Consider the following 144,179-nt stretch of genomic DNA (forward strand, 5'->3'; position numbering starts at 1 on the left):
CTTCTCACATGCCAGCACTACCTTGCAAGACCACACTGCACTCCTCCACCTACCACCATTTAGTCATCAGCTTCCCTGCCCCTGCTACTTTCACCAGTCCCTTCTCACATGCCAGCACTACCCTGCAAGACCACACTGCACTCCTCCACCTAACACCATTCAGTCATCCGCTTCCCTGCACCTGCTACTTTCACCTGTCCCTTCTCACATGCCAGCACTACCTTGCAAGACCACACTGCAATCCTCCACCTACCACCATTCATTCTTCAGTCCCCCGAGCCTGCCACTCCCACCCGTCCCTTCTCACATGCCAGCACTACCCTGCAAGACCACACTGCACTCCTCCACCTACCACCATTCAGTCATCGCTTCCCTGCACCTGCTACTTTCACCCGTCCCTTCTCACATGCCAGCACTACCCTGCACTCCTCCACCTACCACCATTCAGTCATTACTTCCCTGCACCTGCTACTTTCACCCGTCCCTTCTCACATGCCAGCACTACCTTGCAAGACCACACTGCACTCCTCCACCTACCACCATTCAGTCATCGCTTCCCTGCACCTGCTACTTTCACCCATCATTTCTCACATGCCTGCACTACCTTGCAAGACCACACTGCACTCCTTCACCTACCACCATTTAGTCATCGGCTTCCCTGCACCTGCTACTTTCACCAGTCCCTTCTCACATGCCAGCACTACCCTGCAAGACCACACTGCACTCCTCCACCTACCACCATTCAGTCATCCGCTTCCCTGCACCTGCTACTTTCACCCGACCCATCTCACATGCCAGCACTACCTTGCAAGACCACACTGCACTCCTCCACCTACCACCATTCAGTCATCGCTTCCCTGCACCTGCTACTTTCACCCGTCCCTTCTCACATGCCAGCACTACCCTGCAAGACCACACTGCACTCCTCCACCTACCACCATTCAGTCATTGGCTTCCCTGCACCTGACACTTTCACCCATCCCTTCTCACATGCCAGCACTACCCTGCAAGACCACACTGCACAGTCCTACACCTACCACCATTCAGTCATCGCCTTACCTGCACCTGCCACTTTCAACAGTCCCTTCTCACATGCAAGCACTACCCTGCAAGACCACACTGCACTCCTCCACCTACCACCATTCAGTCATCGGCTTCCCTGCACCTGCCACTTTCACCAGTCCCTTCTCACATGCAAGCACTACTCTGCAAGACCACACTGCACTCCTCGACCTACCACCATTCAGTCATCCGCTTCCCTGCACCTGCTACTTTCACACGTCCCTTCTCACATGCCAGCACTACCTTGCAAGACCACACTGCAATCCTCCACCTACCACCATTCATTCTTCAGTCCCCCGAACCTGCCACTCCCACCCGTCCCTTCTCACATGCCAGCACTACCCTGCAAGACCACACGGCACTCCTCCACCTACCACCATTCAGTCATCGCTTCCCTGCACCTGCTACTTTCACCCGTCCCTTCTCACATGCCAGCACTACCCTGCAAAACCACACTGCACTCCTCCACCTACCACCATTCAGTCATCGCTTCCCTGCTACTTTCACCCGTCCCTTCTCACATGCCAGCACTACCTTGCAAGACCACATTGCACTCCTCCACCTACCACCATTCAGTCATCGGCTTCCCTGCACCTGCTACTTTCACCAGTCCCTTCTCACATGCCAGCACTACCCTGCAAGACCACACTGCACTCCTCCACCTACCACCATTCAGTCATCCGCTTCCCTGCACCTGCTACTTTCACCCGTCCCTTCTCACATGCCAGCACTACCTTGCAAGACCACACTGCACTCCTCCACCTATCACCATTCAGTCATCGGCTTCCCTGCACCTGCTACTTTCACCAGTCCCTTTCTCACATGCAAGCACTACCCTGCAAAACCACACTGCACTCCTCCACCGACCACCATTCAGTCATCGCTTCCCTGCACATGCTACTTTCACCCGTCCCTTCTCACATGCCAGCACTACCCTGCAAGACCACACTGCACTCCGCCACCTACCACCATTCAGTCATCGCTTCCCTGCACCTGCTACTTTCACCCGCCCCTTCTCACATGCCAGCACTACCCTGCAAGACCACACGGCACTCCTCCACCTACCACCATAAAGTCATCGCTTCCCTGCACCTGCTACTTTCACCCGTCCCTTCTCACATGCCAGCACTACCTTGCAAGACCACACTGCACTCCTCCACCTACCAACATTCAGTCATCGCTTCCCTGCACCTGCTACTTTCACCCGTCCCTTCTCACATGCCAGCACTACCTTGCAAGACCACATTGCACTCCTCCACCTACCAACATTCAGTCATCGGCTTCCCTGCACCTGCTACTTTCACCAGTCCCTTCTCACATGCCAGCACTACCCTGCAAGACCACACTGCACTCCTCCACCTACCACTATTCAGTCATCCGCTTCCCTGCACCTGCTACTTTCACCCGTCCCTTCTCACATGCCAGCACTACCTTGCAAGACCACACTGCACTCCTCCACCTACCACCATTCAGTCATCGGCTTCCCTGCACCTGCTACTTTCACCAGTCCCTTCTCACATGCAAGACCACACTGCACTCCTCCACCGACCACCATTAAGTCATTGCTTCCCTGCACCTGCTACTTTCACCCGTCCCTTCTCACATGCCAGCACTACCCTGCAAGACCACAATGCACTCCTCCACCTACCACCATTCAGTCATCGGCTTCCCTGCACCTGCCACTTTCACCAGTCCCTTCTCACATGCCAGCACTACCATGCAAGACCACACTGCACTCCTCCACCTACCACCATTCAGTCATCGGCTTCCCTACACCTGCTACTTTCACCCGTCCCTTCTCACATGCCAGCACTACCCTGCAAGACCACACTGCACAATCCTCCACCTACCACCATCCAGTTATCGGCTTCCCTACACCTGCTACTTTCACCCGTCCCTTCTGACATGCCAGCACTACCCTGCAAGACCACACTGTACAGTCCTCCACCTACCACCATTCAGTCATCGGCTTCCCTGCACCTGCCACTTTCACCCGTCCCTTCTAACATGCCAGCACAACCCTGCAAGACCACCCTGCACAGTCCTCTACCTACCACCATTCAGTCATAGGCTTCCCGGCACCTGCTACTTTCACCCGTCCCTTCTCACATGCCAACACTACCATGCAAGACCACACTGCACTCCTCCACCTACCACCATTCAGTCATCAGCTTCCTTGCACCTGCTACTTTCACCTGTCCCTTCTCACATGCCAGGACTACCCTGCAAGACGACACTGCACTCCTCCACCTACCACCATTCAGTCATTGGCTTCCCTGCACCTGCTACTTTCACCCGTCCCTTCTCACATGCCAGCACTACCTTGCAAGACCACACTACACTCCTCCACCTACCACCATTCAGTCATCGGCTTCCCTGCACCTGCTACTTTCACCAGTCCCTTCTCACATGCAAGCACTACCCTGCAAGACCACACTGCACTCCTCCACCTACCACCATTCAGTCATTGGCTTCCCTGCACCTGACACTTTCACCCATCCCTTCTCACATGCCAGCACTACCCTGCAAGACCACACTGCACAGTCCTACACCTACCACCATTCATTCATCGCTTCCCTGCACCTGCTACTTTCACCCGTTCCTTATCACATGCCAGCACTACCTTGCAAGACCACACTGCACTCCTCGACCTACCACCATTCAGTCATCCGCTTCCCTGCACCTGCTACTTTCACACGTCCCTTCTCACATGCCAGCACTACCTTGCAAGACCACACTGCAATCCTCCACCTACCACCATTCATTCTTCAGTCCCCCGAACCTGCCACTCCCACCCGTCCCTTCTCACATGCCAGCACTACCCTGCAAGACCACACGGCACTCCTCCACCTACCACCATTCAGTCATCGCTTCCCTGCACCTGCTACTTTCACCCGTCCCTTCTCACATGCCAGTACAACCTTGCAAGACCACACTGCACTCCTCCACCTACCACCATTCAGTCATCGCTTCCCTGCACCTGCTACTTTCACCCGTCCCTTCTCACATGCCAGCACTACCTTACAAGACCACATTGCACTCCTCCACCTACCAAAATTCAGTCATCGGCTTCCCTGCACCTGCTACTTTCACCAGTCCCTTCTCACATGCCAGCACTACCCTGCAAGACCACACTGCACTCCTCCACCTACCACCATTCAGTCATCCGCTTCCCTGCACCTGCTACTTTCACCCGTCCCTTCTCACATGCCAGCACTACCTTGCAAGACCACAATGCACTCCTCCACCTACCACCATTCATGTCATCGGCTTCCCTGCACCTGCTACTTTCACCAGTCCCTTCTCACATGCAAGCACTACCCTGCAAGACCACACTGCACTCCTCCACCGACCACCATTCAGTCATCGCTTCCCTGCACCTGCTACTTTCACCCGTCCCTTCTCACATGCCAGCACTACCCTGCAAGACCACACTGCACAATCCTCCACCTACCACCATCCAGTCATCGGCTTCCCTACACCTGCTACTTTCACCCGTCCCTTCTGACATGCCAGCACTACCCTGCAAGACCACACTGTACAGTCCTCCACCTACCACCATTCAGTCATCGGCTTCCCTGCACCTGCCACTTTCACCCGTCCCTTCTAACATGCAACACAACCCTGCAAGACCACCCTGCACAGTCCTCTACCTACCACCATTCAGTCATAGGCTTCCCGGCACCTGCTACTTTCACCCGTCCCTTCTCACATGCCAACACTACCATGCAAGACCACACTGCACTCCTCCACCTACCACCATTCAGTCATCAGCTTCCTTGCACCTGCTACTTTCACCTGTCCCTTCTCACATGCCAGGACTACCCTGCAAGACGACACTGCACTCCTCCACCTACCACCATTCAGTCATTGGCTTCCCTGCACCTGCTACTTTCACCCGTCCCTTCTCACATGCCAGCACTACCTTGCAAGACCACACTACACTCCTCCACCTACCACCATTCAGTCATCGGCTTCCCTGCACCTGCTACTTTCACCAGTCCCTTCTCACATGCAAGCACTACCCTGCAAGACCACACTGCACTCCTCCACCTACCACCATTCAGTCATCGCTTCCCTGCACCTGCTTTCACCCGTCCCTTCTCACATGCCAGCACTACCCTGCAAGACCACACTGCACTCCTCCACCTACCACCATTCAGTCATTGGCTTCCCTGCACCTGACACTTTCACCCATCCCTTCTCACATGCCAGCACTACCCTGCAAGACCACACTGCACAGTCCTACACCTACCACCATTCATTCATCGCTTCCCTGCACCTGCTACTTTCACCCGTTCCTTATCACATGCCAGCACTACCTTGCAAGACCACACTGCACTCCTCGACCTACCACCATTCAGTCATCCGCTTCCCTGCACCTGCTACTTTCACACGTCCCTTCTCACATGCCAGCACTACCTTGCAAGACCACACTGCAATCCTCCACCTACCACCATTCATTCTTCAGTCCCCGGAACCTGCCACTCCCACCCGTCCCTTCTCACATGCCAGCACTACCCTGCAAGACCACACGGCACTCCTCCACCTACCACCATTCAGTCATCGCTTCCCTGCACCTGCTACTTTCACCCGTCCCTTCTCACATGCCAGCACTACCTTGCAAGACCACATTGCACTCCTCCACCTACCAAAATTCAGTCATCGGCTTCCCTGCACCTGCTACTTTCACCAGTCCCTTCTCACATGCCAGCACTACCCTGCAAGACCACAATGCACTCCTCCACCTACCACCATTCAGTCATCCGCTTCCCTGCACCTGCTACTTTCACCCGTCCCTTCTCACATGCCAGCACTACCTTGCAAGACCACAATGCACTCCTCCACCTACCACCATTCATGTCATCGGCTTCCCTGCACCTGCTACTTTCACCAGTCCCTTCTCACATGCAAGCACTACCCTGCAAGACCACACTGCACTCCTCCACCGACCACCATTCAGTCATCGCTTCCCTGCACCTGCTACTTTCACCCGTCCCTTCTCACATGCCAGCACTACCCTGCAAGACCACACTGCACAATCCTCCACCTACCACCATCCAGTCATCGGCTTCCCTACACCTGCTACTTTCACCCGTCCCTTCTGACATGCCAGCACTACCCTGCAAGACCACACTGTACAGTCCTCCACCTACCACCATTCAGTCATCGGCTTCCCTGCACCTGCCACTTTCACCCGTCCCTTCTAACATGCCAGCACAACCCTGCAAGACCACCCTGCACAGTCCTCTACCTACCACCATTCAGTCATAGGCTTCCCGGCACCTGCTACTTTCACCCGTCCCTTCTCACATGCCAACACTACCATGCAAGACCACACTGCACTCCTCCACCTACCACCATTCAGTCATCAGCTTGCTTGCACCTGCTACTTTCACCTGTCCCTTCTCACATGCCAGGACTACCCTGCAAGACGACACTGCACTCCTCCACCTACCACCATTCAGTCATTGGCTTCCCTGCACCTGCTACTTTCACCCGTCCCTTCTCACATGCCAGCACTACCTTGCAAGACCACACTACACTCCTCCACCTACCACCATTCAGTCATTGGCTTCCCTGCACCTGCTACTTTCACCAGTCCCTTCTCACATGCAAGCACTACCCTGCAAGACCACACTGCACTCCTCCACCTACCACCATTCAGTCATCGCTTCCCTGCACCTGCTTTTACCCGTCCCTTCTCACATGCCAGCACTACCCTGCAAGACCACACTGCACTCCTCCACCTACCACCATTCAGTCATTGGCTTCCCTGCACCTGACACTTTCACCCATCCCTTCTCACATGCCAGCACTACCCTGCAAGACCACACTGCACAGTCCTACACCTACCACCATTCATTCATCGCTTCCCTGCACCTGCTACTTTCACCCGTTCCTTATCACATGCCAGCACTACCTTGCAAGACCACACTGCACTCCTCGACCTACCACCATTCAGTCATCCGCTTCCCTGCACCTGCTACTTTCACATGTCCCTTCTCACATGCCAGCACTACCTTGCAAGACCACACTGCAATCCTCCACCTACCACCATTCATTCTTCAGTCCCCGGAACCTGCCACTCCCACCCGTCCCTTCTCACATGCCAGCACTACCCTGCAAGACCACACAGCACTCCTCCACCTACCACCATTCAGTCATTGCTTCCCTGCACCTGCTACTTTCACCCGTCCCTTCTCACATGCCAGTACAACCTTGCAAGACCACACTGCACTCCTCCACCTACCACCATTCAGTCATCGCTTCCCTGCACCTGCTACTTTCACCCGTCCCTTCTCACATGCCAGCACTACCTTGCAAGACCACATTGCACTCCTCCACCTACCAAAATTCAGTCATCGGCTTCCCTGCACCTGCTACTTTCACCAGTCCCTTCTCACATGCCAGCACTACCATGCAAGACCACACTGCACTCCTCCACCTACCACCATTCATGTCATCGGCTTCCCTGCACCTGCTACTTTCACCAGTCCCTTCTCACATGCAAGCACTACCCTGCAAGACCACACTGCACTCCTCCACCGACCACCATTCAGTCATCGCTTCCCTGCACCTGCTACTTTCACCCGTCCCTTCTCACATGCCAGCACTACCTTGCAAGACCACACTGCACTCCTCCACCTACCACCATTCATGTCATCGGCTTCCCTGCACCTGCTACTTTCACCAGTCCCTTCTCACATGCAAGCACTACCCTGCAAGACCACACTGCACTCCTCCACCGACCACCATTCAGTCATCCGCTTCCCTGCACCTGCTACTTTCACCCGTCCCTTCTCACATGCCAGCACTACCTTGCAAGACCACACTGCACTCCTCCACCTACCACCATTCATGTCATCGGCTTCCCTGCACCTGCTACTTTCACCAGTCCCTTATCACATGCAAGCACTACCCTGCAAGACCACACTGCACTCCTCCACCGACCACCATTCAGTCATCGCTTCCCTGCACCTGCTACTTTCACCCGTCCCTTCTCACATGCCAGCACTACCCTGCAAGACCACACTGCAATCCGCCACCTACCACCATTCAGTCTTCGCTTCCCTGCACCTGCTACTTTCACCCGCCCCTTCTCACATGCCAGCACTACCCTGCAAGACCACAGGGCACTCCTCCACCTACCACCATAAAGTCATCGCTTCCCTGCACCTGCTGCTTTCACCCGTCCCTTCTCACATGCCAGCACTACCTTGCAAGACCGCACTGCACTCCTCCACCTACCAACATTCAGTCATCGCTTCCCTGCACCTGCTACTTTCACCCGTCCCTTCTCACATGCCAGCACTAACTTGCAAGACCACATTGCACTCCTCCACCTACCAACATTCAGTCATCGGCTTCACTACACCTGCTACTTTCACCAGTCCCTTCTCACATGCCAGCAATACCCTGCAAGACCACACTGCACTCTTCCACCTAACACCATTCAGTCATCGCTTCCCTGCACCTGCTACTTTCACCCGCCCCTTCTCACATGTCAGCACTACCTTGCAAGACCACACTGCACTCCTCCACCTACCACCATTCAGTCATCGCTTCCCTGCGCCTGCTACTTTCACCGTCCCTTCTCACATGCCAGCACTACCTTGCAAGACCACACTGCACTCCTCCACCTACCACCATTTAGTCATCAGCTTCCCTGCCCCTGCTACTTTCACCAGTCCCTTCTCACATGCCAGCACTACCCTGCAAGACCACACTGCACTCCTCCACCTACCATCATTCAGTCATCCGCTTCCCTGCACCTGCTACTTTCACCCGTCCCTTCTCACATGCCAGCACTACCTTGCAAGACCACACTGCAATCCTCCACCTACCACCATTCATTCTTCAGTCCCCCGAGCCTGCCACTCCCACCCGTCCCTTCTCACATGCCAGCACTACCCTGCAAGACCACACTGCACTCCTCCACCTACCACCATTCAGTCATCGCTTCCCTGCACCTGCTACTTTCACCCGTCCCTTCTCACATGCCAGCACTGCCCTGCACTCCTCCACCTACCACCATTCAGTCATTACTTCCCTGCACCTGCTACTTTCACCCGTCCCTTCTCACATGCCAGCACTACCTTGCAAGACCACACTGCACTCCTCCACCTACCACCATTCAGTCATCGCTTCCCTGCACCTGCTACTTTCACCCATCATTTCTCACATGCCTGCACTACCTTGCAAGACCACACTGCACTCCTTCACCTACCACCATTCAGTCATCGGCTTCCCTGCACCTGCTACTTTCACCAGTCCCTTCTCACATGCCAGCACTACCCTGCAAGACCACACTGCACTCCTCCACCTACCACCATTCAGTCATCCGCTTCCCTGCACCTGCTACTTTCACCCGACCCATCTCACATGCCAGCACTACCTTGCAAGACCACACTGCACTCCTCCACCTACCACCATTCAGTCATCGGCTTCCCTGCACCTGCTACTTTCACCAGTCCCTTCTCACATGCAAACACTACCCTGCAAGACCACACTGCACTCCTCCACCTACCACCATTCAGTCATCGCTTCCCTGCACCTGCTACTTTCACCCGTCCCTTCTCACATGCCAGCACTACCCTGCAAGACCACACTGCACTCCTCCACCTACCACCATTCAGTCATTGGCTTCCCTGCACCTGACACTTTCACCCATCCCTTCTCACATGCCAGCATTACCCTGCAAGACCACACTGCACAGTCCTACACCTACCACCATTCAGTCATCGGCTTCCCTGCACCTGCCACTTTCAACAGTCCCTTCTCACATGCAAGCACTACCCTGCAAGACCACACTGCACTCCTCCACCTACCACCATTCAGTCATCGGCTTCCCTGCACCTGCCACTTTCACCAGTCCCTTCTCACATGCAAGCACTACTCTGCAAGACCACACTGCACTCCTCGACCTACCACCATTCAGTCACCCGCTTCCCTGCACCTGCTACTTTCACACGTCCCTTCTCACATGCCAGCACTACCTTGCAAGACCACACTGCAATCCTCCACCTACTACCATTCATTCTTCAGTCCCCCGAACCTGCCACTCCCACCCGTCCCTTCTCACATGCCAGCACTACCCTGCAAGACCACACGGCACTCCTCCACCTACCACCATTCAGTCATCACTTCCCTGCACCTGCTACTTTCACCCGTCCCTTCTCACATGCCAGCACTACCCTGCAAAACCACACTGCACTCCTCCACCTACCACCATTCAGTCATCGCTTCCCTGCACCTGCTACTTTCACCCGTCCCTTCTCACGTGCCAGCACTACCTTGCAAGACCACATTGCACTCCTCCACCTACCAACATTCAGTCATCGGCTTCCCTGCACCTGCTACTTTCACCAGTCCCTTCTCACATGCCAGCACTACCCTGCAAGACCACACTGCACTCCTCCACCTACCACCATTCAGTCATCCGCTTCCCTGCACCTACTACTTTCACCCGTCCCTTCTCACATGCCAGCACTACCTTGCAAGACCACACTGCACTCCTCCACCTACCACCATTCAGTCATCGGCTTCCCTGCACCTGCTACTTTCACCAGTCCCTTTCTCACATGCAACAACTACCCTGCAAAACCACACTGCACTCCTCCACCGACCACCATTCAGTCATCGCTTCCCTGCACCTGCTACTTTCACCCGTCCCTTCTCACATGCCAGCACTACCCTGCAAGACCACACTGCACTCCGCCACCTACCACCATTCAGTCATCGCTTCCCAGCACCTGCTACTTTCACCCGCCCCTTCTCACATGCCAGCACTACCCTGCAAGACCACACGGCACTCCTCCACCTACCACCATAAAGTCATCGCTTCCCTGCACCTGCTACTTTCACCCGTCCCTTCTCACATGCCAGCACTACCTTGCAAGACCACACTGCACTCCTCCACCTACCAACATTCAGTCATCGCTTCCCTGCACCTGCTACTTTCACCCGTCCCTTCTCACATGCCAGCACTACCTTGCAAGACCACATTGCACTCCTCCACCTACCAACATTCATTCATCGGCTTCCCTGCACCTGCTACTTTCACCAGTCCCTTCTCACATGCCAGCACTACCCTGCAAGACCACACTGCACTCCTCCACCTACCACTATTCAGTCATCCGCTTCCCTGCACCTGCTACTTTCACCCGTCCCTTCTCACATGCCAGCACTACCTTGCAAGACCACACTGCACTCCTCCACCTACCACCATTCAGTCATCGGCTTCCCTGCACCTGCTACTTTCACCAGTCCCTTCTCACATGCAAGACCACACTGCACTCCTCCACCGACCACCATTCAGTCATTGCTTCCCTGCACCTGCTACTTTCACCCGTCCCTTCTCACATGCCAGCACTACCCTGCAAGACCACACTGCACTCCTCCACCTACCACCATTCAGTCATCCGCTTCCCTGCACCTGCCACTTTCACCAGTCCCTTCTCACATGCCAGCACTACCATGCAAGACCACACTGCACTCCTCCACCTACCACCATTCAGTCATCGGCTTCCCTACACCTGCTACTTTCACCCGTCCCTTCTCACATGCCAGCACTACCCTGCAAGACCACACTGCACAATCCTCCACCTACCACCATCCAGTCATCGGCTTCCCTACACCTGCTACTTTCACCCGTCCCTTCTGACATGCCAGCACTACCCTGCAAGACCACACTGTACAGTCCTCCACCTACCACCATTCAGTCATCGGCTTCCCTGCACCTGCCACTTTCACCCGTCCCTTCTAACATGCCAGCACAACCCTGCAAGACACCCCTGCACAGTCCTCCACCTACCACCATTCAGTCATAGGCTTCCCGGCACCTGCTACTTTCACCCGTCCCTTCTCACATGCCAACACTACCATGCAAGACCACACTGCACTCCTCCATCTACCACCATTCAGTCATCAGCTTCCTTGCACCTGCTACTTTCACCTGTCCCTTCTCACATGCCAGGACTACCCTGCAAGACGACACTGCACTCCCCCACCTACCACCATTCAGTCATTGGCTTCCCTGCACCTGCTAATTTCACCAGTCCCTTCTCACATGCAAGAACTACCCTGCAAGACCATACTGACCTCCTCCACCTACCACCATTCAGTCATCGGCTTCCCTGCACCTGCTACTTTCACCAGTCCCTTCTCACATGCAAGCACTACCCTGCAAGACCACACTGCACTCCTCCACCTACCACCATTCAGTCATCGCTTCCCTGCACCTGCTTTCACCCGTCCCTTCTCACATGCCAGCACTACCCTGCAAGACCACACTGCACTCCTCCACCTACCACCATTCAGTCATTGGCTTCCCTGCACCTGACACTTTCACCCATCCCTTCTCACATGCCAGCACTACCCTGCAAGACCACACTGCACAGTCCTACACCTACCACCATTCATTCATCGCTTCCCTGCACCTGCTACTTTCACCCGTTCCTTATCACATGCCAGCACTACCTTGCAAGACCACACTGCACTCCTCGACCTACCACCATTCAGTCATCCGCTTCCCTGCACCTGCTACTTTCACACGTCCCTTCTCACATGCCAGCACTACCTTGCAAGACCACACTGCAATCCTCCACCTACCACCATTCATTCTTCAGTCCCCGGAACCTGCCACTCCCACCCGTCCCTTCTCACATGCCAGCACTACCCTGCAAGACCACACGGCACTCCTCCACCTACCACCATTCAGTCATCGCTTCCCTGCACCTGCTACTTTCACCCGTCCCTTCTCACATGCCAGCACTACCTTGCAAGACCACATTGCACTCCTCCACCTACCAAAATTCAGTCATCGGCTTCCCTGCACCTGCTACTTTCACCAGTCCCTTATCACATGCCAGCACTACCTTGCAAGACCACACTGCACTCCTCGACCTACCACCATTCAGTCATCCGCTTCCCTGCACCTGCTACTTTCACACGTCCCTTCTCACATGCCAGCACTACCTTGCAAGACCACACTGCAATCCTCCACCTACCACCATTCATTCTTCAGTCCCCGGAACCTGCCACTCCCACCCGTCCCTTCTCACATGCCAGCACTACCCTGCAAGACCACACAGCACTCCTCCACCTACCACCATTCAGTCATTGCTTCCCTGCACCTGCTACTTTCACCCGTCCCTTCTCACATGCCAGTACAACCTTGCAAGACCACACTGCACTCCTCCACCTACCACCATTCAGTCATCGCTTCCCTGCACCTGCTACTTTCACCCGTCCCTTCTCACATGCCAGCACTACCTTGCAAGACCACATTGCACTCCTCCACCTACCAAAATTCAGTCATCGGCTTCCCTGCACCTGCTACTTTCACCAGTCCCTTCTCACATGCCAGCACTACCATGCAAGACCACACTGCACTCCTCCACCTACCACCATTCAGTCATCCGCTTCCCTGCACCTGCTACTTTCACCCGTCCCTTCTCACATGCCAGCACTACCTTGCAAGACCACACTGCACTCCTCCACCTACCACCATTCATGTCATCGGCTTCCCTGCACCTGCTACTTTCACCAGTCCCTTCTCACATGCAAGCACTACCCTGCAAGACCACACTGCACTCCTCCACCGACCACCATTCAGTCATCGCTTCCCTGCACCTGCTACTTTCACCCGTCCCTTCTCACATGCCAGCACTACCCTGCAAGACCACACTGCAATCCGCCACCTACCACCATTCAGTCATCGCTTCCCTGCACCTGCTACTTTCACCCGCCCCTTCTCACATGCCAGCACTACCCTGCAAGACCACAGGGCACTCCTCCACCTACCACCATAAAGTCATCGCTTCCCTGCACCTGCTGCTTTCACCCGTCCCTTCTCACATGCCAGCACTACCTTGCAAGACCGCACTGCACTCCTCCACCTACCAACATTCAGTCATCGCTTCCCTGCACCTGCTACTTTCACCCGTCCCTTCTCACATGCCAGCACTAACTTGCAAGACCACATTGCACTCCTCCACCTACCAACATTCAGTCATCGGCTTCACTACACCTGCTACTTTCACCAGTCCCTTCTCACATGCCAGCAATACCCTGCAAGACCACACTGCACTCTTCCACCTAACACCATTCAGTCATCGCTTCCCTGCACCTGCTACTTTCACCCGCCCCTTCTCACATGTCAGCACTACCTTGCAAGACCACACTGCACTCCTCCACCTACCACCATTCAGTCATCGCTTCCCTGCGCCTGCTACTTTCACCGTCCCTTCTCACATGCCAGCACTACCTTGCAAGACCACACTGCACTCCTCCACCTACCACCATTTAGTCATCAGCTTCCCTGCCCCTGCTACTTTCACCAGTCCCTTCTCACATGCCAGCACTACCCTGCAAGACCACACTGCACTCCTCCACCTACCATCATTCAGTCATCCGCTTCCCTGCACCTGCTACTTTCACCCGTCCCTTCTCACATGCCAGCACTACCTTGCAAGACCACACTGCAATCCTCCACCTACCACCATTCATTCTTCAGTCCCCCGAGCCTGCCACTCCCACCCGTCCCTTCTCACATGCCAGCACTACCCTGCAAGACCACACTGCACTCCTCCACCTACCACCATTCAGTCATCGCTTCCCTGCACCTGCTACTTTCACCCGTCCCTTCTCACATGCCAGCACTGCCCTGCACTCCTCCACCTACCACCATTCAGTCATTACTTCCCTGCACCTGCTACTTTCACCCGTCCCTTCTCACATGCCAGCACTACCTTGCAAGACCACACTGCACTCCTCCACCTACCACCATTCAGTCATCGCTTCCCTGCACCTGCTACTTTCACCCATCATTTCTCACATGCCTGCACTACCTTGCAAGACCACACTGCACTCCTTCACCTACCACCATTCAGTCATCGGCTTCCCTGCACCTGCTACTTTCACCAGTCCCTTCTCACATGCCAGCACTACCCTGCAAGACCACACTGCACTCCTCCACCTACCACCATTCAGTCATCCGCTTCCCTGCACCTGCTACTTTCACCCGACCCATCTCACATGCCAGCACTACCTTGCAAGACCACACTGCACTCCTCCACCTACCACCATTCAGTCATCGGCTTCCCTGCACCTGCTACTTTCACCAGTCCCTTCTCACATGCAAACACTACCCTGCAAGACCACACTGCACTCCTCCACCTACCACCATTCAGTCATCGCTTCCCTGCACCTGCTACTTTCACCCGTCCCTTCTCACATGCCAGCACTACCCTGCAAGACCACACTGCACTCCTCCACCTACCACCATTCAGTCATTGGCTTCCCTGCACCTGACACTTTCACCCATCCCTTCTCACATGCCAGCATTACCCTGCAAGACCACACTGCACAGTCCTACACCTACCACCATTCAGTCATCGGCTTCCCTGCACCTGCCACTTTCAACAGTCCCTTCTCACATGCAAGCACTACCCTGCAAGACCACACTGCACTCCTCCACCTACCACCATTCAGTCATCGGCTTCCCTGCACCTGCCACTTTCACCAGTCCCTTCTCACATGCAAGCACTACTCTGCAAGACCACACTGCACTCCTCGACCTACCACCATTCAGTCACCCGCTTCCCTGCACCTGCTACTTTCACACGTCCCTTCTCACATGCCAGCACTACCTTGCAAGACCACACTGCAATCCTCCACCTACTACCATTCATTCTTCAGTCCCCCGAACCTGCCACTCCCACCCGTCCCTTCTCACATGCCAGCACTACCCTGCAAGACCACACGGCACTCCTCAACCTACAACCATTCAGTCATCGGCTTCCCTGCACCTGCAACTTTCACCCGTCCCTTCTCACATGCCAGCACTACCCTGCAAGACCACACTGCACTCCTTCACCTACCACCATTCAGTCATCGGCTTCCCTGCACCTGCCACTTTCACCAATCCCTTCTCACATGCAAGCACTAGCCTGCAAGACCACACTGCACAATCCTCCACCTACCACCATTCAGTCATCAGCTTCCCTGCACCTGCTACTTTCACCCGTCCCTTCTCACATGCCAGCACTACCCTGCGAGACCACACTGCACAATCCTCCACCTACCACCATTCAGTCATCGGCTTCCCTGCACCTGCTACTTTCACCCTTCCCTTCTCACATGCAAGCACTACCCTGCAAGACCACGCTGCACTCCTCCCCCTACCACCATTCAATCATCGGCTTCCCTGCACCTGCTTCTTTCACCCGTCCCTTCTCACATGCAAGCACTACCCTGCAAGACCACACTGCACTCCTCCCCATACCACCATTCAGTCATCGGCTTCCCTGCACCTGCTACTTTCACCAGTCCCTTCTCACATGCAAGCACTACCCTGCACAATCCTCCACCTACCACCAGTCATCGGCTTCCCTGCACCTACCACTTTCAACTGTCCCTTCTCACATGCAAGCACTAGCCTGCAAGACCACACTGCACTCCTCCACCTACCACCATTCAGTCATTGGCTTCCCTGCACCTGCCACTTTCACCAGTCCCTTCTCACATGCCAGCACTACCCTGCAAGACCACACTGCACTCCTCCCCATACCACCATTCAGTCATCGGCTTCCCTGCACCTGCTACTTTCACCAGTCCCTTCTCACATGCCAGCACTACCCTGCAAGGTCACACTGCACTCCTCCCCCTACCACCAATCAGTCATCCGCTTCCCTGCACCTGCCACTTTCACCAGTCCCTTTCCACATGCAAGCACTACCCTGCACAATCCTCCACCTACCACCAGTCATCGGCTTCCCTGCACCTACCACTTTCAACCGTCCCTTCTCACATGCAAGCACTAGCCTGCAAGACCACACTGCACTCCTCCACCTACCACCATTCAGTCATTGGCTTCCCTGCACCTGCCACTTTCACCAGTCCCTTCTCACATGCCAGCACTACCCTGCAAGACCACACTGCACTCCTCCACCTACCACCATTCAGTCATCCGCTTCGCTGCATCTGCTACTTTTCACCCGTCCCTTCTCACATGCCAGCACTACCCTGCAAGACCATACTGCGCTCCTCCACCTACCACCATTCAGCCATCTGCTTCCCTGCACCTGCTACTTTCACCCGTCCCTTGTCACATGCAAGCACTACCCTGAAGGAACACACTGCACAATCCTCCACCTACCACCATTCAGTCATCGGTTCCGTGCACCTGCTACTTTCACCCGTCCCTTCTCACATGGAAGCACTACCCTGCAAGACCACACTGCACAATCCTCCATCTACAACCATTCAGTCATCGGCTTCCCTGCACCTACTACTTTCACCCGTCTCTTCTCACATGCAAGCACTACCCTGCAAGACCATACTGCACTCCTCAACCTACAACCATTCAGTCATCGGCTTCCCTGCACCTGCAACTTTCACCCGTCCCTTCTCACATGCCAGCACTACCCTGCAAGACCACACTGCACTCCTTCACCTACCACCATTCAGTCATCGGCTTCCCTGCACCTGCCACTTTCACCAATCCCTTCTCACATGCAAGCACTAGCCTGCAAGACCACACTGCACAATCCTCCACCTACCACCATTCAGTCATCAGCTTCCCTGCACCTGCTACTTTCACCCGTCCCTTCTCACATGCCAGCACTACCCTGCGAGACCACACTGCACAATCCTCCACCTACCACCATTCAGTCATCGGCTTCCCTGCACCTGCTACTTTCACCCTTCCCTTCTCACATGCAAGCACTACCCTGCAAGACCACGCTGCACTCCTCCCCCTACCACCATTCAATCATCGGCTTCCCTGCACCTGCTTCTTTCACCCGTCCCTTCTCACATGCAAGCACTACCCTGCAAGACCACACTGCACTCCTCCCCATACCACCATTCAGTCATCGGCTTCCCTGCACCTGCTACTTTCACCAGTCCCTTCTCACATGCAAGCACTACCCTGCACAATCCTCCACCTACCACCAGTCATCGGCTTCCCTGCACCTACCACTTTCAACTGTCCCTTCTCACATGCAAGCACTACCCTGCAAGACCACACTGCACAATCCTCCACCTACCACCATTCAGTCATCGGTTTCCCTCCACCTGCTACTTTCACCAGTCCCTTCTCACATGCCAGCACTACCCTGCAAGACCACGCTGCACTCCTCCCCCTACCACCATTCAGTCATCGGCTTCCTTCCACCTGCTACTTTCACCAGTCCCTTCTCACATGCCAGCACTACCCTGCAAGACCACACTGCATTCCTCCACCTACCACCATTCAGTCATTGGCTTCCCTGCACCTGCTACTTTCACACGTCCCTTCTCACATGCCAGCACTACCCAGCAAGACCACACTGCAATACTTCACCTACCACCATTCTGTCATCGGCTTCCCTGCACCTGCCACTTTCACCAATCCCTTCTCACATGCAAGCACTAGCCTGCAAGACCACACTGCACAATCCTCCACCTACCACCATTCAGTCATCGGCTTCCCTGCACCTGCTACTTTCACCAGTCCCTTCTCACATGCCACCACTACCCTGCAAGACCACGCTGGACTCCTCCCCCTACCACCATTCAATCATCGGCTTCCCTGCACCTGCTTCTTTCACCCGTCCCTTCTCACATGCAAGCACTACCCTGCAAGACCACACTGCACTCCTCCCCATACCACCATTCAGTCATCGGCTTCCCTGCACCTGCTACTTTCACCAGTCCCTTCTCACATGCCAGCACTACCCTGCAAGGTCACACTGCACTCCTCCCCCTACCACCAATCAGTCATCCGCTTCCCTGCACCTGCCACTTTCAGCAGTCCCTTTCCACATGCAAGCACTACCCTGCACAATCCTCCACCTACCACCAGTCATCGGCTTCCCTGCACCTACCACTTTCAACCGTCCCTTCTCACATGCAAGCACTAGCCTGCAAGACCACACTGCACTCCTCCACCTACCACCATTCAGTCATTGGCTTCCCTGCACCTGCCACTTTCACCAGTCCCTTCTCACATGCCAGCACTACCCTGCAAGACCACACTGCACTCCTCCACCTACCACCATTCAGTCATCCGCTTCGCTGCATCTGCTACTTTTCACCCGTCCCTTCTCACATGCCAGCACTACCCTGCAAGACCATACTGCGCTCCTCCACCTACCACCATTCAGTCATCTGCTTCCCTGCACCTGCTACTTTCACCCGTCCCTTGTCACATGCAAGCACTACCCTGAAGGAACACACTGCACAATCCTCCACCTACCACCATTCAGTCATCGGTTCCGTGCACCTGCTACTTTCACCCGTCCCTTCTCACATGGAAGCACTACCCTGCAAGACCACACTGCACAATCCTCCACCTACAACCATTCAGTCATCGGCTTCCCTGCACCTGCTACTTTCACCCGTCTCTTCTCACATGCAAGCACTACCCTGGAAGACCATACTGCACTCCTCAACCTACAACCATTCAGTCATCGGCTTCCCTGCACCTGCAACTTTCACCCGTCCCTTCTCACATGCCAGCACTACCCTGCAAGACCACACTGCACTCCTTCACCTACCACCATTCAGTCATCGGCTTCCCTGCACCTGCCACTTTCACCAATCCCTTCTCACATGCAAGCACTAGCCTGCAAGACCACACTGCACAATCCTCCACCTACCACCATTCAGTCATCAGCTTCCCTGCACCTGCTACTTTCACCCGTCCCTTCTCACATGCCAGCACTACCCTGCGAGACCACACTGCACAATCCTCCACCTACCACCATTCAGTCATCGGCTTCCCTGCACCTGCTACTTTCACCCTTCCCTTCTCACATGCAAGCACTACCCTGCAAGACCACGCTGCACTCCTCCCCCTACCACCATTCAATCATCGGCTTCCCTGCACCTGCTTCTTTCACCCGTCCCTTCTCACATGCAAGCACTACCCTGCAAGACCACACTGCACTCCTCCCCATACCACCATTCAGTCATCGGCTTCCCTGCACCTGCTACTTTCACCAGTCCCTTCTCACATGCAAGCACTACCCTGCACAATCCTCCACCTACCACCAGTCATCGGCTTCCCTGCACCTACCACTTTCAACTGTCCCTTCTCACATGCAAGCACTAGCCTGCAAGACCACACTGCACTCCTCCACCTACCACCATTCAGTCATTGGCTTCCCTGCACCTGCCACTTTCACCAGTCCCTTCTCACATGCCAGCACTACCCTGCAAGACCACACTGCACTCCTCCCCATACCACCATTCAGTCATCGGCTTCCCTGCACCTGCTACTTTCACCAGTCCCTTCTCACATGCCAGCACTACCCTGCAAGGTCACACTGCACTCCTCCCCCTACCACCAATCAGTCATCCGCTTCCCTGCACCTGCCACTTTCACCAGTCCCTTTCCACATGCAAGCACTACCCTGCACAATCCTCCACCTACCACCAGTCATCGGCTTCCCTGCACCTACCACTTTCAACCGTCCCTTCTCACATGCAAGCACTAGCCTGCAAGACAACACTGCACTCCTCCACCTACCACCATTCAGTCATTGGCTTCCCTGCACCTGCCACTTTCACCAGTCCCTTCTCACATGCCAGCACTACCCTGCAAGACCACACTGCACTCCTCCACCTACCACCATTCAGTCATCCGCTTCGCTGCATCTGCTACTTTTCACCCGTCCCTTCTCACATGCCAGCACTACCCTGCAAGACCATACTGCGCTCCTCCACCTACCACCATTCAGTCATCTGCTTCCCTGCACCTGCTACTTTCACCCGTCCCTTGTCACATGCAAGCACTACACTGAAGGAACACACTGCACAACCCTCCACCTACCACCATTCAGTCATCGGTTCCGTGCACCTGCTACTTTCACCCGTCTCTTCTCACATGCAAGCACTACCCTGCAAGACCATACTGCACTCCTCAACCTACAACCATTCAGTCATCGGCTTCCCTGCACCTGCAACTTTCACCCGTCCCTTCTCACATGCCAGCACTACCCTGCAAGACCACACTGCACTCCTTCACCTACCACCATTCAGTCATCGGCTTCCCTGCACCTGCCACTTTCACCAATCCCTTCTCACATGCAAGCACTAGCCTGCAAGACCACACTGCACAATCCTCCACCTACCACCATTCAGTCATCAGCTTCCCTGCACCTGCTACTTTCACCCGTCCCTTCTCACATGCCAGCACTACCCTGCGAGACCACACTGCACAATCCTCCACCTACCACCATTCAGTCATCGGCTTCCCTGCACCTGCTACTTTCACCCTTCCCTACTCACATGCAAGCACTACCCTGCAAGACCACGCTGCACTCCTCCCCCTACCACCATTCAATCATCGGCTTCCCTGCACCTGCTTCTTTCACCCGTCCCTTCTCACATGCAAGCACTACCCTGCAAGACCACACTGCACTCCTCCCCATACCACCATTCAGTCATCGGCTTCCCTGCACCTGCTACTTTCACCAGTCCCTTCTCACATGCAAGCACTACCCTGCACAATCCTCCACCTACCACCAGTCATCGGCTTCCCTGCACCTACCACTTTCAACTGTCCCTTCTCACATGCAAGCACTAGCCTGCAAGACCACACTGCACTCCTCCACCTACCACCATTCAGTCATTGGCTTCCCTGCACCTGCCACTTTCACCAGTCCCTTCTCACATGCCAGCACTACCCTGCAAGACCACACTGCACTCCTCCACCTACCACCATTCAGTCATCCGCTTCGCTGCATCTGCTACTTTTCACCCGTCCCTTATCACATGCCAGCACTACCCTGCAAGACCATACTGCACTCCTCCACCTACCACCATTCAGTCATCGGCTTCCCTGCACCTGCTACTTTCACCCGTCCCTTCTCACATGCAAGCACTACCCTGCAAGACCAAACTGCACAAACCTCCACTACCACCATTCAGTCATCGGCTTCCCTGCCCCTGCTACTTTCACCAGTCCCTTCTCACATGCAAGCACTACCCTGCAAGACCACACTGCACAATCCTCCACCTACCACTATTCAGTGATCGGCTTCCATACACCTGCCTCTTTCACCAGTACCTTCTCACATGCAAGCCCTACCCTGCAAGACCACACTGCACTCCTCCACCTACCACCATTCAGTCATCGGCTTTCCTGCACCTGCCACTTTCACCAGTCCCTTCTCACATGCAAGCACTACCCTGCAAGACCACACTGCACAATCCTCCACCTACCACCATTCAGTCATCAGCTTCCCTGCACCTGCTACTTTCACCCGTACCGTCTCACATGCCAGCACTACCCTGCAAGACCACACTGCACAATCCTCCACCTACCACCATTCAGTCATCGGTTTCCCTCCACCTGCTACTTTCACCAGTCCCTTCTCACATGCCAGCACTACCCTGCAAGACCACGCTGCACTCCTCCCCCTACCACCATTCAGTCATCGGCTTCCCTCCACCTGCTACTTTCACCAGTCCCTTCTCACATCCCAGCACTACCCTGCAAGACCACGCTGCACTCCTCCCCCTACCACCATTCAGTCATCGGTTTCCCTGCACCTGCTTCTTTCACCCGTCCCTTCTCACATGCAAGCACTACCCTGCAAGACCACACTGCACAATCCTCCACCTACCACCATTCAGTCATCCGTTTCCCTGCATCTGCTACTTTTCCCTCGTCCCTTCTCACATGCCAGCACTACCCTGCAAGACCACACTGCACTCCTCCACCTACCACCATTCAGTCATTGGCTTCCCTGCACCTGCTACTTTCACACGTCCCTTCTCACATGCCAGCACTACCCTGCAAGACCACACTGCAATCCTTCACCTACCACCATTCTGTCATCGGCTTCCCTGCACCTGCCACTTTCACCAATCCCTTCTCACATGCAAGCACTAGCCTGGTAGACCACACTGCACAATCCTCCACCTACCACCATTCAGTCATCAGCTTCCCTGCACCTGCTACTTTCACCCGTCCCTTCTCACATGCCAGCACTACCCTGCAAGACCACACTGCACAATCCTCCACTACCACCATTCAGTCATCGGCTTCCCTGCCCCTGCTACTTTCACCAGTCCCTTCTCACTTGCAAGCACTACCCTGCAAGACCACACTGCACAATCCTCCTCCTACCACTATTCAGTGATCGGCTTCCATACACCTGCCTCTTTCACCAGTCCCTGCTCACATGCAAGCACTACCCTGCAAGACCATACTGCGCTCCTCCACCTACCACCATTCAGTCATCTGCTTCCCTGCACCTGCTACTTTCACCCGTCCCTTCCCACATGCAAGCACTACCCTGCAAGACCGCACTGCACTCCTCCACCTACCACCATTCAGTCATCGGTTCCGTGCACCTGCTACTTTCACCCGTCCCTTCTCACATGGAAGCACTACCCTGCAAGACCATACTGCGCTCCTCCACCTACCACCATTCAGTCATCTGCTTCCCTGCACCTGCTACTTTCACCCGTCCCTTGTCACATGCAAGCACTACCCTGCAAGACCGCACTGCACTCCTCCACCTACCACCATTCAGTCATCGGTTCCGTGCACCTGCTACTTTCACCCGTCCCTTCTCACATGGAAGCACTACCCTGCAAGACCACACTGCACAATCCTCCACCTACCACCATTCAGTCATCGGCTTCCCTGCACCTGCTACTTTCACCCGTCCCTTCTCACATGCAAGCACTACCCTGCAAGACCATACTGCACTCCTCAACCTACAACCATTCAGTCATCGGCTTCCCTGCACCTGCAACTTTCACCCGTCCCTTCTCACATGGAAGCACTACCCTGCAAGACCACACTGCACTCCTCCCCCTACCACGATTCAGTCATCGGCTTCCCTGCACCTGCTACTTTCACGCATCCCTTCTCACATGTCAGCACTACCCTGCAAGACCACACTGCACTCCTCCACCTACCACCATTCAGTCATTGGCTTCCCTGCACCTGCTACTTTCACCCTTCCCATCTCACATGCAAGCACTACCCTGCAAGACCACGCTGCACTCCTCCCCCTACCACCATTCAATCATCGGCTTCCCTGCACCTGCTTCTTTCACCCGTCCCTTCTCACATGCAAGCACTACCCTGCAAGACCACACTGCACTCCTCCCCATACCACCATTCAGTCATCAGCTTCCCTGCACCTGCTACTTTCACCAGTCCCTTCTCACATGCCAGCACTACCTTGCAAGGCCACACTGCACTCCTCCCCCTACTACCAGTCAGTCATTGGCTTCCCTGCACCTGCCACTTTCACCAGTCCCTTCTCACATGCAAGCACTACCCTGCACAATCCTCCACCTACCACCAGTCATCGGCTTCCCTGCACCTACCACTTTCAACTGTCCCTTCTCACATGCAAGCACTAGCCTGCAAGACCACACTGCACTCCTCCACCTACCACCATTCAGTCATTGGCTTCCCTGCACCTGCCACTTTCACCAGTCCCTTCTCACATGCCAGCACTACCCTGCAAGACCACACTGCACTCCTCCACCTACCACCATTCAGTCATCCGCTTCGCTGCATCTGCTACTTTCACACGTCCCTTCTCACATGCCAGCACTACCCTGCAAGACCACACTGCAATCCTTCACCTACCACCATTCTGTCATCGGCTTCCCTGCAACTGCCACTTTCACCAATCCCTTCTCACATGCAAGCACTAGCCTGCAAGACCACACTGCACAATCCTCCACCTACCACCATTCAGTCATCAGCTTCCCTGAACCTGCTACTTTCACCCGTTCCTTCTCACATGCCAGCACTACCCTGCAAGACCACACTGCACAATCCTCCACCTACCACTATTCAGTGATCGGCTTCCATACACCTGCCTCTTTCACCCGTCCCTTCTCACATGCAAGCACTACCCTGCAAGACCGCACTGCACTCCTCCACCTACCACCATTCAGTCATCGGTTCCGTGCACTTGCTACTTTCACCCGTCCCTTCTCACATGGAAGCACTACCCTGCAAGACCATACTGCGCTCCTCCACCTACCACCATTCAGTCATCTGCTTCCCTGCACCTGCTACTTTCACCCATCCCTTGTATTATGCAAGCACTACCCTGAAAGAACACACTGCACAATCCTCCACCTACCACCATTCAGTCATCGGTTCCGTGCACCTGCTACTTTCACCCGTCCCTTCTCACATGGAAGCACTACCCTGCAAGACCACACTGCACAATCCTCCACCTACCACCATTCAGTCATCCGCTTCCCTGCATCTGCTACTTTTCACTCGTCCCTTCTCACCTGCCAGCACTACCCTGCAAGACCATACTGCACTCCTCCACCTACCACCATTCAGTCATCTGCTTCCCTGCACCTTCTACTTTCACCCGTCCCTTCTCAAATACAAGCACTACCCTGCAAGACCACAATGCACTCCTTCCCCTACCACCATTCAGTCATTGGCTTCCCTGCACCTGGCACTTTCACCCGTCCCTTCTCACATGCAAGCACTACCCTGCAAGACCACACTGCACAAACCTCCACCTACCACCATTCAGTCATCGGCTTCCCTGCACCTGCCACTTTCACCAGTCCCTTCCCAGATGCAAGCACTACCCTGCAAGACCACACTGCACAATCCTCCACCTACCACCATTCAGTCATCGGCTTCCCTGCACCTGCTACTTTCACCAGTCCCTTCTCACATGCAAGCACTAACCTGCAAGACCACACTGCACAATCCTCCACCTACCACCATTCAGTCATCAGCTTCCGTGCACCTGCCACTATCACCGGTCCCTTCTCACATACAAGAACTACCCTGCAAGACCACACTTCACAATCCTCCACCTACCACCATTCAGTCATTGGCTTCCCTGCACCTGCTTCTTTCACCCGTCCCTTCTCACATGCCAGCACTACCCTGCAAGACCACACTGCACTCCTCCCCCTACCACCATTCAGTCATCGGCTTCCCTGCACCTGCTACTTTCACCCGTCCCTTCTCACATGCAAGCACTACCCTGCAAGAGCACACTGCACAATCCTCCACCTACCAGAATTCAGTCATCAGCTTCCCTACACTTGCTACTTACACCCGTCCCTTCTCACATGCCAGCACCACCCTGCAAGACCACACTGCACTCCTCCACCTACCACCATTCAGTCATCCGCTTACCTGCATCTGCAACTTTTCACCCGTCCCTTCTCACATGCCAGCACAACTCTGCAAGACCACACTGCACTCCTCCACCTACCAGCATTCAGTCATCGGCTTCCCTGCACCTGCTACTTTCACCCGTCCCTTCTCACATGGAAGCACTACCCTGCAAGACCACACTGCACAATCCTACACCTACCACCATTCAGTCATCGGCTTCCCTGCACCTGATACTTTCACCCGTCCCTTCTCACATGGAAGCACTACCCTGCAAGACCATACTGCACTCCTCAACCTACAACCATTCAGTCATCGGCTTCCCTGCACCTGCTACTTTCACCCGTCCCTTCTCACATGGAAGCACTACCCTGCAGGACCACACTGCACTCCTCCCCCTACAACCATTCAGTCATCGGCATCCCTGCACCTGCTACTTTCACCCGTCCCTTCTCACATGGAAGCACTACCCTGCAGGACCACACTGCACTCCTCCACCTACCACCATTCAGTCATTCGCTTCCCTGCACCTGCTACTTTCACACGTCCCTTCTCACATGCCAGCACTACCCTGCAAGACCACACTGCACTCCTTCACCTACCACCATTCAGTCATCGGCTTCCCTGCACCTGCTACTTTCACCCTTCCCTTCTCACATGCAAGCACTACCCTGCAAGACCACACTGCACTCCTCCCCATACCACCATTTAGTCATCGGCTTCCCTGCACCTGCTACTTTCACCAGTCCCTTCTCACATGCCAGCGCTACCCTGCAAGGCCACACTGCACTCCTCCCCCTAGCACCAGTCAGTCATCGGCTTCCCTGCACCTGCCACTTTCACCAGTCCCTTCTCACATGCAAGCACTACCCTGCACAATCCTCCACCTATCACCAGTCATCGGCTTCCCTGCACCTACCACTTTCAACCGTCCCTTCTCACATGCAAGCACTAGCCTGCAAGACCACACTGCACTCCTCCACCTACCACCATTCAGTCATTGGCTTCCCTGCACCTGCCACTTTCACCAGTCCCTTCTCACATGCCAGCACTACCCTGCAAGACCACATTGCACTCCTCCACCTACCACCATTCAGTCATCGGCTTCCCTGCACCTGCTACTTTCACCCGTCCCTTCTCACATGCAAGCACTACCCTGCAATACCAAACTGCACAATCCTCCACTACCAACATTCAGTCATCGGCTTCCCTGCCCCTGCTGCTTTCACCAGTCCCTTCTCACATGCCATCACTACACTGCAAGACCACACTACAAAATCCTCCACCTACCACCATTCAGTGATCGGCTTTCATGCACCTGCCTCTTTCCCAAGTCCCTTCTCACATGCAAGCACTACCCTGCAAGAACATACTGCGCTCCTCCACCTACCACCATTCAGTTATCTGCTTCCCTGCACCTGCTACTTTCACCCATCCCTTCTCACATGCAAGCACTACCCTGCAAGACCACACTGCACAATCCTCCACCTACCACCATTCAGTCATCGGCTTCCCTGCACCTGCTACTTCCACCCGTCCCTTCTCACATGCAAGCACTACCCTGCAAGACCACACTGCACTCTCCACCTACCACCATTCCGTCACCGGCTTCCCTGCACATGCCACTTTCACCGGTCCCATCTCACATGCCAGCACTACCATGCAAGACCACACTGCAATAATCCCCCTACCACCATTCAATCATTTGTTTCCCTGTACCTGCTACTTTCACCCGTCCCTTCTCACATGGAAGCACTACCCTGCAGGACCACACTGCACTCCTCCACCTACCACCATTCAGTCATTCGCTTCCCTGCACCTGCTACTTTCACACGTCCCTTCTCACATGCCAGCACTACCCTGCAAGACCATACTGCACTCCTCAACCTACAACCATTCAGTCATCGGCTTCCCTGCACCTGCTACTTTCACCCGTCCCTTCTCAAATGGAAGCACTACCCTGCAGGACCACACTGCACTCCTCCCCCTACAACCATTCAGTCATCGGCATCCCTGCACCTGCTACTTTCACCCGTCCCTTCTCAAATGGAAGCACTACCCTGCAGGACCACACTGCACTCCTCCACCTACCAACATTCAGTCATCGGCTTCCCTGCCCCTGCTGCTTTCACCAGTCCCTTCTCACATGCCATCACTACACTGCAAGACCACACTACAAAATCCTCCACCTACCACCATTCAGTGATCGGCTTTCATGCACCTGCCTCTTTCCCAAGTCCCTTCTCACATGCAAGCACTACCCTGCAAGAACATACTGCGCTCCTCCACCTACCACCATTTAGTCATCGGCTTCCCTGCACCTGCTACTTTCACCAGTCCCTTCTCACATGCCAGCGCTACCCTGCAAGGCCACACTGCACTGCTCCCCCTAGCACCAGTCAGTCATCGGCTTCCCTGCACCTGCCACTTTCACCAGTCCCTTCTCACATGCAAGCACTACCCTGCACAATCCTCCACCTATCACCAGTCATCGGCTTCCCTGCACCTACCACTTTCAACCGTCCCTTCTCACATGCAAGCACTAGCCTGCAAGACCACACTGCACTCCTCCACCTACCAACATTCAGTCATTGGCTTCCCTGCACCTGCCACTTTCACCAGTCCCTTCTCACATGCCAGCACTACCCTGCAAGACCACATTGCACTCCTCCACCTACCACCATTCAGTCATCGGCTTCCCTGTACCTGCTACTTTCACCCGTCCCTTCTCACATGCAAGCACTACCCTGCAATACCAAACTGCACAATCCTCCACTACCAACATTCAGTCATCGGCTTCCCTGCCCCTGCTGCTTTCACCAGTCCCTTCTCACATGCCATCACTACACTGCAAGACCACACTACAAAATCCTCCACCTACCACCATTCAGTGATCGGCTTTCATGCACCTGCCTCTTTCCCAAGTCCCTTATCACATGCAAGCACTACCCTGCAAGAACATACTGCGCTCCTCCACCTACCACCATTCAGTCATCTGCTTCCCTGCACCTGCTACTTTCACCCATCCCTTCTCACATGCAAGCACTACCCTGCAAGACCACACTGCACAATCCTCCACCTACCACCATTCAGTCATCGGCTTCCCTGCACCTGCTACTTCCACCCGTCCCTTCTCACATGCAAGCACTACCCTGCAAGACCACACTGCACTCTCCACCTACCACCATTCCGTCACCGGCTTCCCTGCACATGCCACTTTCACCGGTCCCATCTCACATGCCAGCACTACCATGCAAGACCACACTGCAATAATCCCCCTACCACCATTCAATCATTTGTTTCCCTGTACCTGCTATTTTCACCCGTCCCTTCTCACATGGAAGCACTACCCTGCAGGACCACACTGCACTCCTCCACCTACCACCATTCAGTCATTCGCTTCCCTGCACCTGCTACTTTCACACGTCCCTTCTCACATGCCAGCACTACCCTGCAAGACCATACTGCACTCCTCAACCTACAACCATTCAGTCATCGGCTTCCCTGCACCTGCTACTTTCACCCGTCCCTTCTCAAATGGAAGCACTACCCTGCAGGACCACACTGCACTCCTCCCCCTACAACCATTCAGTCATCGGCATCCCTGCACCTGCTACTTTCACCCGTCCCTTCTCACATGGAAGCACTACCCTGCAGGACCACACTGCACTCCTCCACCTACCAACATTCAGTCATCGGCTTCCCTGCCCCTGCTGCTTTCACCAGTCCCTTCTCACATGCCATCACTACACTGCAAGACCACACTACAAAATCCTCCACCTACCACCATTCAGTGATCGGCTTTCATGCGCCTGCCTCTTTCCCAAGTCCCTTCTCACATGCAAGCACTACCCTGCAAGAACATACTGCGCTCCTCCACCTACCACCATTCAGTCATCTGCTTCCCTGCACCTGCTACTTTCACCCGTCCCTTCTCACATGCAAGCACTACCCTGCAAGACCGCACTGCACTCCTCCACCTACCACCATTCAGTCATCGGCTTTCCTGCACCTGCCACTTTCACCAGTCCCTTCTCACATGCCAGCACTACCCTGCAAGACCACACTGCACTCCTCCACCTACCACCATACAGTCATCCGCTTCGCTGCATCTGCTACTTTCACACGTCCCTTCTCACATGCCAGCACTACCCTGCAAGACCACACTGCAATCCTTCACCTACCGCCATTCTGTCATCGGCTTCCCTGCACCTGCCACTTTCACAAATCCCTTCTCACATGCAAGCACTAGCCTGCAAGACCACACTGCACAATCCTCCACCTACCACCATTCAGTCATCAGCTTCCCTGAACCTGCTACTTTCACCCGTTCCTTCTCACATGCCAGCACTACCCTGCAAGACCACACTGCACAATCCTCCACTACCACCATTCAGTCATCGGCTTCCCTGCCCCTGCTACTTTCACCAGTCCCTTCTCACTTGCAAGCACTACCCTGCAAGACCACACTGCACAATCCTCCACCTACCACTATTCAGTGATCGGCTTCCATACACCTGCCTCTTTCACCAGTCCCTGCTCACATGCAAGCACTACCCTGCAAGACCATACTGCGCTCCTCCACCTACCACCATTCAGTCATCTGCTTCCCTGCACCTGCTACTTTCACCCGTCCCTTCTCACATGCAAGCACTACCCTGCAAGACCGCACTGCACTCCTCCACCTACCACCATTCAGTCATCGGTTCCGTGCACCTGCTACTTTCACCCGTCCCTTCTCACATGGAAGCACTACCCTGCAAGACCATACTTCGCTCCTCCACCTACCACCATTCAGTCATCTGCTTCCCTGCACCTGCTACTTTCACCCGTCCCTTGTCACATGCAAGCACTACCCTGAAAGAACACACTGCACAATCCTCCACCTACCACCATTCAGTCATCGGTTCCGTGCACCTGCTACTTTCACCCGTCCCTTCTCACATGGAAGCACTACCCTGCAAGACCACACTGCACAATCCTCCACCTACCACCATTCAGTCATCCGCTTCCCTGCATCTGCTACTTTTCACTCGTCCCTTCTCACCTGCCAGCACTACCCTGCAAGACCACAATGCACTCCTTCCCCTACCACCATTCAGTCATTGGCTTCACTGCACCTGGCACTTTCACCCGTCCCTTCTCACATGCAAGCACTACCCTGCAAGACCACACTGCACAAACCTCCACCTACCACCATTCAGTCATCGGCTTCCCTGCACCTGCCACTTTCACCAGTCCCTTCCCAGATGCAAGCTCTACCCTGCAAGACCACACTGCACAATCCTCCACCTACCACCATTCAGTCATCGGCTTCCCTGAACCTGCTACTTTCACCAGTCCCTTCTCACATGCAAGCACTACCCTGCAAGACCACACTGCACAATCCTCCACCTACCACCATTCAGTCATCAGCTTCCGTGCACCTGCCACTATCACCGGTCCCTTCTCACATACAAGAACTACCCTGCAAGACCACACTTCACAATCCTCCACCTACCACCATTCAGTCATTGGCTTCCCTGCACCTGCTTCTTTCACCCGTCCCTTCTCACATGCCAGCACTACCCTGCAAGACAACACTGCACTCCTCCCCCTACCACCATTCAGTCATCGGCTTCCCTGCACCTGCTACTTTCACCCGTCCCTTCTCACATGCAAGCACTACCCTGCAAGAGCACACTGCACAATCCTCCACCTACCAGAATTCAGTCATCAGCTTCCCTACACTTGCTACTTACACCCGTCCCTTCTCACATGCTAGCACCACCCTGCAAGACCACACTGCACAATCCTCCACCTACCACCATTCAGTCATCGGCTTCCCTGCACCTGCTACTTTCACCCGTCCCTTCTCACATGGAAGCACTACCCTGCAAGACCATACTGCACTCCTCAACCTACAACCATTCAGTCATCGGCTTCCCTGCACCTGCTACTTTCACCCGTCCCTTCTCAAATGGAAGCACTACCCTGCAGGACCACACTGCACTCCTCCCCCTACAACCATTCAGTCATCGGCATCCCTGCACCTGCTACTTTCACCCGCCCCTTCTCACATGGAAGCACTACCCTGCAGGACCACACTGCACTCCTCCACCTACCACCATTCAGTCATTCGCTTCCCTGCACCTGCTACTTTCACACGTCCCTTCTCACATGCCAGCACTACCCTGCAAGACCACACTGCACTCCTTCACCTACCACCATTCAGTCATCGGCTTCCCTGCACCTGCTACTTTCACCCTTCCCTTCTCACATGCAAGCACTACCCTGCAAGACCACACTGCACTCCTCCCCATACCACCATTTAGTCATCGGCTTCCCTGCACCTGCTACTTTCACCAGTCCCTTCTCACATGCCAGCGCTACCCTGCAAGGCCACACTGCACTCCTCCCCCTAGCACCAGTCAGTCATCGGCTTCCCTGCACCTGCCACTTTCACCAGTCCCTTCTCACATGCAAGCACTACCCTGCACAATCCTCCACCTATCACCAGTCATCGGCTTCCCTGCACCTACCACTTTCAACCGTCCCTTCTCACATGCAAGCATTAGCCTGCAAGACCACACTGCACTCCTCCACCTACCACCATTCAGTCATTGGCTTCCCTGCACCTGCCACTTTCACCAGTCCCTTCTCACATGCCAGCACTACCCTGCAAGACCACATTGCACTCCTCCACCTACCACCATTCAGTCATCCGCTTTGCTGCATCTGCTACTTTTCACCCGTCCCTTCTCACATGCCAGCACTACCCTGCAAGACCATACTGCACTCCTCCACCTACCACCATTCAGTCATCGGCTTCCCTGCACCTGCTACTTTCACCCGTCCCTTCTCACATGCAAGCACTACCCTGCAATACCAAACTGCACAATCCTCCACTACCAACATTCAGTCATCGGCTTCCCTGCCCCTGCTGCTTTCACCAGTCCCTTCTCACATGCCATCACTACACTGCAAGACCACACTACAAAATCCTCCACCTACCACCATTCAGTGATCGGCTTTCATGCACCTGCCTCTTTCCCAAGTCCCTTCTCACATGCAAGCACTACCCTGCAAGAACATACTGCGCTCCTCCACCTACCACCATTCAGTCATCTGCTTCCCTGCACCTGCTACTTTCACCCGTCCCTTTTCACATGCAAGCACTACCCTGCAAGACCGCACTGCACTCCTCCACCTACCACCATTCAGTCATCGGCTTTCCTGCACCTGCCACTTTCACCAGTCCCTTCTCACATGCAAGCACTACCCTGCAAGACCACACTGCACAATCCTCCACCTACCAGGATTCAGTCATCGGATTCCCTGCACCTGCTACTTTCACCCGTCCCTTCTCACATGGCAGCAACCCCTGCAAGACCACACTGCACTATCCTCCACCTACCACCATTCAGCCATCTGCTTCCCTGCAACTGCTACTTTCACCCATCCCTTCTCACATGCAAGCACTACCCTGCAAGAGCGCACTGCACTCCTCCACCTACCACCATTCAGTCATCGGCTTTCCTGCACCTGCCACTTTCACCAGTCCCTTCTCACATGCAAGCACTACCCTGCAAGACCACACTGCACAATCCTCCACCTACCACCATTCAGTCATCGGCTTCCCTGCACCTGATACTTTCACCAGTCCCTTCTCACATGCCAGCACTACCCTGCAAGACCACACTGCACTACTCCACCTACCACCATTCAGTCATCGGCTTCCCTGCACCTACTTTCACACGTCCCTTCTCACATGCCAGCACCCCCCTGCAAGACCACACTGCACAATCCTCCACCTACCACTATTCAGTCATCCGCTTCCCTGCACCTGCTACTTTCACCCGTACCGTCTCACATGCCAGCACTACCCTGCAAGACCACACTGCACTCCTCCCCATACCACCATTCAGTCATCGGCTTCCCTGCACCTGCTACTTTCACCAGTCCCTTCTCACATGCCAGCACTACCCTGCAAGGTCACACTGCACTCCTCCCCCTACCACCAGTCAGTCATCCGCTTCCCTGCACCTGCCACTTTCACCAGTCCCTTTCCACATGCAAGCACTACCCTGCACAATCCTCCACCTACCACCAGTCATCGGCTTCCCTGCACCTACCACTTTCAACCGTCCCTTCTCACATGCAAGCACTACCCTGCAAGACCACACTGCACTCCTTCACCTACCACCATTCAGTCATCGGCTTCCCTGCACCTGCTACTTTCACCCTTCCCTTCTCACATGCAAGCACTACCCTGCAAGACCACACTGCACTCCTCCCCATACCACCATTTAGTCATCGGCTTCCCTGCACCTGCTACTTTCACCAGTCCCTTCTCACATGCCAGCGCTACCCTGCAAGGCCACACTGCACTCCTCCCCCTAGCCCCAGTCAGTCATCGGCTTCCCTGCACCTGCCACTTTCACCAGTCCCTTCTCACATGCAAGCACTACCCTGCACAATCCTCCACCTATCACCAGTCATCGGCTTCCCTGCACCTACCACTTTCAACCGTCCCTTCTCACATGCAAGCACTAGCCTGCAAGACCACACTGCACTCCTCCACCTACCACCATTCAGTCATTGGCTTCCCTGCACCTGCCACTTTCACCAGTCCCTTCTCACATGCCAGCACTACCCTGCAAGACCACATTGCACTCCTCCACCTACCACCATTCAGTCATCCGCTTTGCTGCATCTGCTACTTTTCACCCGTCCCTTCTCACATGCCAGCACTACCCTGCAAGACCATACTGCACTCCTCCACCTACCACCATTCAGTCATCGGCTTCCCTGCACCTGCTACTTTCACCCGTCCCTTCTCACATGCAAGCACTACCCTGCAAGACCACACTGCACAAACCTCCACCTACCACCATTCAGTCATCGGCTTCCCTGCACCTCCCACTTTCACCAGTCCCTTCCCAGATGCAAGCTCTACCCTGCAAGACCACACTGCACAATCCTCCACCTACCACCATTCAGTCATCGGCTTCCCTGAACCTGCTACTTTCACCAGTCCCTTCTCACATGCAAGCACTACCCTGCAAGACCACACTGCACAATCCTCCACCTACCACCATTCAGTCATCAGCTTCCGTGCACCTGCCACTATCACCGGTCCCTTCTCACATGCAAGCACTACCCTGCAAGACCACACTTCACAATCCTCCACCTACCACCATTCAGTCATTGGCTTCCCTGCACCTGCTTCTTTCACCCGTCCCTTCTCACATGCCAGCACTACCCTGCAAGACGACACTGCACTCCTCCCCCTACCACCATTCAGTCATCGGCTTCCCTGCACCTGCTACTTTCACCCGTCCCTTCTCACATGCAAGCACTACCCTGCAAGAGCACACTGCACAATCCTCCACCTACCAGAATTCAGTCATCAGCTTCCCTACACTTGCTACTTACACCCGTCCCTTCTCACATGCTAGCACCACCCTGCAAGACCACACTGCACTCCTCCACCTACCACCATTCAGTCATCCTCTTACCTGCATCTGCAACTTTTCACCCGTCCCTTCTCACATGCCAGCACAACTCTGCAAGACCACACTGCACTCCTCCACCTACCAGCATTCAGTCATCGGCTTCCGTGCACCTGCTACTTTCACCCGTCCCTTCTCACATGGAAGCACTACCCTGCAAGACCACACTGCACAATCCTCCACCTACCACCATTCAGTCATCGGCTTCCCTGCACCTGCTACTTTCACCCGTCCCTTCTCACATGGAAGCACTACCCTGCAAGACCATACTGCACTCCTCAACCTACAACCATTCAGTCATCGGCTTCCCTGCACCTGCTACTTTCACCCGTCCCTTCTCAAATGGAAGCACTACCCTGCAGGACCACACTGCACTCCTCCCCCTACAACCATTCAGTCATCGGCATCCCTGCACCTGCTACTTTCACCCGTCCCTTCTCACATGGAAGCACTACCCTGCAGGACCACACTGCACTCCTCCACCTACCACCATTCAGTCATTCGCTTCCCTGCACCTGCTACTTTCACACGTCCCTTCTCACATGCCAGCACTACCCTGCAAGACCACACTGCACTCCTTCACCTACCACCATTCAGTCATCGGCTTCCCTGCACCTGCTACTTTCACCCTTCCCTTCTCACATGCAAGCACTACCCTGCAAGACCACACTGCACTCCTCCCCATACCACCATTTAGTCATCGGCTTCCCTGCACCTGCTACTTTCACCAGTCCCTTCTCACATGCCAGCGCTACCCTGCAAGGCCACACTGCACTCCTCCCCCTAGCACCAGTCAGTCATCGGCTTCCCTGCACCTGCCACTTTCACCAGTCCCTTCTCACATGCAAGCACTACCCTGCACAATCCTCCACCTATCACCAGTCATCGCCTTCCCTGCACCTACCACTTTCAACCGTCCCTTCTCACATGCAAGCATTAGCCTGCAAGACCACACTGCACTCCTCCACCTACCACCATTCAGTCATTGGCTTCCCTGCACCTGCCACTTTCACCAGTCCCTTCTCACATGCCAGCACTACCCTGCAAGACCACATTGCACTCCTCCACCTACCACCATTCAGTCATCCGCTTTGCTGCATCTGCTACTTTTCACCCGTCCCTTCTCACATGCCAGCACTACCCTGCAAGACCATACTGCACTCCTCCACCTACCACCATTCAGTCATCGGCTTCCCTGCACCTGCTACTTTCACCCGTCCCTTCTCACATGCAAGCACTACCCTGCAATACCAAACTGCACAATCCTCCACTACCAACATTCAGTCATCGGCTTCCCTGCCCCTGCTGCTTTCACCAGTCCCTTCTCACATGCCATCACTACACTGCAAGACCACACTACAAAATCCTCCACCTACCACCATTCAGTGATCGGCTTTCATGCACCTGCCTCTTTCCCAAGTCCCTTCTCACATGCAAGCACTACCCTGCAAGAACATACTGCGCTCCTCCACCTACCACCATTCAGTCATCTGCTTCCCTGCACCTGCTACTTTCACCCGTCCCTTTTCACATGCAAGCACTACCCTGCAAGACCGCACTGCACTCCTCCACCTACCACCATTCAGTCATCGGCTTTCCTGCACCTGCCACTTTCACCAGTCCCTTCTCACATGCAAGCACTACCCTGCAAGACCACACTGCACAATCCTCCACCTACCAGGATTCAGTCATCGGATTCCCTGCACCTGCTACTTTCACCCGTCCCTTCTCACATGGCAGCAACCCCTGCAAGACCACACTGCACTATCCTCCACCTACCACCATTCAGCCATCTGCTTCCCTGCAACTGCTACTTTCACCCATCCCTTCTCACATGCAAGCACTACCCTGCAAGAGCGCACTGCACTCCTCCACCTACCACCATTCAGTCATCGGCTTTCCTGCACCTGCCACTTTCACCAGTCCCTTCTCACATGCAAGCACTACCCTGCAAGACCACACTGCACAATCCTCCACCTACCACCATTCAGTCATCGGCTTCCCTGCACCTGATACTTTCACCAGTCCCTTCTCACATGCCAGCACTACCCTGCAAGACCACACTGCACTACTCCACCTACCACCATTCAGTCATCGGCTTCCCTGCACCTACTTTCACACGTCCCTTCTCACATGCCAGCACCCCCCTGCAAGACCACACTGCACAATCCTCCACCTACCACTATTCAGTCATCCGCTTCCCTGCATCTGCTACTTTTCACTCGTCCCTTCTCACATGCCAGCACTACCCTGCAAGACCACACTGCACTCCTTCACCTACCAACATTCAGTCATCAGCTTCCCTGCACAAGCCACTTTCACCAATCCCTTCTCACATGCAAGCACTAGCCTGCAAGACCACACTGCACAATCCTCCACCTACCACCATTCAGTCATCAGCTTCCCTGCACCTGCTACTTTCACCCGTACCGTCTCACATGCCAGCACTACCCTGCAAGACCACACTGCACAATCCTCCCCCTACCACCATTCAATCATCGGCTTCCCTGCACCTGCTTCTTTCACCAGTCCCTTCTCACATGCAAGCACTACCCTGCAAGACCACACTGCACTCCTCCCCATACCACCATTCAGTCATCGGCTTCCCTGCACCTGCTACTTTCACCAGTCCCTTCTCACATGCCAGCACTACCCTGCAAGGTCACACTGCATTCCTCCCCCTACCACCAGTCAGTCATCCGCTTCCCTGCACCTGCCACTTTCACCAGTCCCTTTCCACATGCAAGCACTACCCTGCACAATCCTCCACCTACCACCAGTCATCGGCTTCCCTGCACCTACCACTTTCAACCGTCCCTTCTCACATGCAAGCACTACCCTGCAAGACCACACTGCACTCCTTCACCTACCACCATTCAGTCATCGGCTTCCCTGCACCTGAAACTTTCACCCTTCCCTTCTCACATGCAAGCACTACCCTGCAAGACCACACTGCACTCCTCCCCATACCACCATTTAGTCATCGGCTTCCCTGCACCTGCTACTTTCACCAGTCCCTTCTCACATGCCAGCGCTACCCTGCAAGGCCACACTGCACTCCTCCCCCTAGCACCAGTCAGTCATCGGCTTCCCTGCACCTGCCACTTTCACCAGTCCCTTCTCACATGCAAGCACTACCCTGCACAATCCTCCACCTATCACCAGTCATCGGCTTCCCTGCACCTACCACTTTCAACCGTCCCTTCTCACATGCAAGCACTAGCCTGCAAGACCACACTGCACTCCTCCACCTACCACCTTTCAGTCATTGGCTTCCCTGCACCTGCCACTTTCACCAGTCCCTTCTCACATGCCAGCACTACCCTGCAAGACCACATTGCACTCCTCCACCTACCACCATTCAGTCATCCGCTTTGCTGCATCTGCTACTTTTCACCCGTCCCTTCTCACATGCCAGCACTACCCTGCAAGACCATACTGCACTCCTCCACCTACCACCATTCAGTCATCGGCTTCCCTGCACCTGCTACTTTCACCCGTCCCTTCTCACATGCAAGCACTACCCTGCAATACCAAACTGCACAATCCTCCACTACCAACATTCAGTCATCGGCTTCCCTGCCCCTGCTGCTTTCACCAGTCCCTTCTCACATGCCATCACTACACTGCAAGACCACACTACAAAATCCTCCACCTACCACCATTCAGTGATCGGCTTTCATGCACCTGCCTCTTTCCCAAGTCCCTTCTCACATGCAAGCACTACCCTGCAAGAACATACTGCGCTCCTCCACCTACCACCATTCAGTCATCTGCTTCCCTGCACCTGCTACTTTCACCCGTCCCTTCTCACATGCAAGCACTACCCTGCAAGACCGCACTGCACTCCTCCACCTACCACCATTCAGTCATCGGCTTTCCTGCACCTGCCACTTTCACCAGTCCCTTCTCACATGCAAGCACTACCCTGCAAGACCACACTGCACAATCCTCCACCTACCAGGATTCAGTCATCGGATTCCCTGCACCTGCTACTTTCACCCGTCCCTTCTCACATGGCAGCAACCCCTGCAAGACCACACTGCACTATCCTCCACCTACCACCATTCAGCCATCTGCTTCCCTGCACCTGCTACTTTCACCCATCCCTTCTCACATGCAAGCACTACCCTGCAAGAGCGCACTGCACTCCTCCACCTACCACCATTCAGTCATCGGCTTTCCTGCACCTGCCACTTTCACCAGTCCCTTCTCACATGCAAGCACTACCCTGCAAGACCACACTGCACAATCCTCCACCTACCACCATTCAGTCATCGGCTTCCCTGCACCTGATACTTTCACCAGTCCCTTCTCACATGCCAGCACTACCCTGCAAGACCACACTGCACTACTCCACCTACCACCATTCAGTCATCGGCTTCCCTGCACCTACTTTCACACGTCCCTTCTCACATGCCAGCACCCCCCTGCAAGACCACACTGCACAATCCTCCACCTACCACTATTCAGTCATCCGCTTCCCTGCATCTGCTACTTTTCACTCGTCCCTTCTCACATGCCAGCACTACCCTGCAAGACCACACTGCACTCCTTCACCTACCAACATTCAGTCATCAGCTTCCCTGCACAAGCCACTTTCACCAATCCCTTCTCACATGCAAGCACTAGCCTGCAAGACCACACTGCACAATCCTCCACCTACCACCATTCAGTCATCAGCTTCCCTGCACCTGCTACTTTCACCCGTACCGTCTCACATGCCAGCACTACCCTGCAAGACCACACTGCACAATCCTCCCCCTACCACCATTCAATCATCGGCTTCCCTGCACCTGCTTCTTTCACCAGTCCCTTCTCACATGCAAGCACTACCCTGCAAGACCACACTGCACTCCTCCCCATACCACCATTCAGTCATCGGCTTCCCTGCACCTGCTACTTTCACCAGTCCCTTCTCACATGCCAGCACTACCCTGCAAGGTCACACTGCATTCCTCCCCCTACCACCAGTCAGTCATCCGCTTCCCTGCACCTGCCACTTTCACCAGTCCCTTTCCACATGCAAGCACTACCCTGCACAATCCTCCACCTACCACCAGTCATCGGCTTCCCTGCACCTACCACTTTCAACCGTCCCTTCTCACATGCAAGCACTACCCTGCAAGACCACACTGCACTCCTTCACCTACCACCATTCAGTCATCGGCTTCCCTGCACCTGAAACTTTCACCCTTCCCTTCTCACATGCAAGCACTACCCTGCAAGACCACACTGCACTCCTCCCCATACCACCATTTAGTCATCGGCTTCCCTGCACCTGCTACTTTCACCAGTCCCTTCTCACATGCCAGCGCTACCCTGCAAGGCCACACTGCACTCCTCCCCCTAGCACCAGTCAGTCATCGGCTTCCCTGCACCTGCCACTTTCACCAGTCCCTTCTCACATGCAAGCACTACCCTGCACAATCCTCCACCTATCACCAGTCATCGGCTTCCCTGCACCTACCACTTTCAACCGTCCCTTCTCACATGCAAGCACTAGCCTGCAAGACCACACTGCACTCCTCCACCTACCACCTTTCAGTCATTGGCTTCCCTGCACCTGCCACTTTCACCAGTCCCTTCTCACATGCCAGCACTACCCTGCAAGACCACATTGCACTCCTCCACCTACCACCATTCAGTCATCCGCTTTGCTGCATCTGCTACTTTTCACCCGTCCCTTCTCACATGCCAGCACTACCCTGCAAGACCATACTGCACTCCTCCACCTACCACCATTCAGTCATCGGCTTCCCTGCACCTGCTACTTTCACCCGTCCCTTCTCACATGCAAGCACTACCCTGCAATACCAAACTGCACAATCCTCCACTACCAACATTCAGTCATCGGCTTCCCTGCCCCTGCTGCTTTCACCAGTCCCTTCTCACATGCCATCACTACACTGCAAGACCACACTACAAAATCCTCCACCTACCACCATTCAGTGATCGGCTTTCATGCACCTGCCTCTTTCCCAAGTCCCTTCTCACATGCAAGCACTACCCTGCAAGAACATACTGCGCTCCTCCACCTACCACCATTCAGTCATCTGCTTCCCTGCACCTGCTACTTTCACCCGTCCCTTCTCACATGCAAGCACTACCCTGCAAGACCGCACTGCACTCCTCCACCTACCACCATTCAGTCATCGGCTTTCCTGCACCTGCCACTTTCACCAGTCCCTTCTCACATGCAAGCACTACCCTGCAAGACCACACTGCACAATCCTCCACCTACCAGGATTCAGTCATCGGATTCCCTGCACCTGCTACTTTCACCCGTCCCTTCTCACATGGCAGCAACCCCTGCAAGACCACACTGCACTATCCTCCACCTACCACCATTCAGCCATCTGCTTCCCTGCACCTGCTACTTTCACCCATCCCTTCTCACATGCAAGCACTACCCTGCAAGAGCGCACTGCACTCCTCCACCTACCACCATTCAGTCATCGGCTTTCCTGCACCTGCCACTTTCACCTGTCCCTTCTCACATGCAAGCACTACCCTGCAAGACCACACTGCACAATCCTCCACCTACCACCATTCAGTCATCGGCTTCCCTGCACCTGATACTTTCACCAGTCCCTTCTCACATGCCAGCACTACCCTGCAAGACCACACTGCACTACTCCACCTACCACCATTCAGTCATCGGCTTCCCTGCACCTACTTTCACACGTCCCTTCTCACATGCCAGCACCCCCCTGCAAGACCACACTGCACAATCCTCCACCTACCACTATTCAGTCATCCGCTTCCCTGCATCTGCTACTTTTCACTCGTCTCTTCTCACATGCCAGCACTACCCTGCAAGACCACACTGCACTCCTTCACCTACCAACATTCAGTCATCAGCTTCCCTGCACAAGCCACTTTCACCAATCCCTTCTCACATGCAAGCACTAGCCTGGAAGACCACACTGCACAATCCTCCACCTACCACCATTCAGTCATCGGCTTCCCTGCACCTGCTTCTTTCACCCGTCCCTTCTCACATGCAAGCACTACCCTGCAAGACCACACTGCACTCCTCCCCATACCACCATTCAGTCATCGGCTTCCCTGCACCTGCTACTTTCACCAGTCCCTTCTCACATGCCAGCACTACCCTGCAAGGTCACACTGCACTCCTCCCCCTACCACCAGTCAGTCATCCGCTTTCCTGCACCTGCCACTTTCACCAGTCCCTTTCCACATGCAAGCACTACCCTGCACAATCCTCCACCTACCACCAGTCATCGGCTTCCCTGCACCTACCACTTTCAACCGTCCCTTCTCACATGCAAGCACTAGCCTGCAAGACCACACTGCACTCCTCCACCTACCACCATTCAGTCATTGGCTTCCCTGCACCTGCCACTTTCACCAGTCCCTTCTCACATGCCAGCACTACCCTGCAAGACCACACTGCACTCCTCCACCTACCACCATTCAGTCATCCGCTTCGCTGCATCTGCTACTTTTCACCCGTCCCTTCTCACATGCCAGCACTACCCTGCAAGACCATACTGCGCTCCTCCACCTACCACCATTCAGTCATCTGCTTCCCTGCACCTGCTACTTTCACCCGTCCCTTGTCACATGCAAGCACTACCCTGAAGGAACACACTGCACAATCCTCCACCTACCACCATTCAGTCATCGGTTCCGTGCACCTGCTACTTTCACCCGTCCCTTCTCACATGGAAGCACTACCCTGCAAGACCACACTGCACAATCCTCCACCTACAACCATTCAGTCATCAGCTTCCCTGCACCTGATAATTTCACCCGTCCCTTCTCACATGCAAGCACTACCCTGCAAGACCATACTGCACTCCTCAACCTACAACCATTCAGTCATCGGCTTCCCTGCACCTGCAACTTTCACCCGTCCCTTCTCACATGCCAGCACTACCCTGCAAGACCACACTGCACTCCTTCACCTACCACCATTCAGTCATCGGCTTCCCTGCACCTGCCACTTTCACCAATCCCTTCTCACATGCAAGCACTAGCCTGCAAGACCACACTGCACAATCCTCCACCTACCACCATTCAGTCATCAGCTTCCCTGCACCTGCTACTTTCACCCGTCCCTTCCCACATGCCAGCACTACCCTGCGAGACCACACTGCACAATCCTCCACCTACCACCATTCAGTCATTGGCTTCCCTGCACCTGCTACTTTCACCCTTCCCTTCTCACATGCAAGCACTACCCTGCAAGACCACGCTGCACTCCTCCCCCTACCACCATTCAATCATCGGCTTCCCTGCACCTGCTTCTTTCACCCGTCCCTTCTCACATGCAAGCACTACCCTGCAAGACCACACTGCACTCCTCCCCATACCACCATTCAGTCATCGGCTTCCCTGCACCTGCTACTTTCACCAGTCCCTTCTCACATGCCACCACTACCCTGCAAGACCACGCTGCACTCCTCCCCCTACCACCATTCAATCATCGGCTTCCGTGCACCTGCTTCTTTCACCCGTCCCTTCTCACATGCAAGCACTACCCTGCAAGACCACACTGCACTCCTCCCCATACCACCATTCAGTCATCGGCTTCCCTGCACCTGCTACTTTCACCCTTCCCTTCTCACATGCAAGCACTACCCTGCAAGGCCACACTGCACTCCTCCCCCTACCACCAGTCAGTCATTGGCTTCCCTGCACCTGCCACTTTCACCAGTCCCTTCTCACATGCAAGCACTACCCTGCACAATCCTCCACCTACCACCAGTCATCGGCTTCCCTGCACCTACCACTTTCAACTGTCCCTTCTCACATGCAAGCACTAGCCTGCAAGACCACACTGCACTCCTCCACCTACCACCATTCAGTCATTGGCTTCCCTGCACCTGCCACTTTCACCAGTCCCTTCTCACATGCCAGCACTACCCTGCAAGACCAGACTGCACTCCTCCACCTACCACCATTCAGTCATCCGCTTCGCTGCATTGCTACTTTTCACCCGTCCCTTCTCACATGCCAGCACTACCCTGCAAGACCATACTGCACTCCTCCACCTACCACCATTCAGTCATCAGCTTCCCTGCACCTGCTACTTTCACCCGTCCCTTCTCACATGCAAGCACTACCCTGCAAGACCAAACTGCACAAACCTCCACTACCACCATTCAGTCATCGGCTTCCCTGCCCCTGCTACTTTCACCAGTCCCTTCTCACATGCAAGCACTACCCTGCAAGACCACACTGCACAATCCTCCACCTACCACCATTCAGTCATCGGCTTTCCTGCACCTGCCACTTTCACCAGTCCCTTCTCACATGTAAGCACTACCCTGCAAGACCACACTGCACAATCCTCCACCTACCACCATTCAGTCATCAGCTTCCCTGCACCTGCTACTTTCACCCGTACCGTCTCACATGCCAGCACTACCCTGCAAGACCACACTGCACAATTCTCCACCTACCACCATTCAGTCATCTGTTTCCCTCCACCTGCTACTTTCACCAGTCCCTTCTCACATGCCAGCACTACCCTGCAAGACCACGCTGCACTCCTCCCCCTACCACCATTCAGTCATCGGCTTCCCTCCACCTGCTACTTTCACCAGTCACTTTTCACATGCCAGCACTACCCTGCAAGACCACGCTGCACTCCTCCCCCTACCACCATTCAGTCATCGGTTTCCCTGCACCTGCTTCTTTCACCCGTCCCTTCTCACATGCAAGCACTACCCTGCAAGACCACACTGCACAATCCTCCACCTACCACCATTCAGTCATCCGTTTCCCTGCATCTGCTACTTTTCCCTCGTCCCTTCTCACATGCCAGCACTACCCTGCAAGACCACACTGCACTCCTCCACCTACCACCATTCAGTCATTGGCTTCCCTGCACCTGCTACTTTCACACGTCCCTTCTCACATGCCAGCACTACCCTGCAAGAGCACACTGCAATCCTTCACCTACCACCATTCTGTCATCGGCTTCCCTGCACCTGCCACTTTCCCCAATCCCTTCTCACATGCAAGCACTAGCCTGCAAGACCACACTGCACAATCCTCCACCTACCACCATTCAGTCATCAGCTTCCCTGCACCTGCTACTTTCACCCGTCCCTTCTCACATGCCAGCACTACCCTGCAAGACCACACTGCACAATCCTCCACTACCACCATTCAGTCATCGGCTTCCATACACCTGCCTCTTTCACCAGTCCCTGCTCACATGCAAGCACTACCCTGCAAGACCATACTGCGCTCCTCCACCTACCACCATTCAGTCATCTGCTTCCCTGCACCTGCTACTTTCACCCGTCCCTTCTCACATGCAAGCACTACCCTGCAAGACCGCACTGCACTCCTCCACCTACCACCATTCAGTCATCGGTTCCGTGCACCTGCTACTTTCACCCGTCCCTTCTCACATGGAAGCACTACCCTGCAAGACCATACTGCGCTCCTCCACCTACCACCATTCAGTCATCTGCTTCCCTGCACCTGCTACTTTCACCCGTCCCTTGTCACATGCAAGCACTACCCTGAAAGAACACACTGCACAATCCTTCACCTACCACCATTCAGTCATCGGTTCCGTGCACCTGCTACTTTCACCCGTCCCTTCTCACATGGAAGCACTACCCTGCAAGACCACACTGCACAATCCTCCACCTACCACCATTCAGTCATCGGCTTCCCTGCACCTGCTACTTTCACCCGTCCCTTCTCACATGCAAGCACTACCCTGCAAACCATACTGCACTCCTCAACCTACAACCATTCAGTCATCGGCTTCCCTGCACCTGCAACTTTCACCCGTCCCTTCTCACATGGAAGCACTACCCTGCAAGACCACACTGCACTCCTCCCCCTACCACCATTCAGTCATCAGCTTCCCTGCACCTGCTACTTTCACGCATCCCTTCTCACATGCCAGCACTACCCTGCAAGACCACACTGCACTCCTCCACCTACCACCATTCAGTCATTGGCTTTCTGCACCGGCTACTTTCACACGTCCCTTCTCACATGCCAGCACTACCCTGCAAGACCACACTGCACTCCTTCACCTACCACCATTCAGTCATCAGCTTCCCTGCACTTGCCACTTTCACCAATCCCTTCTCACATGCAAGCACTAGCCTGCAAGACCACACTGCACAATCCTCCACCTACCACCATTCAGTCATCAGCTTCCCTGCACCTGCTACTTTCACCCGTCCCTTCTCACATGCCAGCACTACCCTGCAAGACCACACTGCACAATCCTCCACCTACCACCATTCAGTCATCGGCTTCCCTGCAACTGCTACTTTCACCCTTCCCTTCTCACATGCAAGCACTACCCTGCAAGACCACGCTGCACTCCTCCCCCTACCACCATTCAATCATCGGCTTCCCTGCACCTGCTTCTTTCACCCGTCCCTTCTCACATGCAAGCACTACCCTGCAAGACCACACTGCACTCCTCCCCATACCACCATTCAGTCATCAGCTTCCCTGCACCTGCTACTTTCACCAGTCCCTTCTCACATGCCAGCACTACCTTGCAAGGCCACACTGCACTCCTCCCCCTACCACCAGTCAGTCATTGGCTTCCCTGCACCTGCCACTTTCACCAGTCCCTTCTCACATGCAAGCACTACCCTGCACAATCCTCCACCTACCACCAGTCATCGGCTTCCCTGCACCTACCACTTTCAACTGTCCCTTCTCATATGCAAGCACTAGCCTGCAAGACCACACTGCACTCCTCCACCTACCACCATTCAGTCATTGGCTTCCCTGCACCTGCCACTTTCACCAGTCCCTTCTCACATGCCAGCACTACCCTGCAAGACCACACTGCACTCCTCCACCTACCACCATTCAGTCATCCGCTTCGCTGCATCTGCTACTTTCACACGTCCCTTCTCACATGCCAGCACTACCCTGCAAGACCACACTGCAATCCTTCACCTACCACCATTCTGTCATCGGCTTCCCTGCACCTGCCACTTTCACCAATCCATTCTCACATGCAAGCACTAGCCTGCAAGACCACACTGCACAATCCTCCACCTACCACCATTCAGTCATCAGCTTCCCTGCACCTGCTACTTTCACCCATCCCTTCTCACATGCCAGCACTACCCTGCAAGACCACACTGCACAATCCTCCACTACCACCATTCAGTCATCGGCTTCCCTGCCCCTGCTACTTTCACCAGTCCCTTCTCACTTGCAAGCACTACCCTGCAAGACCACACTGCACAATCCTCCACCTACCACTATTCAGTGATCGGCTTCCATACACCTGCCTCTTTCACCAGTCCCTGCTCACATGCAAGCACTACCCTGCAAGACCATACTGCCCTCCTCCACCTACCACCATTCAGTCATCTGCTTCCCTGCACCTGCTACTTTCACCCGTCCCGTCTCACATGCAAGCACTACCCTGCAAGACCGCACTGCACTCCTCCACCTACCACCATTCAGTCATCGGTTCCGTGCACCTGCTACTTTCACCCGTCCCTTCTCACATGGAAGCACTACCCTGCAAGACCATACTGCGCTCCTCCACCTACCACCATTCAGTCATCTGCTTCCCTGCACCTGCTACTTTCACCCGTCCCTTGTCACATGCAAGCACTACCCTGAAAGAACACACTGCACAATCCTCCACCTACCACCATTCAGTCATCGGTTCCGTGCACCTGCTACTTTCACCCGTCCCTTCTCACATGGAAGCACTACCCTGCAAGACCACACTGCACAATCCTCCACCTACCACCATTCAGTCATCGGCTTCCCTGCACCTGCTACTTTCACCCGTCCCTTCTCACATGCAAGCACTACCATGCAAGACCATACTGCACTCCTCAACCTACAACCATTCAGTCATCAGCTTCCCTGCACCTGCAACTTTCACCCGTCCCTTCTCACATGGAAGCACTACCCTGCAAGACCACACTGCACTCCTCCCCCTACCACCATTCAGTCATCGGCTTCCCTGCACCTGCTACTTTCACGCATCCCTTCTCACATGCCCGCATTACCCTGCAAGACCACACTGCACTCCTCCACCTACCACCATTCAGTCATTGGCTTCCCTGCACCGGCTACTTTCACACGTCCCTTCTCACATGCCAGCACTACCCTGCAAGACCACACTGCACTCCTTCACCTACCACCATTCAGTCATCGGCTTCCCTGCACTTGCCACTTTCTCCAATCCCTTCTCACATGCAAGCACTAGCCTGCAAGACCACACTGCACAATCCTCCACCTACCACCATTCAGTCATCAGCTTCCCTGCACCTGCTACTTTCACCCGTCCCTTCTCACATGCCAGCACTACCCTGCAAGACCACACTGCACAATCCTCCACCTACCACCATTCAGTCATCGGCTTCCCTGCACCTGCTACTTTCACCCTTCCCTTCTCACATGCAAGCACTACCCTGCAAGACCACACTGCACTCCTCCCCATACCACCATTCAGTCATCAGCTTCCCTGCACCTGCTACTTTCACCAGTCCCTTCTCACATGCCAGCACTACCTTGCAAGGCCACACTGCACTCCTCCCCCTACCACCAGTCAGTCATTGGCTTCCCTGCACCTGCCACTTTCACCAGTCCCTTCTCACATGCAAGCACTACCCTGCACAATCCTCCACCTACCACCAGTCATCGGCTTCCCTGCACCTGCTAATTTCACCCGTCCTTTCTCACATGCCAGCACTACCCTGCAAGACCACACTGCACTCCTCCACTTACCACCATTCAGTCTTCGGCTTCCCTGCACCTGCTACTTTTACCCGTCCCTTCTCACATGCCAGCACTATCATGCAAGACCATACTGCACTCCTCCACCTACCACCATTGTAATCAGCTTCCCTGCACCTGCTACTTTCACCCGTCCCTTCTCACATGCAAGCACTACCCTGCAGGACCACACTGCACAATCCTCCACCTACCACCATTCAGTCATCGGCTTCCCTGTACCTGCTATTTTCTCCCGTCCCTTCTCACATGCTAGAACTACCCTGCAAGACCACACTGCACTCCTCCACCTACCACCATTCAGTCATCAGCTTCCTTGCACCTGCCACTTTCACCAGTCCCTACTCACATGCCAGCACTACCCTGCAAGACCACACTGCACAATCCTCCACCTACCACCATGCAGTCATCGGCTTCCCTGCACCTGCTACTTTCACCCGTCCCTTCTCACATGCAAGCACTACCCTGCAAGACCACACTGCACAATCCTCCACCTACCACCATTCAGTCATCGGCTTCCCTGCACCTGCTACTTTCACCCGTCCCTTCTCACATGCAAGCACTACCCTGCAAGACCACACTGCACTCTCCACCTACCACCATTCAGTCATCGGCTTCCCTGTACCTGCTATTTTCTCCAGTCCCTTCTCACATGCTAGCACTACCCTGCAAGACCACACTGCACTCCTCCACCTACCACCATTCAGTCATCAGCTTCCTTGCACCTGCCACTTTCACCAGTCCCTACTCACATGCCAGCACTACCCTGCAAGACCACACTGCACAATCCTCCACCTACCACCACGCAGTCATCGGCTTCCCTGCACCTGCTACTTTCACCCATCCCTTCTCACATGCAAGCACTACCCTGCAAGACCACACTGCACAATCCTCCACCTACCACCATTCAGTCATCGGCTTCCCTGCACCTGCTTCTTTCACCCGTCCCTTCTCACATGCAAGCACTACCCTGCAAGACCACACTGCACTCTCCACCTACCACCATTCCGTCACCGGCTTCCCTGCACATGCCACTTTCACCGGTCCCATCTCACATGCCAGCACTACCATGCAAGACCACACTGCAATAATCCCCCTACCACCATTCAATCATTTGTTTCCCTGTACCTGCTACTTTCACCCGTCCCTTCTCACATGCAAGCACTACCCTGCAAGACCACACTGCACAATCCTCCACCTACCAACATTCAGTCATCGGCTTCCCTGCACCCGCTACTTTCACCTGTCCCTTCTCACATGCAAGCACTACCCTGCAAGACCACACTGCACTCTCCACCTACAAGCATTCGGTCATCGGCTTCCCTGCACATGCCACTTTCACTGGTCCCTTCTCACATGCCAGCACTACCATGCAAGACCACACTGCAATAATCCCCCTACCACCATTCAATCATTGGCTTCCCCGCACCTGCTACTTTCACCAGTCCCTTCTCACATAAAAGCACTAGCCTGTGAGACCACACTGCACAATCCTCCACCTACCACCATTCAGTCATCGGCTTCCCTGCACCTGCTACTTTCACCCGTCCCTTCTCACATGCCAGCACTACCCTGCAAAACCACATTGCACTCCTCCACACCATTCAGTCTATGGCTTCCCTGCACCTGCCACTTTCACCCATCCCTTCTCACATGCCAGCACTACCCTGCAAGACCACACTGCACAATCCTCCACCTACCACCATTCAGTCATCGGCTTCCCTGCACCTGCTAATTTCACCCGTCCTTTCTCACATGCCAGCACTACCCTGCACCCCTCCACTTACCAACATTCAGTCATCGGCTTCCCTGCACCTGCTACTTTTACCCGTCCCTTCTCACATGGCAGCACTATCATGCAAGACCATACTGCACTCCTCCACCTACCACCATTGTCATCAGCTTCCCTGCACCTGCTACTTTCACCCGTCCCTTCTCACATGCAAGCACTACCCTGCAGGACCACACTGCACAATCCTCCACCTACCAGCATTCAGCTTCACTGCACCTGCCACTTTCACCACTCCCTTCTCACATGCAAGCACTACCCTGCAAGACCACACTGCACAATCCTCCACCTACCACCATTCAGTCATAGGCTCCCCTCCACCTGCTACTTTCACCAGTCCCTTCTCACATGCCAGCACTACCCTGCAAGACCACGCTGCACTCCTCCCCCTACTACCATTCAGTCATAGGCTTCCCTCCACCTGCTACTTTCACCCGTCCTTTCTCACATGCCAGCACTACCCTGCACCCCTCCACTTACCAACATTCAGTCATCGGTTTCCCTGCACCTGCTTCTTTCACCAGTCCCTTCTCACATGCCTGCACTACCTTGCAAGGCCACACTGCACTCCTCCCCCTACCACCAGTCAGTCATTGGCTTCCCTGCACCTGCCACTTTCACCAGTCCCTTCTCACATGCAAGCACTACCCTGCACAATCCTCCACCTACCACCAGTCATCGGCTTCCCTGCACCTACCACTTTCAACTGTCACTTCTCACATGCAAGCACTAGCCTGCAAGACCACACTGCACTCCTCCACCTACCACCATTCAGTCATTGGCTTCCCTGCACCTGCCACTTTCACCAGTCCCTTCTCACATGCCAGCACTACCCTGCAAGACCACACTGCACAATCCTCCACCTACCACCATTCAGTCATAGGCTTCCCTCCACCTGCTACTTTCACCCGTCCTTTCTCACATGCCAGCACTACCCTGCACCCCTCCACTTACCAACATTCAGTCATCGGTTTCCCTGCACCTGCTTCTTTCACCAGTCCCTTCTCACATGCCAGCACTACCTTGCAAGGCCACACTGCACTCCTCCCCCTACCACCAGTCAGTCATTGGCTTCCCTGCACCTGCCACTTTCACCAGTCCCTTCTCACATGCAAGCACTACCCTGCACAATCCTCCACCTACCACCAGTCATCGGCTTCCCTGCACCTACCACTTTCAACTGTCACTTCTCACATGCAAGCACTAGCCTGCAAGACCACACTGCACTCCTCCACCTACCACCATTCAGTCATCCGCTTCGCTGCATCTGCTACTTTTCACCCGTCCCTTCTCACATGCCAGCACTACCCTGCAAGACCATACTTCACTCCTCCACCTACCACCATTCAGTCATCAGCTTCCCTACACCTGCTACTTTCACGCGTCCCTTCTCACATGCAAGCACTACCCTGCAAGACCAAACTGCACAAACCTCCACTACCACCATTCAGTCATCGGCTTCCCTGCCCCTGCTACTTTCACCAGTCCCTTCTCACATGCAAGCACTACCCTGCAAGATCACACTGCACTCCTCCACTTACCACCATTCAGTCATTGGCTTTCCTGCACCTGCCACTTTCACCAGTCCTTTCTCACATGCCAGCACTACCCTGCAAGACCACACTGCACTCCTCCACCTACCACCATTCAGTCATCGGCTTTCCTTCACCTGCCACTTTCACCAGTCCCTTCTCACATGCAAGCACTACCCTGCAAGACCACACTGCACAATCCTCCACCTACCACGATTCAGTCATCGGCTTCCCTGCACCTGCTAATTTCACCCGTGCTTTCTCACATGCCAGCACTACCCTGCAAGACCACACTGCACTCCTCCACTTACCACCATTCAGTCTTCGGCTTCCCTGCACCTGCTACTTTTACCCGTCCCTTCTCACATGCCAGCACTATCATGCAAGACCATACTGCACTCCTCCACCTACCACCATTGTAATCAGCTTCCCTGCACCTGATACTTTCACCCGTCCCTTCTCACATGCAAGCACTACCCTGCAGGACCACACTGCACAATCCTCCACCTACCACCATTCAGTCATCGGCTTCCCTGTACCTGCTATTTTCACCCGTCCCTTCTCACATGCTAGCACTACCCTGCAAGACCACACTGCACTCCTCCACCTACCACCATTCAGTCATCAGCTTCCTTGCACCTGCCACTTTCACCAGTCCCTACTCACATGCCAGCACTACCCTGCAAGACCACACTGCACAATCCTCCACCTACCACCATACAGTCATCGGCTTCCCTGCACCCGCTACTTTCACCTGTCCCTTCTCACATGCAAGCACTACCATGCAAGACCACACTGCAATAATCCCCCTACCATCATTCAATCATTTGTTTCCCTGTACCTGCTACTTTCACCCGTCCCGTCTCACATGCAAGCACTACCCTGCAAGACCACACTGCACAATCCTCCACCTACCAACATTCAGTCATCGGCTTCCCTGCACCCGCTACTTTCACCTGTCCCTTCTCACATGCAACCACTACCCAGCAAGACCACACTGCACTCTCCACCTACCACCATTCAGTCATCGGCTTCCCTGCACATGCCACTTTCACTGGTCCCGTCTCACATGCCAGCACTACCATGCAAGACCACACTGCAATAATCCCCCTACCACCATTCAATCATTGGCTTCCCTGCACCTGCTACTTTCACCAGTCCCTTCTCACATACAAGCACTAGCCTGTAAGACCACACTGCACAATCCTCCACCTACCACCATTCAGTCATCGGCTTCCCTGCACCTGCTACTTTCACCCGTCCCTTCTCACATGCCAGCAGTACCCTGCAAAACCATATTGCACTCCTCCACACCATTCAGTCTATGGCCTCCCTGCACCTGCCACTTTCACCCATCCCTTCTCACATGCCAGCACTACCCTGCAAGACCACACTGCACAATCCTCCACCTACCACCATTCAGTCATCAGCTCCCCTGCACCTGCTAATTTCACCCGTCCTTTCTCACATGCCAGCACTACCCTGCACCCCTCCACTTACCACCATTGTCATCAGATTCCCTGCACCTGCTAATTTCACCCGTCCCTTCTCACATGCAAGCACTACCCTGCAGGACCACACTGCACAATCCTCCACCTACCACCATTCAGCTTACCTGCACCTGCCACTTTCACCACTCCCTTCTCACATGCAAGCACTACCCTGCAAGACCACACTGCACAAACCTCCACCTACCACCATTCAGACATAGGCTTCCCTGCACCTGCCGCTTTCACCAGTCCCTTCTCACATGCCAGCACTACCCTGCAAGACCACACTGCACTCCTCCACCTACCACCATTCAGTTATCGGCTTCTCTGCACCTGCTACTTTCACCTGTCCCTTCTCACATGCAAGCACTACCCTGCAAGACCACACTGCACTCCTCCACCTACCACCATTCAGTCATCAGCTCCCCTGCACCTGCCACTTTAACCTGAACCTTCTCACATGCCAGCACTACCCTGCAAGACCACACTGCACAATCCTTCACCTACCACCATTCAGTCATTGGCTTCCCTGCACCTGCCACTTTCACCAGTCCCTTCTCACATGCAAGCACTACCCTGCAAGACCACACTGCACAATCCTCCACCTACCACCATTCAGTCATCGGCTTCCCTGCACCTGCTACTTTCAGCAGTCCCTTCTCACATGCCAGCACTACCTTGCAAGTCCACACTGCACTCCTCCCCGTACCACAATTCAGTCATCGGCTTCCCTGCACCTGCTACTTTCACCCGTCCCTTCTCACAGGCCAGCACCACCCTGCAAGACCACACTTCATTCCTCCCCCTACCACCATTCAGTCATCAGCCTCCCTGCACCTGTTACTTTCACCCGTCCCTTCTCACATGCAAGCACTACCCTGCAAGACCACACTGCACTCCTCCCCCTACCACCATTCAGTCATCGGCTTCCCTGCACCTGCCACTTTCACCCGTCCCTTCTCACATGCCTGCACTACCCTGCAAGGCCACACTGCACTCCTCCCCTACCACCAGTCAGTCATCGGCTTCCCTGCACCTGCCACTTTCACCCGTCCCTTCTCACATGCCAGCACTACCCTGCAAGACCACACTGCACTCCTCCACCTACCACCATTCAGTCATCCGCTTTGCTGCATCTGCTACTTTTCACCCGTCCCTTCTCACATGTCAGCACTACCCTGCAAGACCATACTGCACTCCTCCACCTACCACCATTCAGTCATCGGCTTCCCTGCACCTGCTACTTTCACCCGTCCCTTCTCACATGCAAGCACTACCCTGCAAGACCAAACTGCACAAACCTCCACTACCACCATTCAGTCATCGGCTTCCCTGCCCCTGCTACTTTCACCAGTCCCTTCTCACATGCAAGCACTACCCTGCAAGACCACACTGCACAATCCTCCACCTACCACTATTCAGTGATCTGCTTCCATACACCTGCCTCTTTCACCAGTACCTTCTCACATGCAAGCCCTACCCTGCAAGACCACACTGCACTCCTCCATCTACCACCATTCAGTCATCGGCTTTCCTGCACCTGCCACTTTCACCAGTCCCTTCTCACATGCAAGCACTACCCTGCAAGACCACACTGCACAATCCTCCACCTACCACGATTCAGTCATCGGCTTCCCTGCGCCTGCTAATTTCACCCGTCCTTTCTCACATGCCAGCACTACCCTGCAAGAGCACACTGCACTCCTCCACTTACCACCATTCAGTCTTCGGCTTCACTGCACCTGCTACTTTTACCCGTCCCTTCTCACATGCCAGCACTATCATGCAAGACCGTACTGCACTCCTCCACCTACCACCATTGTAATCAGCTTCCCTGCACCTGCTACTTTCACCCGTCCCTTCTCACATGCAAGCACTACCCTGCAGGACCACACTGCACAATCCTCCATCTACCACCATTCAGTCATCGGCTTCCCTGTACCTGCTATTTTCACCCGTCCCTTCTCACATGCTAGCACTACCCTGCAAGACCACACTGCACTCCTCCACCTACCACCATTCAGTCATCAGCTTCCTTGCACCTGACACTTTCACCAGTCCCTACTCACATGCCAGCACTACCCTGCAAGACCACACTGCACAATCCTCCACCTACCACCATGCAGTCATCGGCTTCTCTGCACCTGCTACTTTCACCCGTCCCTTCTCACATGCAAGCACTACCCTGCAGGACCACACTGCACAATCCTCCACCTACCACCATTCAGTCATCGGCTTCCCTGCACCTGCTACTTTCACCCGTCCCTTCTCACATGCAAGCACTACCCTGCAAGACCACACTGCACTCTCCACCTACCACCATTCCGTCATCGGCTTCCCTGCACATGCCACTTTCACCGGTCCCATCTCACATGCCAGCACTACCATGCAAGACCACACTGCAATAATCCCCCTACCACCATTCAATCATTTGTTTCCCTGTACCTGCTACTTTCACCCGTCCCTTCTCACATGCAAGCACTACCCTGCAAGACCACACTGCACAATCCTCCACCTACCAACATTCAGTCATCGGCTTCCCTGCACCCGCTACTTTCACCTGTCCCTTCTCACATGCAAGCACTGCCCTGCAAGACCACACTGCACTCTCCACCTACCACCATTCAGTCATCGGCTTCCATGCACATGCCACTTTCACTGGTCCCTTCTCACATGCCAGCACTACCATGCAAGACCACACTGCAATAATCCCCCTACCACCATTCAATCATTGGCTTCCCTGCACCTGCTACTTTCACCAGTCCCTTCTCACATACAAGCACTAGCCTGTAAGACCACACTGCACAATCCTCCACCTACCACCATTCAGTCATCAGCTTTCGTGCACCTGCCACTATCACCGGTCCCTTCTCACATACAAGAACTACCCTGCATGACCACACTTCACAATCCTCCACCTACCACGATTCAGTCATTGGCTTCCCTGCTCCTGCTTCTTTCACCCGTCCCTTCTCACATGCCAGCACTACCCTGCAAGACCACACTGCACTCCTCCCCCTACCACCATTCAGTCATCGGCTTCCCTGCACCTGCTACTTTCACACGTCCCTTCTCACATGCCAGCACTACCCTGCAAGACCACGCTGCACTCCTCCCCCTACCACCATTCAGTCATCGGTTTCCCTGCACCTGCTTCTTTCACGCGTCCCTTCTCACATGCAAGCACTACCCTGCAAGACCACACTGCACAATCCTCCACCTACCACCATTCTGTCATCCGCTTCCCTGCATCTGCTACTTTTCACTCGTCCCTTCTCACATGCCAGCACTACCCTGCAAGACCACACTGCACTCCTTCACCTACCACCAGTCATCAGCTTCCCTGCACCAGCCACTTTCACCAATCCCTTCTCACATGCAAGCACTAGCCTGCAAGACCACACTGAACAATCCTCCACCTACCACCATTCAGTCATCAGCTTCCCTGCACCTGCTACTTTCACCCGTCCCTTCTCACATGCCAGCACTACCCTGCAAGACCACACTGCACAATCCTCCACCTACCACCATTCAGTCATCGGCTTCCCTGTACCAGCTACTTTCACTCTTCCCTTCTCACATGCAAGCACTACCCTGCAAGACCACACTGCACAATCCTCCACCTACCACCATTCAGTCATCGGTTTCCCTCCACCTGCTTCTTTCACCAGTCCCTTCTCACATGCCAGCACTACCCTGCAAGACCACGCTGCACTCCTCCCCCTACCACCATTCAGTCATCGGCTTCCCTGCACCTGCTACTTTCACCAGTCCCTTCTCACATGCCAGCACGACCCTGCAAGACCACGCTGCACTCCTCCCCCTACCACCATTCAGTCATCGGCTTCCCTGCACCTGCTACTTTCACCAGTCCCTTCTCACATGCAAGCACTACCCTGCACAATCCTCCACCAACCACCAGTCATCGGCTTCCCTGCACCTACCACTTTCACCCGTCCCTTCTCACATGCAAGCACTAGCCTGCAAGACCACACTGCACTCCTCCACCTACCACCATTCAGTCATCTGCTTCCCTGCACCTTCTACTTTCACCCGTCCCTTCTCACATGCAAGCACTACCCTGCAAGACCACAATGCACTCCTTCCCCTACCACCATTCAGTCATTGGCTTCCCTGCACCTGCCACTTTCACCTGTCCCTTCTCACATGCAAGCACTACCCTGCAAGACCACAATGCACTCCTTCCCCTACCACCATTCAGTCATTGGCTTCCCTGCACCTGCCACTTTCACCCGTCCCTTCTCACATGCAAGCACTACCCTGCAAGACCACACTGCAAAATCCTCCACCTACCACCATTCAGTCATCGGCTCTTCCCTGCACCTGCCACTTTCACCAGTCCCTTCTCAGATGCAAGCACTACCCTGCAAGACCACACTGCACAATCCTCCACCTACCACAATTCAGTCATCGGCTTCCCTGCACCTGCTACTTTCATCCGTCCCTTCTCACATGCCAGCACTACCCTGCAAGACCACACTGCACTCCTCCACCTACCACCATTCAGTCATCCGCTTTGCTGCATCTGCTACTTTTCACCCGTCCCTTCTCACATGCCAGCACTACTCTGCAAGACCATACTGCACTCCTCCACCTACCACCATTCAGTCATCGGCTTCCCTGCACCTGATACTTTCACCAGTCCCTTTTCACACGGCAGCACCCCCCTGCAAGACCACACTGCACAATCCTCCACCTACCACCATTCAGTCATCCGCTTCCCTGCATCTGCTACTTTTCACTCGTCCCTTCTCACATGCCAGCACTACCCTGCAAGACCACGCTGCACAATCCTCCACCTACCACCATTCAGTCATCAGCTTCCCTGCACCTGCTACTTTCACCCGTCCCTTCTCACATGCCAGCACTACCCTGCAAGACCACACTGCACAATCCTCCACCTACCACCATTCAGTCATCGGCTTCCCTGTACCAGCTACTTTCACTCTTCCCTTCTCACATGCAAGCACTACCCTGCAAGACCACACTGCACAATCCTCCACCTACCACCATTCAGTCATCGGTTTCCCTCCACCTGCTACTTTCACCAGTCCCTTCTCACATGCCAGCACTACCCTGCAAGACCACGCTGCACTCCTCCCCCTACCACCATTCAGTCATCGGCTTCCCTGCACCTGCTACTTTCACCAGTCCCTTCTCACATGCCAGCACTACCCTGCAAGACCACGCTGCACTCCTCCCCCTACCACCATTCAGTCATCGGCTTCCCTGCACCTGCTACTTTCACCAGTCCCTTCTCACATGCAAGCACTACCCTGCACAATCCTCCACCAACCACCAGTCATCGGCTTCCCTGCACCTACCACTTTCACCCGTCCCTTCTCACATGCAAGCACTAGCCTGCAAGACCACACTGCACTCCTCCACCTACCACCATTCAGTCATCTGCTTCCCTGCACCTTCTACTTTCACCCGTCCCTTCTCACATGCAAGCACTACCCTGCAAGACCACAATGCACTCCTTCCCCTACCACCATTCAGTCATTGGCTTCCCTGCACCTGCCACTTTCACCTGTCCCTTCTCACATGCAAGCACTACCCTGCAAGACCACAATGCACTCCTTCCCCTACCACCATTCAGTCATTGGCTTCCCTGCACCTGCCACTTTCACCCGTCCCTTCTCACATGCAAGCACTACCCTGCAAGACCACACTGCACAATCCTCCACCTACCACCATTCAGTCATCGGCTCTTCCCTGCACCTGCCACTTTCACCAGTCCCTTCTCAGATGCAAGCACTACCCTGCAAGACCACACTGCACAATCCTCCACCTACCACAATTCAGTCATCGGCTTCCCTGCACCTGCTACTTTCATCCGTCCCTTCTCACATGCCAGCACTACCCTGCAAGACCACACTGCACTCCTCCACCTACCACCATTCAGTCATCCGCTTTGCTGCATCTGCTACTTTTCACCCGTCCCTTCTCACATGCCAGCACTACTCTGCAAGACCATACTGCACTCCTCCACCTACCACCATTCAGTCATCGGCTTCCCTGCACCTGATACTTTCACCAGTCCCTTCTCACACGGCAGCACCCCCCTGCAAGACCACACTGCACAATCCTCCACCTACCACCATTCAGTCATCCGCTTCCCTGCATCTGCTACTTTTCACTCGTCCCTTCTCACATGCCTGCACTACCCTGCAAGGCCACACTGCACTCCTCCCCCTACCACCAGTCAGTCATCGGCTTCCCTGCACCTGCCACTTTCATCCGTCCATTCTCACATGCAAGCACTACCGTGCAAGACAACACTGAACAATCCTCCTACTACCACCATTCAGTCATCGGCTTCCCTGCACCTGCCACTTTCACCAGTCCCTTCTCAGATGCAAGCACTACCCTGCAAGACCACACTGCACAATCCTCCACCTATCACAATTCAGTCATCGGCTTCCCTGCACCTGCTACTTTCACCAGTCCCTTCTCGCATGCCAGCACTACCCTGCCAGACCACACTGCACTCCTCCACCTACCACCATTCAGTCATCCGCTTCGCTGCATCTGCTACATTTCACCCGTCCCTTCTCACATGCCAGCACTACTTTGCAAGACCATACTGCACTCCTCCACCTACCACCATTCAGTCATCGCTTCCCTGCACCTGCTACTTTCACCCGTCCCTTCTCACATGCAAGCACTACCTTGCAAGACCACACTGCACAATCCTCCACCTACCACCATTCAGTCATCGGCTTCCCTGCACCTGCTACTTTCACCCGTCCCTTCTCACATGCAAGCCCTACCCTGCAAGACCACACTGCACTCCTCCCCCTACCACCATTCAGTCATCGGCTTCCCAGCACCTGCTACTTTCACCAGTCCCTTCTCACATGCCTGCACTACCCTGCAAGGCCACACTGCACTCTTCCCCCTACCACCAGTCAGTCATCGGCTTCCCTGCACCTGTCACTTCCACCCGTCCCTTCTCACATGCAAGCACTACCCTGCAAGGCCACACTGCACTCCTCCCCCTACGACCATTCAGTCATCGGCTTCCCTGCACCTGCCACTTTCACCCGTCCCTTCTCACATGCAAGCACTACCCTGCAAGACCACACTGAACAATCCTCCACCTACCACCATTCAGTCATCGGCTTCCCTGCACCTGCCACTTTCACCAGTCCCTTCTCAGATGCAAGCACTACCCTGCAAGACCACACTGAACAATCCTTTACCTACCACAATTCAGTCATCGGCTTCCCTGCACCTGCTACTTTCACCAGTCCCTTCTCGCATGCCAGCACTACCCTGCAAGAATACACTGCACTCCTCCACCTACCACCATACAGTCTTCCGCTTCGCTGCATCTGCTACTTTTCACCCGTCCCTTCTCACATGCCAGCACTACCCTGCAAGACCATACTGCACTCCTCCACCTACCACCATTCAGTCATCGCTTCCCTGCACCTGCTACTTTTACCCGTCCCTTCTCACATGCAAGCACTACCCTGCAAGACCACACTGCACAATCCTCCACCTACCACCATTCAGTCATCGGCTTCCCTGCACCTGCCACTCCCACCAGTCTCTTCTCACCTATCACCTCCACCAGACCCTGCCTACTTCAACATTGTACTGTTATTTTAGCACTTCTCAACCCTCAGCAACCCTCAACACTTCACCTACTCCACCCTCAACGAGTTGCTTCTCATCTTCCCACGCTCCTGACTGCACTACTGACAGCCGACTCCTCTAGAGTGCCACCACGTACCCTTTCTTTCCGACTTCTTCGCCAGCTAAAACACTGAACCCCTTGCACTTACAACCACCCCCCCCCCCCACTGAACAAGCGGTGCTGACGCACCCGAGGGTGTTATGGGGGTGGTTCTCCCATTACATTTTCAGATGGGACCAGATGCTGGATTTCATAGCCCCCGGGGTTCACAGACAACTCTGAAGGGCACTCATAGAGCTACCTTTTAGCTAGCAGGCCTAGTCCTGCGTTACATCGCTAATGCTCAGGTTATTCAGGTTTTACAGGACCAGGCTTCAGACAGCAGAGCTATCCCACATGCTACAAACAACATACAGGCTTAAGTGTCAGAGAGCAGAGCTACGGTCTGGGGTACACCAATCATACATGCCATGGCTATCCCTTGGGTTACACCAATCTTACAGGCCCATGCTATACCTTGGGTTACACCAATCTCACATGCCCAGGCCTCGCAGATAAGACCTATCCTTTGGGTTACACCAACCTCACAAGCCCAGGCCTCCAAGGGCAGAGCCACATCTTGCGTTACACCAATATTAAAGACATAGGCCTCGGAGTGAAAAGCTATACCTTGGGTTACAAAAGTCTTACAGGCCCAGGCCTCGCAGATAATACCTATCCCTTGGGTTACACCAATCTTACAGGCCTAGGATTCGGAGAGCAGAGCTATCCCTTGGGTTAGAACAATCTCACAGGCAGAGGCTTCAGAAAGCATAGCCGTGCCTTGTGTTACACCAGTCTTACAGGGCCAGGCCTCGTAGAGCAGCGCCATGCCTCGGGTCACACCAATCTTACATGCCAAGGTTATCCCTTACTTGTTTTTTTCCTCCCTCCTCCCTCCAGCACTTTCTGAAATGTCATCAGGCCTAGTACGATAGTCGCTTGTTTTGTTCCTCCCCTCACTTTCTGCACCACTCTCCCTCACCTTTTGTTGGCTCCCGCTCTACCAGAAATGTTGTCAGGCCTAGTACGGAAGTCGCCTGTCTGTTTCCATTTCCTTCCCACTCTCCCCCTCCCTTCCTTATCTATGTCTTAGCTCTTGAAATATTTGAAATGTCGTCAGGCCGAGTACGATAGTTAAATTCACATTCTTACTGTACATAGCCTGTAAGAATGTCATTGTATTTTCCCTTGTTCCCTCTCTTGCCTTGAAGCGCATTGAAACACATTGTGTATCGGCGCTATATAAATAAACTATCATATCATATCCCTTGGGTTACACCAATCTTACAGGCTCAGGCCTAGGAGAAGACCTATCTCTTGGGTTACACCAATCTTACAGGCCCAGTCTTCAGAGAGCGGAGCTATCCCCTGGGTTACCCCAATCTTAAAGGCCCAGGCCTCAGAGAGCACAGCTATCTATCCCTTGTTTTACACCAATGTTACACACCTAGATCTCAAAGAGCAGAGCCACAACTTGCATTCACCAATATTACAGGCACAGGCCTCGTAGAAAAAAGCTATCCCTTGGGTTAAACCAGTCTTACAGACCCTGGCCTCTGAGAGCAGAGCTATCCCTTGGGTTACACCGGTCTTACAGGCCCACGCCTCAGAGAGAAGAGTTATTCCTTGGGTTACACCAATCTTACAGGCCCTGGCCTCGGAAAGCAGGAAAGCCACACATTGGTTTATATCAGTCTTACAGGCCTAGGCCTCGGGGAGCAGAGTCACCAATTTTACAGGCCTCAGAGAGCAGAGCCACGCCATGGATTACACCAATTTTACAGGCTCAGTCCTCAGAGAGCAGAGCCACGCCTTGGGTTAGACCAATCTTACAGGCCCAGGCCTCGGAGAGCAGAGCCATGCTAGGGTTAAGTCCCAGACCACAGGTTTATATCTTAGGCTATGCCAATTGTACAGGCTCAGGCCTCAGAACGTAGAGCAATCGTTCAGCTTACACCTATTTTACCGTCTGAGGCCTCAGACAGCAGAGCTATCCTGAGGTTACAGATATTTTGCAGCATCCTGCCTATGTTTTGTTTATTTTATTTATATCACGCACCTGACACGGAGGTAATTGGGCGCTAGAGGATAGTAATGGTTACAAGACATAGTAAATAAAGTTATGTATCTGAATACAGTTTGCACATTCAAGGAAAAAATTACAATAGTACATATATACATATTAAAACATTATACATATTATACATAGGTCATAGCAGTAGTATAGGATGGATAACACATACTAGTTCTACAGACCTCCTAACGGTCCGTGGTATCAAGAGCTGTCATTTTATGTTTGTTGAGTATCCATGTGATAACATGGCTTCTGAATTTGTTGAAGGTTTGAATAGTCTGAATATTCTGAGGGAGTGTGTTCCAGAGCTGGGCGGCTAATACCGGGAAGCTAGAGCCGCCGGCTCTTTTTAGATTGCATCTGGGCACCGCCAGACATCGTATGTTGGATGATCTAGTGATTCTGTTGGGGATCTTCCATGTGAATTTATCTGTGAGATAGAGGGGGCTTGGTGGTTAGGCGCTTTATGAGTGAGGCAGATAGTTTTTACGTCAATTTTGTCATGTATAGAGAGCCACCTGTAGTGCTTTCTAATTTCTGATATGTGCTCTCTTTTGGGAATATTCAACGATGCTCTGAGCGCGTTATTTTGCATGATCTGGAGTTTATGTTTATTTAAGATGGTTTTGTTTGCTCCTAGATAAAGGCTGGTGCAATAATCCAATTTAGATTATATGAGCGCTCTCGCCATAGTAAGGCAGCTGGTGGGGGATAGTAACGGTCTACAGGCTCTGATCAACTTGCCTGTGTAGGCTGTGGCCGATGAGGTCATGTTAATCTGCTTAAATAGGTTAGACTGGGCATCGAGTTAGAAACCTAAAGTTTTTACATGTTTGGCAATGGGTATACTGTTTCCATCGATGAGGATATTTGTGTAGTGAGCACTTAGTTTGAGAAGGTTATTAGATAATCCGACTAGGAGTAATTCTGTTTTATCATCATTCAGGCAGAGGCCATGTGTGGCCATCCATGCCTGAATGATGATGTAGACTTCGTTAATCCGCGCAACGTCTACATCATAGGTTCCTGAAAGGGGTAGGAGTATCTGGGTGTCATCCGCATAATTTGTGTAGGTGACACCCAGACGGTCCAGTTTGTCAAATAGTGGCTTTGTAAAAATATTGTACAAAGTGGGCGATACGCAGGATCCTTGAGGGACTCCTCAGGTGATGGGGATGGGGTCAGCAGCTGCTGACGGTGAGAACACGAACATAGTTCTGTTGGCAAGGAAAGATTGGATCCAGGGAACTGCAGAACTGGAGAAATTGGACACTGAAGATAGGTGGTTACAAAGTATGGAGTGATCCACCAGATCAAAGGCCGCAGAGAGGTCGAGCAGAAGTAGGATGGCCATCTTTCCTTTGTCTTTTAATTCATTGATCTGGTTTTTGAGGTCGATGAGTGCGGTTTCTGTTCCATGCTGGGGTCTGAAGCCAGATTGACGGGTACCGAGTAGTTTGTGAGCTTCAAGATAGTCTTGTATTTGCAAGTAGGCTATCTGTCCAAGATTTTCAGTAGAAAGGGGACTGTCGTAATTGGTCTGTAGTTAGTGGGTATAGCCGGGTCAAGGGTCTGTTTTTTTAATAGTGGTAGAACCCAAGACTGTTTGAGGTTACTAGGGACAGAGTTGTTAGAGAAGGAGGAGTTTACAAGTTTAGTAATGAATGGGGCAAGGTCTCTGGCAGCATCTTTTATAATCTGGGCTGGGCAGCTATCGCCCTTACAGTTAGATGGTTTAAGAGATGCAATGATTTTGTGGACTTCAGGAATGGTGAGTTTTTTTAACGTGGAACCTGGGTTAATGTGGGGGGTTAGGGTAGGTGCTGGTGTAATGACTGTTAGTTGGGATCTTTTGTCAGCTATTTTGGTCTGCAATCCTTTAAAGGAATGGTTCGGTCAAAAAATGTTATTGCCCCTACGGGTCGGCCATGTGTTTTTAAGCCTAAGTCGCTCGACTTTAGAAAAAATTCCTATGGATCTTACCCGAGTTTTCGTCAATTAAACGCACGCGAATACAGGCATCAGGGAGCTGCCATTTTGTGATAACCCTATCATTTCCCCCATCGCCCTGGCTGACCTGCTTTTGCGGCACTAAATCATATCCCCCGCCCCTGAGCATGACATTATCAAAACATTCATATTCCCCGCCTCTCGCCATGACGTTTCTGTGCTGCGTAGGCAAACGCGCCCAGTCATCTTTTACGCGACTTCACATAGAACCCGGAAACCAACACAGATCAACTCACAACACAGCGCGCCACAATTCGGAATATGAAACTGTACTTTAAAATCAAACAGCAACACAGTACATTTGGTAAAGTACATTTATTTGACATTAAATGTTTATAGAATATTCATCAATTGCCATATGAACTCCGAAAGCCATTTATTTTCTTTTATCTCTATCCGCAAATCCATACAAGTTTATCGTGAGTCACGCGCTGTTCCTTTATGGTACACAGGGTTTTGGTTTTCGTTAAAAGAAGCACTTTTGTGGCACGTTGAACCGCAAGGCTGTTCCATCAAGTAGGCACAAGGCCAGCGTAAAGGTTGATATGTTGCTTCTAGCCACTAGTATCGCGTAAGGGCATATGGGCCCTTGGCGATCGTCCCATGAAATCATCAGAATTGTGCAGTTGTTTACATTAAGCTGCAGCTAGCGGTTGAAAAAACCATCTGCCGGTGACTGAAACTGGTGGCAGTAGCAAAAGGGAAGGATATACCGGTTTTGAAAACATAAAATTTATAATTAGTCTCGCCAGCCGATCTTTATTAATATTATTAATTTTATTTATTACGGCCGAGCTGAAACTATTTGCTTTCAAGGATAGTGCAATGGAGTATGTTCGGCTCTAAAATCAATGCAAAAAGTAACTAAATAAATCGAGGTTAGTGCACAATGAGAAACGACTTTTTGTCTACATGCGTGTGGAATGTGGACCTGCACGCCCATGTGCCCTCTACAAGGACGATCCCACAAACGTTTTCCAAGCTCTTCATTCATTCATTTATTCATGCATCCATTCATTAATTCTTCATTCCGGTATAAAAGCGTCTAAAGAGTTATTTACATTATATTTGCAATTTCCATTGTGTCTCTGCGTAATGCAGTCCGTAAATCCCACTGTGCTCTTGACAACGATTTTTCGTATACTGAACTAACATGAAACTCGGTCTAATTTCAGAATTTTCTGCCTTATCGTCTCTTACATTATTGCACCCCCCTCCTTCAAATGAAGTTCTTTCGGCATGGTCCATGTCTCTCAAGGTCAAAAAACAATAGAACCTTATACTGCCAGTGCGAGTTGTGGGCCTCCTCAGGGCGCAAGCTGAAAATCAAAGCCGCTGACCTTCACTAGAAATGAGCATACATTCTTTCTTTGCAACATCCCGTAGTAAAGCCATCTGTGAGAGCTTGAAGTTTCGAATCCATCTATGTACTGCGCCTCAATGTGCAAATGCGAACTGGCTTCTCTCCCATCTGCAACGGCTCGCTTGGCGCGTTCTAAGGCCCCCAATTTTGTCCTCGTTGTCTGCGAGCTTTGAAGCCCCAAAGAACCATAACTATTGAGACTTTTAATTTTTTAGTGAAGGTCAGGGAAAGTATAAAGTACCCGAGGAGTTCAGTTGAAAGTGAGATTTATTGTTTGTTTGTTTTATTATTTGCAATACGCAAGCCTCCCCTCGGTTAACAGTGCGCAGCATTTACAAGAGATTGCGAAAATTAGTTACATCAACAAAAATATATACCTACACATATAGACAAGGTCAGCAATATGAGGTGAATAGAGAGAGAATTCCAAGATGACACCCAGGTTGTTCGGCACCCAGGATGGTGAAGGTAGGGGTTAGGGTTAGCGTACTTTGTATGCACACTGTACAATAACATTTATTTACAAAAAGACAATCGTATTACAATTATTTAAACCGGGATTTGTACTTCACAACCAGCTCTCCTTTGGGTGGACTTGGCACAGTGGCAATGTTGGGTGGCAATGGATCAGTGCTCTGCACAGAAACGTTCAAAATTCCATATCTGTGCTTCTCTAATACATCAACAATAAGGCTTTTGACAAAGTCGAACTCCATTTCCTCATAGACTGGTTTGATCACCCATTGCTTACTTCTTTTTGAAAAGGCCTTAGTGTAGTGAGGCATCCTTACATTACCCGTAGTCCTACATTGTTCACGGCCGAGATTCTTGTTATGGGCGAAGACGACAAGTAGAGTCCTATGTCTCATGCCCTTTATGCTGAAATGCAAGCGCTTTGGCCTGTACTTTAGGCACATATTGTGGAACACCTCCAAACCTCCTGTGTAACAGAATTCTGTCAGTCCCCTCAAATCTCTTGATAGAGTTTTATCGAAAACAATCTTCTCAATGGCTTTGTGTGTCGGTGAAGATGGATTCAACCACTTCTTCTTCCGTGTCTCCACTGGGGACAAAGGGCCATGTTCACATTGGTGGAAATGCAGGTTTTCTGACCAGCGGTGCACGTTGGTACAGTGGTGCATCAGTGGCCGAAATTTTTCAAGTAGTATTTCCACTGACCCTTCACAAGTTTTGGAGCTTCACCAAAGATGGTTGCTGATAGACTGGGACCACTCTAAAATACTTTCCAAACCTTTTTTTTTTCCCTGCAGCCGAGATTTTCTTATTGATTGATTTAGCAAGATGCCATACGTCAAATTGATGTTTAATATGTGGGAACTGCTCTCTCATTGTCTTGGCAATTGAAACGTGTCTGTCTGTGGCTATGAGGTCGATGTGCATTCCCCTCGATTGCAGATATTCCACTGATTTTATAAATCCTAGTTTCTCCATGGCCACTGAGGATGTACACTGTGTTACCTGCACAACCACCAAACTCACAATTTTCTTACTATCCATGTACTGAAAGTGGTAGGTGCAGTACTTGGCAGAAAATCCAGGGCTGTTGCACTGTCCATCGCCGGCTAGCCTGAATCGTTTGCCTTCGAATGTACTTGCTAGAGACAATTGTTCGATTTTCCAAGCATCACTAATGGCCAGAAACAGATAATCATGTTGGAATTTGTAGTACTGTGTTTTTGAAATGAAATGGAGTCCCACAAACTGAAAGAAAGACTCTAACTTTCTAAAACTGGAGCCACTAAAATGTAATGCAGCTGCACACAGTAGATTGCCTGCTGGCAGTTTCCCCAGCATTGGTTGTGCAGACCATGAGAACGTATGATTTAATCTACAGGCGGCATGTATTGTGACATTACTGCCTTGTTTTTGACGAGTCACATGAATCAATGGCTTCCCACATACTTTCCCTCTGACGGAATGCCCACATTTCAGCATACTTATAATTTCCATCAAACAACTGTCGAATACTATGTATTTGCCCTCTTTCATTAGACTGTCATCCTGCGTCAAAGTTGTTTCGGCATGTGACGTTGAGGACATATCACCATATTTGAAAGAAATATTGCTGCTATCAAGTTCTGATGCGTCAGTGAATGCTGCTGCCGTTTCATTCTCTGTCATTTCAACATCTGCTACTTCAACATTGATGGGAGAACAACAATGTCGACAGCTTTTTTGGTGGCAATTTTTTGGCGGGTGTAAGCAATGGGTGATCAAACCAGTCTATGAGATTGTGTGAATTGATCTGCGACTACTTCAGAGCTATCTTCAATACATCCAGTATCATGTTGTTGCGGTCGTACTGTAGCAATGGTCCAATACAACTTTGCTGGATTCTCCGGACACATTAATTTCATTTTCTGGCCATTGGACATGAGCATCCCGAGACTCAACACGCCGCGTCTGAATTAATAGTTCCTCCATAGCCTCCATAGTGTAAATGGTCTGGCAAGCAACATCTCTCATTCGCTTCACTGTCTGTGTATGTATAGTTCGTAGACCCACGGGTAACTAGAGGACAGATTGGAAAAGGGATGTTCAGTTTAAACACAAGATAAAGTATAGTACAATTGACTGGAAAAAAACAATAAAATAGTCCCCAGCACAAAAGAATTTCAAAAGTTATGAGCTGTTTGTAACTAACCTTATTTTTGTTTCTTTTCTTTGCAACTTTTTTGACTCGACCTTCAACATCTGCACGCTGTTGCTCCGATTCGTATCCGCATGTCTCCCCTTCCTCTTGCGCTGCAACGACTATATTTTCTGTATCTGCATCGACTCCCTGAAACATAGTATTTTCATTATTGTGTATCAAAATATTGTTAGCATAAAACACACGTGAGGACGAACACACATGTACATCTCAATAGCCAAACACGATTTAAACATTGTGTGGAACAATCAAACGACAAGTATTCAAGCTCTAATGACCTAGTTCGATGGAGCTGTCAGTATCCATACCTCTGGCTCTGCATGGACTGCCACAAATGATTGTATTGAAGAGGAGGCATCAGCAACTCCCTGAAACACAGTACTTGCGTTAGCATGGTTTTCAATATTGTAAACATAACACACACTTAGGGTCGACGGCACAGGTACATATAAAGAGATAACCACAAATGTTGCATTGTCTAAAAGAATCAAGGAATATTTAAATATGATCAGATTTAATCGACTTATTTCTCCGATTTCTTTAGATCTGCATCATCTAAAATGGGATCTTGTGATTGTAGTGGAAGCTCCATCGTCTCCCTGAAACACAGTACTTGTGTTAAGAGAGAAGAAAGTATAGCAAATGGAATCACGTTATATAATCACGCTCGATGGAGCTGTCAGTATCCATACCTCGTGCTGCTGAATAATATCTAGGGCAGTTGTCAATGTGGTGCGCACTTCCGAAAGCTGTTGCGCTGATTCGTATCCGCATGGTCCCGCTTCCCCTGGAATTACTTGAATGTCAGGATCCGCATCAAGTGCGTGGGTTGACGCTTCAACAACTGCCTGAAACATAGTATTTGCATTAGTAAGGATTACAATATTGAAAACAAAACACACACTTGGGGTCGACCGCACAGGTGCATATCAATGGCTAACCACGAATGAAACATGGTGTAGAACAATCAAACGACAAGTGTTCCAGTCCTGATGATCACGGTCGATGGAGCTGTCCGTATCCATACCTCGTGCTGGCTGTTGTCAATGTGGTGGATGCTTCAGCATCTCCGTGAAAGACAGTACTTGCATTAGTATGGATAACACTAATTATAACTGAAAACAAACACCAGGGGACGACAACTAAGGTGTATATCAATTGGAAAGCACTAACCAAACAATTGGTAAAATAATCACACGATACATAAAAACTATTACTTGACATGCATAAAACAAGTCTGTAGCGGAATAGCCAAGTATGATTACCTGATACGCGCTAGAAGTGGTTGATAACTGCGAGCACGTCACGGAAGTAGAATGTTCTTGCTTCAGATTCAAGGGATAGTCAAGAAGTTGTAAAGGTAAATTATTGTTTGATAATGAAATGCCAATATTTAAAATTGCCATGTAAGGAGACAGAATACTTGAGTAATGCGCAATATAGCACATTTCCCCGTGCCCATATATAGATTTCGTTTGTGGGTTTTGAAATCTAAAAATAATATATTGATAAATGTCATTATTCAAAAAGCTATACACTCATATCAATGTCGAAAGTATTACAAATTGGAAACAACACCTAAAATATCAATGAATCCATTCGGCTACCTACACACTACCGCAAGGCCTAAAGCTAAAAACAGACACTTGACTCACCAGTGGCGGAATGTGGACGAATAGAGTGGGAATAGCGTTTGCAAGCAATTTTAGTGTCGATCGCCGTTTATTCTTCTTTGTTACCCAAGATGTGGTATACATGTTCGAGGGAAAGTGCCGGCTGCAGATGCGGTATCGATCACCCCTCTTGTCCTCAAAGACTTGTTGGACTCTACTTTCCAGCTCATCCAGTGGATATCCGCAATGTCTGACCCATTCTCTTATTCGATCAACAGTTTTCAGGAATACATGCATTGTAGTGCCTTCAGATTTAGCATGGCTCTTCGAAGGGCAACCGATAATCCAACAGGCAGGCATTGTTTTGTTTTGGTCGCCGGAACTATACCATTTCATCATGTGCGGCTTAGTATTTGCATAAGTTACAGACATTTTTTAAATGATGTGACTAAACTCTGAACATGTGACTCGTCCCTTGGATGTTCTGTCTTGCACAAAAAGGAAACATGCTTACATTATAGACTGGACCCCCGAAGGATGCAATTCGATGACAATTGTCACAGATGAAAATAAATAGATCTATTGATAGCATAACAATTGAAACTCAAGTCAATAACAATGAGACCAATGACCATAGCTCTATTGGGTAATGTAATCGCAAATAGATAGAAATGTAAAAATGACCGAAATATGACTAGGATACATGGCCTTACCTTAACCAACAAACAGTTGGATTCAGCAGGCCGAGCGATATGTTGCAGGAGAACAGGTAGATGGCCACAGGTAGCACACTGACGAGTTTGCTCGAAGCGGTCACAGATAGCACGCCGACGAGCAGATTAGCATAGATCTCAGTGCTTCTCAGGTAGAAGGTTCAGGAGTTGACTTGGAAAGCACAAAGATGTTCTCATGAGACATATCAAGTGGTTTATAAAGTATTAGAAACAGGGGTGTGTTTGTGAATGAATGACGTGTGTATGTCGTGGTATTATGTGGTTTGCAGGGGGGCGGCCTGCCTCAGGGGAGGCCTGCCTGGAGACACGGGGTCTGAGGAGACCATGTGAGCGATGGCCCCTGGGCGTGGGATACCTTTTGAAGTTTACATGCTGTTTGGCACCTTGGCCGTTTGCGCCCGTGACAGCCCCCCATGCCAGCGCTCATCCCCGGGTGCGAACCGCCTTTGATAGAGGGGGTGGGATGGATGGGCCTGGGGCGTGCAGATAAGGCACAGGAAGACTGCTGAATGGAGACACACTTATGTTTATTGCAGGGGGGCAGCCTGCCTCAGGGGAGGCCTGGCTGGAGACACTGGGTCTGAGGAGGCCATGTGAGCGATGGCCCCTGGGCGTGGGATACCTTTTGAAGTGTACATGCTGTTTGGCACCTTGGCCGTTTGCACCCGTGACAGCCCCCCATGCCAGCGCTCATCCCCGGATGCGAACCGCCTTTGATAGAGGGGGGTGGGATGGATGGGCCTGGGGCGTGCAGGCAAGTTTGTGGGAGCGAGGGGCCATCAGGCCCCTCTCATCCTTTACTTCTCAGTAGAAACTCATACCAAGTGCCTCCAGTAGTGGGTCCGCCCCTTGCCCTTATGTGATGTTAACTTTGGATGACATTCGCGTAGATGGGACCACTGAGCAGGACACAGGGCATCCAATTTTGTACCCCCTTTCCACTCCATCTTGGTGACCAAGCCTCCCTGCGCAGAGCACATGGCCCCCACCCTCGTTCCCACTCTGACTGGAAAACTCCAGAGGTATTTGCAAAAGCTAATAAATGTAACACATCACTCTTCCTCTGAGATCACGGTCCTGCATGTAAACCAGCCTGAACTAAGCACATAGCTCGTTCATCTCCACAAACGTGTCCTTGCCCACGCACCCTCGCCAGTGGAAACTTACTGCCATTCTGACCCTGTGTCCCTGCAAGGTATTCACTTCATGTGCCAGACCACTGACCACGCCATGATGCCCACCTAGCAGATCCCCAACTAACATTAGACCCCTACTGCAGTATATCGTTGCCTATCAATAACAAATGCCACATACCGGAGATTCTTGTGAGCACCCACCCACACTTCAAACAGTGTATTATAGTGGTCAAGACCCTTAACCTAAGGCCTGTATAATCCAATGTTAATTGATAGTATAGATATATGTGTGACTTTTATAAAGACATAACCAACTGAAAGACTTTGAACAAGTGTTATTTAGTGCATGCATTATTGAGAATATATTATATTAGCTTAGATAGTGACCACCCTGCTTGACGGCGACCTGACCTTCACCCATTCGGAGCACATATGTCTGACGTCCATCCTTGAATGGAGACGCACTTGATTCATTTAAAAAATCGAAACAACCGTTGTTAAAATATATGTGGTGTTTTATTTTGTATCTTATTTTGATGACACAAAAATACAAGACTTTAAACATTGTACAGGTCAGGTTGCAGCACAGCGAGAGAAAATCCCCTGTACTGAGCGCTGTCACTCGGGAACGTTTCTCTTATGGCACGAACAGCACAGGCGGGTATCACTCTTCGAACACGGTGTCCAAGCCTCCCGTGAAGCCACCATGTAAAGGAACGATAGGCCACCAGCCTGTACCACCTGTGAAAAGGAATGAAACAAACTGTTTTTAAATGACCAAGATAAGTTTAATAAACGTTTGTTGTCAATGACAATTCTTGTAACTAATGGCATTCTGCTCGGACAAATGCTATCTAGACCCTGCACACTATTGAACGACTTTCATGCGTTACAATGATATGTATATGTAATTTTGGATACAGTAGAAGACCATGAAATAGGAGTGGCATGACAAGCAGAGTATACTTACTCGTTACTCGGATTACGAGGACGAACAGTTGCGCGAAGTTCGTGCATAAGCACCATCATTATCCTCAACACGGACCGTGTGAGGCAGGCTGCCCTGAAGTCTGGCAGCTCGGTGATGCATTGCGGTCGTGGCTCGCCTTTCGAAATGTAGGCCACGCATCCCGAGTTTTCACAGCAGCAGCAGTTCTCGTCCTCGGTTGGCATTAGCTCGCACCAATTGCATGCGCACCAGGTGGAAACATCGTCCATGCGACTAGGTCCAGGCTCTTCAGCTGTTGAATCGTCCTCCCAACTGCCGTCCGAAGACCCATCGTTTTCGCGTGTTTCCATTTCCAGTAGTTTCTCCTCGGTATACTCGGGCTCGTACATGTAGGGCATTATTGTAGCCATTGTGTGTTAAACAAACTAAAATAATTTATAGCGGTGGTTAGGGATGTAACGGTATAACGGTATACCGTTAAAGATACCGTGAACCACTTAATTGAACAATAATAACCGTCACATTGTTTATACCGTTATACCGTTCATACCGTTAAGTGTGCTTTTCAATCTGATTTGGAAAGGCTGCAGTAAGCAATTGCTGCACAGTCTTGGTTTTGCACTGTTGGATGTGCCGTCTGCCAAGTAGTTTCAGTTGGAGCAGTTTTTAATGCCATTCCATAAACCACACATGCCACAAAATCAATATGTTAGCAATAGGAAGAATAGATACAGTGCCAAGAAGGAATAGGGTTTACTTTGGGGTGGCGGCTTTGGGGTTTATATATTTATAATGGATAATATTCTCTAAACATATGGCAATGGGGGATTTCCCTGGTTCTATCATTGAATTTACATATAATAAGTCACACTGCGAAATTCACTCATCTCTGTGGGTATTCCCTGCTGCCATACCAAAGGGTAACATGTCAGTGATTACTGAACACCTTTTGGCCCGCAAGTAAACTAAAGGCTGTAACGTAAAGAGAAAGTGTGTGTGTGTAAATGACCACTTAAGAAAAGCTATTCAGTTTGCTTTGCCAGTTGCAGCAGGCCTCCACCCTACCCCCTCCTCTCCACACGTGTGTTTGTGTTTGGTGGAAGCAAGGCATTTCAGTGGAAAGTATGTTGAAAAGCCCAATTCTGGCTCTGGGTGCCTGGTTTTGTTTGTGACGATACATCTGTCAATTTATGACCTTTTAGAAAATATTTGTTAAGATCAGTTAACTCCACCTGCTATACCACAATAACCATGATATACCGTCATTTGGCAAGAAGGTTATCGTACCGTCATAAAACGAATACCGTGACACCCCTAGTGGTGGTACTGGTATCTGTTCACACGGGCTACAAGCAACGAAGGTAGCTGACCAGAGCACAGAAACGAGTCACAGAATACTCAAATTAACACAGAGAGAAGAATAGAATAGAAAATCTGCTGCTGTGTGTTGTGAAACGGTCTGTTTATACTTATTGAGAAAGGAGGCGTCTTGCCATTTCCATGGCGACACGTCATTAGCTGAAGCGCAGCGAATGTTGACACGAGACGTGCTTTGGCGTTGTGAAATGGGCGGTACGTGTCTGCTGATGACACGCTCAGGGGCGGGGGATATGATTTAGTGCCGCAAAAGCAGGTCAGCCAGGGCGATGGGGGAAAGGATAGGATTATCACAAAATGGCAGCTCCCTGATGCCTGTTTTCGCGTGCGTTTAATGGACGAAAACTCGGGTAAGGTCCATAGGAAATTTTTGTAAAATCGAGCGATTTAGGCTTAAAAACACATGGCCGACCCATAGGGGCAATAAAAAATGTTGACCGAACCATTCCTTTAATTTTATTGGAGAAGGCATTCTGAATGCTGGTGCACCAGGCTTTATCCTTAGTGCATGTATCTGGCGGTGGGTTGGGGTTCTCTAGTTCTCTTAGAATGTTGAATAATTCTTTAGTACTGGAACTGGCTTGGGCTATTCTGTCATTATAGGTTTCTTTTTTAGCCTGGATTATCTTCTTTTTGTAGGTGGCAGTGAAATGGCAAGGTTAGTTTCGTTTTCAGGTGTAGGGGATGATTTCCAGCGTGATTCCCATTTACTTTTTTCAGTACGGAGTGTTTTTAGCTCTGGAGTGAGCCATGAGTTAAGATGGGCTTTAGGTTTGCTTTTTCGTAGTTTTAGCGGGGCAATAGCATCAGTGGCTTTAGTCATGGTCTCATTGTAGATGTTAATTGGAGTGTTAGGATCATTGGAGTCCGGTAGGGCATTGAGCATGGGGGCTACCAAAGGAACTAGAGCATCTGCTGTGATGTTACGTTTATTCCTTGTGAGGCAGGGGGGCAATAATGGGCTTTTTCTTTTCCAAGTTGTTGATAAACAATTCAAAGGTGATAAGGTGGTGTTATGACCATACTAGTGGTGTTGGATCAAGTAGGGTGATGGTACAGTTGAGAACCGCAACCCAGTCAAGTATCCTTCCTTTTTCGTGGGTATGTTTGGTGCTGATTTGAGTATAGCCTTGTTCTAGTAGTGCAGAGGCTAGAGAGATGGCGTGTGGGTCGCTAGTGTCCTTGTAACCGAGGTTGAACTCTCCTAAAATAATATTTTGCGCCGTGGGTTTGGTGGTGTCGGCTGCTAGGGCTATGATATCGTCCTCAAAGGACCCAGGGGGTCAAGGAGGCCTGTAAATCATGTGTAGTGTAATAGTGCTGTTAGGTGAGGTTTGGAACTTCACTGAGAGGAGTTTGCATGATGCCAGCGACGTAGGGGTGGCTAGTCTTATATTGAGAGTGGCTTTAAAGATTATGGCTATTCCACCTCCGCAAGCCGTGGGTCTGTCTACACGGAGAATGGAGTAATTATCTGGGACAGGTAGGGCAATAGAAGGTCCTGCTGCCTCACGCAGCCAAGTTTCTGTTATTACAAGGAAGTCAAGATTATTGTTCACAATAGTGTCAGCAATCTCAGTTGCGTGTGCTACCAGTGACCTGACATTCAGTAATGCTCCCTTAGTGGGCTGTATTTGTGGGTCCTTCATTGGTAGACTGGGGCTAATGTCCCCTAGGTTGTTCCGTGGGGCTGTACACCTTTTCTTATTGCGCCTGCGAGTATTATCAGTGCATCCGGGGCGATCTGAGCGTATGAGTTTATGGGTATATTCTACTGCTGAGTGCCTGCTGGACGGTAGTCTGCTGGTTAGTCTCTCGTTGCGCTTAGAGATGTCAGGAGGGGAAGCGGTTGAGGCTATAGGCACGGGGGCAACTTATCGTGTGTAGTGCACATAGTGGAGGCTGGATGTAGTTTGGTCGTGATTGGTGTGGAAAAAGGGGGTAGTGTGGGAAGGAATGGTGTAGGGCAGGGGATGGGGTGGTGACGAGGACATCTCAATCTACCTAACCCTTCATCAAGCTTAATGTAGTGGCCTTTAGTAGAGGGGGTGTCAGATGGTATAATGCAGAATGGGAACATAGTTAAAGTTAGCAGTGCCTGCATTCTGTTATGATAATGGGCAACTTTAGCATGAGTTTACTGATACTGGGTAGTTTGCAAGGCGGAAGTATACTGCAGCCTAGATTCAAAATTTGGCAAATAGGGCATAATCAACATACAGTTGGCTGTTACCATTGATAACAGTTAGGTGTTAAACATGAGTAAACCACTGGGTTAGACTAGGCTGAGATACACAGAGTAGGTGCAAAATTGGCTGAGGCTTGATGAGCATTAGTGTGGGCTAGTTCAAAAGCATAAACAGGGCACACCTAGATTCAAATTTAGCAATGGGAGCCAGAATGGCGCTAATTCAAAAGCATAAACAGGGCACACCTAGATTCAAATTTAGCAATGGGAGCCAGAATGGCGCTAATTCAAAAGCATAAACAGGGCACACCTAGATTCAAATTTAGCAATGGGAGCCAGAATGGCGCTAATTCAAAAGCATAAACAAGGCACACCTAGATTCAAATTTAGCAATGGGAGCCAGAATGGCGCTAATTCAAAAGCATAAACAGGGCACACCTAGATTCAAATTTAGCAATGGGAGCCAGAATGGCGCTAATTCAAAAGCATAAACAAGGCACACCTAGATTCAAATTTAGCAATGGGAGCCAGAATGGCGCTAATTCAAAAGCATAAACAGGGCACACCTAGATTCAAAATCAGCAATGGGAGCCAAAATGGCGCTAATTCAAAAGCATAAACAAGGCACACCTAGATTCAGAATTAGCAATGGGAGCCAGAATGGCGCTAATTCAAAAGCATAAACAGGGCACACCTAGATTCAAAATTAGCAATGGGAGCCAAAATGGCGCTAATTCAAAAGCATAAACAGGGCACACCTAGATTCAAAATTAGCAATGGGAGCCAAAATGGCGCTAATTCAAAGGCATAAACAGGGCACACCTAGATTCAAAATTAGCAATGGGAGCCAAAATGGCACTAATTCAAAAGCATAAACAAGGCACACCTAGATTCAAATTTAGCAATGGGAGCCAGAATGGCGCTAATTCAAAAGCATAAACAGGGCACACCTAGATTCAAAATTAGCAATGGGAGCCAAAATGGCGCTAATTCAAAAGCATAAACAGGGCACACCTAGATTCAAAATTAGCAATGGGAGCCAAAATGGCGCTAATTCAAAAGCATAAACAGGGCACACCTAGATTCAAAATTAGCAATGGGAGCCAAAATGGCACTAATTCAAAAGCATAAACAAGGCACACCTAGATTCAGAATTAGCAATGGGAGCCAAAATGGCACTAATTCAAAAGCATACAATGCTAAAATACAATGGGTAGCACATAGGAGCAATGACTGAGATGCAGTAATTGACACTTAGGTTTAAATGGAGACAGGTGAGTGAAATGCTGTGGGGCGGCGCGAGTGAGCAATAGACTAAGAGGAATCAATCATATTATCAATCATATGTGAGCAATCATATTCTTAGGTTGCACTTACAGACTAGAGCCTTGGCCAACAGAACCATACATCAGGTAACACTAATTTTTTATGTGAAGGCCTCAATTATCAACCATATCCTAGGGTTACACAGATTTTACAGACTCAGTCTTTAGACAGCAGAGCTATCTCTCATTTTACACCCATCGTAGAGGTCCGGGCCTTAGTCAGCAGAGTTGTTTCTTGGGTTCTGCTGACAGTACAGGCGAGAGAGTAGGGCTATCACTCAGGTCACGCCACTCCCCAGAGTCACATGTACTGATAAGAGGGCAATACACATAAATTCCTCCACAGGATTCAAGAAATTACCACCAAAGCAGTGAGTGCACGAGTGATTCACCCTTATGAAGGAGCTCCAAAGACAGAATAAGTTATAATAAGTACATTAAGTTGAGATAAGTTTGTTTATTAAATTCATAAACGAACATGAAGTACTCTTTCAAACTTGATACTTGATACTCATAACTTGTTTGTGAAATTGTTAGTGGCATCCATACAACAACTGTCTGCAATGGGATATTTGAAATTACAAGCAACTAAAAAAAGTTTGCCAACTGCATGGCCATCATTTCGCCCTACCGGGCTTTCTCAAGGCAAATAGCACATAAATGTAGCGAGTAAGACGCACATATATATCAATTTGCTCAGTGATAGCTGCAAGCAATCTCCTCACGATAGGACCATTCTTAGGATCTTGCAAGAATCGATGAACACTGGTAGTTCTCCCCACAAGTGCAGGGTATGCGTGCAAAATGAACAGAAACACTGCAAGAACGATCTGTGAAACGTTGTCATTGGGCACCACCATAGGCCCCTCCGAAAAGAAATTTAGTGAGAAAGGAATCAGGGAACTGCTCCCTATTCCAGTCGTCGAAAAGGAACTCCAAATCTGGCATGCTCTCTTTTATGCAAATCTGGCTTACTCTCCTTTATGATCAAGACTTAGGCATGTCTCAGTCCAATGTCATCAAATTCCTGTGGCTCAAGAACAAATAGCTTCCCTTAGCTCCTTTTCTAGTGACTGAAAAGAGTGTCCTGAAATAAGCCACAGTCCAATATACTCTTTGTCTTTAATCGACAGCTTCTGCATCCTTCTTCCTCGTCATAGACCTAGTCTGCATGTGCTGTGGTTCTTCCCCGATGCTTGCTTCCGATGGGGATGGGGGTGAAGGGAGTTCTCCAGCAAAGATCTTCACGTCTCCAAGGAAAATCCAAGCACGTCTGCCTTGCACCTTGATGGCAGACGGTGTAACGTCCTCCACTATGAAGGGGCCGTTAAAACGAGACTCGTGCCACCTTCTAGTAAAGTTTCATATTAGGACCGCATCTCCGGGGAAAAGTTTGAGAAGACATACCTTTTCAATTCCACTTGTTACTTGTTGTAGCATCTGCTTCTGTGTTCTGCGCTGCCCTACACTGCTTTCGCTTGGGCTGATCTGAAATTACAGAGATACTTGAAGTCATACACGTAAGATAATCACGTAATTCCTTTCCTACAAATTTGGCTATTGTCTGGGCATCACTTCTAGTTCTAGATGGAGGTGTGAGAGGTATCCTCATTTGCCTCCCTGTCACTATCTCGTGGGGGGGTAAGATGGTGTTCTGAGCCTGGCTGATTTCTCAACGCATACAATGTAAGTGGCAGACAATGCAATCATCCTTTCTTCAGGGTAAGCTTCAATTTAGCTATTCCCTCTTTAAGAAAACTGTTGAGTCTCTCACAGACTGCATTCACTTGCAGGTGATACGCCGATGAAAACTTGTGCTTTATACTAAGCAACAAGCTTATTCGTTCAAAGATTTCGTTAACAAAATGAGGGCCATTATCTGATCTTAATACTTCACATATTCACCATCTAGGAAATACTTCTTGTACTAAAAATGTTGCTGCACAGGTGGAGTCTGGGTGTGTACACGGTCCAGCTTCAATCCACCTCAAAAAAGGACATATAACTACAATCATATATCTATATCCATTACATACTTTACATACTTACAGCATGTCGACGTAGTCGATATGCAAATGCAGAAAGCATCCACTAGGTCTTGGAATAACTCCTCTAATTGTGCGCAATGTGTGCCCAGCAGTAAACTTTTGACATACGATACAATTTGCTACATAAAATGCAACGTGTTCTACTATATTTAGAACTAACCAATCCTCCGCTATTGTTGCAGCGAGGCTCTCTCTAGTAACGTGCGCAGGGTAGTGTAGCTGGACCAATGCCACCCTTAATAAGGCTACAGGCATCACGGGTTTACCAGTGCTGTCTTGTCGCCACAATGCTTCAGAGGGGTTTAAAGAACAACATCTCCACGTCCACAAGTATTTCTCAACTTGAGGTGCTTCCCCTTGGATCTCTGCTGAGTCCAAGACGAGTTAATATAACACTCAGACACACTCATCATCACCACCATGCTTTCATTCACATCTGGCGTAACAAATGGCATAACAGTTTCTGAACATGCAATTCGCTTGGTTTCCTCGTCTGCTTTTTGATGTCCACATGAAATAAAATCTGCTCTCTTAGTATGTGCTGCGCATTTAACTACTGTGATGGCTACTGGGAGTTGTGGTGCTTTAATGAGTCTGTCCAGTAAGGCTGCATGTTGCACTGGAGTGCCGTCCACTCGGAGGTAGCACCTCCTTTTCCAACGTGCTAGCCCTGCGTACACTGTTGACGTCACATTGGCAGAGTCACTGTACACGGTTACTTCCTGGTATGCATGTCTCTCGAGCGCGATAATCAGCGCCACTAATTCTGCAGCATGTGCCGAAAAATGAGACGGTAGTCGTGCACTTATCAATACTTCAAATTCTCCATTGGCTGTGTGCTTCACCACAGAGGCACCTGTATATATTTGTCTGTCATTTTGATCGATTCTCGAAGAACAGTCAATAAAAAGAATCTCCCCAGCTGCCAACGCATTTTCCTTCACCTTCGGGAGTTCATCATAGAATTCCTCATAATTCGAGCAATCAATCGCATGCTCGTCCTCTGTCAGGGGTTCTGCTACAAACATGGCAGGATTCACTATTCTGCATCAAACTATTTTAATCGCCGGATTCGATATGACTACCTCGTAGTCAGAAGCCCTTTGAGATGTCAACGTGCCTTTAGGTTTTCCCAAAATGGCAAACAATGCATGTTCAACAAATGACATCATGGAACATCTGATCACTATGCTAGCAGCCTTCTCAATGGCGAAAACGGCGGCAGCCAAAGACTGTTCACACAGAATGGGACCCCTCATTACTGGGTCTAGAATCCCACAGTAATATGCAAGAGGCTTGTACCCCAATGTGGTTCTCTGCGTGAGTACTGCTGTCATAACAGTGCCATTTGTGTGCGAGAACAAAAAGAATTCCTCAGCATAATTGGGAATCCCTAAAACTGGAGCTGTGCAAATTGCCTTTTTCAATTTGTCAAACTCTTCTTCCATCTCCTCATTCCAAACAATTCTTTCCTGATTTACCTGTGCTTTCTTCAGAGCTTGCAACAAGGGCCTTATGTATGAACTGTAATCAAAGACCCATGCTCTTACATAGTTACATAGTCCCAAAAATCTCTGCATGTGCTTTATTGTGAGTGGCTTTACTGTTTTCAAAATAGCCTCAGCCCTCTCAGGAGTAACTTTCTTCCCCTCATGCGAAATTAACTGGCCTATGTACAGCACTTACTCTTGATAATACTGCAATTTCTCCTTGTCTACTTCATATCCTTTGTCTGCAACAATAATCATTAGCTGAACTGAATCGTGTCTGCACTGGTTCTCTGATGTGGTATAGACCAATATGTCATCCACGTACTGCAACACAACACTTTCTAAATAAATATTGCTTAAGTCCATCTACAGGACTCTATTGAAAATCGATGGAGACTCACAGTACCCCTGGGGTAAATGAGTGCTTTTCAGACGACTTTGTCTGAACGTAAATTACGTTAGATCTTGTCAGTCTTTATGCAATGGGATTGAGAAAAAAGGATTTTTCAAGTCAATCACAGTGAAATATCGTGCTTCAACAGGGATATTACATAAGATTGTCACAGGATTAGGAACAAGAGGGAACTCGGCCTCTAGAATCTGGTTAATCCGGTCAAGGTCTTGAATTAAACGCCACGACCCCCCTTTCGCCTTTCCCTTTTTTTAATTGGATACATTGCAGTATTACACAGTGACTCTGACGTCACTAGGATGCCCTGTTCCATTATAGCAGATATTGTCTTAAAAATACCTTCATCTGCCTCTCGAGACATGGGATACTGTCGTGCTCGAGGTAAAATTGCTCCTGGTTTCAATTTAATCTTCCATAATGAAACTGGCACCTTTGCCATATCGTCATCAAAATACCCAGGGCGCTTCCTTGCTAGCATCATTTTCTGAGGAACCTCACGTTTAATTGCACTCACCCAATAAGTAATACTCATCTCAAATATTAATTAGTCATCTGATGGATGGTCTTTAAACATATCCTCATCAGTGACGTCAGTCAATCTGTAACCTTCCCCAATGGCAGTCACAGTGCACCATCGTCTCCCTTCATAATCGTTCCCATCAAGCAAAGCCATTTCTCCTCGCACGGCTGCTTGTAATTCTAAAGGAAAAATTTGCCCTTCCTCTTCATCCATAGGTATCTTTGGCCTGAATAGAAACTCATCAGGTATTCTCACAGTCCTGCCAACTAAGCCTGGCAGCCATGTCAACAGAATGCATACCCCGTAGTGAACAACTTCTGGTTCTAACGATACTCCTCGCATGACCACTTGTTCTGCAAATTCCATAATAAATTCACTCGCATTTAAATACTGCATTCCTGGTGTTGAACACACTATGCCTTCATCAGTGAAAGAAATCGTCATGTTCAACTTGGTCATTAAATCTCGACTTATAATATAACAATGGCACAGACATGTCACACTCTCCTATGGAGACTGGCATTGTGTCAGTTAAAGGAACTCTTGCTTGTAGCTCCTGTGAAACCTTGAGTATTCATGGCATTTCCAGACATCGAAAATTTCCCCTCTCCTATACATGTGCGTGTTGCACCCGTGTCTACTAAAAACTAAAAGGATTTGCCTCCTATATTGACGTCAACCCTCGGTTCCTCTTGAGGATTAGGCGTCACAGATAGCATAAAACACATCAAGTCTCCCTGTGAGCTGTCCTATTGTGGATACATTCTCATCCCCATACTTGTGAAAGGATTCCCTCTATCAACAGTGACACCCCCTATTCTAGGAGCCATTAATTGTCCGTGTTTGTGCTTTGCTGTATCTGCATGGGTGACTTCTGTGACTGCCTTTGTAGTGTCGAAAAAGAAAGTATATCGTGCCTCCTATTTTAATAAATATATTAATATTGGCCTACGCCAAGCTGCTCGAAAGTCGCTTGCGAAAGAAATCCGTGTTGCAAGATCCTGACCTTAAATCCATGTAAGCCGCCATTTTAGGTCAAACCGCCATTTTAGGATTCGTTGTGTAAAAGTCACCCTGTGAGTTAAAATGGTGGATGATGTCATTCTAGAATACAACATGGACATCTTGACCTCTGTACATAGCTAATGTGTAACTTGCCTGCAGGCCACTTGTTGAGGTCGTGAACTGAGACCTTGTCCTTTGTTGACCTATGTGTAGAAGGATTACTTGGGCAATGAAACTAATCTACGAGCACATGTTGAGACAATGTATTCAAATACTGAACGAAGAACATCTGTTTAACTACATTGTATTCATGTTTAAGAAGGCCTGCATGGAAAATCTTAGAATACACAGTTATTGCATAGGCTTGTTGATACATGTATTAAAGGCAAACCAGTTATATGCGGTTGTTTGAGACTTGGCACAAACCCTAGATTGGTGATGTATTGAAAGGAATATTAACCCGAAGTGGGGCTGGACATCGCGCCCACCAAGTGTATAAAAAGAGAATGCATTCTAATGTACAACGTCTCTCACTGAACACACTGAACCACGCTGGAGTTCGTTGTGTTGTACTGAGGGCCGATAGCTATCTGATTTTGCTCTGTTTTTGTTACTGGATTCAGTATAAAATAAAGTACTTTGTATATTCCTTTGTAACCCGTGTTCGGTGTATTTCCTTTTGGGGTACTCAGTCTCGATATTTTGATTCTGTTTTCACAGTTGGCGCCGGAATAGGGACCCTCAAGATTGATGCCGGATTGTTGAAGGTTGACGCACGCTATCGGACCGGGATCGGACAGTGTGACATAAGGGGACCCCTGAACGAGATGCGACACCTCAGCAGCGCTGCACGACCCGATCCTTGGACGATAAGCGTGTGGTCCGAGACGGCATCTTGACGAGGGTCCACTTATCGAGGCGGGTAGATTTGTCGAAATCACCATACACGAGGTAAGATTAGTTAGGTAAGATTCTTAGAAATCCGATCGGACCTCCTTAGGTTTGGTCAAGTGAGTCGTGACCCGATTCTTAATTTAACCCTGACAATTTGAATTTTGGCGCATTGTATCTGCAGACACAATTATTGACCAGGTAACACCAAGAATTTGAGATATGCCTGGGAAATTGTCTACCTGTTTTAGGGCATTATTCCGCAGTGATAGACAATCTTTGGAATTTAGCCGTCCTGCACCACAGGAGGGGTCGCCGGCATGTACTATGTACTGTAAGGATGGCATTGGAAGTATAGTATTTAATGACATTTGGCACAGACAAACCAGACATGCCTCCGAACTTCAGTGGCCAATCAATGGTAGTTTTGAAATCCCTCGTATTGAGTATTTAGAGTCAATTCTATTAAAGAAAAAGGCTAGACCTGCAGCATTTGATGTTTTGCAGAATTGGAAAAAAGAAGTGTTGCAACAACTTAAAAGTAGAGAGAAATATGCACGCTTTCATAAAATGAACTCTGAAAAAGCGTTGTTATATGATCAGGACAAACAGTCTGAGGCGACTAAAAATATGGATAGGGCTTTTTCACTCGGTATACAGAAAATCTATCCTTCTAAAGATCTTCATATTTCTGATGAGTTTATTGACAAAATATTAAATGAACGAAGGCCTGGTGCCTCTGCGCCACTTCCGTATGTTCCTCTTCCTGCTACTTAGCCTCTTCCTCCTGTTATTCCTGCTCCACCTGTTGTTTTTCCCGTTGTTCTTGCTCTGCCTAATGTTCCCCTTCCTCCAGCTCCCCCACCTCTTTTTACCGCACCGGTTATAGTACCTCCATCAAATATGCCTGCTCCCTCTCTTCCAAGTGGTCCTGAGCCGCTTGTAATCGATCGAGGTACAGGAACAAAGGTTGTCATTCGCAATACCGTACCACCGGAGAAGAAACGTGAGTTCATTGCATGGGCTAAGCATTGTATGGAGCAGGATGATCAAGCTAGCGTTTTTGCCACACTTTGTAATACGGATAATTTTCCTGAGAAAAATGTTTTTATTGAAGGTTTAGGGATTCAGTTATGTATAATGTGGGGAAGATTAAATAATGCGGATTTTCCACAAGGGTTAAGGGATCTAAATACTCTAGCGCTTTCTAGAGACACTGTGGAGAAGGTAAATGAGCATGTCGAGAGGTTGTTTGGGTATAGAAAGGAGTTAGAAAAGTTACAGAATGAAGATGACGAAGAGGAAAATATGTATGCACACAAACGGTTCCTTCCGTTTCGTAAACCGATATCGGAGGAAATACGAATTTGTAAGAAAGACGCGATTAGATGGATTTCAGACATATCGATAACTCCAGTTGAGGTATATGACACACATAGTCAATATACGCTAGAAATGCAGAGGAAAGTGATACAGGTAATGGTAGAGTACCTACAGGATGAGTGTGTAAAAAGGAAGATTAGTTGTCCCACAGAGTTATTGAGCATTTATAAGAGAGCTTTTTCACTTGACTCTTCTTCGACTGCTTTAGCGCTCGACTTGGCTCTGTTGCTTAGTAAGCGTTCGGGGTCACCTACTTCTCAGTTGCCTATGAGAGAGGTTCCTCCGACATTTGTCCCGAAAGTTGAGGTTGCGGCCGATGCTGCACAGGGTATAGTCGCTGTGAACATTCCAGCACAATATGTATCGCAGTTCGTTCACGTCCCGTTCTCAAGACAGGAAGTGAATACTATTAGGCAATCTATTCCTGATATTAGGAAAAATTCGACAGGGTTCTATAAAGAGATAAAATCTGTTTTGCAGTCCTCAGTGTTCACCTTAGGTGACATTGATTTGTTGTTTCCTGTACTCCTGCCCGTAGATTTATGGAAACAAGTTAGAACTATTGACGACGAACCCGGGTTGGGAAATACATGGGTGAATATAACTAGATGGGGAAAGGCCAGCTGGCGAAAGACCACCTCAGGTGATATTAACTCTGCCTGATAGAATCGTTGCTAAATTAAAAACCATAATTCCCAAAAAGAGAATTATTTGGGACAAGCTTACGGTCTGTGGCCAAGGAAAGTCTGAGGGTGCTACCAAGTTCTTTAATCGGTTCGAACAGGTATTCTCGGATTTCAGTGGACAAGACTTAGGCACAGATTCTGGGAAAAGATTATTTGTGGACAAATTTGTGGACAAATTTGTACGTGGATTGCTGCCTGACATCCAGTCACAAATTATGTCTTCTGAGAGCGCTTGGCAGGTGAAATCACAATCAGAAGTACTGCACATGGCTCAGTACTACGAGAACCGTGTTAATAATGAAAAAGATAGGATTGAAAAACAGAAAGACGATTTAAAAAGTAAAGTGCTATTGCAGCAAATTGTTAGGGGCCCCAGAGGGGGTAGTTCTCAGGTTAGAGGTCAGTATGTCCCGTAGGGGAATGTGCCCTTGGGTCCTGTGAACATTAACCAGTGCGCTTATTGTCGTCGAGAGGGTAATTGGTGAGCACAATGCCCCGTCCTTCAACAAAGGTCGAATAATACATTTGGTAATATGGGTAGGCGATCCAGAGGTCGCCCAGGCTTAGGGGGCCCTGGTAGAGGTCAGTTTACACAGGACCGTCAGCAACCTTTTTCACAGGACAATCAGACTCCGAGTGTGGACACCAGGAACATATTTGATCATCCTTCCGCTGCATATTTATCTGAAGAACTTCCTTTTGATGATATTCTGTTTCGTTAGGATTGCCCGAAGCAGGGTTTGGAACCTACACCTATTCCCATCAATCAGAAAGGTCCCTATGTTGAAATGGTGGTGGGAAATAGGAAACATCAGTTTTTGATAGAAACTGGAGCACAGAAGTGTTCCATTGATCATGCGCGGGTTCCAAACCTTCCACTGTCAGGCCAAACCAATGTTTCTGTAGGGTTTTCTGGTACACCAGTTGTATGTCCGGTTTCTATGCCGGTACCTATTTCTTTGGGTCCCTTTATGGACCATTGTCCATTTCTGTTGACTTCGGATTGCGGAGAGAACTTGCTGGGGTTGAATCTGTTAAAAGAATTAAATGCAGTGATTTATTGTGCTTCTGATGGAGTGCGCTTGACGATTTCACCAAAGCAATTTTCTGCCTCGCAATTCTTGACTAGACCTTTGCCTCCAGAATTCATTGATGTACCAGAGAGCTTGTGGGCTGTCGATGACAATGATGTCGGTGTTTTACAGATTGAGCCTGTCAAAATAGTTTTGAAACATGGAATTGAGCTGCCACGCATTCCCCAGTATAAGATTTCGGTTGAGGGCGAGCGAGCTTTAAAATGTATTGTTTCCGATTTTGTGCATCGCGGGGTGATTGAAGAAATTTCAGGAGGTTTGTGTAACAGTCCGATTTTACCCATGTACAAGAAAGGCGATAATGTAATTCCATTCCGTTTCATAATTGATTTACGCGCCATTAATAAAGTTGTGGCACCACAATTTCCAATTGTGCCTGATGTAACAACAATCCTAACCATGATCCAGCTACAGCTACTTATTTTAGTGTTGTGGACTTAAAGAATGCGTTCTTTAGTATTCCTATACACAAGGATAGTAGATATTTGTTCGCGTTCACCTTAGGGGGACGCTCGTTTACATTTACTCGTGCACCTCAAGGGTACACAGAGAGTCCTAGCATTTATAGTAGGGCTTTGAAAGAACAACTTGATACCCTTGAATTGCCCTCTACCTGTACTTTGCTTCAGTACGTTGATGATTTGCTTCTAGCTGCTGACTCTGAGAGTGCCTGTAAGGAGGGCACTGTGTCATTACTTATTCATCTAGCTAAGCATGGTCACAAAGCTTCGCTTAAATAATTTCAATATTGTTGTCAGAAGGTCGCCTATTTAGGCTATCTCCTGTCAAAGGAGGGAAGAAGATTGACACCTGAAAGAATAAAACACATTTCCGGTATGTCTGTCCCAAATACACAGAAGGAAGTTAGAGCCTTGATAGGTATGGCTTCTTACTGTAGGTTGTGGATCCCAAATTTCTCACTAGTGATCAAACCGGTGTTGGCTTTGACGAAGGAGGGCATTTCTTCGCCATTGCCATGGAACGCAGTACATCAGCATTTGTTTGACTTACTTAAGACTGCATTATGCTCTGCACCAGTTTTGGGAACACCAAACTATGAAAAGGCCTTTGTGTTGTTTGTGCATGAATGTGATGGATGTGCTTTGGCTGTATTAACGCAGGAACATGGAGGGAAGAATAGGCCGTGCGGTTACTTTTCTTCCGCCCTTGATCCTGTAGCATGCGCTTTGCCAAGATGTTTGCACGCTGTCGGTGCCGCGTCTGTAAAATAGAGTGAGGGAATGGTCCTAGGCCATCATCTAACCCTAATGGTGCCTCACTCTGTAGATGTTCTACTGAACCGACCTCAAACGCAACACCTCACTTCTGCACGGTTGACAATATATGAATTGATCTTGTTTGCTCCTCACATTCAAATCAAGAGGTGTTGTGTCCTTAATCCGGCTGAACTCCTACCTTTCCCGCAAGATGCTACTTGCGGTGATGAAGTGCCACATGTCTGTTTGTATACGACCAAACAAGAGACAAAGGGTAGAATTGATTTGAAAGATACTCCCTTGGATAATCCGCAAGGAGAGCTGTTTTGTGACGGCTCCTGCTTCAAACTTCCAGATGGTACATCCACAGCTGCTTATGCAATCACTACATTGAGCACGGTTGTGGAAACTAAGAGAATCACGCATAATTCTGCGCAGGCCGCAGAGATTATAGCATTGACCCGAGCTTGTGAACTTTCCGAAGGGCTTGCAGTAAATATATATACTGATAGTCAGTATGCCTTTGGGGTAGTCCAAAACTTTGGGAGACTTTGGTCAGAGAGAGGGTTCCTAACTTCGCATGGCACCAAAATCCAACATGGCTCCCTAATAGTACAACTACTCTCAGCGCTTGCGCTCCCTACTCAGTTAGCAGTTATGAAATGTACAGCACATCGAAAGATTACAGACAATATAGGGAAAGGGAATGCTTTCGCTGATCAGATAGCTAGGCAAACTGCTACCGATCTCCTTATGGAGATGTATATTTCAAGGGAAACTGTAGATGCTTATACAATAGATGAGGGTGTTGGGTCTGTACGGGATATCGAAGCTGATGCCACGTTAGAAGAATCCAAAAGGTGGGCTGAAGGCTTGGGGAAACCTGATGATGACGTGTGTTGGGTGGACATAGTAGAAGGGAAATGGCTACTCCCTGACGCGTATGTCATGATGATGGTCATCATGGCCCATGGTCCTACGCATGTATGTGCCCAGAAAATGACAAAAATGTTAGAGAAGGTTTGGGTAAATGAAAACATTTCGAAAATTGCCCAGCGCTACGTCCGGGAGTGCATGATTTGCCTGCAACACAACATTGGAAAGGGGACAGTAACTCCAAGGGGTAGTTTTGGGCCACCCTTTGAAGCGATCCACTTTGATTTCATTGAAATGGAATGATGCGATAATAAGAAATATGTACTGGTGGTTATCTGTGCTTTTAGTAAATGGGTTGAGGCTTTCCCTGTTAAAGATGCTACAGCTATGACTACTGAAAAATCATGTTAAAAGAATACTTTCCACGGTTCGGTTTGCCAAGAGTTATCTGGTCGGACAATGGTCCACATTATGTCGCCGCTGTAATTCTACAGATATGTACAGCATTACAAATTGACAAACGGTTCCATTCGGCCAGACATGCTCAGAGCGGCGGACTAGTAGAAAGACACAACGGTAGCATTAAGAACAAGCTCGCTAAGACGTGTGCCGGCACCAAACTAAAATGGACGGACGCCTTACCGATCGTGTTGTTATCTATGCGCACAACCCCTCAAACTAAGACTGGGCTCTCTTCATTTGAGGTGGTAATGGGGAGACCTGCCAATATTTGGAACCTTCCTAAATGTAAAACGTTAAGAAATGTTGAAAATGTACTACTTTCAGATTATTGTAGCCAATTGACTAAAAACCTGTATTTGATTCATCACCAGGTACGAGAAGCTTTACCTGTGCGATACGAGGGCCCGGGCCACAGCATACGGCCTGGGAGTTGGGTGCTCGTCAAATCGTTTGAGCGCACCGCCTGCCTCGCACCTCGTTGGCGTGGCCCATTCCAAGTCCTGTTGGTCACCCAGACAGCGGTGCGGGTCGCTGGGCGAAAGAACTGGATCCACGCGTTCCACATCAAGAAACTTCCTCACCCTGTGCCACACGTTACAGAAGAAACAGAACCCCTCGCTGACACTGCAACCAATGATCCCAAAGCAGTAAGCAGCACTGAGAGTGTGTCGGAGAATCTCTCTGAGCCCAGGAGGATTGGGGAAGCTGCCATTTTGTCTCCGCACTCTCCACAAATTTTGCACCCGGAAACTGCTGTTTCGAATTCAGCCCCTTCACTTGCCTCCGACACGTTGCTTCCAGCAGGAAGTGACGACATATTATTTCCGGATCAATCAGTACCAGGAAAACTATGATATAATCTACGACCACGAAGATAGATTTATGGCACGGTTTTGCTGTGCTTTTGATAGACTTACGGCACGGTTTTGCTGTGCATTTGATAGACTTACGGCACGGTTTTGCTGTGCATCTGATAGACTTACGGCACGGTTCGGCTGTGCATTTGGAGAAGGAAAAGAGTCATTGAGGGCTTGCCTTTTGCCCAAATTTGAGAAAGGGGATTCTGTTGGCTAGGGTAGTGGAGGGACTAAGAAGTCGCTCGACCGGGAGGTCACCAGCAACAAACTTTGGAGCGTCCGTTTGAAGACTACGATGCCCGCCACCGCTACCGCTCGTATGGGACTTGTAAATAAGGGGGTGACCAACCGAGACAATGGACAAAATGCCTGGGCCCCGAAAATGTATTACTGTATTCTTATAATGATATTTTGTTTTTTAATAGTCACTGCCTTAGGATTGTGGTACCTCGAGGAAACTCACTCTTTAAAACTTTTGTTGCCTACTGAAAGTGCACCCAGTGTTCCTACTCCCTTTGTACATTTGCATACTTTCTCCCCTCGGGATTCCCAGCACAGACAAAGGTACCACAATAACACTTTACTGCTTATCATGAATGCTACACATGCCATTTTTAATAAATCTAACTGTTGGGTCTGCTCACATTTACCGCAACACGGGGATAAGGGGCTAGGTTGGTATATTCATCCTTTACCGTTGACAACTGCTTGCTATGCTTCTCTTAGAGCACTGTTTTCTGGCCGATGGAATGATAGCATCTCAGGGAACTTTGATGGCACCAATTTGAATAGTTTTGAGAAACGTGTTTTGACTCCCCTGGGATGCTCGCTTTTTGCAAATAGGAGTAAACCGAATGTTGCTTCTATTAGGCCTTCTGATAAACTGTCTCGTCCTTTCCAATCTTTGATTTCCTTTAAAATGGCTCCAATAGGCAATAAGGACGCCATGCCTCCTTCTTACACTGTTAACCATAGCCCCGATTCAGTTTCTTTTTGCATACAGAGGAATGGAACCCAGTCAATGGGAAATTTTCTAGGTTGTGCCAACATTACAAATTTGACTGGGGAGAACAGACCTTTGTATGTAGGCCAACCTGTCTACTTTGTCTGCGGCAATGTAGCATTCCCATGGTTGCCCAGGGATTGGCAGGGAACCTGTTATTTAGGGATCCTGTTACCTGGGGTGTTTATAGCTAGTACAAAAGAAGTTTCGAAGGCTCGTCGACGGCGGGATGAGAATGGTGACACCCCAGCACAAATCTTGGGAGATATAGATAAATCAGTTGTGCAATTTTGGGGGCAGATAGCGAATTCAGAAGATATCAGAAAACTAGCGAGAGTACTGGAGAGAACCATCAACCGGACCGCGGACATACTCTATAATATGGCGCTAGAACAAAAGGCGATAAGATTAGTAGCACTTCAAAACCGAATGGCATTAGATGTCATTTTAGCTGAGCGTGGTGGAGTGTGCAAATTAGTGGGGTCCGCTTGCTGTGTTTTCATGCCAGATTCCTCCTCAACTATCTTCAAGGCAATACAGAATCTGCACGTCCTTAGTTCCGAAGTGCATGTTCCCGAGGGAAACTGGGATCTAAGCGCTTGGTTCTGGGACTTCTTGCGATCTTGGGGTTGGAAGGTACTTTCCGTCTTACTAATTATTTTGGGAATCCTGTTGTTTCTTTGTTGCTGTATTCAGTGTCTACCTGGTATGTGTTCGATGCTAGGGGGATGTTGCGCACAAGCGATAGGTTCGATAGGACATAAAGTGTATGCCCCAGATAAGACTTCCAAAGAATATGTGTTGAAGGATATTTTAGCAAATGACCTAATGGCAATAGATATTTCCGACAGTGATTCAGGGTACATGGACGATGATGCATGGAGTTATTTGCAAGGAGATCCAAAGTAGTTTTTAGCACTTGGCATAGGCCAAAAGGAGGGTTTGTCGAAAGAGAAAGTATATCGTGCCTCCTATTTTAATAAATATATCAATATTGGCCTACGCCAAGCTGCTCGAAAGTCGCTTGCGAAAGAAATCCGTGTTGCAAGGTCCAGACCTTAAATGCGTGTAAGCCGCCATTTTAGGTCAAACCGCCATTTTAGGATTCGTTGTGTAAAAGTCATCCTGTGAGTTAAAATGGTGGACGATGTCATTCCAGAATACAAAATGGCCGTCTTGACCTCTGTACATAGCTAATGTGTAACTTGCCTGCGGGCCACTCGTTGAGGTCGTGAACTGAGACCTTGTCCTTTGTTGACCTATGTGTAGAAGGATTGCTCGTGCAATGAAACTAATCCACAAGCACATGTTGAGACAATGTATTCAAATACTGAACTTAACTACATTGTATTAATGTTTAAGAAGGCCTGCATGGAAAATCTTAGAATACACAGTTATTGCATAGGCTTGTTGATACATGTATTAAAGGCAAACAAGTTATATGCGGTTGCTTGAGACTTGGCACGAACGCTAGATCGGTGGTGTATTGAAAGCAATATTAACCCGAAGTGGGGCTGGACATCACGCCCACCAAGTGTATAAAAAGCAAATGCATTCTAATGTACAACGTCTCTCACTGAACACACTGAACCACGCTGGAGTTCGTTGTGTTGTACTGAGGGCAGATAGCTATCTGATTTTTCTCTGTTTTTGTAACTGGATTCAGTATAAAATAAAGTACTTTGTATGTTCCTTTGTAACGCGTGTTCGGTGTATTTCCTTTTGGGGCACTCAGCCTCGATATTTTGATTCTGTTTTCACAGTAGCGTATTCATTATTGCCTGCCGCGTTTGTAAGTCTTGCTGTATTGTTGGCGCTTGTGTCTGCTGCACTGTCTGATTCTGAGCAAACCCATCTCCATTCTGCTGCGAATATACAGGCCGGTTTGTAGTCCCCCCTCTTGAGAACTGCCCATTCTGCACAAATCCTTGACTTCTACACATGTGAGAAAAGTGCCCTGACATACCACACGTCCAGCATACAGGAGGATGTCTCCTAATTTTCCCCTCCTGCATGTCTTGACTATCGTTCTGCGTGTTTTGAAACCCACTTTGATTATTCTGGAAGTGTCCCTGATTATTCTGGAAGCCCCCACCTCAAAAGCCTCCCCTTGCCCTTGGTATGAATCCACTATTACCTTGATCAAACTGCTTTTGGTTATTTACCTGCGGCATGTTCGCTGCTTGCTGTGAAACCGACCCGTCTCCACTAGTCAACATCGCCCCTTCAATGGCATACTTTGACAGTTTTTTCCGCACTAACTTTGCCTCTTCACCTTTCCTATCATCGTCATTCTTTCTGTCCTTCTCTTGCAACAGCCTGCAATAATACGCAATGGTCAACTGTATTTTTGACCACGGCTTCGCTTCCATGCCCACCAATTTCTTGAGCTACTTCTGCACTGACTCTGGAAGCCCTTGGTATAATATATATGATAAAATACCAGTAGAGATTTCCCCCAAGATTCCAGTGTCTCGAAGGCCCGCTGCTCATGGAAATTCTGAATGTAAACAAGAGGATCCTTCCCTTCCTGCATCTTTTTCACCATTATAGCTCTCATATCTGACGTGTCCGGATACAGTACTCTAAACGCTTTCCAGACCGCCGCCCTACAATTATTGAACGGTGCTCCATCGTGAGCAGTGTTTATCGTGGTAACACTAGAATACCCTGCTCTTGACCAAACGTCATCAGCCCTTTCCCCAAGGATAGCGATCAGGAGACCTTTCATGTCCTCTATAGCTAACGTGTTTCCTCCTGTCATTTTCTCTAACTCATGTATCCATTTCCCAGCGCCGCAAGTTAAACTCGGGAGTCTACACCTTAAATTTTCCTTATCCATCTTTAGCCAATGTATATGCTTTGGCCTAGCTCCTCCATTTTCCAACAAAGGAAACTGTGAAACCCCAAACTCACATTCGTCTCCCATCGTTTGTCTGTCCATTACAGGGACAATGGTTCTGCTCCGCCTTCTACCTGGCAACGACCTTAACCTGCTCACATACGGTGGCGAGTCCCCCCTCTCACAATGGGGTCGCCCAGTAGGTCGATCTAGCCGCGTCAATGATTCTGACGCCAGAGATTTGGGTTGGTCTAGATCGATCCAACCATCTTACTTCCTTATCCATTGAAAAACACCCTTTAGAGCCAGATGCATCACCTTCCTCTTCCCCACAGAAGGTTGCTCTGTCCTCGTCTGACATATCCTGTCCCCAACTCGTGTGATTTCTCACCTCTTCATCCCTATTCAGAGTCAGTCTATCTAAAGACAGCTCCTTTGGCTAAAAACTCTATGAGGTTCCCTCTTTATTGTACAGCTGCGTACTCTCAAGTCGATCATTTTTACCCTTTCCTTACAACACTTTCTTAGTCCTCATATCATGATAGACTTCATTGATAGCATCCTCAATGCTTCTCGAGTCAAACTCATCCTCTAGGTTTGCTCTAGGCGGACCTGTTATTGGCTCATGAGCTGGGAAGAACTCTTCTATGTCTCCCCATGCCACTATTGAATCAGGATCCATTACTTCCTTTTCCATGCGATCAATGTCGCATACTCTTTGCCTTCTCTTTCGTTGTATCTCATTATCAAACTTGCTTTGCTTCCTTGCTTCCTCTCTTACTCTTTCTTCCTCTTTTCTCTTCATTTCCCTTCTTTGATTTGCCCTTCGTATTTCTTCATCTCTAGGTCTTTGCATTCTCTTATCCCTTAATTTCTGTTTCTCTTACTCCATTCTTTTCCTTTCCTGTCTTTCTCGTTCTTCGATTACCCTCTGTCTGTTGTCATATTTTCTCTGCTCCTTTGCTCTTTCTTGCTTTCTCAGTTGTTCATCTTGATATAACTGTTCCTGTCTTTGTCTATCTTTTCTTTTCGTCCCATCTTCTTTCAATCTTTCCTCTCTTTCTCTATCCTTTTTGTCTTGCGAATCTCCATCTTCCCTTTGCCTTACGTCCTCGATGCTCTTACCATCAAGTTTGAGCAAAATCTGACCACCCATCCATTTGTTCTGTATAAGCGCTAACTCATCAGTCTTATCTTTTTCTCCTTTCCATCTCTTTATTTCCCGTCCTATATCTAAGGATGTACTTGGTTGTTCACTTCTCTCTTTATTGCATCTCTCCTTGTCCCTCGGGACCTTAGAGATTACATCTCTCTCAGTATTTTTCTCTGGGCCCTCGTCGCTGCTTTGCGCAGGCGACTCATATGACGGATTACTGTACCCAGTCACTGCTTTGAGCTCCCTTAATGGGTACAACCCATCAGCTTTCTTACTATCACCATCTGCTTCAGGCGCGGAGGGTGGAGCAGAAGTCTCCCCCCCCCTCTGTGCATACATTGAGTATCCAATCTATAGGAGGAGGCTCTTATCTCTCTTCCCGGTACATCTTCCAGAGCTCTAACCTCGCTAATCACTTGTCTAACTTTTTTCCTGCATATGCAGCATGCAAATATGTCATCATATGCTGCAAAACTGCCTTTGATAGTGATCCCCCTTGTGGCCATGGCATGAACATTTTGTCTGCTGTACGCTTTCTGCACTGTACTGTCTATACTTGGGTGCGTGCTTGGGTAACTGCTTGTAGAGGCGTATAAGTGGAGTAATATACTTCATTTTGACTCGTCACACTTGACTGTCAATACTCACCTTTACACTTTGCAGATTTCAAAAGTATGTTTCAGAAAAACAAAACAATATGAGCATGCACCAATCATTGCAGGCTCCAAACCCTCTATATCACGTTTTTTACTTTAATCTATGTTTTCACTAAACACCATCAGTTTAATTCCAACAAATAAATAATGAATTCTTAAATTACATGTTTTCTTTTCACATTTATCAATTCCTCTATTGTTTTTTCACCATATTCAGCACATAAAACGAACAGACAAAGGGAAATACTCGACCGGCCACATATATCTCACAGTCTTCTCTTTAAGACCTGTCCTGCCCCTAAAAATACCCCGATATGGGATGCAAGTTGCCCTCTTTAAACTCGTCTTTAACTGAGTTCGTAGTCTATGTCACCCGCCAATAGGGCTCTAGGTGCGGCTTCTTCTGTTCCATTCTTTAAAACGCAGGAAACCTGGGCGTACTCTTTATCGTGGCCTCTCCTCATGATACCTCTTAATTGCTTTGCCTCTCCTCAAGTCAATTACTTAATATTGAATACTCATCATTTCTCAAGTTACTTTATCCCAAACTCCCTCCGTTACTCATTTTCCCCCTTATCACTTTCTTCACCCACTGCCCATTCACACCTTTGCCACCTCACTCAGTTTTACTCACAATTCGTGTTTTCAACTTCCAATTCTCGGGATCGTACGCCTCTTCAGTAGCCACTTCAACCTTCCATCCGTTCAGCTTTATGTAGACGCCGGGAGGGGATTCCGTGGAAACCGGGGGACCCGTCTCACCCTTGCTTGCAAGTCTAAAGTTTAAAAACTGATACCGCTATCTACAGGGAGCTTCACGTCCTTTCAGCCGAATGGCAGAGGTTGTGCGATATTTCCGGGACCCCAAAGCCTACTCTCTCGATGGATATCTAACCATCCTCTCCGCTACCACGTGAACTGGAGGCTTCCAGCCCTTTAAGATGAGGTAGCAATACCCTTGAGATGGATGGGGATGCAGAAGTTACTCAAACATCAATAATCGAAACGACTTAGGTAGTTGGCAAAAGGATAACTGTTGTAATATCAATTATATAAAACAGGGAGTACAACGGACATCAACGGACATCTCAGCGTAAAATCTCTCAATGCATCTTTAAAAAAAGCATTTTGTTATAGTAAAAAATCATCATAGGTGACCTCAACCTAGGTATTACTAACATCATCCTACGTGGCAAACTACAAAAACCTAGTGAAGAAAGTGATTGGGTCTAAGGGAATATCTAAGTATATGATCCATACTCGTCTAAAGAAGTGAAGAAAAGTGATAGGCTTCTTTACATCAGGTGGGGCAACTGAGCCCTCCCCTTAAAGAGGTCACTTTGAACGTCACTAAATACACAACGTCCCATTGGCTACATGAACTATAGGACCCTTAATCACGTGGCCTCCTACCATTGGTTGGCACTCTAACCTCCATCAGTACTTATCCACCTACATTAGCAGCACACAGACTGGGCTTCCAGGTGCTAGTGAGCTAGTCTTCAACCATAGCTTCCCACCAATTAGCATATTCATCTATCATCACCTCAGTAGTCTGCTGTCAATTCGGGCTTTGAACTTGTCCTTGGGAGTGTTCCTTATTCTGGAGAATTCAGGGGAGTGAAGGCACACTCAGCCCTCATGCGTAGGTGTGACCATCATGTTCGTCCAACTTCATCCTTCCATGTGACTGAAGACCACAAAATCGAGCCCTAGTGTATTTAAAATACTATTTTCTAACAGACCTCTGATGTCTTTGTTGTTTTTGTCCATGCCTTCTGAACAAGAGCTTCGGTCTATCACACGATTTGTATCCAATGTCTGCTCACCCCAGCCTGATAGACCTTGGGCTTCTTGGCTCATCCAGTCTCGCCTTTCTGAGATTCACTTCGTAATTCACTTGTTTTTTAACTGCGACACACTGGAAAAGAGGCCTCCCTTCTTTAGCCCAGTTTTGCTATAACACGTAGTGGAAACATCCATTCTATATATATATATATATATATATATATATATATATATATATATATATATATATATATATATATATATATATATATATATATATATATTACACGGCCACGGTAGTGGCCGTTTCGTTATGGTTAAGTTGCTGTTTCTAAAGGAAGAGCACTTTTTGGGCGGCTTATAACTTCGCTCCCCCTGGACGAATCCTCACCAAACTTTGCAAAAGAAAGTATATGGGGCACTCTGAATTTCTTTGCAAAGTTTGGTGAGGTTTGGGCCGGGGGGGGCACAGTTATAGGGGGGTCCCAAAACTTCTGTTTTTCCCATAGACTGAATGGGGGAAAAAGTTTGCGCACGGCTAGAGGTCAAACCGCTGGACGGATTTTCACGAAATTGCGGAAGGGGCAGGGGCTTGGTCCCGAAAGCGTGCTTTTGTAAATTTGGTGACCTTCCGTGTAATACTTTTCTTTAAAATGACCAAAAAGTAGGTCTCAAAAAATTAGTGATATCTATGTCCGCTCGCGGTCACACTTCCCTGTTCGCTCCACGGACAAGACACCGATTGGCTAAGGGGCTGGTGTCATGACCGCAGACACGCGATGTCTCCGCCTATTGGCTGCAGCGAGACGTGTTCCGCGTCAGATTGTTTGGATACGCCCGACATCTTGGATCCGCCGACAGCGGAGCAGGTATCAACGGCAACAAGCAATTTCGCAAACTAGTTTGCTGTGTCAAAGTGCTTGGGGAGGTTCAAACAGTAAGACATGGATGAAAAACTGCATTTGTTGTGGCAGTAGGTGTTCATGATGTATTTTCTATGGCCGCCTTGTTCAGGATGTTTGTATATACAGAAAATGAGGTTTCTAATAAGGGTAGTATTTCAGTCCGTGCTGTGCACAGGGAACTTGAAACTGTTCTAAGGACACGCGTGCTGTTAGCGAACATTGAAAGTGAGTGCATGCCGTATTTACATTACTTTTTCCTATGGGTATGCCATTCATTCCTACGCTGCCATGTGTGCGACATGCTGCAGTGGTTGTGGCCAGGCCCTTGAGTCTTGGATGCATTTTTAACAAATTTATAAGCTCTAAATTTACAAGCCAACATGGATTTTACATGGTTACATGGTGCAGTGGTTGTGGGCAGGACGTAGCCTTTTGGGTGCATGGCTAAAGGCTGTAGGCCACACACCGAAGAGTCTAGACCCTGCCTACAAGCACTGCAGGACATCACATTCATACATCACAGCCATCAATTCGATTATGTATCTGGTAGGTGTGGCCAGGCCCTGGAGTACTGAGTATGAATTGAGTACATGGTCCAGTTACAATGTTTCATTGTATGGGTGTGTTAATGATGTATAAGCAACCATGGGTGTTATATGCTGTGCTGGTTGTGGCCAGGGCCTACAGTCTTGGGTGCATGGTCGTAGGCCGTAGGCCATACTTCCAAGACTCTAGGCCCTGGCCACAACCACCGCTGCATGTCACAGCAATGGATACACCTGTAGTATTGCTTATGGATCAGGTGGTTGTGGAGAGTGTGTAGAGACTGGGGTGCATGGCCGAAGGCCTTGCACCCAACAACAAATTTGTAAGCACTAGAGCTATAAGCTACTGGACACCCACACATTGCAATATCTACGACAAACAAATAAGAGTCTATACTATGGCCTCATCCACTGCAACATACCACAACTAAACATATACCTGTAGTATCGCCCATCACTCAGGTGGCTGTGGGGAGGGCCTAAAGTTATGGGGTCATGGGTGCATGGCCAAAGGCCCAACAGCACATTTATACGTAGTGTAGTAACAAGCCACAATGGGTGTGATATGGTGTGGTAGTACATTACTCAGGTGGCTGTAGGGAGGGGCTGCAGTCATGGGTGCATGACCGAAGGCCATGCACCCAACAGCACATTTGTACGTAGTGTAGTTACACGCCCCAATGGGTGTCATATAGTGTGGTAGTTGTGGCCAGGACGTAGAGTTTTAGGTGCATGGCCAAAGGCCATGCACCAAAGAACAAAGTTATAAGCACTGCAGTTGTAAGCCACTATGGATTTTATATACTGCATACATACATTGAAAAATCTATGGCCTCACACCCAAGTCTGTAGCCTGTGGCCACAACTACTGCAGCATATCACAGGTATAGGTACACTTGTACTATGAAACATCATTCAGGTGGTTGTGGGGAGGGCGTAGCGTTTTGGGAGCATGGCCGAACTCCCAGAAACAACTTTATACGTAGTGAAATTAAAAGCCACAATGGGTGCGATATGCTGTGGTGGTTCTGGCCAGGAGCCAGAGTCTTGAGTGCATCGCCAAAGCCCTTGCACCCAAGACTGAAGTCATAAGCAGTGAGGTTATAAGTGAACATGGGTGTGGTGTGGTAGTTGTGTGCACGTCCTAGCGTTTTGCGTGCATGGCTGCAGACCATGCACCCAAGAGTAAACTTATAAGTAGTCAAATTACAAGCACCATGGTTTTGATACGCAGCAATGGTTGTGGGTAGGACCTATAGTCTTGGTTGCTTGGCCGTAGGGTGTAGGTGGTAGGTTATACAACGAAGATTCTAGGGCCAGGCTACAGCTGCTGCAGCATATTAGTACCATAGATTACATGTGTAGATTTGCATATGTATGATATGACTGTAATATACTTACTGTTTACTTTGTTCAGAATCCATATATGTCTTACATGACTTTAGTACTTGATGGAACTATCCATTTTAAATTTTCATATTTAGTTTACAAACCAGTGTACTGTGCATTTTGCTCAGTTTCAGTGTTTGTTTTTGAAATCGTTGGGTCTGGGGGAAAAAAAATCCTTGTCAAATTAAAAAAAAACTTTATTTGCTATGCTACACACTATTTCTTTGTTTTCTTTGAGTGTCTCCTTCTTCTTTCTGATTAATGTTATGTTTGTTCCCTTGCTGATGATTTTTAACAACAGTTAGATACCTGTTGGCGTATTCTAACTGTGCATTTGTGGTTACGGATCTGTGATATTCATTTATCTGTGTCGTTGTTATACACTCTTGGGCAGTTAGATACCTGTTGGCGTATTTTAACTGTTTATAGTCTTTCTCTTAATTTTTTTGGTAATGTTGAAGTACACATTAGTTATACAATTTTGGATTTAAGAAGATTAAATACGCATTTGTAAGATTAGCTGGCAATCTCCGCTTTAGAGTAATGGTGCTATCATTACATTCCAACCATCCACATTTCTTTTTAATGTATGCAGTGTAGTGTCCTGCATTGGGTGTAGCTCCTGCATGGTAGATTATACCTATTGTTATAAAGGTTTTCTTTCCAAGTAACACTTGACCGTATGTGAATCCAGTCAGCTTGCAGTTGTTTTTGGTACCGTCTGCATTATAACCTAGAAGCATAAGTATTATGTAGTTACTATGTGTTTGTATCGGTAACATGGAGCGATTGTCTGAATTGCACATAATACATAATCTGCCATGGTTTGCATTCTGTACAAGTTGCTGAAATGGAATGGATTCACAATTAGGTATGGATACGTACACAAATCGCTCATTTGGGATTTGTTCCCCTATCACATTGCTACAGAAAGTGCATGTATGTTTCCACATGTATGAAATCTGGAAGATATCATTTATAGGTATGCTTTTGTTTTCCAGTACTTGTAGTAAGTACATTAGACATTCTTGTGCATCTTCTTGTGTGTTTATAGTGAATCTCACCATTCCAGCACAGTAGTCAAATTCTTGTCTTAGTCCGGGAACACTGTATGTGTTGTCAGGGTTGTTTGTTGCGTTTCTATGCAGGAATAACATTTGCAAACACAATTGGTCTGTACTGTTTAAGTAAATATTGTTAACAATTGGTGGCAATTGAAATAGAATATTCATTGCTACATTTGCATAGCAACTTAAACCAGTTTCATTTGAAAATTTGAATGGACCAGCTAGTTCTGTATCTGAGTGCATTTTTCAGCCTTTCTGTTCCTTCTTTGGAGAAGTACCTGGGTTACTTTCCCTAATAGGTTATTCTTTGCTTGTGGTAATTGATGGAGCTTTAGCTTCTTTTGTTTTCTTTGACGGATTTGCTGTCAGATTCTGTTGCATTTCTGTTTGATTTAGTTTTCTTTTACCACGTTTTACTTTTTCTGGAACAGGATATTGTTTCAGATGTGGGGTGTACATTGAACACAGTCTATTGTATTCTAAAATGCAAAGAATATCAGCGTTCACTTTACTTGCATCAATGTTCAGTAGAAATAGACAGTCAACTGTACGTAAGCGCGATAATGCTACGGAGCTCATGCCTTCTTTAAAGACTGTGTTTCCTATATCTATCAATGCTTTGTCTAGGGAAAGACCTTGGGATTTATGAATGGTGACTGCATATGCAAGAGTTAGAGAAAATTGTTCTCTACGTACATACATGTCTTTGAAGAGAAGGAATCGAGCAGTTGAGCGCCCTATCATTTTCACTTCTGAAAGTTTGTCGAAGCAAATATTGACACACTGAATGTTGTTGTCACGTGGGTATGATTGAAAGCCAACAACTGTACCCAGTGCCCCATTAACTAGCCCTTGCTCCACGTCAAGGTTACGTTTAAGCATTACTCTACAATTTAAGGATAATTTCAATATCTGCAATAGCTGTTTTGGAGATTGAATTTTCTAAGCTATTTAGTCTTGTTGTGGCTTGCTCACACATGGGTAGTGTCATACCATGTACGTCTAGTTTGTCTGTGGCGCTAATTTCTATTATTGGTTGCATTTCTTTATTTAACATTGTTTCATTGAATTTGAAACAGCTTGCAAGAGTTGGCATTAAGGCCATACAATTGATATTTTTGTGCACTAATTGTTCCATAACATCGGTAGCACATGCATTATCGCCATAAAGTGCATGAATGTGCCGGTTTTTCAATATTGCCTGTGCTTCTTACGATAGATAGTACACCAACTCTAATACTTTTTAAGATGTTGGCATAAGTGAGATCTGCAGATTGCTGCATGTTTTCTGTTAATTCTCTTTATTGAAAATGTTGCCAAAGGTTGAAATTTCCTATGCTGCCAACAGTTTTACGGCAGAGTTTGTGTCCTAAGGTTTTAAAAATACGTTCACCTTTCACTGGTGTCAATTGTAGAAGATCTCCGAAAACGATAATGTGTTTTCCTGCAAATAATTCTTCGTAGTTTGTTTTAAGTACTTCTTGCAATCTGAGGTGAATCAAGGCCAACTTTAGGTTGGAGACCATGCTCACTTCATCTATTAGTAGCAATTTAATTTGTTTTAATACTCTGCGTAGTTCCATTGCAGCTTCTGCAGAAAGTTTGTTATGTTGTAGGCAGCTAAACCTGTAGGGGCAGTGACAACAGCTGACAGTTTGTTGTTTGTCAATTGTTGAAGTAACTTGCTGATGATTTTGATTAAGAATGTTTTTCCTGACCAAGCTTCACCACTGACATACAGCAGTATAGGTTTGTAATTTTGGCAGGTACATTCTTTATTTTCATGTTGCACACCATGTATAATTTGTTTTGTTACGTCTTCAAAAGTGGTGCGCTGATCTTTGTTATGTTTTGCTTGTTGTACAGCTAAGTCTATCTTCTTGATAGTGGCACATGGTGTTGTCCACTTCTGTCATGCCAATTCTGCCTCATTTGCTATTAGTGGCTGTCCTAGTTGTTCTTGGCTTCCTGTTACAGAAGGTTGACTACTGTCGGAAGAGTCCTTATCTAGATGGGCCTGAAGTTCTTCTTCGTGTTGCTGCTCATTGTGTAACATTGTTTTGTACTGTGTAAAGTTCACATCGGTGATAGCGCTTCCATTTTCTTGAAAGCATTTTCATAGCAGTCATAGTTATCTAGTATCTCTTCCTCTTTTCTCCACGGTTTGAAAAGTTGTGGCAGAGTTCTTTTTGTTGAGGAGTTTTTAATAACAATTTAAAATGATTAATTAAGCTTTGTTTGGTAAGTTTCACTAAGCTGTCTTCACAATCGGTCACTCCATATCTACCTTTGCTTTCATCAGGTTTTACACTATTTTTTATGCAAAGTTTTGAGCTATGTGGTAAAGACACATGCTTTCCAAAGTGCTACTCCTGTTTGGATAGTATGTGTCCAGTAAATTGTTTTTTAAAATGTCTTGGCTGTTGGGATCATTTCTGGCAATTGTTTCTATGTCCTCATATGATTTCAGAACCCTTTTTCTAAATTTAGCAGGACCAAGACTTAGCAATACTATGTTGTCTGACTTTCCATACAAAGCAGTACCGGTGAAACGATCTGCTGCTTCATAGCCACCAGATTCTCTATGAGAGAGCATTTTTATGCCTAGGCTGTACAATTTCTGAGATAGTGTTTTGTCTGATGCTAGGTCATCCCAGGGGTCTTCAAGCTCTGTTTTTCTGCTTTTGTTAAGTAGGCTGTAACATATCGTGCAACAGCAGTAGAATTGTCTGCAATGTACTGCACACCTATGTTTGCATTCCATAAGAGGGCAATGATTGCATTGTAATCATTGATATATTTTGATTCTTCTGTTCTTTTTATGTAATACGTGTTCGTAGTTGATTTACCTTTAACACTATGTCGAACTGAAGACATGAAGTTGTTCACTTCACCTGTTTCTGTAACTGATCAAGGGAAACCAAAGCGGCATTTGGTGTAGTATTTACCTTTGTTTTTGTCTTTGCGATGACAATACATTTGTGTCTTTGAAATTGTAAAATCTGCCCATGCAGGTCATGTGTCCGTTGTGATGGGATTTCACAAGTGACATATTTTTGGATGAACTGCAAAACAGTGGCATCACTGTTGTGAGCAAATGTAGGTGCACCTTTGATCCATAAAGCATGTGAATATGTGGTGCTCCTCTCGCTTGATAGTCTTTTTTCCAAAAGAAGTGTTGCACTTCTCCGAGGGGAGGAATGGTTTTATTGCAAATAAAGTGTAGCATAGCAATGAAACAATGATGGAAATATCTTGCCACATTACCTGGATCTAGAGAGCAAAGTTCTCCAGGTGTGAATATATCTATGTTGGTTTTGTTGTTGTTTGCTATGTGTAGGAACTCATGTAAATCTTCCCATGCACATTCTGCACAACTTAGTGTCACAAACCAAGTCGGTGGTCCAAGGTTTCTGATCATACAACGTACGTGTCCGTGCCGTCGGAACCAGCATTCTTTTGTACCACGCATGTTTGCAAACAAATTTGTTATACTTGATTGTAAAACCTCATCTTTTTCATGTACTTTTTGTATTAATTGCGTAGCTGACATATTTTGAAAGTGGGTTCCAGATTTCAAAATTTGTGCAACTCCGTAACATAGCGTTGCTAGTTCACTTTTAAAGAGAAGGTGGAATATGTACTCCACATTTTGTCTAAATCTGGGACCTTGCAAATACATTTGTAAAGAGCGGTATTCTGATGCCGTAATCTGAGTGGGTCTATCATCATATCTTCCACCGTTGCCAGGAGGAAATAGCAGTGGAAAAGCACGTGCTTCTATACTTTTTTCCAATATGCTCATTGGTGAACCTTTGGTTTGTCGCATTTGGTAAGTTTCAAGTGCATCATCTATTTTTTCATTGGGACACAATGGATGAATTGTGTACTGGTCCAAAAGAGTGCATACTGCAGCAGGATCCAGAAGTTCAAATTGTCCAGTTTCTGATGGCTCTTGAATTATTTCAGTTGTTTCCCTTAAGGTTTCTTGACTATTTATTTCCTTGTAGTACTCATTATTGTCTTTCAGATATTGGAAGGCTTGTCTAACCTTGTGTAAGTCCACCAGTTGTTGCCAATTTTATTTGTCTTTTGTTGGTACACCATTTACCAAGAAAATTAAAGAATGCTCTATTGAACGTTGCACTCGTAGAGTGTGTACATTTTCGGTTAGATCTAATGGCAAATAAACTACTTTGCCACGAATGCCTTTCACCAATTCAGAGGGAGGTAATTTAGCTGTTTTTGGGTGAAGGCGTATAATTACTTGAAATGGGTGAACTGTTTGAACTATGATGCTCTCATACAAATTGAGTTGTTGCAGGATTATTTTTGGTAGTGGGAACAATTCCAAATTATTTGTGATAGCACGTGCAGGACTTTGGTTGTTGTCTAGTTTTGTAGTGCAGTAACTGCAACATATTACGGGTTCACTTATTTCATATATTTTTCTGCTAAAAGGTAGAGAGCTAATTCAAACCATTTGTAATCTTCATTGTCTTCTATTTTGTATGCTATGTCTACATTTTTTGTGTTCCTTTTGTAAAACGTTCTGCGGCAACACACACACACACATGGTTTGGTACTTCAGCCGATGCACTTTTAAATTTTAGTATTTCTTTTTTGTATGTGTGTAATAGAAGGTTGCTATGTGCAGAATTGTTGCTACTCTGTTCTAAAACTATTGCATTTTCTAAGTGGCTTTCACTTCCAAAATATTTTCTCTGGATACGGTCAATTTCTTCTTGTAGGTATTTGGGTGTACCATGCAGAAGAGTGTTATTGAAATTGGCTAATTCTGAAGCTGGACTTTTAGCATAGTATATATTTTATACACTAGATTTCTTACATTTGCATGATGTATTGATATCCTTTTGATATCATGGAAGGTGCTTTTGCAAATAGGTGCAGAAATGCAGGCTAAGGAATGTCCTTTTAGTCGTGTGTATTTGCGCACTGGACAGATATCAATATTTTGCAGCACTTTCATTTTAATTTTGTCTTTACCTTTTACATACTGATTGAGGAACTGACTTAAAGATTTGAAAGATTTGTTAGGAATGACACACATTGATGTGCACGGCCATTTGTATACTGGACGGTCTGCTTCAGTCGAATCGAGAGGTAATTCTGAGTTTTCAGGGGATACTTTTCTAAGCAGTGTTTCTTGTTCCATGATAGTATTATTGATTTTTTCATACCCTCGTCCACTGCTATGGATGACAATTGTGTTTGTTTGATTTTGTTTGTATGCTTCTTCATTAAAATATGGTTCTGTGGTTGTCGTGTGACTCCATTCACCTCCATAAATATGTAAGAAGTTATTTTTGTTCACATTCCGTTTATTGATAAGTTTCTTTTGTAGTTTGGTACTTAATTTTGTTAGTGGTTTCATCCTATTTAACACTAATATAAACAACTTCCTTTTGAGAAGGATTGCAGTGTCGACGAGAGCTTGTAGGATTAATTTTCTACGGTAGGTTTTAAGGGTTGAGGATGATTTCGGCCCTCTTCTTATTAGATTCTGAAGGACTCTGTGGTGAAACATTTTTGCTAAAATACTTTTTTTTACTATGGTTTTTTGTTACTATATCAGGATTAATAGGAGCATTGTTAGCAGTACTGGTAGCCGATTTTTTGTGAGGAGTTTTGTGTTTCATGCTACATTTTGATGGAGGAGGTAAGGTTTCGGTCGTTGAAGCTTCCTTTGTTTTCCTAAACGACTGTATTAGCTGTTTTGTTCCAACGTTCTCTACAAACTCTGCTACAGATGGATGCTTAGGTTGGACACGTTTATTTTTATTTGCTCTACTTCTGCGTTCCTTTCTACGGACTTGCCTTTTGGTAGGCATTCTTTGGGGTCTGTTGAAAAAAAGAAGGTATGGTTTGGTCTGTTGTACAATGTATGTGTGCTGTGTGCATGCGTTTGATGGGGAAACTCTTTGTGGTGGTGCGTCAATGTGCATTGGCCTCTTAAAATGATTTGGGAAGGCTATTTTTCTGTTTGTATACTACTACAATGTGCTTCGGATGAGAGTACAAAGTGGACTAGTGGCGAGGAGAAGCATTAACAGTAAACGTAATGGCATAAAATTGAAACACCTATTTGTTTTCTATTACTAACATAATGAGGATTTTGTATGTTATTTGCGTTACAAACACACAAGTATTTGTGAGCCATTCTGCCTATTATTCTTTATTTAATAAATGGGGATTTGTGGGTAGAATGGTTCAGAAATAAATGTTTGCTTTGGTGCGCAAATTAAATAAACAACCCACACAGTCTATTTGCGTAATAGTTAGAATATAAAGGTAGTACTGTACTTATTTTTTTTTGCAGAATGACCAGGTTTCTTCGGATATGTTGTTTGCAGTGAAGAGGCTGTTGATTTTCAGGAGAGTAGTTTTCACTATGGTTGTAAAAAAAAAAAAAATGTATAACTTTGTGTGCTTAAAGCAGTGATGTTAGTATACACGTTACTTTCGTATTTTGCATCGGAGTATTCTGCTTTCATATTTCAACACAGTGCATGTGTGCATTTCACCTCACTATGTGCTACTTCTGTATGTTATTTGCAGTATGTTAGTTGCACGTGCTTCAGAAATGAGTACAATTTTTAGGCTATGAAAATGCCTTGTTTTTTTAAAGGTGTATTATCTATAGGAGAGAGGTTTGTAAGGGAAAGGTCATTATAGTAGATGGGAAAAATTCCTCTACTTTTATATTATAAGTACGCTTCCGAAAAATCGGAAGACCCTCAGAGGGAGATGTCACCACAGCAATCGGGAGCGTTTATTTTTCTCATACGATCGCATTGCAAGTAGCATTAATGTAGGCAGTAAACGTTACAAAATTCAGACATTTTCTAATGGACAATAGAGTTTCGCACTCAATAGGGATGGTTGTGACGTATGTATAGGTTATGCGGGAGACAGTAAGAAGTAGTGCGGTTTCCCAATGAAAAATCGGATATCTTGCACTTAAAGGGGGAGCGTTGGTATGTATTGCCTATGCATATTTATTGACATTAATTTGTTTAAATAAAATCATAACTGTTGCACATGTTCTCTGACTAAAATATGCATACCTGTACTTTATACTCATGCATGGAGATGTACGTAGAAATCCACGACACTTGCACACTAGTTTTTGAAGAAGGTGCTTTGCAATGATATGTGACTTCCCTTCAGAGTCATCGATAGTACATTTGAAGTGCGAAATTTTTATGACGGAGTTAGATTTAGCGATGTTGATTGTGATTGGTGGATGGTTGTGTGACTGCTTAGTTCTGTCCAATGAGGGAATGGATTCGCGACTGATGTAGAAAAGGTAGAAGGACTGCCTAAGAGTTACATCCCACACGTAGACAACGCTTGTCCGCGGCTAGGGCGTGTCACATACGGGTTTCTACAGCAAATCCAGCAAGGAAAGGGGACTGTAGGCATCAGCCAATCAGATGTTCACATTGTTCTTTTGTCTCAAAAGACAGGTCGTATACTGAAGATGGCAGAGGTGGAGAGGGTCAGGGTTTTGGTGCTTGGATATATTTTTGTCCATGGTTTACAGCAATATGCCGAGAGTAGGCATGTGGCACACCATTTCTATGTGAGAGGAGTCGAGGTGGTGTGGAGCGCTGAGAGTGATCGCAATGTTGAGGCAATTCTACAAGTTTGCAGAGACATGCATACGATGACCACTCCTCATGTGGTACTTTTGCACTACGGTGCTTGCCATTTGGGCTACGTGCCTTCATGTACTTTGTTGGAAGATTTGGAACAGTTGGTTCAAGCTGTCATGAATATCTTTCCAACTGCGAAAATAATTTTTTCTGGTTTACTCCCTAGAAGAAAATGGGGCAACAGTTCTGTTTTCTGTCCTGATCAAAGTATTGGGGGGTGTAACATCAATCGCGGCATGCGTGCTTTCATGTTACGAGAAGGTATGTTTTTCTGCAGCCACGATAACATTGTTCCCAGTAATGCGGATTATTTTGAAGCAGATGGTATTGCGTTATCTTCTTTGGGAAATGCCATGTTCTTTTGGAATGTAAGGCTTGCTTTAGAGAACATTCTGTAATGGTTGCAGGACTAAAGTAAGAACAAAAAATATTTTAAAAAACACAAAATAACAGGTGTCTGTAAGGCATCTGCCCAAAAACAAAAAAAATGTTCTTTTCAGAGCCCACCTTAAAGGGGAAAAGAGCAATAATACTTAAATGTACAGTCATCACGCTCTGATCCTGTACGTGTCTCCGGACATGGCGGTGGTTTGCAGGCAGCGTTTGTTAACAAGGGGGATTCTGGGGTGGAGACACATGCAAATGAGAATGAGCGGAGCTAGGGATTGGTCAGTAAATTTCAGTGGGTGTGTTCTGAACGGAGAGATTTAGTGAGACCGTCTTCTCCCTGATAGGAGACCAGACAGCCATGGCTCTGTGTGCTTGAAAACAGATTATCTGGATTTTATTTTGGGAGACTCCTGGATACATTGGTTGAAGGTGCATGCAGAAAGTTGCGGTCTATCAGCAGATCTTGGATTTCCTCATGTGGAAGTGCACTGGCATGGCGTGCGTGGAATGAGGTGGCTGGACTTGGTACCTCTCTGTGCTCATTTACAAACAAAGCGTCATCCTGATATAATTATCATTCATTGTGGAGTAAACAGTTAAGGGCATGTCTCTGGAATTTCTTTGCAATTTGCAATGAAGGAAGGGCTTGCAAAGGTCATGGACATGTTTACAAATTGCCAAATAGTTTTTTCCCGTATTGCACAAAGACAAATATGGCTACGTTCTTCTGTATTTGGCCCACAAATGGAGAAAGCCAGGCGCAATGTGAATAAAGCTGTTTGTGCCTTTCTAAGAGATGTTGGCATGTCCTCATTTCACAATAAAAATATTTTGTTTCGCAGCTCTTTCATATTTTGCAGAAATGGAGTCAATCTCACATATTGTTACTCACCGATATGGAGAGTGCGTAAACAGGCCGGACCTCTATTGCTGGGGAGTTGCTTGAAGGAGCTAGGGTTGGAGCCTCCTACCCAAGCCTCCTCTCTGTGAGGGAATGAGCTCTTTAAACCGATATGACCACTTGCTGAACTGTACAGACAAGGGGACCGATCGATCAAAAAAGCGGGGAGAACTGACCGTCTCAAACCCAGGCTGTAAAGGAAAGGATAACAAGTAAATAATCTGCCAATAGTGAAACTGGTTTATTCCCAAGACTATTCCCCTTTAGTAGTACCTGGTTTAATCTCCCCTTAAGCCAAAGGAACCGGAGTAACCTATAAAGTAGAGAGGTCTTAGTATATGGCTAACGTATAATTCTGCAGTATGGAAAAACCAAGAAAAACTATACTTTACCCCTGATGGAAATAGGATTGAAGAAAGAGTCCTGGAAAACAACGAAAGTATAAAATAAAAAATAGGGAGGTTAGTAAGGTAGCTATCCCCGAACGGAACGAGGGTCGCACTGGATTCGGGATGGTGCACCACAGCAAAGCGTTCAGAAGATGCACTTAGGAAGTCGAATTCCACAGAAAAATGGTGTTCCAATTAGAGTTTCTCTTACCGGAGTAGTTACTGTCTCAAAGTCCAGGAAGCAGGCAGGGGTCTGGTACACGAGCGGTCACGAAACAGCAGAATCAGTGTTCAAGAGTTCCGAAAGCAGGCAAGGGGTCTGGTACACGAGCGGTCACGAAACACAGCAGAATCAGTGTCCAAGAGTTCCGAAAGCAGGCAAGGGGTCTGGTACACGGGTGGTCAGAAAACAGTTCAATCGGGGATTCAGAATAAGGAGTCCGTGTGCAGGCAGAGTCGGTACACGGGAAAACAAGGACTTCACAATTCAAGATACCGGGAGGGCACTTCAGAAAGTATGCCGGTTGTAACTTTAAACAGAAGCAGCGTTCTGTATGCCGCGGTGGAATAAATAACAACAAGAGGCGTATCGTATGAAAATGAGGCTCCCCTCTCAACGCCGAGCACTACAACGTAGCAGGTTTTCTGGATGTTGTAGTTCGTGCAGTTATTTGCCATGGCAGCTGCCAGCGCGATAGGAAGGGCGCATGCCGGCGCCGTAACCCTTTATGAAGGGCGATCACTTTCCTGTCCCTTATTTTAGTGTTGCCCGAAATTCCCCGATTGTTCTTGCTCGTACGAGAGCAACGAGGCAGGACCCTGGAAACATGGCGCGGCCGAGGGCGAGGTGTAACAGCATCCACCCCCAAAGGCGGCGCAGACCCCCTCCGTGCATGGAAACGGCGCAAGAGAGCCGGAGTATGTATATTGCACAAGGGCTCCCAGGACCTGTCTTCGGGACCGTAACCCTTCCAATCCACCAAATAAAAGGGGCGCCCCCTACGGAGACGGAAATCCAGGATGTCCGCCACTTCGTATTCCTCATCCCCATCCACTTGAATCGGAGGAGGGCGATCGGATAGCCGAACAGAGGGTGGACAAGGCTTCAGGAGACATACGTGGAATACCGGATGTTGATTCCACGAGGAAGGTAAAGAAAGGCGTACAGCCACTGGATTAATGATCTCAATAATGGGAAAAGGACCCACGAATTTAGGTAACAACAAGCGTTTGCCAGGAATCCGCAAATTACGGGTGGACAACCAAACTTTCATGCCCACCTTGTAAGTAGGTGCCGGTTTTCTGTGACGATCAGCATTTTTCTTTGCCCTGGCCTGAGCTAGAAGCAGATGAGAGCGAACCGTACTACGGGTCGTCACCAATTCCCTTACACAGTCCCGAGCCGCCGGGTTATCAATGGGAAGCGTAGGATCAAACGGTAAAGATCGTGGATGGCAACCGTATAGGGCAAAAAACGGGGAAACCCCTGAGGCGGTATGCAAGGAATTGTTGTAAGCGAATTCGGCAGAGGGAAGCATCGTCAACCAGGATGCTTGGAAACGAAGGCAGAGACACCGGAGAAATTGTTCAAGGGTGGCATTTACCCTTTCGGTTTGCCCGTCCGTCTGAGGATGATAAGCAGAACTGAACCGATCGTCAATACCCAATGAAGCAGTCAAAGCCCTCCAGAAACGTGACGTAAATTGAGAACCACGATCCGAAACCAGGATGGCAGGCAATCCAAAGAACCGAAAAACATTCTGGAGAAAAAGGGAAGCCAACACAGGGGCAGAAGGAAGACCTGTACATGGAATGAACAACGCCATCTTGGTGAAGTAATCAATTACTACCCAGATGGTGTCAAAACCTTTCACAGGAGGTAAATCCACAATAAAGTCCATGGAAACCATGTACCATGGTTTGTGAGGCACAGGGAGAGGGCGTAACAAACCCACAGATTTGGAGCGGGAGACCTTGCATTGGGAACATATAGAACAGGATGCCAGATAGTCAATCACATCTCTTGACATGGTAGGCCACCAGGACCAACGGCGTAATCCCTCCAGCGTCTTTTGCTGACCCGGATGAGCCGCACATAGGGAATCATGAGACCAGGCCAGAGCACGTAGTCGTGCCTGTCCTGGAGGCACAAACAAGCGTCCTTGGATGTAGGGTAGGCCTTGAACCACATCAAGATTGAGTCTCTCACATTCTTCTTTATGCTCGGAGACCCAATCCGAAACCAAAGTCCGCAGGCTAGGTTGAGGAGTGCAGGCACAAACAACGTTACGTGGTAACAAGAGCGGTTTGTCAGAGGTTTTGTTGTCAGAATGGGAGGCAATACGTGACAAAGCATCTGCACAAGTATTCAGTCGTGCCGGGCGATATGTGATGGTAAAATAAAACTGAGAAAAGAAAAGATGCCAGCGAGCCTGTCGTGCAGTAAGACATTTCATTGATTTAAACGCCAAAAGGCTCCGATGATCCGAAAAAACTGTGACCTGATGTCGAGCCCCCAAAAGATGGTGCCGCCATTCGGAAAAGGCGTCTTTTATGGCTAGGAGTTCCCTTTCTGTGATTGGGTAATTGCGCTCATAGGGCGTCAATTTTCTTGAGAAGAATGCAATCGGATGGGCTTCCCCTGAATCCGGACACTTTTGAGATAGAACCGCCCCAATAGCCGAGCCAGAGGCGTCGGTCTCCACCAAAAATGGGAGTAACGGATTAGGGTGCTGTAACACTGGGGCGGAAGTGAAAGCTGCCTTAAGGGTGTCAAAGGCTCTTTGTGCCTCCTGGTTCCATTGATAGGATTTCTTAGAGCTGGTCAAAGCCGTCAATGGCGCAGATATAGAAGAAAAAGAACGGATGAAGCGCCTATAAAAGTTCGAGAACCCCAGAAAGGATTGCAAGGCTTTAATCGACGTAGGAACAGGCCAATCCAATACAGCCCTGACTTTAGAGCGACTCATCCTTATACCCCTACTAGTCAGGTCGTAGCCAAGAAACTCCACTTAAGTGGAGTTGAAGACACATTTTTCAGCTTTGACAAACAGGTGGTTTTCCCTCAACCGTTGCAAGACTATTTGCACGTGCCTCGTGTGCTCCTCACTGGAGGGTGAATATATGAGGATATCGTCCAAATATACTACAACAAACTGATCCAAACAGTCATGGAAAATATCATTCATGAATGCCTGGAAGGTAGCCGGGGCATTACAGAGACCAAACGGCATCACCAGATATTCATACAGTCCGTAGCGTGTTTTGAATGCGGTCTTCCACTCGTCCCCTTTTCGCATTCGAACGAGATTATATGCACCCCTAAGATCCAGCTTGGTAAAGACTACAGAAGAACCAAGCTGATCTAAGAGTACTGAAATGAGCGGGAGGGGATATTGATTTTTTACCGTCACCGCGTTTAATGCCCGATAATCAATACAGGGGCGGAGGTCGCCCTCCTTTTTTGGAACGAAAAAGAGCGGAGAAGCCGCAGGGGACCTGGAAGGTCTAATGAACCCAGTGGCCAATGCCTTGTCAATATACTCCTTTAATATTTTATCTTCTGGAACCGTGAGGGAATAGACCCTACCCGCCGGGACCTTAGCACCTGGCAGTAAATCGATTGGGCAGTCGTAAGGCCTATGAGGTGGCAAGTGGTCTGCCCCTCCCTTGTCAAACACATCACAGAATGACTTGTATTCAGGAGGGATTTCGGTTTCGGGAGATTTAGTAATGGCTCCAATCATGGACATAGATGCTACCAAGGCTTGACAAGAAGACTCAGAGGACACACTAGTGTCTAGGAAACACTTTTCGTTACACTCAGTGGAAGGAAACTGCACCGTTTTTCTTGTCCAGTCAATGGCTGGATTATGATGTTGCAGCCAAGGGATGCCCAAGATGACCTGGAATTGAGGGGCTTTAATGAGATCGAAGGAGATCGACTCAGCATGTCCTTCCCTGGTTTGCATATGAATTAAGGAGGTATTTTGTGTAACTAGGCCAGAGACCAAGGATGTACCGTCCACAGCATGAACAGCCTCGGGTTGGGCTTTAGAGACAACCGAAACGTTCTTACTTGTGGCGTAATCGTAATCCATATAATTCCCGGTGGCCCCGGAATCAATGATCGCCAAGGAAGTAAAGGTACTATCATCAGTGGTAAATACCACAGGAAGGCTAACAGGAATAGCAACAGCAGCATGAGAGTCCAAAGAAAGCACCCCCGGCGTAGGGACCCTGTCTATCGCCGGGTTCTGGCGTTTCCCGGCTTTTTGACAGGTCTCTTAGGGCAGTCTTTCAGAAGGTGTTCAGCAGATCCGCAATACATGCATAATTTATGCGTTCTGCGATAATCCCGTTGTGCAGAAGTCAAAGGACCTCTTACTGCCCCGATCTGCATAGGTTCGGGAAGCGAAGTAGAAGGAGAAGACTGTTCCACCTGCAGAGTAACAGGGGCTGGTGACTTGCGTTCACCCCTTCCTTCGGTTCTTCTAGCATCTATTTGTAACACCAGGTCTAATAGTTCACCAAAAGTGGTTGGAACCACTGGTACTGTGGCCAAAACGTCCTTCAATTCCTCTGACAACCCTTTGTAAAACACAGCTGATTTTTTCTCCTCCGGCCAATCAGTTTCAGCTGCCAACTGATTGAATTTAGTAAGGTATGCAAACAAAGAGGATGTGCCTTGACGCAGATTGAGGAACTCCAGGTATGTAGCCTGGGATTTATAGCGGGTGTCAAATAGCGGGTGTCAAATACTCTGTTCATGGCCGTGATGAGAGCATCGCAGTCATATAGGACGTAACTATTAGATTCCAGTAACGGATTAGCCCAAGCGGCTGCGGTACCCCCAAGATGAGAGAGAACAAAAGCTGCCTTCGTTGTAGAATTAGGGAAAGCAGTGGGCCGACAGAGAAAATGTAATTTGCACTGGTTGATAAACGTGCGATAATGTTTAGGATCCCCGGAGAATCGTTCTGGGGGGGCCAGTGGGAATTGAGTAGCCATAAGCACCGGGGTAGTCGTAAAGCCAGAGGCAGAGGGTATGGGACCGGTTGAACCTGATGCCGTAGCAGCAGACGTATCCACCCCCAAGGTGTGGGGGCTTGGGAAACTCTGCAAATTGTCGATCCTTTGATGGAGAGCACTATGTGCGGTTGTCATATCAGAACGAAGTTCGGATACCAGGAGGACCAAGGTGGTTAAAGGATCAACTTCTTCCATGGCTTCTGTTTCTGTTACTCACCGATATGGAGAGTGCGTAAACAGGCCGGACCTCTATTGCTGGGGAGTTGCTTGAAGAAGCTAGGATTGGAGCCTCCTACCCAAGCCTCCTCTCTGTGAGGGAATGAGCTCTTTAAACCGATATGACCACTTGCTGAACTGTACAGACAAGGGGACCGATCGATCAAAAAAGCGGGGAGAACCGACCGTCTCAAACCCAGGCTGTAAAGGAAAGGATAACAAGTAAATAATCTGCCAATAGTGAAACTGGTTTATTCCCAAGACTATTCCCCTTTAGTAGTACCTGGTTTAATCTCCCCTTAAGCCAAAGGAACCGGAGTAACCTATAAAGTAGAGAGGTCTTAGTATATGGCTAACGTATAATTCTGCAGTATGGAAAAACCAAGAAAAACTATACTTTACCCCTGATGGAAACAGGATTGAAAAAAGAGTCCTGGAAAACAACGAAAGTATAAAATAAAAAATAGGGAGGTTAGTAAGGTAGCTATCCCCGAACGGAACGAGGGTCGCACTGGATTCGGGATGGTGCACCACAGCAAAGCGTTCAGAAGATGCACTTAGGAAGTCGAATTCCACAGAAAAATGGTGTTCCAATTAGAGTTTCTCTTACCGGAGTAGTTACTGTCTCAGAGTCCAGGAAGCAGGCAGGGGTCTGGTACACGAGCGGTCACGAAACAGCAGAATCAGTGTTCAAGAGTTCCGAAAGCAGGCAAGGGGTCTGGTACACGGGTGGTCAGAAAACAGTTCAATCGGGGATTCAGAATAAGGAGTCCGTGTGCAGGCAGGGTCGGTACACGGGAAAACAAGGACTTCACAATTCAAGATACCGGGAGGGCACTTCAGAAAGTATGCCGGTTGTAACTTTAAACAGAAGCAGCGTTCTCTATGCCGCGGTGGAATAAATAACAACAAGAGGCGTATCGTATGAAAATGAGGCTCCCCTCTCAACGCCGAGCACTACAACGTAGCAGGTTTTCTGGATGTTGTAGTTCGTGCAGTTATTTGCCATGGCAGCTGCCAGCGCGATAGGAAGGGCGCATGCCGGCGCCGTAACCCTTTATGAAGGGCGATCACTTTCCTGTCCCTTATTTTAGTGTTGCCCGAAATTCCCCGATTGTTCTTGCTCGTACGAGAGCAACGAGGCAGGACCCTGGAAACATGGCGCGGCCGAGGGCGAGGTGTAACACATATGCTGGAAATCAGATTTTTCTTCGCAATGTACAAACCGCATTGCGCCCTTTTTTGGATTCACTATAACCTATTTGACAATCCGTTTTTTCAAATTTACAGTTTTTGACGCACATAAAACACCACCCAAAGGGTCTTTTCAGAGCCACCATTTACTCCGAGTGTAAAGTCCATTGGTTTTGCTCTGCTTGCACCGTCCATTTTTGTGTGTCCTACGACTGTCCGCGGACTTCTTAAAAAATGCACAGAGGCCTACAACGCTCACTTGATAGTTCTATTGTTAAACTGAGAAAGGCGGTGCTGAAAAGAGCCATTTTTTAAAAATGTTTGTACTTTTCCACTTTACTGCTTTTGGGCACACAATACAGTAGCAGAGGAGGGCAAAGGAGGGTAAGGAAGGGATACCAACCACGGGGATAAGAAGGGGCAGAAAGATATAGGATGAGCTTTACTTAGGTAGGAGGCAGTTCTTCTGGCGCTCCGTGACCGTAGTCTCAAAAGCACTTCGAAAACTCTCCACCCCTGCAGAGTACTGCGTCTCAATACATACAGACTATTGCCACCTTTGAAAGGTAAGGGTCAACAGCAGTGCGAATGGCTTGTGAGGCAGCCGGAGGGATGCACCCCCCCACAGGAGTGTCTCTTGTGGCGAGAGGGTCGGACACGGAGGATGCTGTGGAGGAACTCAATCTACTACGTTCTTCACATGGCACCACCTTGCGAATGTCCGCACTGTGGAACGAAGTTAGGTGACGCTTCATGGTTGTCGAACCAAAGCTGTACACACCAGGTCTTCCGCGACTCAGTACCAACTGGCACTGGTTAAACCTGACCAGGTTCACACGTGCTTTTGGTACGTTCCCACAAACGGAAAACAACCGCCACACCCATGACTCCCGGCGAGTGCTTGTAGTGCGGAATTCCTCCAACTCATTCTCTTCTTCCTCTTCTTTCTCAATCTCTACATCCTCACCTGTATATTCCTCTGCAGAACCTTGGGGAGGTGGTGGTGGTGGAGGATTTGGGGGTGGTGCTGAGGCTAATGAAGCTACAGTAGCCATGGATGCCATAACCATTAGTTTCCTATTGGTCACTACAGCAGTAAAGGCAGCACTCCTCAATCTGCTATAGCCAGAAGCACAATGAAGATGCGCTCGGGGTGTGGCCATTTATAGGAGTGGAGGGGTGCGGCTCATGACCATCTTGATCACTGAAAAGCGTTCCAAAAATTTAAAACAATACGTCCACAGGTACAGCTATTGTATGGGACATGTGAAATGATGATTTTATACTGTGAAATAATTTCCCTTGTGTGTATAAGTTCTTTTGTAATGTTGCGGAAGCACACAAACTGCGCAAACTAGTTCTCACGCTCAGCGTGGGTGCGGTTACATGATGACGTCCTGAACACATCCGCAAGGGAAATGGGTGCCCGCTGGACAGCAAATGCAGACTAATAAACGTGCACATGCGCGCAAGCGTCCTACGGACAGTCTTCGGGTCCTCAAACTAATTAAAAGTGCGACACAAGTGAGACTGACAGTTAGGGACAGGTGCGATGTTTGCTGTACTTATGGGTGTACTGCGCATGTGCATACATGATCTCCTGACTGTACGGACAAGTCCAGTGTCCTTAGGACACCTCTATTTTGTTTAACTACGAACATACCGGCCACCACGCCTGTTCTACGGACGGTTCCATCTTGGCTGCGGACGATACGGAGAGGTATAGTGTCCTTAAGACACTCCTATTTTGCTTATTTACAGACATCCCGGACACTTGGTGTGTTCTAAGAACATGTTTTATCTCGTTTGTGAGCGGTGCGGAGAGGTATAATGTCCTTAGGATGCCCCATTCTGTTTACTTACGCACAACTTCCACAGATGGTGCATTCTAAGATCAGACCCATCTTGGTTGGCATTGGTACGGGTAGGTATATTGCCATAAGAACATCCATATTCTATTGCTTACGGATAGCTCGAACAGGCACGCTGTTCGCAAACATTTTAAGACTTTTTAAAAAAAAATGATTTCCTCAAACTCTTCAACTACAACTAATATACAAAAACTATCCAAACATACACACACTTCAATCAACAGAAATACAGGGGGAAGCAGATACTGACACGAATATAGGGGAATTAGGATTCAACACGGGCTGGTTATGAGGGGATGATTTGTGAGGGGAAGAAGGGATTGATGTTTCATTAAAACGTCTATTTTCTCCTTGAAGGTTTGGGGATGGTTCAGTAGGGAATGGAGAAGGGGGGCAGGTACAGGTGGGACAGTGATAACGTATTTTTCCTCTCACAAACTCCTCCACAAACTGTCCTAAATTGTTAAAATTTTCATTTAGTACGTCCATTTTCAGTTCTATTATTTTCATCCTGTCTTCCTCTGTGTCGTTTGTTGGCCTTTCTTCTTTTTTCCTGGTCTGTTAAAAATAAATATATATATGTTAAATGCCCATAAAATACTGACCATTACTTTGCTTATGCAGAGCAGTGTATACCATTATTATCGCTATCTTCTGACATTTCACCATGCAGAAAATTCTCCTCCAGCCACTCCAAAGTACTGCACATTTCTGTGTCAAAAAAAGAGAAAGAAATTATTTTTTCTAACCTCCATTCCAAAGAAAGCACACACACATATAAGAAAAATGAAGTCCACTTACTATTTCCTTGTAATTTGCCTTCCTTGTACTGCGTGCTTCCACTATCGGTCCTGGCTGCAGAGTTTCTGTGACGTACTTACATTGGAGGCATACCTTTTTTTGGTTATGGTATAATGCATTTCATTCTACATGATTATTAAATGCATGGTTTTCATTTCACACGTTTAGGTGTCCATATTAATTTATTAGTACGTATCATGTCTTTATGTGTCCTTTTTTAAAGTTGACCATTTTTTGTGTAAAACAATAGTACAATTTCAGATACCCCCTGACTGTTTGGTTACTGTTGACCTCGTCCGCGCCTGTCCGCAAACAGGCGCTCAGTCCGTGTTTTACAAATATCAATAGCGAGGGGGTTCTGTATGTTCTATGTTACATGTATATAAAGTCAGTACATTATACTACAAATCTCCCAAGATCACATGATAGTGTATATTCAGCAAAAAACTTTGTTAACGCAATGTTATGATTAAGTTCTCCTTCCAAAAACCTGTGAAATTCAGTAACAAAAAAACTTTGTCAAAGGGATGTTATGGTCAAGTTGCCCTACTAAAAACACGTAAAATTCACTACAAAAAAAACTTTGTTAAGGGGACGTTATGGTTAAGTTGCCCTACCAAAAGCCTGTGCACGTCACTAAAACTAAAAAAACTTTTCAAACGCGCCATTATGGTTCAAAGTAAAACCGAAAAACCCCTGAAATTCGCCAGTTATGGTAGGCTAAGCAACCATACCTGCCATCACCTCTCTGCACTGCTAACACTAACACCCAGGACATGAAAGATGCCATCCCAAATGTCATTGATGACATCACTGACGCCATCACATGTTTAACCCCTTTGATTTTCTTCACTGCTATATATATATATATATATATATATATATATATATATATATATATATATATATATATATATATATATATATATATATATTCAGTAAAAAAAACTTTGTTAAAGGGACGTTACACTTCACAGTAAAACCGAAAAACACTTGACGTTCCCTAATTATGGTAAGCTAAGCAACCATAACTCGCGCCACCTACGTGCATTGCTAAAACTAACACCCAGGACATCAAAGATGACATCACAAATGTCATTGATGACATCACTGATGACATCGCATGTGCATTTAATTTTCATGCAGAGCCTCCACAAGGGATTGTCATTATAATATTGGCAGCAAAGTATTAGAGATCATTGCAGAACTATCTTATACCAAATAGTTCATTAGGCAATGCATTGCTAAAAAATTCCATTGAAATACTGAGTTCTTTCAGTACATGAATGACCTCATGAAGAAACGTAGTCATTGTCTGCAGCATGCGCTACAGAGGTGCAATATTCGAAATCTTCCCATGTTAGCTACTAAATTGATATATGCCTCCATTATAGATTTTTGCATACTGTGAAACATAAGCATCTACGAATGCTTCCCTTAATGCATAATTCTACTATTACACACAAAACATGAAGAGACCACAATGCATACAAATAGAAGCATATACAGGGAACGTAAAGTAAGCAAAAAAACCTGCAGTATTACCAGAAAGTGTTTATAACCGACCTAAATAAATTCATGCACAGAAAAGATTCTTGTGTTTCAGGATTCCTTCCTCGCCTATGTATATGTATGATATAATGTAAATGTACCCTAAGGAAAGTATTGTAATAAAATATGAGAAGGGTTAGGACTACAAATATAGCACTTTTTACTTTTTTACTTCCTGAGTGACAGTGAAGAAAAGCACCTGCTTAGATATGTCAGTGAAAAAAAAAGAGGGAGCTAGACAGGTGATGTCATCAATGACATTTGTGATGTCATCTTTGATGTCCTATGTGTTAGTCTTAGCAATGCACGTAGGTGGCGCGAGTTATGGTTGCTTAGTTTACCATAACTAGCAAATGTCAAGGGTTTTTCGGTTTTATTTTGAACCATAACGTCCCTTTAACACAATTTTTTTACTGAATATACATATATATATATATATGGCAGTGAACAAAAACAAAGGGGCTACACATGTGATATCATCAGTGATGTCATCAATGACATTTGCGATGCCATCTGTCATGTCCTGGGTGTTAGTGTTACCAGTGCACAGTGGTGTGGGCAGGTATGGTTGCTTAGCCTATGATAACTGGCGAATTTCAGGGGGTTTTTGGTTTTACTTTGAACCATGTCACATTTGTAACGTTTTTTGTAAACATTTTTTTAGTGAATTTCACAGGTTTTTAGTAGCGCAACTTAACCATAATGTCCCCTTAACAAAGTTCTTTTGTAGTGAATTGTACGGGTTTTTAGTAGGGCAACTTTACCATAAGGGGAACCTAATCATAACATTGCGTTAATAAAGTTTTTCTGCTGAATATACACTATCATCATGTGATCTTGGGAGATATGTAGTATAATTTGATTACTTTATAAACATATAACATAGACCATACAGAACCCCAATACTATCGATATTGGAAAGGCACGGACTGAGCGCCTGTCTGCGGACGGGCGCAGACAAAGTCATCACTACCCAAACAGTCAGGGGGCATCTGAAATTGTAGTATTGTGTTACACAAAAAATGCTCAACTTTGAAAAGGACACATAAAGACATTATAATTACGAGTAAATAAATAGGGAAACCTAAACGTCTGAAATAAAAATCATGCATTTAATGACCATGTAGAATGAAATGGATTGTACCATAAAAAAAGAAAGTAAGACTCCAATGTAAGTACTTCACAGAAACTCTGCAGGCAGGACCGACAGTAGACACACGCACTACAGCGAAGACAACTTACAACAAAAGAGTACGTCAACTTCATTTTTCTTATATGTGTGTGTACTTTTTTTGGTATGAGGGTCAGAAAAAATCATTTTTTTCTGTTCTTTTGATACAGAAATGTGCAGTACTTTGAAGCGGCTGGAGGAGAATTTTCTGCATGGGGAAATGTCTGAAGATAGCGATAGTAATCGTACACAGTATTCTGCATAAGCAAAATAATGTTCAGTATTTTATGGGAATTTAACATGTGAACAAGTTACTTACCAACTGGTAACGTTCTTTTGATTGGATGTTCCTCCAACGTATTCCTCATCTTTGATGTATTCCATCCGGCTTCCGCTGCTTCGGAAATAAATTTCAGCAGAGGGCGCCGTGCGTCAATGTCGTCGAGTCGATGGTCCCTCGAAGGCCTCCGTCGAGGGTGACATCATCGGGTGTATAAGTAGCACGCGCGGCGCCCATTGGCCTCAGTTATGTTTTTCCCCCTTCATTATTGATTTTTCACTGTGTAGACTGTGCCGGTAGACAGGTATTTGCCTTGCGAGAGTTGGAGTGGCAAGAGCCCGGAAAAATCTACAGAGGGGTAGGTTGGGAGGGCGATGAGGAATACGTTGGAGGAACATCCAAATCGAAAGAACGTTACCAGTTGGTAAGTAACTTGTTCTTCGAGTGGATTGTGTCCTCCAACATATTCCACATCTTTGATAGACTCCCAAATCAGTAAGGATAATTTTTATGGAGGAGGGATTAGATTTTTTTTATATATATATATATATATATCTTTAGATGGCTGAGTGTAGGACTGCTCTACCAAAATTCAGCTCCTTAGATTGGGAAGCATCTAGGCTGTAGAACTTTGAAAAAGTATGCAGCGATGACCAAGTCGCTGCTTCATAAATGGACCTTTTAGGAACACCTCTTGGTAGGGCTGTAGACGAAACAATGCCCCTGGTGGAATGAGCCCTTAGACCTTCTGGTGGGTCTTTTCCCGCCAGTCTGTAGCATTCCGAAATGCAAAGCACAATCCAACGTGATATTGTTTGTTTTGTTACTGACTGACCCAATCTTTTTCCTGTGTAGCCAATAAACAGTTGGCTGTCCACTGTAAGCCTAGAAAGCCTAGAGATGTAAAAGCTTAAAGCTCTTTTTGGATCCAATCTGTGTAATCTTTCCTCCTCCTTACTAGGATGAGGTGGGGGATAGAATGCGTGTAACACAATTTTTTGATTTAAATGAAACTCATACCACTTTTGGTAAAAATGAGGGTTTAACCCTCAACACAACTCTGTCCATATGGAACACAGTATAGGGTGGCCCAGACGACAGTGCCTGCAATTCGCTCACTCTTCTTGCAGATGTTAAAGCAACTAGGAAAGTAGTTTTCCATGTCAGTAATCTTAATGGACAAGTGTGCAAAGGCTCAAAAGGAGCACACATTAAGAATTTTAGGACCAAATTGAGATCCCAAATTGGCACTTGAAATGGGTGAGGAGGGAATACATTAGTGAGTCCTTTTAAGAATTGTACTATCAAAGGAATTTTGAAGTAGGAGCATTCTTCCGACGAGCGCTTGAAGATGGAAAGCGCTGCAAGATAACCTTTAATGGTTCCAACATTCAGACCTCTATGTGCTAGGGTCAGAAGGAAGGACAGTACTTCCGGAATAGAACATAGAAAAGGATCGACATTCTTTTCTCTGCACCAGTTGCAAAACTTTTTCCAACGGCAACGGTATAGAGACTTTGTTGCTGGCCTTTTTGCCGAAAGCAACACCTCCATGACGTCATCTGGAAGGTTCCAATCCTTGTATCTCAGCCTTTCAGATACCAAGCGTGAAGGTTGAGCGTATTGACCTCTGGATGGAGAACCTGACCCTCAATTTGAGAGAGAAGGTTCTCTCTCTGAGGAAGACGTACTGGGTGACAGATGGACATGTCTAGAAGGTCCGTGTACCACGTTCTCCTGGCCCAATCTGGGGCAATTAGGATCATGCGGCTCCCGAAGCGTCTCAGTCTCCTGATGACCTGAGGAATTACGGGAATCGGAGGGAACGCATACAATAGTGGGAAATTCCAATCCACTACGAATGCGTCCCCCAGGGCTCCTCTCGGGGGAAATTCCCTTGAGCAATACCTTTCGCACTTCCGGGTTGATTCTGGTCGCAAAAAGGTCCACTTGAGGTCCACTTCCCCAAAGTGCGAAGATCTCTTGAATGACTTCCTGAGCCAGTTCCCATTCGTGGGACACGGTGCTCTGCCTGATCAGAGCATCTGCCGTCATATTCTCTTCCCCAGCTAGGTGAACTGCGGTTAAAGAGATTCCTTCTTGAATTGCCCAATACCAGAGTTGCATTGCCTCTCTGCACAGAGGTAGGGACCCTACACCTCCTCTTTTGTTTAGATAATGCATGGCCACTATGTTGTCTATCATTATCAGGACATTCTTCCCTCTGACAGATGGCAGGAAAGCCTTCAGCGCTAGTCTGATTGCTCTCAGCTCCAGAAGGTTGATGTGTAGTTTGGACTCCGATGGAGACCAACGACCGCTGATTGTCAGATCGTTGGCATGAGCTCCCCACCCCTTGAGTGAGGCGTCCGTCACTACTGTGATCTCCGGCCATGGTTGCCAAAAGGGTTCTCCTTTCAGGATATTCTCTGAACAAGTCCACCATAGAAGATCTTCACGAACCTTGTTCGAAATCTGGAGAAGATCCGTCATTCGACCTGAGAACTGGGACCGTTGAGTCTTTAGGGCCCATTAAAGGGATCTCATTCTCAGACGTGCCTCTGGCACCAGAAAGATGCAGGATGCCATGAGGCCGAGCAACCTTAAGAAGTCGTAGGCCTGGAGATTTTGGGCGTTTTGGAATTTGGAAACCATCTGAAGAATGTCTTGAGCCCTCGACCTGGGAGGCGAGCTCTTTCCCAGGGATGTGTCTAACACAGCTCCTATATATTGGGGCCGTTGAGAAGGTGTCATTTGTGACTTCTTGAAATTGAGGGAGAAGTCCAGACTGTGGAGGAAATGGCAGGTGACTTTCAGGTGATCCAGTGCTCTGATCAACCAATCATCCAGATAGGGGTAGACATGAATCCCCCCTCTCCTGAGGTGCGCTGCCACTACTACCATCAATTTGGTGAAGACACTCGGGCGGAGGTCAATCCGAATGGTAGGACTCGAAACTGATAATGTGAGTCGCCAACCACGAACCTCAGGTATTTTCTGTGCTTGAGATGAATCGGCACATGAAAATAAGCATCCTGGAGGTCCAATGACACCAACCAGTCCTGAAGTTGAAGGGCCTGAAGGATCTGAGAGAGGGTAACCATCTTGAACTTGCCCTTCCTGAGGAACTTGTTCAAGTTTCTTAAGTCCAGGATGGGTCTCAGTCCTCCGTCCTTTTTGGGGATCAAAAAATACAGGGAGTACCATCCCATGTTCCTCTCTGCTGCAGGTACCGGTTCTAGAGCACCTTTCCCCAGCACGTTTAGAACTTCCTGCTGTAGGAGCGGGTCCGAAAACTTCAAAGGGTGTCTCCCTGGTGGATTGCTTTGAGGTTGCATTACAAAAGGAAGGCAGTAACCTTGGGCTATTATTTCTAGAGCCCAAACATCTGAAGTAATGGCTTGCCATTCTTGCAGATGCTGTGACAGCCTGCCTCCTACAGGTGTTTTGTGATGCAAGTCCTCAAAGTGGTTTTGTGGCGGTTGCTGCAGCCGCTGATGGCAGGGAGGCTGTAGCTGGCTTTGCACGTTTTGCTCGTCCACCGCGAGTGGCCTTTCTTTGGCCCCTTTGACTGGCCATTCCTCTTGTTCTTCCATGAGGAGTAGTAACGATAGGATCGTCCCCTCCAAGATTGACTTGTCGCACGAAAAGGCTGAGGTTGCCCGATAGCAGCTCCCAACGACTTGGCAGCTGCCTTTGAGGTCTGCAACGTCTCAAGGCTCTCGTCAGTCTTGCTGACAAAAAGGTGAGACCCGTCAAAGGACATGTTCAGAAGACGGTTCTGTACGTCTGGTGCAAAACCCGACTTCCGTAACCATGCAAATCTACGCATTACCGTGCTAGTGCCCATGGACCTGCTCACACTATCAACAGTGTCCAAACCAGATTCAAGGGATTCCTGCATAGCTTCCGTTCCATCTCTAACAATGGCTAGGAATCCTTCCCGTTCTTCCCCTTCTGACATGTGCTCCGCCGCCATTGTAATGCACTCCCACAGAGTGTACGAAAACTTTGCCAAGGCACATGTGGGGTTGGCTGATTTTAATGCCATGCTCCCAGCTGAAAATACCTTCCGTGCCCAGCCATCCACACGCTTATCGTCCCTGTCTGGAGGGATAGACGGGTATGCAAGTTTGTTAGAAGCTGTGGCTGCCTGTATGACCAAACTTTCAGGAGTGGGATGTTTAGACAGATAGCCAGGGGCGCTACTGGCAGGGCGGCATTTTGAAGCAAGGGATTTATTCACTGGAGGAATAGAATCCAGAGTCTCCCAATTTTTGGACACCCTATTTGTAAGGACACATGGAAAGGTAGAATTGGGTCTTCAGTAGGACCATGGTCCAGTATGTCTGTAAAATCATCTTGGACAAATTGGGCTGTAGGTCTGGCCCAACCCAAAAAATCTACTACTTTAGTCATTAACTGACGGTATGATGGATTGGCATGTTCACCTGGCTCTGATCTACCAAATTCATTTTCTGGGGACGTATCAATACCACTTGCATTGTGCAATGCTTCAACCAAATCCTTCATCCTGCTTTCCTCTGAAATCAGGCATTCAGGAACAATTGGAGTACCAAATTCAAGCCCAAAAGGTGCATTCTCCTCATCAGATTTTTCTTGTTGCTCAAGAATTGAGGTCAAGGATTTGAAAAACTCCTTCTTAGGTAGAGGTTTGAAAACCTTCTCTGGAGGAGGTAGAGGAGGAGTGCTAATGGGTCCTGAATGTAACATAGGTGTTTTAGCCTTTTCTTTCTCTCTTCCTAGCTGATCTTGTCGAGCTGGAAGTTTCGGCGTCGAGGGCTTCGGCGTCGACGTCAACAAAGACGTCGATAACGTTGACGTAGTACCCGACTTCGACGGCATCAGCTTCGAGGGCGTCGAGGCACTCTTCGAAGACTTGCCCTTCGAGGTATGTTCGGTCTCGGACGGCGTCGGTGACCTCGAGCGGTCGACTCGACTTGAGCGATCTTTTTCACTCGGCATCCTAGAAGGTTCTCTATCCTTCGTCCTTCGATCACCCGGGCTCGAGGGAGTGCGAGTATCGGAGCGATAACGCTCCCGGCCGGCTTCCGAGGAAGGCACGGACCAAGGCTTCACTTTCTCGAACACCTTCCCACTCTTCGGATGATGAATGTTTTGGGGGACATTTCATCCTTTTGGGGGATTTGTCCGAAGATGAAGTGGAGGGGGACCTGTGGCGTCCTTTCTTCGATTTTTTCATCGAAGACGACGAGCGATGGGAATCGCTTCAGGATCTGGACCGATGCCTCTCGCGTCGAGGAGATTTCTCCTCACGGGACTTCGATCGACACTAGAAGCTTTTCGGTCGGACTTACGACCTACCTGCAGTTTTCCCCTCCTCTCTCGCAAGGCTTTCCCCATCATCCCCTGACACTTCATACAGGCCTTCATGTCGAGACCTTCTCCAAGGCACCATAAACACTCTCGGTGCGGATCGGTGATCAACATTTTTGAGCCGCACGACTTGCACTTTTTGAAACCCGATTTCGGGGTTGTGGTTGGCGTCGATGACGAAGACATATTTCGTATTTATTCTTTCTTCACAGAACTCGAGGCGCGCCGAATTGCCAAAGCAACGTACACTGCGAAAAAACGGAACTGAGGCCAACGGGCGCTGCGCGTGCTACTTATACACCCGATGGCGTCACCATCGACGGAGGCCTTCGAGGGACCATCGAATCGACGACATCGACGCACGGCGCCCTCTGCCAAAAAAAAGTGCTGAAGCAGCTGAAGCTGGATGGAATACATCAAAGATGAGGAATACGTTGGAGGACACAATCCACTTGAAATATATTTATTTGTAGCAGACCAGGAAAAAAAAGAAGAATTGCCAACAAACGACACAGAGGAAGACAGGCTGAAAAGGACAGAACTTAAAATGGACACACTAAATGACAATTTTAACAGTTTAAGACAATTTGTGGAGGAATTTGTTAGAGGAAAAATACGTTATCACTGTCCCACCTGTACCTGCCCCCCCTTCTCCATTCCCTAGTGAACCGTCCCCAAACCTTCAAGAAGAAAATAGACGTTTTGATGAAACATCCATCCCTTCTTCCCCACACAAATCATCTCCTCACAATCAGCCCGTGTTGAACCCTAATTCCCCTATATTCGTGTCAGTGTCTGCATCTCCCTGTATTTCTCTTGATTGAAGTGTGTGTGTGTTTTTAGAACATTTTTATATATTTGTTGTAGAGTAAGGGTTTGAGTAAAGAAAGTTTTTTTAAAAAGACTTAAAATGTTCACGAACAGTGCGCATATTCAAGCTAGCCGTAAGCAATACAATATGGATGTTCTAACAGCAATACACCTACCCGTACCAATGCCGACCAAGATGGAACTGATCTTAGAATGCACCATCTGTGCAAGTTGTGCGTAAATGAACAGAATGGGGCGTGCTAAGGACATTATACCTCTCCGTACCGCTCACAAACGAGATAAAACATGTTCCTAGAACATAGCAGTTGGGCGTGATGTATGTAAATGAGCCAAATTGGAAGTGTCCTAAGGACACTATACCTGTCCGTATCGTCCGCAGCAAGATGGAGCCGTCCGTAGAACAGGTGCGGTGGCCGGCATGTTCGTTGTCAAACAAAATGGAGGTGTCCTAAGGACACTGGACCTGTTGTTCGTACAGTCATCAGATCAGGTACGCCCATGCACAGTACACCCATAAGTACTGCCAACATCCCGCCTGTCCCTAACTGTCTGTCTCACTTGTGTCGCACTTTTAATTAGTTACAGGACCCGAACACTGTCCATAGAACACTGGTGCGCATGCGCACGTTTGTTAGTCTGCATTTGCTGTCCAGCGGGCATGCTTTTCCCTCGTGGATGTGTTCAGGACGTCATCATGTGACCGCACCCACGTTGAGCGTGTGAACTAATTTGCGCACTTTGTCTGCTTCCGCAACATTGCAAAATAACTTAGACATGCATGGGAAATTATTTTTCAGTATAAAATCACCATTTGACCACTACAATAGCTCTACCTGTGAACGTGTCGTTTACAATTTTTGCAGCGCTTTTGAGTGATCAATATGGTCACGAGCCGCACCCCTCCAACACTATAAATGGCCACACCCCCGAGCTCATCTTCATTGTGCTTCTGGCTATAGCAGTTAGAGTTGTGCTGCCTTTACTACTGTAGCGAGCATTAGACACATAATCCTTATGGCATCCATGGCTACTGTTGCTGCATTAGCCTCAGCACCACCTGCAAACCCTCCACCGCCACCACCTCCTCAAGGGCCTGCAGAGGGATATATGGGTGAGGATGTAGAGATCGAGGAAGAAGAGGAAGAAGAGAATGAGATGGAGGAACTCCGCACTACAAACAGTTGCCGGGAGTCGTGGGTGTGGCGGTTTTTTTCCGCTTTTGGGAACGTACCGAAAGCATGTGCGAACCTGGTCAGGTGCAACCAGTGCCAGTTGGTGCTGAGTCGCGGGAGTCCTGGTGCGTACAGCTTTGGTACGACAACCATGAAGCGACACCTAACGTCGTTCCACAATGCGGACATTCGCAAGGTGGTGCCATGTGAAGAACGTAGTAGATTGAGTTCCTCCACAGAATCCTCTGTGTCGATCCTCTCACCACAAGAGACACTCCTGTGGGGGAGCGCATCCCTCCAGCTGCTTCACAAGCCATTCGCGATGCTGTTGACCCTTACCTTTCGAGGGTCACAATATTGTGTGTGTACTGTGACGCAGTACTCTGCAGGGGGAGAGTCTTCGAAGTGCTTTTGAGGCTACAGTCACTGAGCACCAGAAGAACTGCTCCTTACCCAAGTAAAGCCCACTGTATATCTTTCTCTCTCCACCTGGCCCTTCTTATCCCCGTGGTTGGTGTCCCTTCCTTACCCTCCTTTGCCCTCCAGTCCAGTGTGTCGTGTCCATAAAAGCAGTAAACTGGAAAATTACAAAAATTACAAAAAAGGCTCTTTTCAGAGCCGCCTTTCTCAGTTTAACAATAGAACCATCAAGTGTCCGTCGTAGGCCCCCTCGCATTTTTTTTTTAAAGTCTGCGGACAGTCGTAGGACACTGAAAAATCGAGGGGGTAAGCAAAGCAAAACCAATGTACTGTTCACTGGGAGTAAGTGGTGGCTCTGAAAAGAGCCTTTCGGTGGGGTTGTGTGCGCTTCAAAAACTGTAGGTTGGAAAAAACGGATTGCCAAATAGGTGACTATGATTCCAAAAAAAGTTGCAATGCATGTTGTACATTGCGAAGAAAAATCTGATTGCCAGCATATGTGAGATGGACTCCATCTCTGCGAAATATGAAAGAGCTGCGAAACAAAATGTTTTCATTGTGGAATGAGGACATGCCAACATCTCTCAGAAAGGCACAAACAGCCTTATTCACATTGCGCCTCGCTTTCTCCATTTGTGGGCCAAATGCAGAAGAACGCATCCACTTTTGCCTTTGTGCAATACGGGAAAAAACTATTTTGCAATTTGGAAACATGTCCATGACTTTCGCAAGTCCTTCCTTCCTTCATTGCAAATCGCAAATTGTAAAGAAATTTCTGAAACATGGCCTAAACTGTTTCCTCCGCAATGAATGATAAGTATATCAGGATGACCCTCTGTCTGTAAAGTAGCGCAGAGAGGTACCAAGTCCAGTCACCTCATTCCACACACGCCATGCCAGTGCACTTCCACATAGCATTTCTGCATACACCTTCAATCAATGTATCCAGGAGTCTCGCATGAACCAGATAATCTGTTTTCGAGCACACAGAGCCATGGCTGTCTGGTTTCCTGTCAGGGAAAAGACGTTCTGGCTAAATTTCTCCGTACAGAACACACCCACTGACCTTTACTGACCAATCCCTACCTTCGCACATTCTCATTTGCATGCGTGTCCACCCCAAAATCCCCGTTGGTAACGAGCACCGCCTCCAAACTACCGCCATGTTCGCGGACACGTACAAGATCCGAGCGTGACGACTGTACATTTGAATATTATTCACCTTTTCCCCCTTGAAGGTGGGCTCTGAAAAGAACCCTTTTTTTTTTGGGCAGATGCCTTACAGACACCTGTTATTTTGTTTCTTTTTTTATATGTTTTGTTCTTACTTTACTCCTACAACCGTTACAGAACCTTCTCCAAAGCAAGTCTCACATTCCAAAAGAACATGGCATTTCCCAAAGAAGATAACACAACACCATCTGCTTCAAAATAAGCCGCATTACTGGGAACAATGTTCTTGTGGCTGCAGAAAAACATACCAGCACGTAACATAAAAGCATGCATGCCGCGATTGACGTTACACCTCCCAATACTTTGATGTCATGCGCTGCCTCCCATGGACATTATGGTCCAGGGTGCGGCTTGGGGGCCGCCATTGCAGAGTTCCGCCACGTTTCCGAACGTCGCTGTAACAGTCTAGTGTTTCTTTCTCTGCGAGCCGGAACGCTTATCAGCCACACCCACCTGATGCTAGGTTTCTCCCTTTGTCCTTTTTCTCCTCTGCCGCCCTTCAGGCTGCTTCTTACCTTCCCGTTTTTCGGGTCCTCTTGTTTTTTCTTTCTTCTTTGCTCTGACTCCTTTCCGGTTCTTTCTCCGCTCTGTTGTCTCTCGCTGACCGTCATTATTGGCTGCCTCACGGTTCCTTCGGAGCCTGCCTTCCACCCGGAATCCTTACGACGGACCTCCGCTGTTGCTGTTCCACCTCTGGGGTTTTTTGTGCCAGACGGCTTTTTCCCCAGTTTGTCCCTCCCGAAAGAGGGGCCGCAGGTAGTGCTATTCACAGCAGTACACTGTGGCTTCCTTTCGTGAGAAAGACACTTTCTCAGAAAAAAAAGAAAGAAGAAAGAAGGAGAAGGATTACTGTGCTAGAAGACCACAAATATCATCCATTCAAGACCAATCTTCAGGTGAGGAGGAGGAAAGGGGAGAAAGGTTAAGGGTGGAGATTGAACTTTCTCAGAGGGCTGACATTTGATAAGGACAGAAAACAGAACTATTTTTCCATTTTCCTCTGGGCAGTAACCCAGAAAAAATTAAATTTGCAGTTGGAAAGATGTTCATGACTGCTTCAACCAACTGTTCCAAATCTTTCAACTAAGTACGTGAACTCACGTAGCCCAAATGGCAAGCACCGTAGTGCAAAAGTACCACATGAGGAGTGGTCATCGTACGCATCTCGGTGCAAATTTGGAGAAGTGCTGCAACATTGCGATCCGTCTCAGCGCTCCACACCACCTCCACTCCTCTCACATCAAAATGATGTGCCACATGCCTACTTTCGGCATAGAGCTGTAAACCTTGGACAAAAATATCTCCAAGGACCAAAACCCTGACCCTCTGCGCCTCTGCCATCTTCAGTATACGCACCTTCTTTCGACACAAAGGAACAATGTGAACATCTGATTGGCTGATGCCCACAGTCCCCTTTCCATGCTGGATTTGCTGTAGAAACCCGTATGTGACACGCCCTAGCCACGGAAAAGCGTTGTCTACGTGCGGCACGTAACTCTTAGCCAATCCTTCTACCCTTCCCACATCACTTGCGATTACATTTCCTCATTGGACACAGCTAAGCAGTCACCCAACCATCCACCAATCACATTAACCATCTCTACATCGAACTCCGTCATCACAATTTCACACTTCAAATGTACTATTGATCACTCTGAATGCAAGTCGCATATCATTGCAAAGTACCTACTTCAAAAACTACTGTGCAAGGGTCGCAGATTTCTACGTACAGCTCCATCCATGCGCATAAACTACAGGTATGGATATTTTACTCAGAGAACATGTGCAACCCTTATGATTTCATTTAAACAAATGAATGCCACTAAATCTGCATAGCCAATACATACCAACAGTCGCCCTTTAAGTACAAGATGTCCGATTTTTCATTGACAAACCGCACTACTTCTTACTGTCTCCCGCATAACCTATACATACGTTAGAACCTTCCCTATTTAGTGGGAAACTCAATTTCCGATTAGAATATGGCACCATTTTTTACTGTGTACCGCCTACATAAATGCTACTTCCAATGCGATCGTATCAGAAAAAGTAAACACTCCCGATTGCTGTTGTGTCATCTCCCTTGGAGGGTCTCCCGATTTTTCAAAATCGTACTTATGATATGAAAGTACAGATTTTTTCCCCAATTACTGTAATGACCTATCGCTTACAAACCTCTCTGTTATAGGTAACACAGCTTAAAAGAAACAAGACATTTTTGTAACCTAAAAATTGTACGCATTTCTGAAGCACGTGCAACTGACATACTGCAAGTAACATAGAAAGGCAGCACATAGTGAAGTGAAATGCACACATGCACTGTGTTCAAGTATCAAAGGAGAATACTCCGATGAAAAATACAAAATTAACATGTACAGTAACATCACAGATTTAAACACACAAAGTTACTAACTTCTTCTTTTTACAATCGCAGTGAAGACTACTCTCCTGAAAATCAAAAGCATCTACACTGCAAACGACATATCCGAAGAAACCTGGCCACTCTGCAAAAAAAAGTAAGTACAATACGACCTTCATATTGTAACTACTCCTCAAACAGACTGTGTGGGTTATGTATTTAATTTGCGCACCAAAGCAAACAGTGATTTCTGAACCATTCTACCCACAAATCACCATTTATTAAACAAAGAAGAACAGGCAGAATGACTCACATATCCTCGCATGTTTGGAACTCAAATAACATACAGATCCCTTAGACTGTTAGTACCAGAAAACAAATAGCTGTTTCAATTTTAAGCCATTACGTTCACTATTAATGCTTCTCCTCACCACTAGCCCACTTTCTACTCTCATCTGAAGCACATTGTAGTAGTATGCAAACAGAAAAAAATAGCCTTCCCAAATCATTGTAAGAGGCCAATGCACATTCACACACCTCCACAAAGAGCTTGTCCATCAAATTCATGCACGCATGCACACAGCACACATACATTGTACAACAGACCAAACCATGCATTCTTTGTTTCAACAGACCCCAAAGAATGCCTACCAAAAGGCAAGTGCGTAGAAAGGAACGCAGAAGTAGAGCAAATAAAAATAAAAGTTTCCAACCTAAGCATCCATCTGTAGCAGAGTTTGTAGAGAACATTGGAACAAAACAGCTAATACAGTCGTTTAGCAAAACAAAGGAAGCTTCAACTACCGAAACTTTACCTCCTCCAACAAAATGTGCCACCAAGCACAAAACTCTTCACAAAAAATCGGCTACCAGTACTGCTAACAATGCTCCTATTAATCCTGATATAGTAACAAGAACCTATAGAAAAAAAAATATTTTAGCAAAAATGTTTCGCCACAGAGTCCTTCAGAATCTAATAAGAAGAGGACCGAAATCATCCTCACCCCTTAAAACCTAATGTAGAGAAATAATCCTACAAACTCTCGTGGACAGTGCAATCATTCTCAAAAGGAAGTTGTTTATATTAATGTTAAATAGAATGAAACCAGTAACAAAACTGAGTACCAAACTGCAAAAGAAACTTATCAATAAACGAAATGTGAACAAAAATAACTTCTTACATATTTGTGGAGGTGAATGGAGTCACACAACAACCACAGAACCATATTTTAATGAAGAAGCATACAAACAAAATCAAACAAACACAATTGCCATCCATAGCAGTGGACGAGGGTATGAAAAAATCAATAATAGCATCATGGAACAAGAAACACTACTTACAAAAGTATCCCCTGAAAACTCAGAATTACCTCTCGATTCGACTGAACCAGACCGTCCAGTATACAAATGGCCGTGCACGTCAATGTGTGCCATTCCTAACAAATCTTTCAAATCTCTACGTAAGTTCCTCAATCAGTATGTGAAAGGTAAAGACAAAATTAAAATGAAAGTGCTGCAAAATATGGATATCTGTCCAGTGCGCAAATACACAGGACTACAAGGACATTCATTAGCCTGCATTTCTGGACCTATTTGCAAAAGCACCTTCCACGATATCAAAAGGATATAAAATACATCATTCAAATGTAAGAAATCTAGTGTATAAAATATACTATGCTAAAACTCCAGCTTCAGAATTAGCCAATTTAAATAACACTCTTCTGAATGGTACACCCAAATATCTACAAGAAGAAATTGACCGTATCCAGAGAAAATATTTTGGAAGTGAAAGTCATTTACAAAATGCAATAGTTTTAGAACAGACTACCAACATTTCTGCACATAGCAACCTTCTATTACACACATACAAAAAAGAAATACTAAAATTTAAAAGTGTATCGGCTGAAATACCAAACCATGTGTGTGTGTGTTGCCGCAGAACGTTTTACAAAAGGAACACAAAAAATACAGACATAGCATACAAAATAGAAGACAATGAAGATTCCAAATGGTTTGAATTAGCTCTCTACCTTTTAGCCGAATACAAATATCAAATAAGTGAACCCCTAATATGTTGTAGTTACTGCACTACAAAACTAGACAGCAACCAAAGTTCTTCACGTGCTATCACAAATAATCTGGACTTATTCCCACTACCAAAAACCCTGCAACAACTCAATTTGTACGAGAGCATCATAATTCAAACAGTTCACCCATTTCAAGCAATTATACGCCTTCACCCAAAAACAGCAAAATTACCTCCCTCTGAATTGGTGAAAGGCATTTGTGGCAAGGTAGTTTATTTGCCATTAGATCTTACAGAAAATGTACACACTCTAGGAGTGCAATGTTCAATAGAGCATTCTTTAATTGTCTTGGTAAATGGTGTACCAATAAAAGAAAAATAAATTGGCAACAACTGGTGGACTTACATAAACTTAGACAAGCCTTGCAATATCTAAAAGACAATGACGAATAGTACAAGGAAATAAATACTGAAGAAAGCTTAAGGGAAACAACTGAAATAATTGAAGAGTCATCAGAAACTGGACAATTAGAACTTCTGGAACCTGCTGCAGTATCCACTCTTTTGGACCAGTACACAATTCATCCATTGCATTCCAATGAAAGCATAGATGATGCACTAGAAACTTACCAAATGTGACAAACCAAAGGTTCACCAATGAGCATATGGGAAAAAAGTATAGAAGCACGTGCTTTTCCACTGCTATTTTCTACTGGCAAAGGTGGAAGGTACGATGATAGACCCACCGAGATTACGGCATCAGAATACCACTTATTACGAATGTATTCGCAAGATCCCAGGTTTAGACAAAATGTGGAATACATATTCCACCTACTCTTTGAAAGTGAACTAGCAACCCTATGTTACGGAGTTGCACACATTTTGAAATCTGGAACCCACTTTCAAAATATGTCAGCTATGCAATTATTACAAAGAGTACAAGAAAAAGATGAGGGTTTACAGTCAAGTATAACAAATTTGTTTGCAAACATGCGTGGTACAAAGGAATACTGGTTCCGACGGCACAGAGACGTATGGTGTATGATCAGAAACCTTGGACCACCGACTTGGTTTGTTACACTAAGTTGTGCAGAATATGCATGGGAAGATTTACATGAGTTCCTACGCATATCAAACAACAACAAAACCAACATACATTTATTAACACCTGGAGAACTTTGCTCTCTAGATCCAGTTAATTTGTCAAGATATTTCCATCATGGTTTCATTGCTATGCTACACTTTATTTGAAATAAAACTGTTCCTCCACTCGGAGAAGTGCAGCACTTCTTTTGGAGAAAAGAATACCAAGCAAGAGGAGCACCACATATTCACATGCTTTTATGGATCAAAGGTGCACCTAAATTTGGTCACGACACTAATGCCACTGTTTTGCAGTTCATCCAAAAATATCTCACTTGTCAAATCCCTTCACAACGGACACATAGTGACCGCTACGGGCAGATTTTACAATTTCAAAGACACAAATGTGGCAAATATTGTCGGCACAAATACAAAAACAAAGGGAAATACTACACCAAATGCTGATTTGGTTTCCCTAGACCAGTTACAGAAACAGGTGAAGTGAACAACTTCATGTCTTGAGTTCGACATAGTGTTAAAGGTAAATCACCTAAGAACACGTACTACATAAAAAGAACCGAAGAATGTAAATGTATCAATGATTACAATGCAATCATTGCCCTCTTATGGAATGCAAACATAGATGTGCAGTACAATGCAGACAAATCCACTGCTGTTGCACGATATGATACAGCCTACTTAACAAAAGCAGAAAAAACAAAGCTTGAAGACCTCTGGGATGACTTATCATCAGACAAAACACTATCTCAGAAATTGTACAGCATAGGCATAAACATGCTCTCTCATAGAGAATGTGGCATCTATGAAGCGACAGATCGTTTAACTGGTACTGCTTTGTACGGAAAATCAGACAACATAGTATGGCTAAGTCTTGGTCCTGCTAAATCTAGAAAACAAGTTCTGAAATCATATGAGGACATACAAACAATTGCCAGAAATGATCCCAACAGCCAAGACATTTTAAAAAACAATTTACTGGACACATACTATCCGAACAGGAGTAGCACTTTGGAAAGCATGTTTCTATACCACATAGCTCAAAACTTTGCATACAAAAACAATATAAAACCCGATGAAAGCAAAGGCAGATATAGAGTCACAGATTGTGAAGGCAGCTTAGTGAAACTTACAAAACAAAGCTTAATTAATCATGTTAAATTGTCATTAAAAACTCCTCAGCAGAAAGAACTATATTACATGTCTCTGCTACAACTTTTTAAACCATGGGGAAAAGAGGAAGAGATACTAGATAACTATGACTGCTATGAAGATGCTTTCAAAGCAAATGAAAGCACTATCACCGATGTGAACTTCACGCAGTACAAATCAATGTTGCACAATGAACAGCAACACGAAGAAGAACTTCAAGCCCAACTAGATAAAGACTCTTCCTACAGTAGTCAACCTTCTATAACAGGAAGTCAAGAACCACTACGACAGCCAGTACTAGTAAATGAGGCAGAATTAGCTATGACAGAAGTGGAAAACACCGTGGGTCACTATCAAGCAAATATAGAAGACTTAACTGTACAACAAGCAAAACTTAACAAAGATCAGCGCACCATTTTTGAAGACGTAACAAAACAAATTGCACGTGGTGTTAAACACGAAAATAAAGAATGTACCTGCCAAAATTACAAACCAATACTGCTGTACGTCAGTGGTGAAGATGGGTCACGAAAAACATTCTTAATCAAAATCATCAGCAGGTTCCTTCAGCAATTGACAAACAACAAACAGTCAGCTGTTGTCACTGCCCCCACAGGTTTAGCTGCCTACAACATAGGCGGTGTCACTTTACACCGATTACTACTTCTTCCAGTAGAACACCAAAACAAATTAGACTACTACAAACTTTCAGCAGAAGCTGCAATGGAACTATGCAGAGTATTAAAGCAAATGAAAATGCTACTAACAGATGAAGTGAGCATGGTCTCCAACCTAATGTTGGCTTTGATTCACCTCAGATTGTAAGAAGTACTTAAAACAAACTACGAAGAACTCTTTGCAGGGAAAAACATTATCGTTTTTCGGAGATCTTCTACAATTGACACCAGCGAAAGGTGAACCTATTTTTAAAACCGTAGGACACAAACTCTGCCGTAAAACTGTTGGCAGCATAGGAAATGTTAACCTTTGGCAACATTTCCAATACAGAGAATTAACAGAAAACATGCGGCAATCTGCAGATCTCACTTATGCCAACATCCTAAAAAGTATTAGCGTTGGTGTACTATCTCAGGAAGCACAAGCAATATTGAAAAACCGGCACATTCATGTACTTTATGGCGATAATGCATGTGCTACTGATGTTATGGAACAATTAGCGCACAAAAATGTCAATTGTATGGCCTTAATGCCAACTCTTGCAAGCTGTGTCAAATAGAATGAAACAATGTTAAATAAGGAAATGCAACCAATAATTGAAATTTGCACCACAGACAAACTAGACGTACATGGCATGACACTACCCATGTGTGAGCAAGCCACAACAAGACTAGGTACTTTAGAAAATTCAATATCCAACACAGCTGGGTTGGAAAAAGTATTAAAATTATCCTTAAATTGTAGAGTAATGCTTAAACGTTACCTTGACGTGGAGCAAGGGCTAGTCAATGGGGCACTGGGTACAGTTGTTGGCTTTCAATCATATCCACGTGACAACAACATTCAGTTTGTCAATATTCGCTTTGACAAACTTTCAGAAGCTCAACTGCTCGATTCCTTCTCTTCAAAGACATGTATGTACGTAGAGAACAATTTTCTCTAACTCTTGCATATGCAGCCACCATTCATAAATCACACGGTCTTACCCTAGACAAAGCATTGATAGATATAGGAAACACAGTCTTTAAAGAAGGCATGAGCTACGTAGCACTATCACACTTACGTACACTTGACGGTCTATTTCTAATCAACTTTGATGCAAGTAAAGTGACCGCTGATATTCCTTGCATTTTAGAATACAATAGACTGCGTTCACTGTACACCCGCTATCTGAAACAATATCCTGTTCCAGAAAAATTAAAACGTGATAAAAGAAAACTAATTCAATCAGAAAAGCAACAGAATCTGATGGAAAATCCTTCAAAGAAAACAAAAGAAGGAAAAGGTTAATCAATTACCACAAGCAAAGAAGAACCTATTAGGGAAAGTAAACCAGGTACTTCTTCAAAGAAGGAAGAGAAACTTCGAAAAAAACAACTCTGATATGGAACTAGCTGGTCCATTCAAATTTTCAAATGAAACTGGTGTAAGTTGCTATGCAAATGTAGAAATTAATATTCTATTTCAATTGCCACAAATTGTTAACAATATTTACTTACACAGTACGGACCAATTGTGTTTGCAAATGGTAGTCCTTCATAGAAACGCAACAATCAATCCTGACAACACATACAGTGTTTACGGAATAAGACAAGAATTGGACTACTGTGCTGGAATGGTCATATTCACTATAAACACACAAGAAGATCCACAAGAATTTCTAATGCACTTACTACAAGTACTGGAAAGCAAAAGCATACCTATAAATGAAATCTTCCAGATTTCATACATGTGGAAACATACATGCACTCTCTGTAGCAATGTCATACAGGAACAAATCCCAAATGAGCAATTTGTGCATGTATCCATACCTAATTGTGAATCCATTCCATTTCAGCAACTGGTACAGAATGCAAACCATGCCAGATTATGTACTATGTGCAATTCAGACAATCGCTCCACCTTACTGATACAAACGCATAGTAAGTACATAATACTTATGCTGCTACGTTATAATGCAGATGGTACGAAAAACAACTGCAAGCTGACTGGATTCACACACGGCCAAGTGTCACTTGGAAAGAAAACCTTTACAACAGTAGGTATAATCTACCATGCAGGAGCTACAACCAATGCAGGTCACTACACTGCATACATTAAAAAGAAATGTGGATGGGTGGAATGTAATGATATCACATTACTCAAAAGCAGAGAATGCCTGCTAATCTTACAAATGCGTATTTAATCTTTTTAAAGCCAAAGTTTAGTGACTAATGTGTACTTCAACATTACCAAAAAATGAAGTGAAAGCCTACATGCAGTTAGAATACACCAACAGGTATCTAACTGCCCAAGAGTGTATAACAACAACACAGATAAATGAATACCACAGAAGCATAACAACAAATGCACGGTTACAAAAAAGCCAACTGGTATCTAACTGCTGTTAAAAATAGCAACAAGGCAACAAACATAACATTAATCACAAAGAACAAGGAAACACTCAAAGAAAGCAAAGAAATAGTTTGTAGCATATCAATTAAAGGGTTTTTTTAATCCGACAAGGATTTTTTTCCTCCAGACCCAAGGATTTCAAAAACAAACACAGAAACTGAGCAAAATGCACAATACACTGGTTTGTAAACTAAATATGAGGGGGAAAAAGATAAACTGTCTATTATGCAATGTAATAAGTCTTCATAAAATGCAAACACTAACATGCTTTTTTCTTTTATCACAGAAATTAAAAAAGGCTAGGTCCG

This window comes from Ambystoma mexicanum, chromosome 13 (assembly GCF_040938575.1).
Source record: "Ambystoma mexicanum isolate Mex_15411 chromosome 13, UKY_AmexF1_1, whole genome shotgun sequence".
Classification (NCBI taxonomy): Eukaryota; Metazoa; Chordata; class Amphibia; order Caudata; family Ambystomatidae; genus Ambystoma; species Ambystoma mexicanum.